Genomic DNA, 118,311 nt, shown 5'->3' with positions numbered 1-118,311 from the left:
GTCAGCTTTCAGACACAAAAATGGCACTTCTTTTCTGACTTTATGAGAGAGAATTTTGAAGAGTATATAACCTCAAACAGTTTTAAAAAGTACAGTCATTTCCCAGAAGTGCTCAGCCTGAAGTGGAACTTTCAAGTTGTATTTAGACATAAAGCTCAAGCCAGGACACCTGTGTGTTTACTGAGCTTTATATAGACACCTATTTACTTGGCAACCACTGACACCAGGTCCCACGGGGACACACAGTTCCGCCTGGAAAAGGTTTTCTGCCTTAAATGTCAAGGCTGGGCCTGTCATCCCTTCTATCCCAGGAGGGTTGCTAAATCACCAGTCTCACAAACAAAGTCTTCTACAGGAGCTGGGACTGAAGAGTGTTTCTTCACCCAGGAGCCCTGTCAGAGCTGTCTGTCTCCTTGCTTAGATCACTGGTAGCTTTAAACATGTAGCAACAGTTCATCTCACAGTGGTTGGAGATGCGAGGTCACTGCATAATTATGGCCATTTTCAAAGGAATTAGCATGTAGTTACCCTGAGCAACATGTTCTAGTTTGTGGAAACAATGCAATTAAATTGTCCCGGGATAATAAATTAAAGGTAGCATACGCTTGTATAAGAGCTGCTCGCAGGAGGGGCTGGCTGGGAGCACATCTATGATGGAGATCTCTTTGAATTTATGCACATTTATGCTCAACGTGAAGTTGTGTGCATGCCCACATTTATGAAATGGGTACTTTAGGAAGTGAGGGAATACTTGGTAAAGGGACAAAAGGAGAGATGGGACATACAAGAAGGAAGATGCACTGCAAATACGCCACATCACACTCGTGTGGAGTTGAAATAGAGTGGTGATAAGGCAGACCTGCAAATCCCAGTGAGTCCTCACTAGCATTGGTGGAAATTCAGTTTTCAAGCACTTTATCAGGAAACATCTACTGCAATTAGGAGTATCCTCATACCAGTTTAGAGGATTCTCGATTATTTATTTTATTTTTTTATTATTTTTATTTTATTTTTTTATTATTATTTTTTTATTTAAAGAGAAAAACAAAACTAAACAAAGCAAAATAGTAAAAGGCTAAAAGTAATACAGAATTTCAAGAGAAAAAATATACAGTAAGAGTTCACCAGTTAATAAATCACACACTGTCATCTTACAAACAGCTGTCCAGATTACAAAATTAAAGCATACAAAGTGGAGATAAATACAGTGAGGTTGCAGTCAGTTCTGTTCAATGATCCAAGAAAAACTCAGCAATATGGTTCTCTATCCTACACATTTAAATATACTTGCAGTTATATCCTTTAGATCACTTTCCTTCCTCTCTTTTTTACGCTAACAATCACACATTTTAGTTTCCATTACTCCCACAGTTTTTATAACTTTTTCTTTGAAGAGGAAAAGAAAAAAGATTAAAAAAGCCAAAAAACACAAAACAAAACAAAACAAAACAAGGCGGACCAAAGAAAAACCCAATGTGACAAAGCAAAACAGAGTCAGTTAGATCAGGAGGATGGACATAATATATAATGAAAAAAAAAAAAAGGATTACTAGGTGATCAACAATGGTTAACATTATGCCTCTTGTTATTGTAAAAAGAGTAGCCTATATCAGCTGGTATAAAAGAATTGAACAAAACTGTACATAAGACCAATAAAACCACATTGGAGAGCTTACAGGATTCCAAAGAAGATAATAGTCAAACAATAATGGGCATCATAGAATATTTGGTTGCCTTCCAAATGGTTGCTTATACCCTCAAACTTGATACTATTAAGCAAAACAGAATATAATAAAATCAGTCAGAACAAGATGTGGCGAACACTACAGGGGTTCACATCAGGTTAATAGGAAACAAAATCATTACTATAATCTATCACACTATTTTTAATTTAGTTCTCCCTTAGTTAAAAGATACTGAGAAATAAATTAATTTTTAAAAAAAGGAAAGAAAAAAAGGGGGGGGGGAGATTGAGATAAAAAAAGAACATATCAATAGAACAACACTGGTCAGAACCGAAAAATTTAAGCATCATTATGTTTCACCCGCAGATAGCTTGACATTAATAGTAGTTACCATAGTGACTCTTTCCTTGAAATATTTGAGTCTAACTTCGTATACTATAGCATCAAACTTATCAAGACAGTGTGAAACCGTTCAAGAGAATGAAATTATTGCAGGGTATTTAGAACCAGCTAGCAGAAACCAATCAATTTCTATATTATCTCTTTGTCTATAAAAAATTTGCTTATACTATCGCATACATTAAGATATAATAAGATACAACATGTTAGAACCAATGGAAACAAATGAACAACAACTTGATGGGGATTCAAAACAAGATGATATTAAATCAGCACTAGCTATTACACTCTTATTTTCTTCAAAATAGTTATTTGTAGTATCACAGACAATAAAATAAAACAACCCAAATTAAAACCATTCCAATTAATGAGTGAAAACATTATATGGCTTCAAACCAGTGTGGCTGGGAATCATGATTACCACGTACTTTCATGTATTCTTATCGTTTCTTACACTAGTGAAACTATTTGGTATTTATACATGCGAGTTTGATTTATTTCACTTACTAGTATGGTCTCGAGCTGCGTCCATTTATTTATAGATGTCTCAATGTGATCATTCTTTATAGCTGAGTAGTACTCCATTGTATAAAAATACCACAACTTTTTTATCCATTCCTCAGTTCATGGACACTTAGGTTGTTTCCAAGATCTGGCTATTGCAAATTGTGCTGCTATAAACATGGGTGCACATATATCACTGTGGTATGATGCTTTCAGTTCTTCTGGGAATATGCCTAGAAGTGAAATAGCTGGGTCAAATGGTGCTTCCAGTCCCAGCTTTCTGAGAAATCTCCAGACTGACCTCCACAATGGTTGCACCAGTCTACAGTCCCACCAACAGTGCAGGAGAGTTCCTTTTTCCCCACAGCCTCTCCAGCATTTGTTGTTGGTGGTTTTCTTGATCTTGGCCATTCTTTCAGGAGTGAGATGAAATCTCAGTGTGGTTTTAATTTGCATTTCTCTAATGACTAGTGATGCTGAACATTTTTCATATATTTATTTGCCATTTGTATTTCTTCATCTGAAAATTGTTTATTCATCTCTGATGCCCATTTTTGGATGGAGTCTTTGAATTTTGGGGGTCTGATTTTTTTTAATTCTTTGTATGTTTTAGACAGAAGTCCTTTGTCTGAGGGGCAGTTCACTAGGATTTTTTCCCAATTTGTGGGTTTTCTTTTCACTATGTTAGAGATTTCTTTCGATGTGCAGAAACTTTTTAATAAGATGTGATCCCAGTTATTGACTCTGGGAGGTATTTCCCGTGCGGTTTGAGTCCTGTTCATGAATTCTCTACTTACCCCTATGTCTTCAAGGTTTTTACCCACTTTGTCTTCCAATAGATTTAGTGTTTCTGTTTTAATATTTAGATCTTTGATCCATTTAGATGTTATTTTAGTATATGGTGACAGGCATGGGTCTAGTTTTAGTTTTCGGCAAATGGAGAGCCAGTTTTCCAACATCATTTATTAAAGAGACTGTCATTCTTCCAGTGAACCTGTTTAGCCCCTTTATCAAAGATAAGGTGGTTGAGTGTGTTTGTAGTTGTGCTTGTATCTTCTAATCTATTCCATTGGTCTTCGGCTCTGTTTTGATTCCAGTACCATGTTGATTTTACTACAGTTGCTTTGTAGTATAACTTCAAGTCAGGGATTGTGATGCCTCCTGCCTTGCCTTTGCTGCTTAGAACTGTCCTTGCTATTCTAGGTCTCTTCTCACTCTAGATGAATTTTAGGATTGATTTCTCGAGATCTATGAGGTATATTGATGGTATTTTTATTGGGATTGCATTGAATCTGTATAACAGTTTAGGGAGAATGGCCATTTTCACAATATTTATTCTTCCTATCCATGAGCAAGGGATGTCTTTCCATTTTCTGAGATCATCTTCAATTTCATTTTTCAGTGTATTATAATTTTCCCTGTATAGGTCTTTCACTTCTTTTGTGAGAGGAATTCCTAAATATTTCGTTTTCTTGGTTGCTAGTGTGAAGGGTGTGGCTTCTCTTATTTCTCTCTCTGTGATTTTGTTGTTAGTGTATAAGAATGCTATTAATTTTTGAGTATTGATTTTGTATCCAGCCACATTGCTGAATTTATTTATTATATCTAGGAGTCTTTCAGTGGAGTTTTGGGGGTCTTCTATGTAGAGTATCATGTCATCTGCAAATAGTGATAATTTAACTTCTTCTTTTCCTATCTTTACACCTTTTATTTTTCTTTCATGTCTAATTGCTCTGGCTAGTATTTCCAGTACTATATTAAATAGAAGCGGTGACAGGGGACATCCTTGTCTTGTGCCTGATTTTAAAGTAAAGGCCTTCAATTTTTGGGCATTTAGCATGATACTGGCTGTTGGTTTGTCATAGATGGCCTTTATTATGTTGAGGTAAGGACCATCTATTCCAATTTTCTGCAAGGTTCTTATCATAAGTGAATGTTATACCTTATCAAAAGCTTTTTCTGCATCTATAGAAATGATCATGTGATTCTTACTTTTGACTCTATTGATATGGTGGATTACATTTATTGATTTATGTATATTGAACTATCCCTGCATACCTGGGATGAATCCCACTTGGTCATGGTGTATAATCTTCTTGATGACTTGCTGCATCCTATTTGCCAATATTTTATTGAGGATCTTTGCATCTGTGTTCATTAGGGAGATTGGTCTGTAGTTCTCTTTTTTCAGTTGGGCCTTTCTCAGGTTTTGGTACTAGAGTAATATTTGCTTCCAGGAGTGACTTGGGAAGGATTGCTTCCCTTTCAATTTCATTGAAGAATTTGAGGAGTATCGGCATTAGGACCTCTTTGTATTTCTTTTTATTTTATTATTTTTTATTTTTTGCTTACATGGTCAGCAAATTCTTTGTATTTCTTGTAGAATTCTGCAGTGAATCCATCTGGGCCTGGGCTCTTCTTTGTAGTAATGACAATTACATTTCAATTTCATTAATAGAAATTGGGGTATTCAGCAGTTTTACTTCTTTTTGACCTAGCTTTGGTACTTCATATGCTTCTAGAAATCTGTCTATTTCTTCTGTGTTATCAAACCTTTGAGAGTAGAGGTTTTTGAAATAGGTGTTGATGATCTTCTGTATTTCTATTGGGTCTGTAGTGATTTCACCTTTTTCATTCCTTATTGCATGAATTTGAGCTTTTTCTTCCCTTTTTAAAATAAGGTTGGCTAGGGGCTTATCAATTTTATTTATTCTTTCAAAGAACCAACTCTTTGATTCATTGATTCTTTGTATTGTTTTCTTAGTCTCTATTGCATTGATTTCTGCTCTGATTTTTATTATTTCCTCTATTCTTTTGGCTTTGTGCTTGACTTGCTATTCTTTTTCTAGATGTTTGAGGTGTAGCATGAAGTTATTTATTTGTATTTGTTCTGTTTTCCTGATGTGGGAACTCAGTGCAATAAATTTCCCTCTGAGGACAGCTTTCATTGTATCCCACAGATTCCGGTAAGTTGTATTTGTGTTTTCATTTGTTTGTAGATATTGTTTAATTTCTTCTTTAATTTCCTCTGTGACCCACTGATTACTCAAGAGTGTGTTATTCAGTTTCCATGTGTTTACGGGATTTTTGCGGTATCTTTTATTATTAATTTCTAATTTCATAGCGCTATGATCTGATAACATGCAGGGGATGATTTCAACTCTTTTGCATTTCTTTAAATATGTTCTGTGAGTTAATATATGGTCTATTTTAGAGAATGACCCATGTACTGCTGAGAAAAATGTGTATTATGTTGTTGTTGGGTGGAATACTCTGTATATGTCTATCAATTCCATTTGTTAACAGGTGTGATTCAGTTCTTTTATCTCTTTGCTGATTTTCTGTCTTGTTGATCTGTCCATTGGTGTCAATGGTGTGTTAAAATCTCCTGTTACAATTTTATTACTGCTAATTTGGTTTTTCATTTCTGATATTACTTATTTTATATAACTGGGTGCTTTGGAATTTGGTGCATATATATTTAAGATAGTTATCTCTTCCTCATGAAGTTTTCCCGTAACCAGTATGTAGTGACCTGCTTTATCTCTTCTGATCATTATTGGTTTGAAGGTCACATTGTCTGCAAACAGAATAGCTACCCCTGCTTTTTTTTGGGTTCCTGTTGCACAAAGTATTGTTTTCCATCCTTTGACTTTCAATCTGTGAGTATCCTTTTGGGTTAGATGGGTTTCTTGTAGACAGCTTATGGTTGGATTTTGTTTCTTGATCCATTCTGCCAGTCTATTTCTTTTAATTAGTGCATTGGGACCACTTATGTTAATGGTTATAACTGTTATATACTGGTTTATTGGTGACATGTTATATTTCTGCTGTTGCATCTTTATCTTTCTGTTCTATTTAATTGTCTGCTTTGTTAGGAGGTTTTTTCTTAAGTGTATCTAGACTGTCTTTCAGTATTCTTTGCAGGATTGGCTTGGTGATCATGAATTTCTTCAGCTGTTCTTTGTCGTGGAAGTATCTTATTTCTCCATCGATTTTGAAGGACAGTTTTGCAGAGTACATCAGTGTAGGTTGGAAATCATTTTCCTTTAGGGTCTGAAATATTTTGCTCCATGCTCTTCTTGACGTTATTGTTTGTGCTGAGAAGTCTGCTGTGATTCTGATAGGCTTTCCTTTATAGGTGATCTGTCTTTTCTCTCTGACAGCTTTTAATATTCTATTCTTTTGTTCGATTTCTGGAATGGTGATTATTATATGTGAGGGTGTAGTTTTATTTTGGTTATGGCTATTTGGAGTTCTATATGCCTCATTGATCCTGATATCAGTTTCCAATTTCATGTTTGGAAAGTTTTCAGCAATTACTTCTCTAAATATCCTCTTGATATCCTTTGTATTGTCTCCTTCTTTTTCATTTATCCCTATCAACCTTATGTTGTTTTTCTTTGCATCATCTTGCAGGTGTTGAATTGTTATTTCTTGTTATTTTTAAAAGATCTTTCCTTTCCTGTTCACTTGCTACAATCTTGTCTTCGAGGTCCGAAATTCTTTTTTTAAATTTTTTTTTTTTTTTTTTGGTCTTTTTCGTTTTTATCGGTACCAGGGATCGAACTCACGACGGCCTGCTTGCAAGGCAGGCGCTTATGCCGCTGAGCTAAATCCCCAGCCCCCTGAGGTCCGAAATTCTATCTTCACATTCATTCAGGTGGTTTTTACAACTTTCAATGGAGTTTTTGATTTCCTGTATATCTCTTTGCATCTGATTTATATATTCTGTTTGTTTCTTATATTGTTCATCCAGAGATTCTATCTTTTTGTTTAGTTCCTCCAATTTTTTAACTGTGTCTTCTTTAGATTTGTTCAGCATCTCCTTCATTTCTTTTATTTTCTTCTTTTATTATTTCTTCAGAAATAATCTGATAGATTATTTCTAGTTTGAATTCCTGTAAAGCTTCCCAGAGCTGCTTCTTTATTTCGGTTACTATTGTTTCAGGTATTTCAGGTATATGCCATGTATTTTCTTCTATGTACATGGCTCCTAGGCTTTCTTGGGATGGCTTGGATGTTTGAGATTGCATTTTGGTCTTTTGTTTTGTCATTTTCCCATATTACTGTGTTTCAAGTGTTGTTCCAGAGTTTTCCCTGGTCGTGTTGTAAATTGACTCTCACGTCCTGGGCTCTTGGGACTCTTCTGGTAGTAGCTCCCTCCTTGGGCAGCGGAGCCCCTGGATTAAAAGAGGCTTGCCAGGCTCCTGTCAGGTAGACCTAAAGCCTCCTCAATTTGCACAGTTTCCCCTTCTGGTAGCAAAGCTCCCCTGAGGGATAGAAGGCCACCTGGTGTGGTCCAGGCAATCCCAAATCCTGTTAAACCCAGTATAGTGTGGCTGCAAGCCCAATGGGCCCCCAGCCCCCTAGAGCAAGGATCTCATAATCTCCCAGGGATTGGATGTTTTGTAATAATCCAGCTCCTTGGATGGCAAAACTCCCCATGCTTATAGAAGGTTCCTTTGTGGCCTAAGTAGGCCTCAAACCTCCTCAGCAGGACTGTTCCTTCCTCCAGGCAGTGGCAGTAGTGCTGGTGCTCTCCAGATCATAAGGTCACAGGCCAGGTCAGAGCAGGTTTCAGCAGCTCGGCCCAGCTCCCTTCTTCTGGCCAGCAGCTGTGGTGTGCTCCTTGCCCAGAGGAGGCAGTGGACAGATCTGAGTCCCCTCTGCTGGGCTGGGCCCCCTCCTTCCGGCCGGCAGCGGTCGTAGCGTGGTCCCCGGGTGGGAGAGGCCACAGGCAGGGTCGGACTGGAGTTGCCTCTGCTTGGCTGGGCCCTCACCTTCCGGTCTGCAGTGGTGGTAGCGTGGGCCCTGGGCGGGAGAGGCTGCAGGCAGGGCCGGACCAGAGTCGCCTCCACTCGGCTCTTTTTTAAATTATTTTTTAATTCCTGTGTTTTCTCCCATACCTACTTAATAATAACTAACCTAGCTTTTATTTTATTTTATTTTATTTTTTTTTATTTTCTGGCACTGGGAATTGAACCCAGGACCTTTGCACTGAGTAACGTATCCAGCCTTTTAAAATTTTTTTCTCATGAATCACTGACTTGCCCAGACTGGGCTTAAGTTTTTAATCCTCTTGCTTCAGCAAGACTCAAGTGGCCTGTCTAACAAACAGGACCTTAGAGCAAATGACAGTTTCTCGATGATTTTTATGTTTGATAATTAAAATATAGGGGAGAGAGAACAGCCACACCAGCAAAGAAGTCTGGGAACTGGCAGCATGCGGCAGCCACCAGACCAGACCCCACCCTTCCAAGGCATGGGCTGGCAGGCAAGGGTCAACCCCGCTTCCGTGTAAGTAATTGGTTTATCTGGAGAAACACAGCTGTGATGATAGCTATTGAAGTCAAAAGAATTGGATGCCTGTGGTGCTTTGGTGTTTCACTAACATTGCAGGCCTAGGGCCGTGGTCTGACCCTGGGTTCAGAGGACAGTGGTACGCAGTGTGACTTCTAGGGTGTCTCCTTCTAAGGGTTGCAGTCACTGTTGATTCCCTATGGTCTTGTTTTGAAGTCCTATGTCATTTCCATTCTTTTGCTGGGTTGGATTTCATTCTTCTTTGTTTTGTTTGATTGGGTTAAATCCAATGGCAGTTTCAAGGATAGCAAGATACATTACGGTAGCAATTTTGGATTTACCATTTGAAGTAAAACTTCTTGTTTTGAAGTCCTTTATTGCATTCATTGTTTTGTTTTTATTGTTTCTATTCTATTTTGTTCTGTTTGATTTTTACTATGTCTGAAGGTATCCACAGCTATTTTGAAGACATCAAAAGGCATTACAGTAACTATTGTTGATTTCATCAACAATAAACTATTGTTGATTTCATGAAGTCCAGTATCACTTACACTGGTTCGTTTGGATAGATTTTATTGTTTTATCCTCTTTAAAATAAAAAATTAAAAAAATAAAATATAAACTTAATTATCTTTGAATTAAAGGAAACTCATATTCAGGCATTTATATCTATGATATACCTAATTTGTAGCCATACCTTAAATTGTATAAATATGGCATTCTTTATCTTTAGCAGAATATATTTTTTAAATATATCACATGAAAAGTAAACTTTATAGAACAAAAACATTCATTTATGTTAGTTAAAATGTACTATGAATTGATTTCATGATACCTCGTCTACTCACTCCCGACATATTGTATAAGTAATGATGCAGTAGCATAGCAACATAATAATGACACTTTAAAATATTAATGGTTAGTAGTATAACATTATTTTGTTGACCTTTAGCAAAACTTTAAATATAACCGTATTCTTTCTGGTATCTGCCACAGTGATTTGCTATGCCAGTTTACAATTGGAAGACAAAGTTCTTTTAAAGTGACTTCCCATAGGGTCCCTGTCATCAGTACAAAGACCAACATTATTCGTCGTGGTCAGGCTTTTGCCGAGACTCAAGACCCTTTTCACTTTTCCAAAAGGTCGCTGGATTTGTTTGATGCAGAAGATTCGTCTTTGAAGGACCATCGTGGAAACATGTACATTCTCACATGTCCTTCAACACTGTGGAAATCAGAGAGCCGAGGGGCTCATGGGGCAAAGGAAAAGAAACCAAGGTCGGGGCGCAGCTTGGGGTGCAGCGCCTCCTCAGAAGTGCGAGGTCTTGAGCTCGACTCCCGGTACGTAAAACCAACCAACCAAACAAACCAAAAACGAATAAATTTCTTTTTCTAAGAAAAGCTAATCGGAAGGCTGGCCACGTGTCCCTGCTGGCAATGTGCATGGCTGGAGAAGGCCCAACACCTCTGCCTCCAGGAACCTGGGCCTCGCCCGCCCAGCCGCTGAGCTTCCATTTTTTCACCTGCAAAGGGAAGATGGCACTTAGATCATACAGTACTTAGGACAACCAAGCCAAATGACCCCAGCCAGAGGGCTTCGCGTGACTCCATACAGCAGCAGGCACTATTAGGAGGCATGCTAAGTTGGGTCTGTGTTCCCGGCAGCCATTCTCAGAGGCCTATCTGCAGGCAGTCGTGTCTGTGTAGGTTACTTGTGATTATGAGTTTATTTTATGAGAAAAGCACTGGACATTGTAAATAGAAAGCCTCCCTGATGTGTAGTGTTCATTAGCAGACTGCACAATTTTGAGATTATAAAGATATTAGAAGTTTATAAAGTTCTCTATCTTCAAAACTATTAGGTTAATGTGGAGAATTGCACACATGCTCTTGGTGACTGTCTCAAGCAGAAAAATTCAGCTAGCAGAAAACAGTATACAAACAAGTTACATCATTTTCTGGCACGTGTATGTATTTTACGTAATTCTACCTTTGACTATGTTATCTATTTTGTAATACTATGAATTGAACCCAAATCTTTTGCACTAAGCTATGTGTCCAGCCCTTTTTATGTTTTAATTTTGAAACAGAGTCTCACCCAAGCTGGACTCAAACTTGGGATCCTCCTGCCTCAGCCTTCCAGTAGGTGGACATGTGCCCCCATGTTGGGCTTGCCTATGTAATATTTGCTTCTATTTATCATCCTCCTTTTGACTATCACCATGTCTTCAACTTTGTGTCCTAACATGTTGTCTAGTAGTAAGTTATCAATATCAGTATCCTCGCTGATAAAGTAAGTGAATGAATAAATAACTGACGGCATAATAAGCCGAAGAGTTTTCCTGGGGCTACCCTCAGACAGGTACCTTGTTAACAGAGAAACACTTGCCGTAGTGACTCGTGACTAATTAAAGTCATCAACTTTCTTCTGTCACCAGCAGTGCTAACTCTATGTTTGGTTTATTTGTATCTATGTGATTGATATTTCCAGTAGCCCACTGCTCTTCCCTTGAGGGCGAGTCATGCTTAGATGCAAAGGCAGCCACTCTTCCTGCAGGGTGGGTTCCAGCTGTGTTTTAGGCTCCGAGGATGCACCAGGCCAGGCTGTGGCAAAATGGAACTTGGGAAGGGGAAGGAGGGAGGCAAAGGACAAGACTGGCTCTCGATGGTGGACATCACCTCCCTTCAGAAAGAAGGCCTCTGTTCTCTGTTTTTATGTGTTCTTGGGCTCCATACAAGATTTGGCTTCGGAAACAGGATACACTCTGGAACACGCTGGAAACCTGCATTCCTGTTTGTACAAAGTACTGACAAGGAGGAGCAGTCCTCTGAAGTCCTGGAAGGGTGAAAAGTTTGAGTTTTCTTTTCACCCATGTTAGCTCTTGATGTAGCAGAATCAAGTACAAGGAAGGGTTCTGCTGTGAGACAGTCCTGGCGTTTTCGGGTGACTTCGGAGCAAAGAGCATTGACAGCATTGTTCAAAAGCATTTGCAGAAAGCAGGCAGTCGTGAGTTCGATCCCTGGTACCGATAATAATGAAAAGACAAAAAAAAAAAAAAAAAAAAGCATTTGCAGAATTGCCATGGGGCAGGAAGCAGCTTGGCCTACAGCTGGGTTAGTGGAGCTGTTTTCCTCCACTGGGGAGACGGTGCAGGGCAATAGAGAGCTTCCTTGTGAGTTAGGGGCAGGCAGGTTTCCTGATCAAGATAGCAAAGACAGTGTGCACCTCTGTCCGGCTGATTGGGGAAGTTTACAAGCAACTCCTTTAAAGGAGTAGAGGTTTTCTTAGCTGAGGTTGGGGAGGGGCAGTGCAAACCCACTGTGTGGGGAACATTTACTGGGGCCCCTGTGCCTCTGTTGCGTGGGCCTTGTGCAAACACGACACTCATGGGGTCTGCTGCGTCCTGTGCCTTGAACTCTGTGAATGCACTTGTAAGCCTCACCTCCCTTCCTGCCTCCACCCTTGCAACCTGTTGGAGGAACCTAGCAGCTGTGGCAGTAGTGACTACTGCTCAGGATGTGTTGAGCTGCCTGGCAGGTAGGACCTTCACCTGGGAAGAGTGGCCCAGGGTGCCTTAGCTGTAGGACGAGCTCCAGTGTCCCTGCACACCTCATCTCACAGGAGACCCCAGAGTCCCGTGAGAGCTGTAAGTTTCTTTGTCATGACCTTTGGGTAAACCTGTGCATGAGCACTTTCAAAATGATAAATACCTGTGATACAAAACTGCTACTGTTGTTCATATTTCTCTTCTTGCTACCCTAAGGACAATCTTCCCATCCCTCATCCCAGCCACCGAAGTCAGTGTTTTAAATAGGAGGTGAGAGTTGACTTCTGCCAAGAGTGTCCCTTAAGTTCAACTGTGCAGAAGAATCCCGAGGGGCTTGTGACAGCAGATTGCTGGCTTGAGGCTCTGGGGACTCCCAGGTAGTGGGTTAGGAGGATGGGAAGGAATTGCTTATGAGAGAAACTCCAGGGAGCCCGTTGTTACTGGAGCTTATTGTGCTTGAAGAAACACAGTTTAAAAAGACTCCTACTGACTTGAAGTAAGACAAAATAGTGGGTGAAGTGCACAGCATTCACCTTTTCCTTGAAAGGTGCCTTTTCTTGAATTGTGACAGGTTGGATGGGGGAGACCTGTGGGATCACCTGAGCTCAGCAATTGGTTCTGAAACACTCGAACCCCACCAAAGCTCCTGGCTGAGGACTTTGCTGTGACTTTCTACCCGGGATAGTGGGTACGACTGACATGACTAGTCTGGCAGTTATTCATCAAAGGGAAATAAACGATGCTGTGCATCACTCCCCAAGAACTGGGGAAATCAGTTTCCGTTCCTTGGGTCTGTGGTTCCTGTAGAATGGACACCTTCAGTTTCTTTGGAGGGCTGCTCAGGCCTTTTTAGGACCTTTTTAGTGACTAGGCATTAGTACTCATAAAGACTTTTGTTTCTCTAGGCAGTAAACCATGTTGGATAATCACTAAGATTCCCTAGCCTTGGACAAAAGATTTGCCAAGTTTTTCCAGTGTGTGTGTTTTCCTCTAAGGAGCGAGTTAGGAAGTTCTGGTTTATTTATTTAGAAATACGTTTTTGGCTGCCTAACACATACCAGGAATTATTCTACAGTCTGATTTTTAAAAAGGTAGGAATTTGAGACACTGAAGATTTCTTCAGTGTCTCATGGTGTTTACATCTGCTCTGCAAATAGGTACATACAGGGTAGAAAACACACACGGAAGTAAAGAAATATAGGCCATGGTGAGGGATGAAGGCAGGGTGAGGAAAAGGAGCTTGGGGTTACATCTGGGGCCAGGTGTATCATGCCAAGTCTACAAAAGTTGGCCCGAGGAGCTGGTCTGAGGCTGTGACCTTCCGCACAGTCTGAGTGGCAGGTGTGTGGCTGTGGACACGCACCCTTGGACGTTCCCCTTCAAGGCAGGGCTTCCTGCTGCGGATGCTGAAAGGTGCCACCAACTCCCCAAGGTCAGGAACCCACCCCATGGGGAGCCACAGATGGGGCAAGCCAGTGAGGTGGGGCCCACCTGACAGGCAGTCTGTCCATTGGGCCAGCTGAGACTTGTCACCCTGGGTCCTTTCTCTCCTGGGCACAGGTGGGGATTTCCAGAACACCCCGTCATCCACATTCCACATATGCAGAAGTCTATTTCAGAGTCAGCATTCTGGGGAACCCAGTTGGTGACCAGAAGGAAGCCATGTGGATCCCCAAGGAAAGAGCCTTCCCGCAAAGAGGAACCACTGAGGAAAAAGACTGTCACATGGGTGCCTGTGTGATGTGAGGGGTGACATGACAGGCAGAAGGAACCTGGTCTGGGGCTGGAGGTGGGGATGGCTCTGGGTAGGAGGCAGGTGGGAAAGTGTCGGTCAAAATGGAAGCAGCTTTGCTTTTGAATTCAAAGCAAGTTTGACAAATCCAAGACTTCTAGGATTCTGTCTGGAGCTGGTGGTGCCTCTCACTGGTGACTCCAGCTGACCCCTGAAGGGGGGGCGCAGTGGGTCAACCTGAATGGGGATATCAGCTCTCTGTGCCGGGCTCCCTGCCCTCCTCTCTCCTCCTCCTCTGTTTTTTGGGCTTTAGTCTTCTCTTCCATTTTCATTTTCACATTCCAGGTTCCCAGAGGAAAAGGAAACAGATTTGCTCTGCGACGGCTCTGTGAGGACTCCTCACATTCTCTTAGACAAATTAAAGAAATTAATCACTGAAAATGGGTAGGAGCTCATCAGCTTCACCCCCCAGAGTGACAAAATGCTGCCTAATGCCTTCAGCTCAAGGAGAAGGTGAGTATGACACCTGTTTTTTATTTTTACAAAGGGAAATAATTGTAAGATCAAATTTCTCCTTAATTTTTTTTACTAGTGTATGTTGTAGTAAGTAATGGTTGTATTTATCATGGAGAGTTTGTAACTGCGCATAACCATCTTAATTTCTGGAGGTCTCCTAGCTCTTCCCTCTGCTCCTGCCAACTCGGGTAGGAAGGAAAATGCAAGGATCTGACATAACCTAACATTTGTGTGACTAAAAAGCTCCCATATTGTGTGTTCTGATTTTAAATCATTTTAATTTTCTTTTCACCATGACCTTTATGCAAGTGTCTCATTCAGAGCAATGACTTTAATTGAGGGAAATGTTTGTCTTTGAATAGCTTTAACTTTTTTTGTCCAAGCATTTATTCAGATATTGTATGCAAATTGGCTACTTTAACTATTAAGAAAATGATTCCTTTGAGACTCAAGATTAATGTAGGCAAGGGTTCTGCTCGAATTATTATACCTTACAATACATATACCACCATCATCAAGGTTGAAGATACTAAAAGCAAAAGATTTCACAGAAGGTCAGAATCAGTGATGCAATATTTTGCCTCTATGTTACTTGAGGTTGTTTCAAGGAAAGAGCAATGACATTAGAGAAAAGATCCCACAAAAATGTGAGTTTTGTGGGCTGCACTTTTGCTATTTTATACTTCCTGTATCTGCAGTGATTACAGTAGGGGCTGGCACACAGTATGTGCTCAATAAAAATAATTGCTAGTAAGTGATGGGCTGCTTATAAAAGAGGTGAGCTACGTTTGACAAAATTAACCTGAGCATTTCAGATGAGCTTTTCTTTTCTTTTCTTCTCTCTCTCTCTCTCTCTGTCTCTCTCTCTGTCTCTCTCTTTTCTTTTTTTTGTCCTTTTGAGACAGGGTCTTTCTGTGCAGTTCAGGCTGACCTTGAGCTCACTTTGTAGCCCAGGCTGATCTTGAACTTGGACCAATCTTTCTGCCTCAGCCTCTTGAGTGCTTGAGTGCCTGGCTGACATGGTATACTTTAGGATTACATTTAGCTCTGACAATTTATTACTTATGAAGTATAGAAAGAAAACAATTATAACCACACCTCTTACCTGACTTTCTTATTCCATGTCTATGTATAGCATCAATCAAAGAAAGATAGGGAAAAATCAAATCTGTATTAAACATGTACAAACTTTTTGCTTGCTGTTATTCCTTCAATAACGTGGTGTAACAACTATTTCCAGAGTTTCTATATCCTATTTGGTATTGTAAGTTCTCTGGAAATGACTTAGAGTCCATGAGAAGATGAACACAGGATGTGTACAGGTCCTACATTATTTTGTAGGACAGCGCCCATAGATCCAGGTGTCTGCATGAGATGGTGCCCCGGGAGAAAGCTCTGACTACTGAAGCACAACCCGTTGCTCTCTCAAGGTAGGAACGGCTGAGTGACTGAGCGTGAGTGTTGCTAGTCTTCTCAGAGTCCATTGCCTCCTTTTTCCCTGCCTACGAGTTCTTCACGTTTTATTCCTGTTGTTGTGCTTTAAAAACAGTTGATCACCAGAATGGGCCATGGTGAGCCACATAGACCCCCATAAGCCCATCTCCCTCAGTGCTGTGCTTGGTTGAGGCCTGAAGTGTCTAATCCAGCCAGTTAGGTGAACAGTTCCCTGGCCACAGATGGTTAGAGTAGATACCTGTCTCCATCTGGGCCAGTGAGACAAAAGAGAAGATTTGCCAGGAATTTCTGGGAAGTTATTTCTTGGGGTTTTCTAAAGTGCTTCTTAGAAGCCAAGTGCTTTCTTGTCTGTGCAGTTTTGTGTGTGGCTAAAGCCTAGCACCATTGCAACCAAAGCACTAGTGTACAGGCTGTAAACCTTTAAATAAGCTCCCAGTGTGGAAGATAAAGCTGAGAAAGTGAAAAATTAAATCTTTTGGAATGATCTCTTACCTCAAACCACACTGGAAGCTCAGTCTACCTTTTGACTTCCTATTTCGTAAACTAACAAGCACTTTAATTTTTTTTCCACGTTTCCTTTGGGGAAGAAGGTTTGATTTCCTGACTGTTTAGAGTGAGCCATCCCTGGGGTGGTAAAGCACCATTTTGAGGTTGGGATTACTTTTGGATCTCTGTTCCCTGGAGTAATTCTTTCCTGTTTACCTCTTACAGCTCCATTAGGCTAGTGTAATGCAATTTATTTGAACCTGATGATAGAAATTTTAAATTTCTATAGAATAAAAACAGGCAAGGGGGCCCTGCAGTATTAGGAAAAACAAAACATGAGCAGTTATGTTGAATTTTATCACTGGAAAAGAAGTCGCGTAGCCATGCACACTGTCCCTGGAAACCAAAAAAATCTGCTTTCTGCCATCATGGATTTCCCTACTATTTATTATAGATTTTAAATCTCTCTGTATCTTAATCATTTACTAATCCTTAAAAATCCTTCCTCTGCTGTAAATGGTCTTTTTAGTCTAATTTAAATGACTGCCACGAATCCTTACAGTGAAAGATACATAGAATGTTCTGTTCAGTTTCCCCTGCTGTTTTCCTTTGATATTAATCTAGTTCAGTGTAGAGAATATTAAAAAGGAATATGAGAGACCAAAGGGGATGAGACGGGATGCAAGAGAGGAGAAAGCGGAGGAAGAGGAAGAGGAGGAAGAGGAAGAGAAGTGGGAGGAGCAAAAGAAGAAGGAGGAGGAACGTGACAGTATCGTAGAGAAAGGACAATTCAGAAGGTAAAACTAGAGAAAAAAACAGCCACTGAATGATTCCAAAACGATCTTGCCTCCCCACAACAAAAAATCACGAGGAAACAGAACCAGACCTCCACAATCAAAAATATTCTTTTAATTTCACAGACTAGGATGGGATCCCCAAGGTATATTTCAAAGAAATCTTCCATTTTCATGTTAAGCTCAGTTTTTCTCAATAAGGCATGTGATTTTGGGAATGGATTTTAAATGTTTTCTTAGACACAAAGAAAGAAGATACAAGAATTTCATCATTTTAGGAAAAAGAGGAACAACTCTTTAGGCTTGTAATGTAGAAGAGATCAGAGGCATATTTTAACTTAAGAACAAAAGAAAAATTTGATCATGAGTTTTTAATAGATAGAGGTAATTTGAGATTAACTAGGAGCAGATGACATAAAACCAACTGTATGGGAACAACATGTAACACGGAGAAGCCTAATGCCTGTCTCTCATGATTTCCAAGCTTAAGGAAAATTGTTTTGTATTTTTTTTAAGGAAGATTAACTGAAACTCTATATACTAATTTTTAACTCAGATAACATTCCTAACATAAATTGTGGATAAGAAATGTTGATTCCAATGTTTTCTTTTCTTTTCTTTTTCTTTCTTTTTTTTTTTTTTTTTTTTTTTTACTGCGGGAGTACATGAATGAAACAATCAATAAGTAAACAAATAAATAAATAGAACTTACTTTTCCTACCTCTTGGCTTGACTTCTGGGGCAGATTTCAGTGAAAAGCTATAGCTTCAGAGTAAGGGATACCTACTTCCAAAGTTAGATGGGAATGAGTAACACAAGAAAGGGTGAAGGATCGGTTACAGAGGATATACAGAAGACCAATGGAGAGGTGTTCATGGTGGATTAAAAACGGAGACAATCCTTTGCCTCTGCACCGAAGACAAATGGAGCCCGACTTCCCTTTTACTGAATCTGCTTTTCGTCCCAGTGACACTGTGTGGCCGTTTAGTAAATGTCAGAAGAATCCTGAAAGCTCCTTTCTCCATTTCTTGTAAGGTTCACTCCTTGGCTCTTCCTCTGGAGATCCTGCCTCCAGGTGCCCCGGGGCTGTGCACTGAGAACGGCCAGCCGGGAGGACACTGTGCAAGTGTTGGATCCACAGCTATACCTGTGGCCAGTACCCTAGCAGTAACCTTTGCTATTCAGTGCAGCTGAGCCTTCAAGTAGCTACAGCTTCAGCCAACACCCGCCTCACTGTGCCAGAGATTTACAGAGTTCCTGGTTGCTTTATAATCACCTCAGGTGGTAAGCAGAGCCCCATGAGTGTCCTGCGCTGGTAGACTGGGGTGGGGGAGTAGTTTGTTAGATCTCTGAATAGCCCTCTGAGGCTTTGTCAGAGTGCTTAACCCACTTCTGTCCCATCAGGCTTTGTAGGGTGTGGTCGTTAGATTTGCAAGGGTGGGAAAACCTCATTGGAAAACTTGTAACACACAAGTCATGTAATTATGGGGCAGTACCTTCACAGCAAGGTGAACTTCAAATGACTTTGTTGCTTGGCAAAGAATCTCTTTTAAGCCTTTCCTTTGTGTCATCACTACAGCTAACAGGTTTTTTTTTTTTTTAAATTATATAATATATAATATTATCTTCACTATGTGCTGGATCTGAATGACGTTGGACCAAAGGAGCCAGAAATCTGCTACCAACTCCCTGCCTGCTCTTCCTTTCTGGGAAGGCTGCCTCTGATTACAGCACCCCCAGGACATGCCAGCTTGTCAGCGATCTCTGCTCTCAGTTGGTTCCAAGCAGCCTGTTCAGCGACCTGCTCACACTGAAACTTGTGTGCTAGTGAATTCTGATTGCTGAAAACATTTTCTGACTTTAGCCCTGCTGTTGTACTCCCCTTCATTCCCCATCTCAATTTCCACTCTTCCTTTTCTGTCTCCTCTTTCTGTTCTCCATCTTGTACCCTCCCCTTCTCCTCCACCTCATCCTCCTCTTTACTTATCAGGATTGGGGTATTTGCTTAACCACCTCTCGCCCAAATGCTAGAAATGTATTCCTGACATCAATCCACCTCTAGCTCCTGCCTAGAACACTGTATATAAAATTTGAAGTGTATCTCAGGCCTAGTTTCCATAGTTCTGTATTGGCCTAAGATAAGAGACAAAATTTACCACCAATCTATTTTAAATATTCAGCTGTAGGCATATCATATTCTGTTTCACTGCTAGGTCACCAAGCTTTATCATGCATCTCAAAACACACATGATTTATAAAACTATGGAGCAGAAGAGGTCTATGTTGGCATGATATTATTGGATGACAGGCATACTGGGCACTTGGGAATGGTAGTGGAGGGCAACTGAGTTTCATTTCTTTTTGCAGACCATTCATTTATACCAGGAGTTGCAAACTTAGAAATCAGTGGAACAGAGTGAGAATCAGATGGGAGATCTTTTTGGTTATAATTTTAATCTTATTTCATTACAGTTGTTTTTCTTCCCTTCCAGACACTGTAGTTCTTATAGTGTTTTAAGTTGATTGACTGTAGCAGTGATGTAACACATGGAAATATTTTTTACTTCCACAAAGAGATACACTCATTGTGTTACCAGGTTTTTAGAGTACTGGGTTTTCTTTCTGGAAGTAGTTTCTAGGTTCTTTTGGTCCTGAAGAAAGAACTGATCAACACAAGCGCCAACTGCTATTGGCAGTTTTAGTAAAGGTAAGAAAAGAAATGTGCTCAGCAGAGTGAGTTTGGGCCAAGTAAAAATAGGAAAGAAAATGGCTCTACAGCATTAGGGCGGCCGTTGTGGGAGAGACAACACAGTAGCAAAACTCAACATGGGTCATCATTTCTGTACCTCCCACTCTTCAGACTAACACCAAGTCTAGGTATTCCTGCTAGGAAAACCTGCTCAAGTTCTCCTACGTCCACGTGCAGGGCTTTGGGAGGTTCTGCACATCTTTTCTGGGATTTTTGTAATTAGGTCACACCTACTTCTCCAGCCAGTTTTGTCACACTGTCATCTCCTGTTTCAATCACATTTGCACAAAAAATGTTGAAAAATCTATCTTTAATTTTCTATTTTTGATACAAACACAAATGCTCTGTAATATTTCTCTATGTTAAAGAAATTCCAGGTAAAAATATAATGGTAAATAGTGATTGTACTTGGTTTGCAAATCAGAGTGAAAACAGAAAGTGACCATTGCTAGGTTGGACTGAAAGACATGGGCAACATCTAAAGGAAACACTGCTACTAGGCCGTAGCTATGAGTCAGGTGCAAATGTCAGAACATGGACCAAGTTCTGCCAGATCTTATAACTTTCTATGAAAAGTTGAATTCTGGATAAAAATCTCCTGATTTTCAAATATTGGCAGGCAAGTCAATTTACAAGCAAATGTATATCAAAGCACACTGTGGCAGTATCTGGGTTGGGATATCTGCCCTGGGGAATAGGGGTAATAGAGGACACACCTGCATTGGAAGCTGGAACATTATGAGATGGAGATTGTAGTATAATTTTAACAACTATGCTATAAGTCATCATTAACTGCTGTGATTGCTAATCCTAACATATAATATGATTGAATTAAGAAATACCTAGCAGATAGTATAGGAAACTCCTATGTCATGGAGGTATGACCTTAGGGGCTGTGTCTGTCTCTGGTCCCTTTCATCTCTGGCACTGTGCCCCTGCTCTGCTTCCTGGCCACCATGAGCCGAGCAGCTTTGTTACACCACATCCTTCCACCATAATGTTCCTGTCTTGAAACCAGATTACCATGGACTCAGTTCTCTGAAGCCATGATCCAAATGAATCTCCACTTTTTAAAATTGTACATGTTAGGCAATTTGGCCTGGCAACAGGACTATAATCTCTCTTCTTTTCCTTTTCTTTTCTTTCCTTTCCTTTCCTTTCTTTTCATTTCCCGTCTCCCTTACAGTGATATTAGCACCTGCCTGCCTCCTCTCAACAATTAAACAAATCCTTTTTAATTTTTCAGGTTTCCATTTATCAGAGCAAGGAAATACAAGGTGACAAACATGCCTTGGTAAAGCATGTTTCTTTAGTACTTTATACATGTATTTTTCAGTTTAAAATAAAAATACGTATTTATGTGTTTCCTAGAGAAGGGAAAGGAGCCATATTCCCAGTGGATGCTTTTCACTGGAGATACAGCTCAGTGGTAGAGCATTTGAGTAATGTGGGTGGGGCCCGAGGTTTAACCTCCAGAACCATGCATACACGCAGACACCACACACACATCACAGACTTTTCCTGGACTTCAGGTCCTTACTTTTATGTTGAATAGTTATGCTTCTCAGCATCTGACTTGGCTTTGAGTAAGGACTACGTAGAACTGTTCCTGTCTGATTTCTCTCCTTCTTAGCATCCCAGCTTATAGATGGTATCAAAGTAGAGTCTTTATTTCCTGAAGAGGACAATTGCTCTTTTTTTTTTTTTTTTTTTGTCTTTTTTCTTTTTATCGGTACCAGGGATCTAACTCACGACTGCCTGCTTGCAAGGCAGGCGCTTATGCCGCTGAGCTAAATCCCCAGCCCTACAATGGCTCTTTTGAAAACAGTGTGCGGAGCATCCAGATTCCTGCCTTCTGTGCTCGGCTCCAGATCATCTCCCTGGACATTTGCATTTAGGTTACAGTGATGCAAGAGCAAGCCAGGCATTTAACAACAGCACTGACTTAGTGAGGTTCAATATGACTTTCATAATACACAGTCCTGCTTGTAGGTATCTTTTAGAACTTTAAAAAAGTAAAAACAGTATCACTAATTTTATAGACTAACATCTCAAAATCCACATGTTGAATCTGTAATCTCCAGTGTGAATATTTGTGGAGATGAAGCCTTTAACTAGGCAATTAAGTTTAAAGTACATCATCAAGGTAGTACTCTGATTCATAGTACCAGCATCTTAGAAGAAAAAGAGGGGCTGAGGGTTTAGCTCAGTGGCATGAGTACCTGCTTGGTAAACGCGAGGTCATGAGTTTGATCCCTGGCACAAAAAAAAAAAAAAAAAAAAAAAAAAAGAGAGAGAGAAATAAACGTGTTGAGGAGGGGTGTGTGCAAACTTTTCAGATTTACATTTTGGTGAGAGGAATCAAAGCATGTCTTCTAGCTGTGTCATGGAAATACTTTAATAATTCAGTGGGAACATGCCTTTTTGCTAATATCTTAATAACTCTCAGACACGTGGCTTGGTGTACTCTGTAGGTGATGTCTCATTTAAAGTTGACCATTAAGGAAATGCAGTACTGTAACTTCGACAATACTTCTCTCTAAATGACCTGTTGGCACTTTTATCTTCAGTGAAATTTTTGTTTCCAAGACAGTTAGGATTACAATTGTTTTCTAACAGATTGAGCTGGTGTAGTGTGTTCTTGATTATCAAAAATACTCTTGTAGCCTTGGGCTTTTGAACTGGTGAATATCTGTGATAAGTTGTGGATGTACACAGCAGGACCTAGAAGCACACATGCAGCTAAGCTGCTTAGGGCTACACATGATTCTGTCCTTTGCCTCCTGTGTTTTTGTTTCCTGTAATGCATATACGAACTTTAAAGACAAAAGATTACTTTTAAAACTCAAAGAAAAAAATAAGAGAGAGAAATCAGGGATGCACACACAGACAACAGGTTATGTGAGGATGTGGGAAGGGAGTGACCACCTCTAAATTATCCTGAGAAACCAAACCTGGGCACCTCGGTTTGAAACATATGTTTGTTGTTTAAGCCAAAACACATTTTGGCTGTTCATGATCTTTTTTGTCATGGTTTCTCCAGTACACAAGCCATTGGTGATGCCTCTTTTTGGCTGTGAGTTCTAGGAAACTCAGAACCAAACATGAAGTTTGCATTAACTGTGTTGATTCCTATAGTTCCTGCATTTTAAGTCTTCCTTTTGTGTCTCAGAGTTTTTTCTATTTCGAATTTTATTAGCTTATTATTTGTTTTTATTGTTTACTGCTTCAAAGCCTTGTAGAAAAGAAGCAGAGTACAAAGAAGTAAATAACACACGAGCTCTTTATAGTTACAGGTTCCTTTCTTACATTTTAGTTTTGCCTTCTCTGTACGTTGGTCCCTTTCATTTCTTAGAATCTTTAATGTTGAAGTCCCACAGGGCTCTGCCCTCAGATCTTAACTCTCACTGGTGTTGGCTCAATTCCTGCAGAATCAGCAATATTCACATGGCTATAAACTATATTTTTAGAGCTGAACATGGTGATGCATGCTTGTAATGCCAGCACTTGGGAGGCTGAGGCAGGAAGATTTCTGTGAGTTCAAGGCCAACCTGGGTTCCATAGCTGCTAGGCCCTGTCTCAAAAACAAACAAACAAACAAACAAACAAAATTCTGTACTTTTGCCATTCATCCATCCACCTATCCATTTACAAAAGTAGACATAATAAGATAGCAAACCCCAACTATCCATCATCAAACTTCAATTATCATCTTTTGACCAATTCTTTCTCATCCATATTCTTTTACCTGCTAGGTTATTTTGAAGCATATCCAAGTCCTGTTGGCATGGTGGTACACATACCTGTAATCCCAGGACTCTAGGAGGCAGAAGCAGAAAGACCAAAAAGTTAGGACCACCGTGGGCAAAGTGGTGACATAATGAGACTCTATCTCAAAATAAAACATGTAACAGGGCTAGGGATGTAGCTCAGTGTGAAGGCCTAGGTTGAGTCTTCGGTACTGAAAAGAAAAAAAAGGCACAATTAGAGGCTCTCTACATCAAAGCATGCTTTGGTTGGGTACATACAAGAATGACCTGTTTTTCCTCAGCAGTGTGGCTTCTCAAATAGCATCATGCCTCCTCAACATGCCAGCATTCTCATAGACCTGCAGTGAGAAACCTTTGAGCTTCCAAGGATCCCAGCAGCCTGCAGCAGGACACGTGCCACAGGGTCGCCACCTCCGACCCAGACCGACGGCAGCACCAGCAACGTGGAAGTTTTTACAAGACGGTAAAGTCGTAAGGGAAAACAAATGGAGTATTATTTTTAGCTGTATTTTTATTTCTTTTGTCTTGAGTTTTACTTTATTGATGTTTTATTAGTACATGTTTGCAGAACATAATGATTAAATGAGTGTATGTGTATGTAACTAATCTTTTAAAAAATCTTTTCTTTTTTTTTTTCGTGAGGCAGGGTTTGGTGATGCTGTTCAGGCTGGCCTTGAATTAGCTCACTTTGAAGCCCAGGCTGGCCTCAAACTTGCAGTGATCCTGCCTCCTGAGTGAGTGCTGGGACTACAGTTGTACATTTGCCTGTAACACATATTAATTCTTTCTTTTCTCACTCTCTACCACTGGCACTCCATTCCTTACAAATCTTGGTCCCCTTTCCAGTCGCTAATGCTCTATTTTTATCATTCCCTGCCGTTCTTTCTTTTTTTTTCCTTTACTCCTGGCCCCTCACCCCTTCCTCTATCTCTTGTCCCTCCCTCTATCTGAAAAAGATATCCCTACTTCCTATTTGTCTGTCTTCTGTTTTGCTCTTTTTAAAGTAATATTTTCAGTAAAAAAGAGAAAATGTTTGTGGTGGTGCATGCCTATAATCTCAGACTCTGGGAGGCTGAGGAAAAAAGAATCATAAATCCAAGCCCAGCCTCAGTGATTTAGCCACTTAGTGAGACATTGTTTCACAATAAAAAATTAAAAAGTTGCCTGGGAATATAGCTTCATGGGAAGGTCCCAGGTTTAAATCCCGGTAACACACACACGCATGTGCAGAGGACATGTTGAACATCCTATATATTTATATGAATCTGTCACAACTTGATTCCGAAATAGGACTATAAGTGTTTCTAGATTTTTGTAGCAATATGTGAGGGTGTTGGTTCATAGTTTAGATCTGAATGTCCCTCCAAGTTTCATGTGTTCAGAAGTGGGCTTTTGCAAGGTGACAGTGGGAGCCAGTTGACTATGGACTGAATCCCCACCTCGATGAGCCATGTTAAACCTCTCCTAACTTGCGGGTATTTTGTCCTAGTGATGAGAAAGCTGACTAAGACTGAGTTGGAGGACCCTGTGGTGACAAGAACTTGCAACAGAAGCTGCCATGTAGAAACACTCATTTAAATAATAATGATGATATTAGCGTATTTAGTTCTTAACATGTGCGCAGCACTGTGCTAGATGTTTAACACGTATTAACTCATTTAATCTTTACAACTCTCTACTGTAGGCATGATCGTGATGAATTCTTGAAGACTAGGAAATTCAATGTCCATGCTCCTGCCACCATCCTGTGTTTCCCATCAAAAGCCAAAGGAATAATTATAGCAAATATTTTTTCAAATACTGAGCTATTTAAGTGCTCCCTTTATAATTCATTGTGAAAAAAATCCATGATATCAATGACATTTTTAGCCAGTCATGTTTTCCCCTAAGATACACCTAACATAAATCTATGGTTTTTAATCAAAACAATATATTTATCCACATTCTATTCCAGAGGATCCTGTCTGCTACAATCTTGCACACATTGAATTGTTGTGTATATTACAGCAAAGTGGAAATAAATGGATAAGATGTCAGAATGTGGCCTTACGTAAAATACATTGTAGAGTCAGTTTGGTGAATGCAGTGTTATGGACATAGAGATGAGAAGTTTGAAATAAACTAATTAAGTAACAAGGCTTTCAAACAACTGGATCCTAGGATGCATGCCTCTAAGTGGGGAGTATTCTTCATGGGTTTTTCCCCCAAAGTTCTTAGTATTTCCTGATAGTAAGCATATGCCGTGAGCAAAACACAGTCTTTGTTCTCAAATATTCCACAGTCTATCTAGCTAGATTAGGGCTGCATATGCTTTAAAGCAACGTGATGTTCAGATAGAGAGAGTTAAACAAGCCTTAAGTAGGCAAAATTCTTAGTAGACTGGAAATATCAGAGAAGGTTTATTTATGGCTTTTGAAAAGATAGAGAAAGAGAGGCAGAGATACAGACAGAAGAGAGAGTAGAGAGGCAGAGAGACAGAAACAGAGAGAGACAGAGACAAAGACAGAGGAGAGAGATATCTGAAGCTGACAGAAAAAAGGAAAGGAAAACTTTGAGAGTATTAGCCATTTGCACAGTGAAGAAAATGAAATTAGAGTATTTCTACTAGTCTCTGCAGAAACTGTATGCATACTTGGTATTTTCTGTTTCCATAGCTCACGCTCCCTTGACTATGCCCTAATATTTTCACATGAATGACTTGTAGTTGGTGCCTGAACTTGTTTACTGTAGGATTCAAACAGATCTGGGCGTGTCTTGAGGAAAAGTGGCCTTGGTCACCAGAATTCTAATACAATATGACAGTTAAACGCAGGGCATTTGGAGTACAAATTACTGGAAAGTAGAGCAGTCATATTTCAAGATTTTGAAGGTTAGATTTTTAAAATGTAGTTTTTCATAATTTCCTGCATTTATTTATTATCTTAGTTACTTTTGTCATTGCTGGGACAAAATACCCAACACCCACAGGTTAGGGGAGGGGAGGTTTATTTGGTTCACAGTTTGTGGGGGTTTCAGTTCATAATCAGTTAGCTCCAAGGCAGGGCAGCATGGTAGACAGGCATCAAAGAGGAGAAACAGTTCATGGTGGGCAAAAGGTAACAAAGCAAGCAAGTGAGGGAACTTAATAGCTTCTGTCTGCCCCTTTTATGTTGTATCAAGGCTACTGAGCTTAGGGCAATGACAAATCAATCAGTAGACTGACTTAGTAATCACACATCTTCAGTCCCAGCATCACATGCTCGAGACCCAGCCACCTCTGAGAAAGCCCCACCTGTTTGAGGTTTTGGTGGGACATCTAGACACAAGCCATAACATTCTTCAACCTATTTATACTCACAAGAGTCCTGGAAATAAAGATCTTAAAAAGCGCATACTTAATTTAATAATTAAGTATTGACTTTCCAGTGAAATTGTACTCAAATATACTGATTTGTAATATACAGTTGTACAAGGGATCTCTGTACAATACATCATTGTATAAACTATGACTTTTTCATTTTAAACAAATGAATGTTTTCCTAAATTAACTTTGAACATTTTTTATTTACAAGTTTTAACTGATACATAAATCTTACACATATCGATGGGCTACAACATGATAATTTAATACATGCATACACTGTGTAATCAAGGCAGCATAATTAGCATTTCCATATCCTCAAGCATTTATCATTTTGTATGTGTGTTGGGAAACTCTGAGCTCCACTGTTTTTGAAGTTCATTCATTTTTTATTTCTTCTTTTTTGTGATTCTGGAGATGAACCCACAGCCTCACGCATGGTAGATGAGTGCTCTATCACTGACCTACTTCCCTGGTCCTTTTCCAGTTCTCTATAAAGTATACAATGAACTGTTGTAAAGTGCTGCCACTCCTTGTGTGGCAGAGAAGCATAACTTACTCTATCTAAATGTATGTTGTTGCCCTTTAGCCAACCTCCCTCTATCCTGTCCTTTCCCACCTTCTATTTTCTAGTGATTGCCAGTCTACTCCTGTGAGATCAAATTTTGTAGTTTCCACATAGAGGTGAGAACATCACTTTCTGTGTCTGGTGTATGTCACTTAATGTCCTACAGTTCCACCCGTATGGTCACAAATGACAAGATTTCTTTTTGTTTTTGGCTGAATGGTCTCTCGTTCATGCACACCATATTTTCTTCATCCATTAATCCATCAGTGTATGAATTGGTTGATCCTATCTGATGCCTGTTATAACAGTGTGGGGACCAGATCTGGTTCTGAGTCTAACACTTGTCATCTGTGTGATCCTGGGCATTTAGTTTCTGGACACCTCTCTTCTCATCTGTAAAATGGCAACACAATCTATTCTGAGAGCAGTTTTAAGGGTTAAATTAGGTCGTGTGCATGTAGAACATATTCTCCGAACAGGAACCTCACAGGAAATGATTGTCAAGTGAGAAGAGAAGGTTCACAATGCTGAAATTCACAGGCTTGGCTTGGGGGAACATCAGTCACAGTTCAGTGCTGGCTCCTTGCATTCAGGACCAAATCTCAGGATGAGGAGGCACCAATGAGCAATACATGGAAACCACAGAAGCAGAGCGAGGGCACAAAATAGCTGGCCAGTGGTACCGGCACCACAGAGGACAGACACTCTGCACAGAACAGGTCACCTTCTCTCAGCTGGCAGTTCATGTGGACTTCAATGCCCTGCAGTCACAGTGTGGGTGCTCAGGGTGGGGCAGCAGAGAAAGACTTCTTTACAAGAGCTCATTTTGGAATAGGAGTCATCACCATCAGGAGCTAGAGCAGAATAGAGCACCTTCCAGGGGCCTTGGAAGGACACATTCCTCGCTTGGGGAAGCTCAGCTTTCTAGAGGACCTGCTGGGACAGACCAGGTGAGTTTCTCATGTCTCACTGTTATGGTGACCTTTCCTCTCTTGGGCAGGTGTGTTCTGTGGAAACACTTTCCACTTAGGGAAGAGTAGAAGAGGCTGAATTAAGGTGATTTTTTCCTAATAATAGAAATGAATAAATAGGTGGCAAATATTTAGTCAAGATAAGTACCACAATCAATATCCAGCAACACATGGCTGACAGTATGATTTTGATCATAATTTTCTGGGTATAAGACTGTGAGACATCAACTTGAATTAAGGGATAGAGATTTTCATTTAACTGCTCAGTGTGTTCTACTGCAGGACAAAGGAAACACTGGCTATTATTAAGAAAGCTGCTAGAATGGTAAAAGAAAGCATAGTTTTCTCTTAGGGAGAAAATGATGGTGTGTTTTGGGGTAGTGTACTCAAGGAAGATAGAGAAAACTAAAATCAAAATTAGAGGACAGAGAACATCCATTTAAAGGCAGATTTGCAAGATGAAGTAGAAAAGACCCTGAAGGAAACAGCATCATGGTTTGTGACACCATGCAGGCTGTGGATGGGAGGAAGGTGGACTTGTGCATCACACCCTCAGTAGGTGAATCCTAAAACTTCAAAAAGTTCGTTCAGAGTGAGTAAAGAGATGGTCTACTCTAACACATGGATGCTATGTATATGTAATTCAACCTGAAAGAATGAACAAGTTGTAAATTTAAACAGAAAGTTTAAAGTTCAGAAGTGTCATAGTCAATTTATGATGTACTTGTAGTTAACATTTTATAAGTTTTTGGCAGCTCTGGGAATTAAGCCTAGATCCTTCACACTGAGCTACATCCTTAGCCCCTCCCTGCCCATTTATTTTGAGTCAGGATCTTGCTAAATTCCCCATGTGGGCCTCGAACTTGCCACTCTCATGCCTCATCTGCCTGGAGTGCTGGGATTACAGGTGTGTACCACTACCTCCAGTGTTTAGTTAACATTTTATCAGCTGGAGTGTTTTCCAAAATTTTCCAAATTAACAGTCGCAGAACTCTCCTGGTTCTTAGATGGAATTGAAGTACTGTATTGATTCGCATTTTTTTCTATCTTTTGAGAGAAGTAAAATTACTTTTTGACAGTTTTCTGGCTTATACATCAGTGGCTAAGAATCTGAGCTCTGATTTCTGACTTTCATTTTAGGCCAGCTAGAAGAAACAGTGCCTATAATTAATGAGAATATTGTTGGCATTTTGAATTATAAGTGTTAACAATGCTAAGGATAATAGACTTGGAGTTTTAAGTAGAACCATCATTTTTTAAATAAAGGAAAGCAGCTTATTTTTAGGTAAATCATAAACAGCTTAATAAATAATTCTCATTGTGGTATTTTAGTTGTGAATACACAGAGGGCTTCACCTATCATTAATGCTCTAGTATGAGCTTTACATAACAGTAACAAAACCCAAGCCTAATTAGTCTCTTCTGGTAAAAGTATCTGAGAAATTTTCCATTGCCCAATACCTTCCCATAATGGAAAATGCGCTGCTCTGGAGGTATGTGTAAATATTTGATTCGAGGTTTACTGATTTCCATGTCAGAAGCTATCAATCATTAACACTTCAAAAACATACACCTGGTTAGTTGTTGCCAAAAAACATTCCTTCTTTCACGGCGCTTTAGACTCCTAGAATTAGAGAGGGCTCTGTTGAGCACCTTGTCTAATCTTTTATTGTCACAGGAGAGAAAACTGCGGCTGAGAATTCTTGGTTCCATCTCGAAGTCCTCTGACTTCAGCTGGCTCCTAGGACCAAGCCCTGCAGAGGTGGCGCTCCTAATAAGATATTATGGAGAATCACTGTTGACCTTTTTCTGAAAGAAAGCACACACACAAAAAATAACATTATCATAGCTGTAGATATGGAAATGAAGCAATCTAGATAATTTAGGGACAGGCATTTGTGCTAACTTCACGGTCCAGAGAAAGAAGCATAGAATATCAGCTCCACGTTGCACTTCTATCATTTTAAACAAAGACTCTCAAACTATTGTTTGGTTGATGGGAAGGAAATGAAGCTGTAGCAAAATACTTTTGATATTTTAAAGAAGAAAATAAAAGCTTTAGATGGAAAGTGTGTGTGGTTTATTTGCCAGCCTGTATTTTTAGGAAGTACGAAGAGACCTCCAAGATGATGAATGAATCACGTGTAAGAGTCAGTCAAACCAGGCATTGGGGAGGGGCTAAGGCCCCCCGGCCCCTGCAGGTGGGGAGCCAAACCCTAGGTCTGGTGGGGCGGCGATCCTCTGCAGGGGTTTGCGCTTTGACCCTAAATGTACACTTGGGTGAAGGTTGCTTCCCAGGTTTAGGGGAACAAGCAGCATGATTGGCTGGGCAGAGGTTCAGGAACTCTTAACTATTCTTTTGGAAATTCCAACACAGGAGCCTCTATGGGTTTCTTCAACCAAGCCATTCGGAAGCACCAGAGGCCTGGTGTGGGAGCCCCGGGGACAGGGACTCCCTGTTCCCTCCCTGTCTCCCAGTCCCCTTCCATAGAAGCCTCCGAACTCAGGCCGTGTGGTGGGTGGCTATGCTGTGCTCCTTCCTTTGAAGCAAATGTAAAAAAAAAAAAAAAAAAAAAGTCTGGTACAGAGCTGGGCTTTAGGCCTATTATCTGTCAATCACCGAAGTGTTAATCAACCCAAGCAGAACTTAGTTGACAAGGGAGAGAAAGAAAAGTAGAATTCAAGTTAGGTGTCTGTAGACTTGTGGTAAGAAAATTGTTTCTCTCCCTTTCTTTCCTGTGCTTCAGAACCAATTCAGTAAAACTAAAAAGTTCTCAATCAATGTTTAAATTTTCCTTATGCAAAACATCAAAGCTTTACCGAGTCCTTGGATGGTGACAATGCACATTATTTTTGGTACTTTATTGACTTTGCATGGTAAATAGTAAAACCTGGCAGTAGAAACATTGAAATCTGGATGCATCGGGAAATAGAAGAGAAGAGTAAGCACTCTGGAAAGGGCTGGGCAGAGACGTGGTGCAGGGTGGGGTCAGGGTGGGCCTCAGTTCTCACTTGTAAACTGGGGATAATAATAGTACCGAGCTATCAAGTTGCCCTGAAGATTAAATATAATGCCATAAATTGGTTAAAAGCAAGGAAAAGAATGCAGTTCTATGCAAACACTTAAAAGAAAGCAGGAGAGGTTATGTTGCTATGGGGAGAGGAGAGCTCACAGAAAACAGCACCAGGCATGAAGAAGGATATTATATAAAGAGAAAAGGGTTGACGTGTACAGAAGACCCAACGATCATATGTGTGTGTGTCCCTAACAAGCGATCTAAGTGCCTAAGTTAAATCACTGGGAGAACCAAAGGGACGAATGCATGAGTCCGCACACCAGCTCTCTTAGTAATGGACAGAACGGTCACCAGGGCAGCAAGTACAGTGTAACAACCACCTGACTATGTACAAGGGCCTTGTATGATGTCCAAAAGGTGCAATGACAATAAGCACAAACCAACCCGGCCACTTTGATAAGCACAGAAAACTTGGCGTAACTGTAGCAGAAGACATATTCTTTTCAGTACAGATCCCACTGCAGGCCAGAGCACAAATCTCAGTCCATTTAACTGGGTTCAAGTAAAATATGCCAAATACGTTTCTTAGCCAAAATAAAAGTAAAAAAGAAATCAGTAACACAAAGATATATGGAAAAATTCTCAAATATTTAAAAATTAAGCAATATACTAAAACATAGCTCAAAGGACATATCATAATTGAAGTTACAAAATACTTTGGACTTAATGGAATAGAAACAGAACAATGAAATCTGTGGGTGCAGTGCCAATGTCTGGATGGTGAAATTATAGCAGGAAATACAGAACAAAGCCAAGTGTGGTGGCATATGTCTGTGCTCCTAGCACTCTGGAGGCTGAGGTAGGAAGAAGGCTGTGAATTGGAGGCCAGGAGAGGACTGCACAGTGAGTCCCTGTCTAAAACCAAAAAAGATCTTAAACAAACATCTTAAATGGGTGAGTCAAGGTTCAATCCTAAAAAATTTGAACAGAAGAGCGAATTGGACCTGAAGTAACCATAATGAATTCAATAGCAAAAATGAGAAAGAATCATAATAGAAAGCAGTAAAAAGAAAAGAAAATAAGTGGAGTGTGACATACTTCTTAGCAAAGACCAATAAAACTGATAACCCCGCAGCCAGAATAGGAGAGAAAAGATAACATACCAATGTTGAACATTTAAATAAGGGACATTACCCTAGTTCCTTAAAAAAAAGATAACAAAGGACTTATGAGTAATATTGTTTCAATAAAGTTTAAAAACTCAGGTGAATTATGTGAATTCTTTTGAGGTGGCAAACAATGAAGTTTCACTCAGGAAGAGGCAGAAAATCTAACCAGGGGCTGGGTGTGGTGTGTTTGCTTGGAAGGAACCCCAGCAAGCTGGGGGGGTGAGGTCAGCAGATGACAAGTTCATGGCCAGCCCAGTCTACTTAGTAACCTGCCTCGGTATGAAAGAAAAAAACACTGTACATGTAGCTCAGTAGACCTTGGCTTCAAACCTCTGGACCACAAAACAAGACACCAAAATAAAACCCTGACCAAACCAAACCTTGACCTGGCCCGCGGGTCAATCCGCGGGGTAACCACCTGGAGGAGGGAATGGGGATTAACATAGACAGGGCAAGAGACAAAGAGAGATGGAGACAAGTTGAGGAATTCCAATCAGGTCTTGTTTATTGAGGAAGTGGTTGCAGTTTTTATAGGGCAAGGGCGGGCCGGTGGGACAGGAAGAGGCTACGGGGTGATCTCTGATGGGTCATCCTCACGTCCGTGTGTGTGATGTGAACAGGAGAGGATCATGGTTGATGTAGGTGCACTATGTGCCCATATAAGGGAGAGGCAGGGAGACAGCAGTGGGGCGGTCGCGCAGCTCCCTACAAAACCTCCTATATCAACTTAGTTTATACCAGGAATTTGAGCTGATTTTTCAGCTTTTTGGAAGTGATCTTCTCTTTCCTTTTATTTCTTGTGATTTTAAGTTGTTTTAGAACAGTTTTAACTATATGTATATAATTTATATATATATTTTTTGGTACTGGGGATTGAACTCACAACCTCGCACTTACTAAGCAAGCACTTGAACAGCTTAGCTAAATCCCCAGCTCTATCAGAACATTTTTGTAGCACATAATGATTACATTCGATGTGGGAAGATGATATATGCATATGACACAACTTAATTCTTCCTACTTCCTCTTCCCTTCTCCTTTCTTCCATAGTAGGAACTCAAGTTCAACTTAAAACTTCTAACTAATCCGTTGAAATTAGCCCACTGAAATACTCCACTATATTAACAGACCAGTTGGATTTTGGCTGAGTGCAGGGGCTCGGGCCTGGTAGCCTGAGGGCACAAGATGGCAAGTTTGAGCCCAACCCAGGCATTATGGCAACTGTTTTGAGATAAAAAATAAAAAGGCGCTGCTGTGAAGGCCATGTGTAGGATACTGGGGGATAAAATGTCACATTGTTTTCCTCTGGAGAAAACTGGCTTCTCCAGGGCAGTTCAGGGCACTGCCAGCACCGACCCCACCCCTCTATCCTGGCGGCAGGAGGTCAAGTCTGCTCCTTCCCACAGGCAAGGAGGAGGGTCTGTGTCCTGAGGTGGTGGGCCAAGCCTGGCAGGTGGGCTGTCAACTGTGCCCTCTCCCACAGTATGGTTCCCTGGTGTGGAAGAGCCCACCTATCTGTCTACAGGATAGTGACTTGAGCAAATGGACCCCTCTGTCTCCTTAGACCTCACTTTGAATAAATCCTGTACCTTTTACAGAAATAAATGGCTTCTTTTGATTTGATTATCATCAGGTAAATAAACCTGAGTATACAAACCTAAGAGGCCAATGACAGCAGGATCACTTAAATAGATATATAACCTGTGTATGTGTACTTCTCTGGGCATGCATTTTCCAGTTTACTTTTTTTTTTTTTGTCTTTTTGAGATAGGGTCTCACTGTGCAGTTCAAGCTAGACTTGAGCTCACTTTGTAGCCCAGGCTGGTCTCAAACTTGCAGTGATATCCCTGCCTCAGGCTCCTGAGGGCTGGGATTACAGATATGCGCCACCACACCTGGCTTCCACTTTATCTTTTAAAAACATTTTAAGAATTTATCTTTTTAAAAAAATTTTATTTAAGGAGAAAAAAAACAGAAAAAGGGTACAAGTAATACAAAATTTAAAAAATAAACAGTAAGAAATCACTAGTTAATAGATTACATATTCTCATCTTAGAAATAGTTGTTCAGGGGGCTGGGGATTTAGCTCAGCGGCATAAGCGCCTGCCTTGCAAGCAGGCAGTCATGAGTCCAATCCCTGGTATTGATAAAAACGAAAAAGACAAAAAAAAAAAAAAAAAGAAAAGAAATAGTTGTTCAAGTTACAAAATTAAAGCATATAAAGTGGACTCTCAAACAGTGAGACTGCAAACAGTTTTGTTCAATGATCCAACAAAACTCAGTAATGTGGTTATCTAACTTATACACTTAAACATATATGCAGTTATAACCTTTAGAGCACTTTCTTTTCTTTTCTTTTGTACAATGACAATTACACATTTTGGGTTTATTACTCCCACAGTTCTTATTACTTTTTTTGAAGAGAGTGAAATAAATGTGACATATCAGAACAGAGTCAGTCAAATCAAAAGGATGAACATAATAGATAATGTAAAAACAAAATACAAGGTGATCAACAATGGTTACCATAGTGCCTCTTGCTATCTTAAGAAGAATTGCCTATATCATCAGTTGTAATAAAATTGAACAGAACAGTAAAGAATAAAACCAAAGCATTGGAGACATTACAGGACTTTAAAAGAAGATAACAGTTAACCAGAATGGGCGTCATAATGAATCTTATTGTCTTCACAGTTGTTGCCTATACTTTCGAACTTAGTACTATCAAGCTAAGCAGAATAGGGGAAAAAGCAGAATAGGGAAGATGGTGAGGGCAATACAGGGTTTCAAATCAAGTTAATAGGAAATCAAAGTAGGTTACTATAATGTATCCTGTTATTTTTTATTTATTTTTCCCTTAATTAAAAAGATAAAAATAAAAAAGTAAATAATTAAAAAAAGGAGATTGAGATAAAAGAGGGCATAACAACAAAACAGCGCAGGTCAAAACATAACCACTTAAGCAAAATAGTGTTTCACCACAAGATATCCTGACATAAAAGTAGTTACCATAGTGTCTCTTCCCTTGAAATCTTTGAGTATAATTTCATATACTGTAGCACCAAACATATCAAGACAATGTAAAACCATTCAAGAGAATGACATTATTACAGGGTATTTAGAACCAACTAATAGAAATTGAACAATGGTTTCTGTATAATCTCTTTGTCTATAAAAGTTTTTGCTTATATTATCACCTATAATAAAATCCAATAAGATGCAACCTGTTAAGACTGATGGAGACAGAAGAATAAAAGCTTGATGGGACTTCAAAACAAGATGATACTAAATCAGCACTAGCTATTATGATGTCTTGTTTTCTCCAGAATAGCTGTTCCTAGCATCCAATCTTCTCTGCCTCATTTCTGTTGAGTTCTTTTTCTGTTGTTTGTTGTCAGTTTCTCTTCTTCATTTCTCTTTCTGCTCCATTCATTGTGGCCTCTCTGCCACTATTTCTGGAATCTTGGTATTTTCCTTTTTTAGAATATTCTGCAGTATTCTCTGTAGAGTTGAATTGGTGGTTGCAAATTTCTCTAGTTCCTCTTTATCCTGGAAGCACTTTGTTTTTCCATCAATTTCTAGGGACAGTTGTGCAGAATATTTCAATCTTGGCTGGATGTTATTATCTTTCAAAGCTTGAATTATTTCCTCCCACGCTCTTCGTGATTTGATAGCTTGTGCCGAGAAGTCTGCTGTAATTCTGATGGGTATTCCCTTGTAAGTGATCTGTTTCTTGTCTCTGAGGGCCTTTAATATTCTGTTCTTATATTGGATTTCTGGAATTTTGATTATTATATGTCTGGGTGTAGTTCTGTTTGGGTTGTAGGTGGCTGGGGCCCTGTATGCCTCATACATCTGAGTATCTTTACCTTTTGCTAAATTAGGGAAATCCTCTTGCATTATTTCTGTGAATAGCTTTTGTAGTCCATTTGTTTGTGTCCCTACTTCTTTATGTTCTTAATTCTTAAGTTATAGATCCTCTTATCATCTTTTAGCCTTTGTATTATTGCTGTTTGTTTTCTTGTTATTTTTAAGAATTTTTTCATTTCATGCTCCCACATTACAAATCTGCCCTCCAAGTTCAAATAATCTATCCTTAGTTTCTTTCAAGCTGTTATGCCAGTTTTCGATAGAGTTTTTGGTTTCCTGGTAATCTCTTTGAACCTGCTTCACATATTCTATGTTTTCTCTATTTTCTCCATCAAACAATTCTCTCCTTTTTTTCTGTTTTTTTTTTTTTTTTTTGGCTTTTTCGTTTTTATCGGTACCAGGGATCGAACTCACGACTGCCTGCTTCCAAGGCAGGTGCTTATGCCGCTGAGCTAAACCTCCAGCCCCTTTTTTTTCTGTTTTTCCATTCCACCATCTGTTTTTTCTTGGGCAGTGCTTAGCATTTCTCTAACTATTCTACTTATATCTTGCTTTAGATCATTAATAATTTCATTTTTGAACTCGTCTATGAGGCTCTGGAGATATTGCTTTATGTCTATTGGTGCCGTGTCTGATATTGCATGTTTCTCAGGATTGGGGGCTGAGGACCCTTTCTTGTTGCTCACTTTTCCCATATTTTTTGTTCCTTCCATACAAGCGTATATAGGAGGCCCAGTTTCTTTCTTTGTCGGTTAGTTTGTTTGAATTGCGCCGGCTAGGTGTTCCCGCCCACTGCAGTGTAGTAGGGAGACACAGACCTGGGCAGCCTATGCTTGGCCCGCCCCTCCAGGTTAACCTACTGAAGGCTTCACTGCTAGGGTGCACCTTCAGGCGCTGGGACCTGGTTTGGCCTAGCCTACTGGGTCTTAAGTCAGTGGCGACACCCAGGCCAGGCACTCCCCACCAATCCCTCTTGAGAGGCGAATATGCGACTAAAGTTACTGCAGCATCCTGTTCCAGCTAGTCTGCCAGGTCCCAGTATGCCCTTTGCTGAAGCCTCCTACTCTATGGAAGGGTCCCCGATCTGCTCACTCACTGCAGGTCAATGCAGAGCTCCCGGCCAGTCCCGCTCTCAACTCCATTTGACGCTTCCCACTTTCAGAGCTTTTGTGCCTCTCTCCTTGCCGTGCTGATTGGGATGCAGCAGTAGCTGCAGGAAATTCAAATCGTGGCTTCCAATGGCGCAGGCTCCAGCTTCCACGCTGAGACCTTATCTGTTCCTGTTATAGCACCGGGAATGCATTTCCAGTTGGTTTGTCTTAGTTTAGTTCATTCCTGGGTCGGCAGGGTATATCTCCCCTTGCTTAGGACTTCTTGCCCTGCACCGTTCCTGGATTTTAAGTGGGGTATCTCAGAGAGCTTCCGTAGCTGCTGCTATGTATCTGCCATGTTCTCCTGGAAGTCCTTCCAGAATTTGTCTTAGTGCATATATTTCAAACAGTGTCACTAGACAGAGATAAGAACAGCACCTTCTACCCCTAGATTTTTTTCTCTCACTTTTGATTTTAGCTTTCCTAAAACAGTCACTATTCAATACTTCTGATTCTTTTGTTATTTACCTTCGTGTTTGTAGATAATAAAGTTACTAAAGATTTTTAAAAATTGTTTTTCAGTTTTAAATATCACTTGCTTTTCTAAAAGGAAGATGAAAATTTTACTTTTTTCCATCCAACTCATTCACATCTTCAGATAACATTTCATTACCTTTTTAGTTCAGTCAATGATCTACTTGTTTATTATGCATAGCTAATTGTTTACAGCCAGCCACACAGTGAGTGACACTCTTTTTTGGACATTTCATGTACAAACTGGAAGAGCGGGTTACACATCCTTTGTACTTCTTGTGTTTCCTGCTGTTATCACTCAGTGTTTTATTTCTGTTTTCTACCCCTAAACCACTAACTGCTTGTATACACAGAAAGATCTCTTCTGAAAAGGCTCATCCATCAGCTATTCATCCCCTCCCGTTACCCAGGCCCACAGTTCCTTTTGTTTTCTTGATCCAGTTTGGACCAGTACTTTTATAGGAATTTTGAACAGCTGTTTTCTTGGATTTCTATTCACCATTGTCCTGGGTATTTCTTCCTGTTCTCTGTCTTTCCATTTTGTGTTTTCCTGCTTCTCTTTTAGGTTGGCTCTCTTCCTGTCTGTTGTTTTTTGTGGTTTTATTCACTTAGAATTTCATAGGTGTCATTTCATAAGTGTTTGGGGGTAGGGAAGTCAAGATAAAAATGTGAATTTAGTGTGCCATGTAACTGGATCAAGTTGGATAGCTTTTCATGGACTTGCTTTAAAATACCCTAGAAAGTTTCCTGTTTGGGTTATGCTTAAAATTCTTAATCCTTCAAAGAATAGTCAGTAAATGAGAAGGACTTTGTGGAACATTGAGGTCTAAACTACGCTGCTGTTTTTAAAACAAGCCTGAATTGTTCTGTAATAGAGGAATATAAGATGTCCAGTTCTTTTTGTACATGGTGAATCTTTTTTAAGTTTTGTTTTTTTCTTAGTACAGCAAAAAATTATTTAGGACCTTGTGAAATAACACAATGGGATAGTAGTATTCTGTATTAGCAGTGTCTTTTTGTGTGGAATGTTTCCCAAGTACTTTATAACTTGAAAAGACGGTTTTGTTCTTAATTTATAAGCACCTTTTTGTGACTTAAAGTATCTCAGTAAGCACAGCTATAGAAAATAATACATTAAGGAAAGAAGTGTTTCTTTAGTGAGCCAGGAAAATCAGGTAATTGTTGCTGACAAAAGTTTTCAAAGATAATAATTCACTAGACTTTCAACTTCTTGTAGGCTGACAGCTAAATAGTGTGGGTCAGTTGCTGATTTTCTCACTGTGAGTCACAGATGCCTGACATCATTGTCAGGAGCATGTACTGCAGTCTCCTGTGCTTCAAAGCAGCATCTGCTATTTAATTTAGATAGAGTTCCACACAGCGTCCAAAGGTTAAAAGTGTCAGTAAATAGAAGAATTCAACATGAAAATTACTAAACTTTTACATTTCTAGAGGAACAGAAACCCCACAATTGTGCCAAGATATGCTGAATAGGTGTAGAATGTTAGGAGTTATTTTGACTCCTGGTGGTCACAAACACCAGTTAACAGGAAATGATCTGAGGAATAATTCAAAAATTGTATTTAACCTGGGTAGTAAAGTTTACAAGACCCAACTTTTTATTTTTAGCAAATTTATATATATATATATATATATATATATATATATATATATTTATTTAAAGAGAAAGAAACAAAAAATACATGGAGATAAAAAGGGGTAGAAATAATACAGAATTGCAGAAAAATAAATGGTAAGAAATCGCCAGTTGATAAGTTACACATTGTCATCTTAGAAATAGCTGTTCAGGTTACAAAATTAAAGTATGTAAAATGACACTGCCAACAGTTCTGCTCAATGATCCAACAAAAACTCAGTAATATGGTTATCAGTCCTACACACTTATTTTATATCTTAAAGAGGGTAAGATTAAACATATCAAAACAGAACAAAACAGTTTTAAAAAAAATTTAAAGAAATACAGATTTCGAAGCAAGTCCACTGGAGATCTTCACTGTTTATCTAATTGTTTCTAGTTTCTTCCAAATAGTTGTCTCTATCTTCACATACATTAAATACATACTACATACTATATAACTAATCAAATCATTACAGGATGATGAAGGCTTTTTAGGTCTTCAAGATCTGACATTGGGGAAGACAATAATAACTACCATCACATTTCTCATTCTCTTCATAGTAGCTGTCTTTATCTTTACATATGCTGAAATTGAACTTAAGAGACTAGACTAATATCACTCTGATCAGTGAATAATAGTATTGCTAGATTTTATATCATAATGCTACAAAATTAGCATTGGGTTTCTTAGTGTCTCTTCTTCAGAGTACCTGTTCATTACATATTGCATTATATAATCTGTTCCCGTAAATAGTTTTTTTAAAAAAATCTTTTCATGTGTGAATTTCTACATGTATATCTATCCTCTCTGTATTATAGGGGAAAAAAATCATAACAAGACAGCAAAACAAATTCCTAGAAAAACATGCAGTGAAAAAGACACATAAGACCACAATATTAGGTGATCTATCGTAGTTACTATGCTTTCTCTTGTTATTTTCAATAGTCTTGTCCACATCATTGGGCTTAATATAGTTGAACATAGTATTACCTAGCTATTTTTATAATAACACAACTTTGAAAACATTGTAGGACTTGAGAGCTGTTAATAATTAATACTGGTATGGAATATCTTTTACATCTTGTCATCTTCAGAGTAGTTGCCTCTACTTTTAGGGTTGATACTATCAAGCATATCAAATTCAAATAAAATCAGCCAAGGCAAAACCGTGGTCTTATGAATCAGATTCAATTAAGATCAGTCATGGTAAGACAATGTAAGTAATACAGGATTTCAGTTTAAGTTAATAGGAAAGTAAGGATAGTTATCATGGTATAACCTGCTATTTTTGGGTCAGATGCCTGTGCCCTCAAATCTGATATGAGTGGACTGACCAGAACAAATTAAATTCAAACTAAATATGGCGATAAGACTACTGTGACTTTTAAATCCTAATACACTATGGACCTCTGCCTTTTTTTATAGTGTATCAAAGCTATCTATACTAAAGCCTACAGCTTACCGTCTCTGCCTCATGTCTGCTACTCCACTTTACTGCTATAATTTGTCCACTTTACTCCCTCTTTCCACTGTCTGCCCCGTTCATTGAAGTCTCTCTGCCACTGTTGCTGGAATCCTGGTATCCCTTCCTCTCTTTCTCTGTAATGTCCTTCAGCACTCTCTGTAGGGTTGGGTTGGTGGCCACGAACTCCCACAGTTCCTCCTTGTCTTGGGAGCATCTTATTTCTCCATTAATTTTGAGAGAGAGTTTTGATGGGTATGTGAGTCTTGGTTGCATATTATTTCCCTTCAGGACTTGGAATATTTCTCCCCATTCCCTTCTTGATTTAAGAGTTTGTATTGATAAGTCTGTTGTTATTTTGATGATTTTCCCATTGTAGATTATCTGCTTTTTTTCTCTGGCTGCTTTTAATATTCTGTTCTTTTGGTGGATTTCTGGAATCTTGATTATTATATGTCTGGGTGTAGATCTGTTTTGGTTGTAGGTAGCTGGTGTTCTATAAGCCTCTTTTATCTAGATATCATTTCTTTTTGCTATACCTGAGAAATTTTGCTTTAATATATCTATGAATATTCTTTGTATTTCATTTTTGGTTGTTCCTGCTTCCTCACTCACATTTTTTATTCTTAAGTTATATATCCTTTTGTCATCTTCTAGCCTTTGAATTGTTTCTTTCTGGTTCCTTGTTATTTTTAAGAGGTCTTTTCTTTCACGATCATATATGATAAATAAGTTTCAAAAGGCTGACTTTAGTTTCTTTCATCTTTACTAAGATATGAAGGAGATATGAAGATATGAAGGAGGTTATTTCATGATGCATCTCACTTTTTAAGGTTCCAGATTAACCCCAGAGACAGAACCAAGTAATGCAGCAGAACCAGGTCTCTTGCTTTGTAGGCTATTGTGTAAATTCTAAATGCCACTCACTGGATGCTCCCATCCTGGAAACATACCCCTGGTTGCAGTGAGAACCTAAACAGGAAAGTGCTGTGCAGTTCAGATGCGTCTCCACGGAAGCCAGTGCTGGGCTTGTGGTGGAGACCCACAGGCCTTTCATCGGGCAGACACTCCCTGTTGCCACTGTTTATGACAACAGGAAGCCACATCGGGTGGGGCAGTGCCACAGAGACCACACCACTTGCACAAGATTTCTAGGCCTGAGGAAACCTACCTGTTTTGCTGTTAACTGTTATTAAGTGGAAAGTGACACTTACACTTTTGTCCACTATGTTGAAATGAGCTTGAGTCAAATAAAATGCTCAGCTCACATAAACTCAGTATCAGCAATCACTGTGATGGTTGGGATCCTGTTAGCTGGAAGGATTATGCCTCGAGGAACAGATGGCAAGTCCACTACCCCAACAGCACTGTCAAGGTGTGTGCTATGAGCTGCACACTGCTCTGGTAAGGAGGAGATGCAGAGTCCAACCTGTGGATTTCATATCATGTTCTTGAAGAAAGGTGGAAAACAAACACAGTAAATCAGCAAGCCGTATTGTGTCAGAAGCCATTAATGTGATGTGATAGAGGAGGGAAACAGGGAACAGGCTGGGGCAGATATGGCTGGGTATTGGGCCCTGGGAGGAGCCCCCGTGTGATGGGTGGTCAAGGCAGGAGCCCTGGTGGACCTGACCTGTGGCTCCCTTGGGACTGCTGTAGGTCCTTGGGCTGTGATGGGGAAGCAGAGCGGCCTGAGCCCAGCAGGCAGACTTTAAGGGGTCCCAGCGGCTGCAGTGTGGAACCACAGGGCGAGGCAGAGCAATTCAGGTGAGAGCGGGAGGCTTCCACGCATGCCAAGGGGTTAACGATGTCACTCTGCAGAAGGAGTTGTCACCACACAGGAAGTGTGGCAAGAACACTGTCTGTCCTGCTGGGCCCACTTCCAGGGAGCTGCTGAGGCCAGGCTTGCATGGGGCTGTGCAACAGGAGAGGACCTTGTCTCCTTCCTCCCTCCATGCAGTGGAGGGGACTCTGGCCACCATGGGCCACTGGGGGCCACCAGATGGCTCTGCACTGATTCAGCCAGATTCTTCTCAAAAACTATAGTGAACCAGGTGCAGCCTATGACACAGGGAGGAGGATCTGGGGAGCAGACTGGGCCACAGGGCAGCACCAGAGTAGGGACCCTCAGGGCCAGGGGAACGTTGGGCTGTGATGGCCTTCGGCTTTCTGGCTCCAGGAGGCCACTTCTAAATGGTTACTGCTTTCCCTGAGTCTCCAGTGTCTCATTCTTGTCATATCGTAGTACTTCAAGTAGGTTAATAAATCTGCTTCTCACCCACACAAGAGGCTCCTCAACGACGAACACAAGGACTGTCCCCTAAGTGTTTTGGAATCATCCTCTGTGAGTTCAGGTGATCACATGCCAAGAAAGATTTCCCCTGCTTCCTGTAGGGACGTGATACTTAAGAACAAGGCGAGCACCAGGGTGCAGAGGTCAGCTGCTTCCCTGATGGGGTGTGGGATCCTGGGCTCAGGGACTTTCTGCATCCACATCTCTAATAAAGAGATAATTGCAGACCTCTGAGAAGTCCCAGGATACCTAGCTGACCGGCATGGATTACTGAAGGGTACTTGGTTCACCATGCAGACTCCTGTGGATGAAATGGGCCTAGAATTCCAAGGCACAACTAATTCCTGAGATGGCTGTTATTACTGGTTGGTTCATTGCTGTTACTAATGAATTAGAATCCTTGGAAATATTTAGAAAATTTCCATACTTTCCTAACAGTTTCAGAAGGGTTTTATCTTTTTTTTTTTTTTCCCCTTAGATACCGTTATTTGTCAGCATTCTGGAAGCTGGATGTCTGAAATGTTGGCAGGGCTAATTTTTTCTGACCTGGTGGCAGTTGTATGCCTGACCTTTCATGTGGATTTTCCTCTATTACAGTTTTTTTTTTTTTTTTTTTTTTAATTGCAGAGAAACATTTATCTAGGGACAGGGTAAATCTATTCCTGCTGCACACAGAAAGGTCAATGTGTTTGGTCTGGTATTCAAGGATCTCAGTATTTTCTCATTATATCGAAGCTCCATGAGGATTTGAGGGACTCTCTGGAGCGAAGTGTCTAGGTTTCTCTCCTTTAATACTGATCTATAACTAGCACCTGGAATCTAGCAGGCTTCAATAAGTGTGTTTGAATGAATGATGAAACGTGGGGGTGGTGAAGAAAAGTCAGGATACTGAGCAAAAGGGCGCGCGCGGGGGGGGGGTGGTTCCACTAGCACAGGCTGCAGCGCCCTGGGCAGTGGTTCGTGGGCTTCAGGCTGGGGGTTCCCCCCGGTAGGCTGAGGAGCTGCAGCGTTTTGGGAACCGGTGCAGTGGATGGAGCTTAGGGGATTCCGGCTGGGAAAACCCCAGGGGAGCGGGTGGGCGGTGCACCTGGCCTGCGAATCAGAGAGTGGCCGGGTTACTGGAACCGAGGGGAGCGGTGGAGAGCAGGGGTGTCCCAGAAGGGACCGAAAATCACCTGCAAGTGTTGTGTGGGTGACGTCCTGCCCTGCGCTTTGTCTCTTGTCCAGCAAGATGTTAAAGTAAAAAGAACCTCCGTTTCCCTCCTGCTGGCCTGAACATGCGTATTTTATTCCTGCAGTGCTATGTAATTCTGATAGTTCTTCCTGTATCTTGGCGTGAAACGGTTTGTCATATAAAGTCTCACGACAGGTACATGTTGTTGATTAATCAGTATGCCAGTGTATTGTTTAATTATTGTCTTGTTTGATGTCACGGGTCCTAAACTCTGTTTGGAGTGTTCTTAATCCTGTCATTGTAGTTTTTATTTATATTTGAGTTATCTGTCCCCATAGATTCATTATTAATAACTGTCATTTAAAATTGTGCCTGTTAGTTAACAACGATTGACTTTTTATCCATTTATCATTTAGTTTGAGTCTTGTCAGTCTCCAGGGAGCTTTGATATGAGCTGAGGTTTATTTGGGGTTATACTCTTTGTAATTATTTAAAAATGATGCTGGGACGTAGCTGAGTGGCACAGTGCCTGCCTGGCAAGCACAAGGTCCTGAGTTCTATTTCTGGCACCAAAAATTAAAAAAATGACATATGCTGGTTTTATTCTATCAGTTAACATACATATCTTTTAATATCTGCTATTTTTCTGTATTCCTCAAAAGCAATATAGTCTGACTTCCTCCGATAAAGAAAGGATCATTTTTCTTTTTACAATTAGAAAGAATTTAACTGACACATAATAATTTTACAGTAATTAAGGCATACGATGTCATAATTTCATAAATGTATACAATGCATAATGATCAAATCGTAATAACTGGTATTTCTGTTTTTCCAAACATTTATCACTCCTTTGTGTTAAGAAACTTTGAACTCCTCTCTTCTTAGTTATTTTGAAAGATATAATAAATTGTTATAAAGCAGAGTCACACTGCTTTACTGTAGAGCACAAGAACTTCTATATAACTGTATTTTGGTACCTTTTATTTCACCCTCTATTTATACTTTCCCTACCTGTCTTAGACTCTTAATGATCATTGTGTGTGTACTCAGCAGTGGGATTGCTGGATCACGTGGCAGTTGTGTTTTCATTTTTTGAGTCACCTCCTTGTTATTCTCTTTAAGGTTGTAACATTTCATTAATGGTGTATAGGAATTCCCCTTTCTCTGCATCTTCTCCAGAATTTTTTTATTTGTGTTTTTTTGTGTAACCATTCTAACTGGCTGATATCTCACATAGTTTTGATTTTAATTTCTGTGATGACTAGTAATACTGAACATTTTTATTCATATACTTTTTAGCCATTTAAATATTTTCCTTTAGAGAAATGTCTAATCAGATCATTTGTCCATGCTTAGTTGGGTTTTTGTTGCTGTTGTGGAGTTATATGTATATATGAGTCCCTTGTCAGATGAGTAAATTCCAAACATTTTCTCCCATTTTGCAGGTTTGTCTTCATTTTAACACCTTTGCTGTGCAGAAGCTTTGTAGTTTTATGTGATCCCACTTGTTTATTTTTGTGGTTGTTGTGCTTTTGGTTTCTTAACCAGAATTTACTTGTTAACCCACATCTTGAAATATTTTCTTTCTTTTATTCTAATAGTTTCACATTTAGGTCCCTGATGCAATTTGAGTTGATTTTTGTAACTATTGAGATAGGAGTCTAGTTTCATTCTCTTGCATATGGTGTCTCTAGAGCCATGTATTAAGGAGATGGTATTTTCTCTATTGTGTTCCATTAGTCAATGTGTCAGGTTTTATGTGAGCACTAGGCTGTTTTGGTTACTATCATTTTGTTGTATGTTTTGAATTTGGTTATTGTGATGTCACCAGATTTATTCTTTTTATTCAGGTTACTTTGGCTATTTGAGACATTCTGTGGTTTTTCCTAGTTCCCTGAGGGATGCCATTGGTGATCTAGTTCTGGTTCCCAGACCAAACTGGTAGAAAGCCCATTTTGGGGCTTCTGAGGCCTGGTTGCTGGACCTTGCCCAAGATGGAGAACCAACTCCGTATGTCTTCCTCCTTGCTTATGAGAATTCGCTCTATATGGAGTCCTCCTCATGAGAGAGTAGATCAGCCAGACTACAACCATGTGTTGACCTAGTTTCTGCCCCAGACTATCACACTGAAGGAGCCTCCTGGAGCTCAGCTGGGATTTAATATTGGAGGAGGAAATGCTTCACAGCTGGTCGTCTTCATTTCCAAGGTGATTCCTGACTCCGACACACATCCAGCAGGACTTCAAGAAGGGTAGCAAGTTCTGGCTGTAGAATGATGTGGATTGCCAAGATATTGAGCACAGCAAGCCTGTTGGGGTCCTGAAGACCGCCTGTGAAATCAGTATTTGGTTGCACTTCTTTTATTATAATTATCATCATCAAAAAGAGAGGACTGTGAAGTAGGGAGTTTCAGCTCACTAGACAGTTGCAGCACAAGCTGGCTGGGCCCTAAGGAAGTCACTTGGGAAATTTTTTCTTCAAGCCCTTCCTGGTACATTGGGTGGGGAAGATGCAGGGGATAATAGCCAACTGCATTACCCAAACTGTACTATTTTTTAGTTTCTTGTTTTTTAAAATAAGCTTCATTCCCTGAAAGGAGAAGGGTGATGAGATGTAAGATAAACCTAACCTGAAGAGAACCCAGCTAGAAAAGGTTACTGACATTTACTAGCTATCATAGGCTAGGTGCTTACACAGGTTAACATTTTGATTGTAGAAATCTGTAAAAAAGAAACTTCTATCTGACTTGTCAACCATCTCGTCTTACCCTTATATTACTAGAAGTCTCACATATACTTTGGGGATTCCAGTGAGACACTACTTTTGCCCTTTATCCTTTCCCCTCAAAAATTAAACACTATACTGAATAAATGTTGTAATTTTTGAATGATGATTGGATGTAAAATGCTCTTGAGACACAAAAACCTCTTCCAAAGAGGGAAGTGGCAAAAACAGCAGTATCTATGCCTGTTATGATTTTTTTCAGTTGTTCCCCCAAGCCCTAATACAGTATGGGATTTTTCAGAGGTGATTCAATCTAGTGTATATGATGCTGGCATTAAGAGTATGTGATTAGTAAATCAGTCCACTGACTAGTTTGGCATAGTTCTGGCTAGGACTAAGGGGATGAGTGCTACACCCACCCCATGGCAGGTAGTCTGCATACAATATAAGGGACACAAAGAGGTTTGTCCCTCCCTCTGTGGTTGCTTCCCTACCCTCTGGCTGCCATGGAAAGGTCTCTTTCATTGTCTTTATTATCTTTTGTCACAGTGAACTGTTGCCCCTTTACCAGGTGCTATACTGCCTTTGGAGCCAATGGATTATGGACTGGAACCTCTACAAACTGAGATAAATAAAATTTTCCTCTCTTTAACTTTGGGCATCAGGTATTTGCCTCAGCAGTGAGAGAAAAGTAACTAAGACAGACTTTGGTAACAGAGAGGTGAGGTTCTTGCTGTGACTATACCTGACTGTGTGGTTCAAGAACCTTTGGCAGTGGCTTGTGGGAAAAGTTCAGATAAATTTGAAGATGCCCATCAAAAAGGTAGTGCTTTAGGCTATATTGTATGAGAGCTTCTGATCCACAAGGCTGATAGAAACCCTGCCAGTAAAGACGAAGCTTGAAGGATTTCTGCTGTGAAGAAGGACTGTCTTGGCTATTAGACTCGAGACAATGTGTGTTATGGCTGGGCAGAAAGTTTGTCTGCATTTGGCTAGTGTCCCGAGATTGCCTGAGACTAAAAGTAGTGGACTAATTGATCTGGAAAAAGTACTTTCAAGGCAGCCAAATGTTGAGGTGGTTATGTGGATACTTTTGGGGGCTTTAGCCAGATCTGTGTTCAGAATCAAGAGCACAGAGGCCATAAGAATGATTTAAAACATTGTGATTTTGGCCAGAAAGACGACACCATAAAGTTTTAAAGATAGAGCAAAGGAGATCTTGATTGCTTAGAAGGAACAGGAAAATAGAAAAGATGGCCTGAGGGCATCACAAGAAACAGCAGAACTCTACCCTGAGTAGTCTCAAAATTGCAAAAGTGAAATATTTTGCTTTGAGAAGAGAACCCCACAGCACTATGTTCTAAAATGGCAGTGGCCTAGGTGTATCATTCTTTAGGATTTGGTTCATTGGCACTTGACCTCTACAGCCAAGAGAAAAGGAACCTGGCTACTTCTCCAGGTAGCAGCAGACCTTGGCATCATCCATATGGTATTGGTTTTAGGTGCATGCAGAAAGGAAGAGTTATGGGGTCAGGCATGTTCCCACTTACATTTCAGAAGAAGGCCTGGGAGGCCAGGCAATTTGCCCCTGAGAGGGCAGTGTGTGAAGCTGTGACTGGGAAGCCTAAGGTGCAGTGGAGACCCCAAAAGTTTAGAGAAGGCAGGAATATGGATTTTCTGAGAAAAACTACAAGGAAAGAGCAAAGGGGGCCCCAGCAAGAAGCCATGGGGGCTGTTGTCAAGGTCATCTTGGGCTACACAGTGAGTTAAGGCCATCTCAAACTACACAGTAAGACTGTCTTGAAAACAATTTGTTTCAAATTTCTAGAAAGATGGCGGAGTGGTGAGCTGCCAAGAAAATAGCTTTTCTGAGAGTTACCATCCAGATGCTGGAATATAGCATTGTGAGGAAGACAAGAAGGGAGGAATTGGGTCGCCTGGACTCAGGAAGAATCTGAAGTGTGAACTGAAGCCCATAGAGAGAGGGTAAAGAAAACCTTCAAGGAAGAAGAAAGCAGTAGCTGGCAGTGCCTCCACCCTGAGACTCACTGTGAGAGAAGCTGTTGGAACCTGGGGACACACAGTAGCCTCTGCAGAGAGACGAGGCAGTGCAGGAGAGTGGTGGACATGGAGGACTGCACTGCCTGCTTGTGAGTGTAGAGGACTTGGTCCTCTGGTGGGGAGAGAGCAATTAGGTAGAAGCCATTTTAGAGATGGGAGGCTGAGCTCAGAACCCAGAACTGCTGCCAGCTGCATCTAGCAGCTCCAAGCTGGGTGCAGACTTGTGGAAATTGCTAGGATTGCAGCAAGGCAAATAAGTGTGGTCTTGGGTCAGGCCCACTGAGATGATCCACTACTTCACCATGAAGCAACTGCTGGCTGGCTGGGATACACTGGAGTGATTTGGAACTCTCTCTCCACAGGGTGTCTACTAGTGAACCCAGAAAGAATCCTGGAAGTGGACTATTTGTTTTTCTTTTTCTTTTTCTCTTCTCTTTCTCCTTCATTGTTTTTATATGAGTATGAAAGTGGTTCCTAACCTCTTTGTGGATGTGGTTCTATTTTTCTATTCTTCCTTTATCTCTTCCATCTCTCTTTCCTTCAGTTTTCTGCACCAGTTTCCCCAAGTTGGTGTGATCCCTCTTTATCCTCTAACATTAATTCTAATCTCTTTCTCTTCTTTCACTTTTATATTTTCTTCTTAATCCATTATAAATTTTAACTCTCAAAGGCAAAAATGATGTATTACAGACTTATATATTGCATGTAATTATCTGGTTTGTTTTACATTTTGTTATATAATCACAGTTAAAAGTTGCAAATTAAGGGTTAGCTCAGTTTGTGGTTTTCTGAGTTGTGTTTGATATTATTGATATTACTATAGCCGAACTTGACATAACTGTTCTAAATAGCTGTTGGTTCTGGTATTCCATGACTGAGATTAACTATGGGTCACAGAAAATAATGTGGTACAGTGCCAGAGAACCAGGGACTGGACCAAACAAGTAACAACTTCTCAGCTCCAACAAACTGAAGAGGTAAGATCTTTCAATAGACTCAAAACCCAAAAATGAGCTATACCTGGAAGACACCTCAGAGAAGTAATTATCACCTAGGGGTCCTAAATACTACCAATAAAGCAACCATAGGCAATTTATAAGCATTACTCCAGGAATTAAACTAAAAAAAGAGAAAATAAAATGAGAAGACACTTAAGAAAAATGCAACCCAAGATATCCAATTCACCAAAGGCAAATCCAGCGGCCAATGAGGTGGTACAATCTGAAAGGCCTCCCCCCAGGTCTCTCTAAAGTGGAAACAACAAAATAAGTGAGGTTCTGAAAAAACTGAGATCAGAAATAATCTCTCAGATAACTACAGAGATTACAAAAATACACACCATACTTAGTGACAGAGCAGATACTGAAAAAAAATAGGTGATATTAAGAAAATTATGGAAATTCAGCATAGGAAAGAAATAGAATCTATAAAGCAGATTCAAGCAGATATCCAGGAGAATAAAAACTGCATTGAAAGTATTTAAAGCTGGTTAGGCTGATATGAGAACAGGGTCTCAAATACTGAAGACAGGCTTGTACTTCATGACCAGGAAAAGAAAGATTTCTTAAAAATAGCAAGGGACCATGAGAAATTAATCCAATAGCTGCTAGACAAGACAAATAAGAATAACTTAAGATTAATTGGAGTCAGTGAACAAGTAGGAGATGTTGCAAGTGACATTAAAAAATTATTCACAGACATGACAGAAACTTTTCTGATAGACAAAAAGAATTTGACATATGGATAAATGAGGCACATAGAACTCCATTTAGCAGCAATCAAACAAAATCTACAGCTAAGTATATCATATAGTCAAGATTCCAGAAATTCAAAACAAGAGTCCTAAAAGCTGTTAGAGAATAAGAACAAATCACTTATATAGGAAAGCCATCAGAATTACAGCTGACTTCTCAGCACAAACTCTCATGTCAAGGAGAGTGTAGAGAGAAATACTTCATGTTCTAAAGGAAAACAGCTTTCAACCCAGACTAATGTACCACACAAAAGTATCTTTCTAAATTGAACAAGAAATAAGATACTTCCATGATAAAGAACATCTGAGGAAATTCATGACCACCAAACCAGCACTCCAAAATGTTCTGAAGGACATTCTAGAAAGATAATAAGGACTACAGTTCTGTGAACCCCAACAGGAGGAATCCACCAGGGAAGGCAAATAGGGAAGGGGAAAAAAATGAGAAAGTCAACAACAGGATGATAATACGACAAGGATAAGCCAACATATCAGTTATAACCATCAGTGTTAATTCTTTCAGTTCACTAATCAAAAGAAAGTCTGATAGAAGGGATCAGAAGCAAAATCCAACAATATGCTACATACAAGAAACACATTTCATTCTAAAAGAAATTCACAGACTGAAAGTTAAAGGATAGGAAAAAAAAACTCTATGTGACAGCAGAAGTAACACACAAAGGCAGAAGTAACTATTATATTGGCAGACAATGTGAGTTTCAAGCCAAGACTGATTAAGAGAGATAAAGAATGTTGTAAAGGGAATAATCCAAGAAGAGATAACAATAATAAATATGTATGCAAAAATACCAGTGCACCCAACTATATAAACAATTACTAATGGATATGAAAAACCAAATAAACCCTAACATAATTGCATTGGGAGACCTCAACACCCCACTGTCACAAAAAGACAGACAAAAAAATCAATAATGAAATATTAAAACTAAGTCAAACTTTTGAATGAATGGACTTAGTAGATGTCTTTGGGTGTTCCACTCTACAACATCAGAGTACACATTCTTCTCAGCTGCACATGGGACATTCTCCAAAACAGATCATATCATAGAACATACTTAAGTAAATGCAAAGGAATTGAAATTGTTCCATGTATACTATCAGATCACAGTGCAATGAAATCAAGAACTTCAGAAACACATAGAAATTAAATAGCACCCTACTGAACAACCAATGGCTCACAGATGAAATTAAAGAAGAAATTAGACAGTTTTTGTAGTTGAATGATAATGACAGTACAACATACCAGAACTTGTGGTATACAGTGAAAGCAGTTGTAAGAGGGAAATTTATAGCAGTAAATACTCATATAAGGAAAACAGAGCAAGCGTATATGAGCAACTTAATGTTGAACCTCAAACTTGTAGACAAAGTAAGAGCAGCCTAAACCAAAAGGTCATACAAGGGACCTTATAAAGGAAATTATAAAGATCGGAGCAAAAATTAACACACTGGAGACTAAAAAAAAAAAAAAAATACAAAGAATCAGTGACTCAAAGAATTGGTTCTTTGAAGGATTAAATGAAATTGACAAATCCTTAGCCAACCTTATCAAAAAATGGAAAGAAAAGACTCAAATGCATGCAATTAGAAATGAAAAGGTGAAATCACAACAGACTGCAGAAATTCAGAAAATCATCTATACCTACCTATTGGAAAACTTGTATTCTAATAAGATGGAAAATACCGAAGAAATGGACAAATTCCTAGATATATATGAATTACTAAAGCTGAATCAAGAAGGTATAAAAATCCTAAATAATCCAATATCAGTAAATGAAATCTAAGATGTAATTAAAAACTTGTCAACAAAGTAAAGCCCAGCCCCTGATGGATTCACTGCTGAATTCTTCTTGAAATTTAGAGAAAACCTAATACCACTACTTCTCAACTCTTTAATGAAATTGAAACAGAAGCAATACTTCCAAACTCATTCTTCGAAGTGAGCATTACCCTGATGCCAACACCAGAGAAGGACCCAGCTAAAAAAGAGAATTATAGGCCAATTTCCCTATCGAACATAAATGCAAAATTCCTAAATGAGATACTGGCATAGAGAATGCAGCAAATCATCAAGAAGATTATACATACACCATGATCAAGTGGGATCCATTCTAGGGATGCAGGAATAGTTCAACATATGGAAATCCATAACTATAATACACCATATGAACTGAGAGGGTAAACATCCTATGATCAACTCAATAGACACAGAAAAAGTTTTTGATAAAGTCCAGTACCCATTCATGATAAAAATCCTACAGAAAATTGCAATCGAGTCTTTATCTCAATCTGATGAAAGCCGTCTATGACAAACCAACAGCCAACAGCATACTAAATGGGCAAAAACTGAAAGCTTTCACTCTAAAATCAGGACCAAGATAAGGATGTTCACTGTCTCCGCTCTGATTCAACATAGTCCTGGAAATGTTAGCTGGAGCAATAAGACAACAGAAAGAAATAAAAGGAATAAAGATAGGAAAGGAAGAAGTTAAACTATCATTATTTGCAGATGACATGATACTCTACTTAGAAGACCCCAAGAACTCCACCAAAAGATTTTATATTTAATAAGCAAATTCAATCACATTACTGGTTATAAAGTCAACACTCAAAAATCAATAGACTTCCTGTGCACAAATAACTCACTGAGAGAGAAATCAGAGAAGCAATACCTTTAAAAACAGCATCCAAAAAATGAAATACCTAGAAATCAATCTAACAAAGGATATAAAAGATTTCTACATTGAAAATTGAAGTACTCTGAAAAAGGAGACTGAAGGGGATATTAGAAAATGGAGACACAGCCCTTGCTCTTGGGTAGGAAGAATCAATGTAGTGAAAATGCCCATACTTCCAAAACTATTACACAGATTCAGTGACTAATATCAAGAAATTAAGCAATACCAAATGCTGGAGGGGCTGTGGGGAAAAGGAACACCTCTCCACTGTTGATGGGAATGCAGAATGGTACAACCACTGTGGAAATCAGTGTGGAGATTCCTCAAAATCTAGGGAGTAGAGGTCCCATTCAACCCAGTTATTCCCCTTTTGAGTATCTTTTAAAGAAGAGTTAAAAACATTTTACCACAGTAATATATGTGCACCCATGTTTATAGCAGCACAATTTGTAATGGGCAGATCCTGAAAAAAAACCTAAATGCCCATGACTGAAGAATGAATAAAAATATGTGGTATTTTTATTCAATTGATTACTATTCAGCCATAAAGAATGATAAACTGGAGACTTTTATAGCTAAATGGATGCAATTTGAGACCTTAATCATAAGTGAAATAAGTAAGACACACATGTGTAAACATTGTATTTTCATTAGTGTGAAGATCTTAACGAAAAACCGTAAGTATATGTATGCATATGTGTATATGTATGTAAAAAATAGCTAAGATAGCTATACTACTGATTTCTCTGAGTTCACTGAAGAGAAAGATTTATACTGGTATTATTCATACAACTGAATGCAGATGTGCTCTGGTGAATGATTTGAGTGTGACAATGAGCAACGTATGTACCATTGTTGCCCTGATTGATGTTTTGAAATTTTGTTGTAGTTTTTTTCTTCTTCCTCTTCTTCCTCCTCCTTCTTCCTTCCTTCTTTTTCTCTTTCTCCTCCTCCTTCTTCATCTTCTTCTTTCTTTTCTTTTCTCCTTGAAATAGAATGGATTTGGGAAAGAAGAAAAGAAAGCCTTGGGGGCTACTGCCACCTGGAAGTGCCACAGGGACAGACTCACCATAGGCCCTGTGGAGCTCACAGATTGCTTAGAATGTTGGGAGAGGAGCTGTGGGATTTAATGTGTGTCATGCTGGACTTTGCACTTGCTTTGGTCCCATTCCTGTGTGTCCTCCTATTTGTAACTTTTGGAATAGAAATGTCCATTTTGTGCCATTTAATGTTGAAAGTGTTTAACTTCGTTTTCATTTGTACAGAGGCTTGCAGCTAAGAGTTTGCCTTAAATCTCAGAGGAGACTTGGGACTTGGACTTTTCTGCAGTGCTGAAACTGTTAGGACTTTGGCAACTCTTGGAGACAGACTAAATGCCTTTTGCATAAAGGGCTACACCTAGCCTAAGGTGGGTAACCTGTATATAGTTAAAGGGCCCAAAGACATTTGTCCCTCCTTTCCTTGTGGCTTTGCTAACCTGTGGCTGCCATGAAAAGGTCCTTCTCATTGCTTTTGCTGTCTGCTGCCAACATGAACTGTTGCCCATCTTCCATGTGCCAACCTGCTTTGGTGCCAGCCAATTAGGACTGAAAGCTTTACCAACTGCTATCTAAATAAACCTTTCTTCGTTTAAAAAAATGCATTGGCATTTTGATTGAGATTGTATTGAATGTATACAATTCCTTAGTTAGTATGGATATTTTAACTGCATTAATGCTTCCAGTCCGTGACCATGGGATGTTATCCTGGTTTTCCTTCAGTTTCTTTCATCAGAATTTTATAATTTAATTAGTTAATTATTTGGCTTTTTTGGAGACAAAGTCTCAACTATGTGCTCCAGCTGGCCTCAAATTTAGGGCAATCCTCCTGCCTCAGTCTCTCAAGTGTTTGGATTACAGATGTCTGTGAACATGTTATGGAGATCTTTCACTTTGTTGGTTAAGTTTATTTCTAAGAATTTTATTAAATTTTATTTAAAAGTAGCTGTAATGAGGCCAGGCATATGGTTTAGTGGCACAGTGCCTGCTTGGCAAGCAGAAGGTCCCGAGTCTGAGTCCTGGTACAAAATAAAAAAAAAAAAGTAGCTATTGTGAACAGGATTGCTTTCTTGATTTCTTTTTCAGCAAGTTTGTTATTGGTGTACAGAAATGATACTGATTTTTGTATGTTGATTTTGCATCCTGGCGTTTTGCTAAATTTGTTGGCCATTTCTGGTAGTGTGTGTGTGTGTGTGTGTGTGTGTATGTGTGTGTGTGTGTGAAATGTTTATATTTTCCTGTATGCAAGATTGTGTCATCTGTAATGCTATAATCTGACTTCTTTATTTCACACTTGAAAGCCCTCTTCTTTCTCTCTCGCTTAATTGCTCTAAATTCCTCACTCACAGCACTATTTTGAATAAGAGTGGTATAAAAACACATTTTTTTTGTTGTTGTTTTTGAGACAAGGTCTTGCTGTGTAGTTCAGACTGGAATTAAAATCACTAGGTAGCCCAGGACAACCTTGAATTCATAGCAATCCTCCTGCCTCTGCCTCCTGAGTGCTGGAATTACAGGCATATGCCACTATTCCTGAAACAGGACACATCTTTGCACATCTTTGTCTTGTTCCAGATCTTAAGGAAGGGCCTTCAGCTTTTCTATATTCATTATGATGTTGGGTGTAGGTTTGTCATATATAGTTTTTATTATGTTGAGGTTTATTTTTCTATGCTTAATCTGTGGAGAGCTTTTGCATTAAGGAAGGTTGACTTTTTTTTTTTCTGGTTTTAGGGATTGAACCCAGAGCCTCGGGTACGCTTGTAAGTACTCTTATTGCTGACTTACACCCTCAGCCCATGCTCAGTGTTACTGGCTGTGCTTTTAGCACGTGGAGATGGCCATGTGTTTGCCATCCTTAATTCTGTCGATGTTGTATGTAACAGTGATTTGCACACGTTAAATCATGCCTGCATCTCCGGGATAAATCCCAACTGATCATAGTGGATAATATTTTTGATGTGCTGTTGGATTTGCTGTGCTAGCATTTGGCCTGTAGTTCCCTTTGTGTGTCCATGTATGCGTACATGTGTGTGTCTTTCCGTGGCCTGGGTGTTAGGATAATGCTGGCCTCTTGGAATGATATTAACTGTTTAAAATCCTAGATCCTCTGTTCTATGAAGTATTTCAGTACTAGCATTGCAGCAGCACTGACCTCACTTACTTGAACCTAATTGAATTTTGTGTGGAACTTTCTCTGCTTTTATCTCCTTCAACTATGCTGTAGTCATCCTGACCTGTCTTCTTTACCTTGAATGTTGTATGGTTGTTCCTACTTCTCGATGTCTGCCTCTCTTGCTGCCTTGAGCACTCTTCCCTGGGCTTTGGTGTGGTCCATTCCTTGCCCTACTGAGCTGAGTGTCAGTACTCAGAGAGGCTTCGCAGGACCCCCTCGGCCAGATCAACTGTCATACCCAACACACCCATTCCCAGGTGCTTATTCCCTCTCTACCTCCTCACCACACGTTACTTTTTGCCTGGATTTTACTTTCCAGCACAGTCCATTTAGAATGGGTCTCTCGCAGGGACTTGTTTACTTTCTGTCCTTCCAGTCCCACAGAATGTAGGATGTATTATCTGTCTTGGTCATCTTTGTATCCCAGTGATTAGGGTTGTGTCTGGCCTATATTAGATCTCCAATATGCGGTGTGAAAATATTTGTTCAATGAGTAAACAAGTCCTTCTGTTTTTCTAAGAATGTCTTCTTAATCTTCAGAGCTCCATGGCATTGCCGAGCCTCCTGGTCTAGTGGATGGTCCGGGCTGGTCCTCCCTATGAGCTCTGTAACTCTTGAGCCTCCTCCTGCCTGGGGAACGGCCCCGCTGCAGTCTTCATTTTTAGGACAGGCAAGGTCCTGGGAAGGCCCATCTGTGGCAGGGGGCAAGCAACACCTGGGGAAAGAGCCTCCTTGGTCATCAGTGCCATCACACTTGTACAGGATGTGGTCAGACTGATTTATTTGGAAAGTAATCAGTTTTGATGTGATGTGCTCTAACTAATCAGGGCCACATGGTTGCTTTAGAAAATGTACATGTTGTCTTTTTCAGTCATTCCGGAAATGTACTGCTATGTTTCTAATATGAAATTAGCTATATTCTGAGTCATTAAAAAAATCCCCATGTGTTTGTAGTTAACTGGCTTTCTGAGTTTAAAAAATGCTTAGGATCAGATTGGATTTGTGGGTAAGGTTGGTTAAGTAGACTATGAAAACTGAAAACTTCACAGTTTTAGGTGCCAAGGTTTCTTGCTGAACACAGTAAAGACTTAAGCTTCTTAGAGCTTTCAAAGTGATTTGCTAGTTAAGTATGGTTGGGCAGGTTTGTAGTTTCAGCTCTGTGAGAGGCTGAGGCAGGAAGATTGAAAGTCCAAACCTAGCCTGGACAACTCAGCACCTTAGTGTCTCTAAATAAATAAATAAATAAGGCTGGGGTTGTAGTTCACCCCGAAGGTCCTGGGTCAGTCCCCAGGAACACATGCCTGCACACACGTGCGCACACACACACACACACACACACACACACACACACTTGGGATGAGAAACTCTGTGGATGATCCTGCTTCCAGAGGCCCCCTGAGCCTTCGATCTGAACAGGGCCAGGCAGACACAGAGACCCTGACTGCAGTTTGGTCCATGTGACCAGCTGGTGTTTGACGTTAGTAGGAGGCAGAGTTCTGAAGGCCACAGGCAGGGAGGGGTGCGGCTAAGTGCGCGCATGTACGTGCGTGCGTGTGTGTGTGTGTGTGTGTGTGTGTGTGTGTGTGTGTTTAGAGTTTGGAGTTGAATGGAGAGCTGGGGAGGGACGAGGTAAGGGAATCCTCAGTTAGAAAACTGGGTCACTCCATTGTTACTGCCTGGAACCACTAAAGATTATTCCCTAAGGGCTGCCTATCAGTCATCCCTCCACCATTCACCCCCGCCTGTCTGACCCACTGGAGGTTTTTAAAGCTCTTACGGAGTGCAATGTACTGGTGTCGCTTTGGAGGTACAGAAGGAAATACAGCGAAGTCCCCTTTCCCGCAGAATGTTCATTCTAGTAAAGACCTAGAGAAAAGCAAATGAGTACGACATTTCATTTGGCAGTGAAGGCAAATAAAATAGGTAAGGACAAGGGGGGTGTGGCAGGGCTACTGTAGGGGGTGCTCAGGGAAGCGCTCCCTCCAGGAACGTGGCTTTGGAATCTGAGAAAGTGAGATGGGGGAAGGACTTCTTAGGGGTTTTTGGGCCAACGGCCCGAGTGAAGCATTCAGGAGCACAGGTGCAGTGGGTGGCCAGGGCACAGCGAGAAGGACGCTGAAGTGAGGGGCAGGCAGGCAGTGGGAGGAGGACACGCACAAGGGTGTTTGGACAGTGCGAGGCTTTTTCTGTCATAATCACACGCAGTCTTCAAATGAAAAAGTATTTACAGAACATTTGCTATTTTTAGTTGCTCTGTGCACCAAGAGATTGCATTTTGTTCAATTGAAGTTGACTTGATTTTAGAAGGATGCTAAGTGTGACCTGCTGAACTGATTTCATGACCCACACAGGAGCCGAAATGCATGGTTTGGAGACCCTGATCGAGTTCTGTCATCTTTGTGAGGTTTGGATTTTACTATAAATGAAGTCAGGAATCATTAGAGGATTAATGATGGAGAGGTCAATGCAGAAGACCATGGCTGGAGGTCCAGTCACCAAAGTCCAGGCTTCAGAAAAAGAACTCACCTACATATTTCCCCTAGGGAAGAAGAGCAGTGATTGATATTCTAAGCAGGCATCCATGGCCTTGGGTGGGTGGTACACCTCCTTAACCCGCCCCTTGCAGGAAAGCTCTTATCTGCCCCTGTGTGCTAGCTACCTTGCTTCCCCATTTGACTCCCATTGACTATACTTGTAACCTTATTGGTTCACTGAGGTTTTGTTCCACCTCACATCCATCCCATGATTTCTCACTGGATCAGTATTACCTAAGAGATTCTATTTGTGATTGTTAGAGCATTCTGGTACAACAGAGAAGCAAAAAGCACAAAATGAACAATTTTATTGAGGTGAAGACCTGGAAAGGAGCACACAACCCATGACTGCTCTGCTGTCTCCTTCAACCGGATACAGAGAGGCAGAGGGTTATATGACCCCTGATTGGAAGTGGTGCGTGGGGCGGACATTGATAATGTGTGAGGAACCCATTAGAATTCTCTCTGTGTGTAAACAGGAAGGGGAGTTGCAATTAGGGCTAAAGAGGAAGCAGGAAGTGGTAGGTGTTCCCACTTTGGCCTTCCGCCATGTTAGACCACTGCTGTAATTGTACGGTAATTTATACCAGGGTAAGAACCTTTCAGTGATCTTATTGATTAGGGTTCTATCCTTTTTTTTTTTTTTTTTTGGTGGCACCCGGGATTGAACTCAGACCCTTGTGTTTGCCAGGCAGGCGCTTCCACTGAGCTAAATCCCCAGCCTCTTGGTTCTGTCCCTCTTTGAACCTGTCTCACCTTGTGGCTTTACTCAGCAAACGCCTTTGAGAAGTGGGGTTGGTGGGTAACCCACTTCCTCAGCCTCCTTCTGTCCTTCTTAGACAGAAGCTTTCTTTCACTAAATTCTTCCTACTCTTTGATAGGATTATGTCCAAAAGATGAGAAGCATAAAACAAAAGAGGCTGTGATCTATTAACTAGTGATTTCCTATTGTTTATTTTTTTCTGAAATTCTGTATAACTTGTACCCTATTTCTGTTTTTTTTCTTTTTCTCCTTAATAAAACAAAACAAAACAAAAAAACAAAAGAGGCCTTTATTCTGAGAACACGGAGAGAGAGAACCAACCCCCCCCCCCCCCAGTCCGGCTTTCTCTCTAGTGGACACGTGGCGTGGGGCGGGTATATAAGTAGCCTAAGCTTAGGGGTAGTGCCTAAGGCCATTAGATGAGATGCACAGGTACCTCATTGGCACACGTTTGGCGCCAGGGGCAGATTCCTAACGGTGGGGGGAGATAGAGTCACAGGTAAATCCCTAGGGGCGGGAGAGACAGGAGCTTCCTGGTTCCGGTTGAGGCTTTTCTGGCTACAGAGTCCTGTCTGGGCCAAAACCCTTTCACTCTTAACCTCCACTGTTCCTAGGATTCATTCCTCAATTTTAGAGCACACAAACTCAGTGTACAGTTTGGGAGTTATAATATTTCACTTATATTACTGGGAGGGATATATATCCTTTATATACCTTACATCAATATAACATCTTTTTGTTGGTGGGTACTGGGGATTGAACCCAGAGTGCTCCCACTGAGCTACTCAGCAGTCCTGTATTTATTTTTCATTTTGATACAGGGTCTTGCTGAGTCACGAAGTTCCCCGAACTGGGCTTGATCTTGCCTTTTCCTGCCTCACCCTCTGGTGCTGGTGTGTACATGGTGTGTACCATGGTGCCCAGCTCACACAGGAACTTGAAATTTGAAACTGTGATGTGTCCCACTTTGCTGCTTTTGTTCAGAGTTGCTTTGCCCATCACTGCAGGGTAATTTTCTTCTGGGCTGCCAGTGATTGTGTAGAAACAGAAGACCTCCTAAGTGGGCAAAAGATAGGGTGAAGGCCTCAGTGAGCTTTATTAAAAAGTAATAGACAACTCTGACCCCGTTAGCCAGAAAAAGGCAAACTAGCTAGACAGGAGCAATTAGGAAGACAAAAGTGAAGAAACTAGGTCTGAGAAGGTTCTTGGTAGTACAATTAACATGAGAATAGAAAACCTTCCCTTTACTTAATTCTTAGGCCTAAGTAACCTGTCCTTTAACTCTTACCCTCTACCAAAGGACAGAGAAAAGAAATCCAGGCTTTAGATGAAAGACAAGCCTAGAAGACTGCACAGAAGAGCTGGTGGCAGAGCCCAGGCGCTTTGAATTTTCCTTGTTCGAAGCAGCTGCCTGTCATCTCTCCTTTCTGCATCCTCCCAGGCAGCGTCTTTTTTTACTTTAAGTGCAGCCTCTTTAATTCTTCACCAATGTTTGAATACTGGGCCCTGCATTTTCCAGCAGAGTATACCTGTTTCACTAAATGTCCCAACTCTGGAGGGTCAGGCCTTGGTTACAAATTCACACCTTTCTCTGTGTGACCCTTAAGACCAAGGGGTGGTCCTGGACCCTAGTCTTTTTCTTTTTTCCTTTCTTTCTTCCCTCCTTCCTTCCTTCCCTCCTTCTTCCCTTTCTTCCTTCCTTCCTTCCTTCCTTCCTTCCTTCCTTCCTTCCTTCCTTCCTTCCTTCCTCTCTCTCCCCTCTCTCCTCTCTCCCTCCCTCCCTTTCTCTCTCTCCCTCCTTCCTTATACTGGAGTTTGAATTTATGGAGCACTGAGCTACATTCCCAGCCAGCCCCCCTCTATCTTTTTGAAGTTGTTCAGCTTGCCTTGAGCTCCTTTGGCCTCCTCAGAGGCTAGAGCTACAGACATGCACCATCATGCCTGACTCAGAGCTGGTTTCTATTAACACCACTTATTCCTTTGTTAGTCAGTGCTTTATTAAACTCTCCTTAACTGTCCCATTCATTTTCTCAACTAGATACACAGACGTTTCTTCTCAGGAATAGATGAGTGGCACAGTAGGAAGTTTTGTATGGAAAATACTGAAAGCTGTTTGAATATTAGAGTTTTATTTTAAAGCAGGGAAAGAAGTCCCTCAGACTTGTTAGTTCAGCCCGCTGCCATCAACACACTCAGACTCTTGGCTTCCATGGACCTATCTATACTGGGCATAAGTGACAGAATTATTGTGAGAAATGAATGTTTTATAGAAACCATTAAGTGAAAGTATACTTACTTATTTCAGGACCCAATGTGACCAGGTAGAAGGATAATTTCTTTATGAAAGGTAGCAGTTGGATATGACTGGATAAGAGACCTCCAGTTATGGAACACAGTCAACACAGGTTTGGTGTGAACCGCAAACATTCAGTAAGAGACTGTAGGCTGGAGGTAGTGTTCAGTGGCATTCGGATTGGCACAGATTTCAGAGCTAGCTTCCTGGGTGCACATCCTCCCTCTGTTAGTTACTTGTTGGGCAGTTCTGGACAACATCATCCTCTGCTCTCATGTTCCCATTTTAATGTTAGAAAAATAGGAATACCGAACTCTTGGTCTCATCAGAAAGAATAAGTGAGCTAATTTAGGTGAAGCACTGAAGATACCACCTTGTTCTGAGTGTTTATCCACTCTGTCATTTGTATTGTCTGGAAGGCAGATAGAAAACTTCTGAAGTGAGACTGATTATTATTGCCTACAGAAATAACCTTATTTCTTATGTTTTTCCTCAGAGATCCACACTTCTGAGAAGACCAAGTGAGAGTCTGGACAGGCCTGCATGCATGTTTAGGGGTGAGGGGAAGGCTGCACTGTAGGAGAGGACCCCCAAAGGCAGAAGGTTTTATAGAAAGACATGTCCTCATCTTTTGTGAAAGGAGAGATATCTTTGCTGCTTAGTGCAAACTAATTTTCCTTGATGAAAGGAAAGGAAGTCCTGGATTTTGCTCATAAAGTCTTTGCCTATACCTATATCTTCTAGAGTTTTACTTTCTCTATCTTCCAGCAGTTTAAGTGTTTCTAGTCTATATTTAGGTCTCTGATCAATTTCAATTTTAATTTAGTGCATGGTTCAAGTTTTGGCATGTGGAAAGTCAGTTTTCCCAGCACTTGTTATTAAAGAGGATATCTTTCTTCCAGTGAACACGTTTGGCGCCTTTGTCCAAAATAAGTAGCTGAGTGTGCTTGGAGTTGTTTTTCTATACCTTCTGTTCCGTTCCACTGATCCTCGGGTCTGTGTTTTTGCCACTACCTTGCTATTTTTATCATGGCAGCTTTGTAGTGTAATTTCAAGTCAGGGATTGTGATGCCCTCTGCCTTGCCTTAAGTGCCTAGAATTGTCTTGGCTGTTATGGGTCTCTTCTAGTTCTATATAAATTTTAGAATTGTTTTCTCTAGTTCTGAGAGATATGCTATTGTTATTTTTGTTGAGATTGTATCAAATCTGTACAACAATTTTGAAAGCATAGCCATTTTCACTATATCGGTCCTGCCTATCTTTCTATGTTCTCTTTAATCTCCTTTTTCAAAGTACTATAGTCTTCAACTATCTTCATTAGATTGACTCGTAAGTATTCTGTTTTTTCTGATGTGAAAGGTATGGTTTCCCAAATTTCTCTTTCAGAGACTTTGTTATTTGCATGCAGAAATACTATTGATTTTTGAGTGTTGTCTTTGTATTCTGCTATGCTGCTGAATTTGCTTATTAATTCTTGAATTCCTTTGGTGGAGTTTTTGGGGTCTTCTATGTAAAGTATCTTGTCATCAGTAAGTAACAATAATTTAACTTCTTACTTTCTTATCTATATTCTTTTTATTTATTTCTGTTACTTAATTTATTTGGCTAATATTTACAGAACTATACTGAACAGGAGTAGTAATAGTGACATCCTCGTCTTGTTCCTGATTTTAGAGTAAAAACTTTCAGTTTTGACCATTTAGTATGATGTTGACTATTAATTTGTTATAAATGGCTTTTATCAGATAAAGACATCTATACCAATAGAGTTGTTACCATGAATAGTGTTGCACTTTGTCAAATGCTTTTTTCTGCATCTTTTGAAAGGATCAGGTGGCCTTTGTCTTTAGTTCTGTTAATGTGATGTGTTTTATTTATTGATTTGCATATGTTGAACCATCCCTGCATCCCTGGGATGAGTCCTACTTGGTTATGGTATATAATCTTCTTAATGATTTTCTGCATTCTGTTTGCCGTTATTTAACTGAGCACTTTTGCATCTCTTTTTATTAAGGAGATTGTCCAGTTCTCTTTTTTAGTTGGATTCTTCTCTGGTTTGGGTATCAAGCTAAGAATTGCTTCTAGGAATGACTTTGCTAGTACTGCTCCACTTTCAATTAATAAGAATTTGAGGAGCAGGGGAATTAGGTGTTCTGTAAATTTCTTGTAGAATTCAGCAGTGAATCTATCAAGACCTAGGCTTTAAAAAATTATTTCTTCACTTCATTGAGTGATATTGGGCTATTTAGAATTGTTATATCATCTTGATTCAGCCTAGGAATGTGTATCTAGGAATCTGTTTCTTTTAAATTTTTCATCTTAGTAGGGTACAAGTTCAGTAGGTGCTGATGATCTTCTAAGTTTCTGCAAGATCTGTTGTGATTTCACTCTTTTCACTCCTGACTGCATGCATTTGGGTCTTTTCTTTCCTTTTTTTGATAAGATTAAGAGTTTGTTTATTTTACTTAGTCTTTCAAAGAACCAACTCTTCCATTCATTCTTTGTATTGTTTTCTTAGTCTCAACTACATTAATTCATCTCTGATCATCACAATTTCTTCTCTTATATGAGCCTGAAATTTAGCTAGTTCTCCCCCACTCCCCCCAGAAGCTTGAGGTTCAATATTAGGTTATTTGTTTGAGCTTGCTCGATTTTTCTGATGTGGGAATTCGTTGCTATAAATTTCCCTCATAGGGCTGCTTTCATTGCACCCTATAAGTTCCAGTATACTTTACTAGCATTATCATTTATAGAATTATAGACACTGTTTACTTTCTTCATTAATATCCTTTTTTATACCGGTATCAAGCTCAGAACCTTGTGCTTGCCAGGCAGGTACTTTGCTGCTGAATTAAATCCCCATCCCTTATTTGTTAATTTCCTCTGCGACTCATTGTTTGTTCCAGATGATATTAGTTCATTTCCATGTGTTTATCAAGTTCTTGTAGTTTTGGTTGCCATTGATTTCCATTTTATTCCACTGTGATCTGATAATATGCATGAGATAATTTCAGTTTCTTTGCATTTACTTAAGCATGTTCTATGAGCTACATGGGATTTATTCTGGACTATGGTCCATGGACTGCTGATAAGGATGTAAGAAGAATGTGTGTTCTATTGTTGGGTGTAACACTCTAGCTATCTGCTAAGTCCATTTGTTCAAAGGTTTGGTGCAGTTCTGCTATTTCTTTGTTGATTTTTTGTTTGGCTGATGTGTCTATTTGTGACAGTGGGGTACTGAGCTGATTACAATCTTGTTAATGTTTATCTGACTTTTCACCTCCATTTGTCTTTGCTTTATATACTTGTGTGTGCTGGTATTTGGTGCATGTATACAATTGTTATCTCCTCCCCTTGGATTGTTCCCCTAACAATTCAAGTGACCTTTTTTGTCTGTTTTGACAAGTCTTGGCTTGAAATCTACTTTGCCCTCAAATAGGGTAGCTACCCCTGTTTTTTACAGGTTCTTGTCACAATGGGGTATTATTTTTCACCCTTTAACTTTCTGTCTGAATCTTTTGAGTGAAATGTGGTTTTTTGGTACGCAGAATACTGTTGAATCTTGTTTCTCAATCTATTCTGCCTGTTTCTTTTGTTTGGTAAGTTGACACCACTCACACTGGAATGTTTAATTCCCTTTTGGCTGTCTTCTTATTCTTCATTGATTCCAATTAATATTATGTTATTCTTTGAATCATTCAGTGGTTGGATTGAGTTTTCGTAGTTTCTTGTTATTTTTGAGAAGTCTTTTATTTGATGATCACCAACTGCAAGCCTGCCTTCTACATTTGATATTTTACTCTAACACTGTAGAATTTTTAATCTCCTGGATTTCTATTTGAGTCTGTTTTATGGAATCCAATTCTTTTCTATGCTGGACATTCACGGCTTCCATGTCTTTCCTAAGATGGTTTTTTTTTTAAACAGGGCCTTGCAAAATAGTTCTGGCTGGTTCTGAATTCAATATGTGGCCCAGGCCTGCCTGGAACTCACAGATATCCTCCTGCCTCAGCCTTCTAAGTGTTAGGATTACAGGCATGCACCATCATGCCTAGTTTATTTATTTTGAAACTATCTATTATATTCACTAATCATTTTCTTCACTATGATCATCTCTTTAATTATCACTGTTTTGTTTTGTCAAGTGACATGAATTTGTTACTTCTGCTGCTACTATTTCACAAAATTCAGGTAGGAGGCTTTTTGTTTATTCTACCTCCATGTCCTCTTGATCTGACTTCAACTAGTTGGGCTTAGGTATTACATCTTGCTTCCATGCTTTCTCAGTTTTAATTTTTCTTAGTGTTTATTTATTTTATGCATTGAGGATTGTAAATTGCTCCTGATAAGTAGCTTTATTACTAGTATTGAGATCTCTTTTAGGAAATGGCTATTCTGAAAAGATGTCTTCTGGGCATAGCAAGTTTTTGGCTTTTGAGTCTGTCCCAATTTATTAGGGATGAAAATTTGCTGCCTGTTTGGCCTAGACTCTTATTCTTTGGTACTGGACTATAGTTTCATTTACCCTGGACAATCTAGGTATTGGCATACAAAGAAGATCAATTGAACCCAACAACTGTGCCACATTGGCTAAAGCAGTACAGTCAGTAATAACAATAGCATCAAGCATAGCCTAGAAAATGACTAAGTGTGATAACAATTAGATTGTTAACTTTAACAATAGATACATGATTTGTAGTATAAGATCTAGGACAAATCAGACAATTATAAATAGTAAATATTGGTTCCACGGAGGGATTTTACCCTAGAAGGAGAAAACATCAAAAAGATAATAGGAAAAACTAAAGAAACTGCTTTGTTTCACTGATGAGTTTCTCCCAGGAGACCCCTGGAGCCAGTCCACTTTCACTGTGTCTTTTTAGACTCAGTCCTCCTCCCATGCCACGGTTCTATAAGCCAGGGAGAAAGTGCAGATTGTCCTCTCCTTTTTCTGTATTGAAGTCTGTCCTTTCATTTTCTCTGTTGGCTCTAATTCTCCTTTCATAGCATTCCTGAGTCTAGGGGTTCCATTTCCTTCCTTTTCTTTTCCAAATTGTTATTTTTCAGTGTCTTGGGTTCCGAATTTTGTTACAGAAGTAGGCCTAAAAGCTTGGCATGGTGGTTTGTGTTTGTAATATCAGAACTTTAGGTGGCTGAGACAGGAAGATTACAAATTGGAGCCCAATCTGTGCAAGATAGTGACACCCTCTCTCAAAAGAAAAAGTGAACAAAGCGCTCTAGCTCATGGTGAGGGCCCTGGGTCCAATCCCTGCTACGAGGTGCGTGGCAAAGCCCTAGGTAGTGAAGTTAAAGGATTCTTAGGACAGTGGACAGAAACATATGGCATCTAGATTTGTACCATTCCTGAATTTTATGAAGGAGCCTTGCTTCCAAACCCCACATCTATTCCACTTTTGCCTTACATTCCCATTTTGATTGTCTGCAGTTAAACTGCAGGCTTGGTACTGCTGTGCCCAGGACTTTCCTCCTGATTGCTTAATTCTTGAATTCTATATAATGCCTGCCAAAAAGCAGGTTCTCAAGTAACCATTTAAAACAAAGGTGTCTAGAACCACTAAGGTTAAACACTGACCTTTGCTGAGGTCAATAACTTGTCATACTTCCCTTAATGAACAATTTTTTCAATCCCAGGTTACTGAGATGAAATTTCATCTTATAGGAACTAAAATGTCAGAGACTGGTTTCTCTGTAAGCCAGGAGAGTGCCCTTAAATTGAGCAACTGGCTAGTGGCTACAATTTACAAATAGGTCTGTAAATTGGATATCCGAAGGCTGTTTTACAGGCTGTCCTTGACTATTTGCTGTTTTAAAAGAATTATGCCTCTGTTCCATCATTGTCCAGTCCTATATACAAGTGCCTCATTGGCAAGCCACAAAACTAAATGCAGGTTTACTTAATTAAGGAGGGGGTGCAAACCAAAACACAAGCAGCTTTTTATTGGGTAGGAGGTAGGTGGGGAATGTGCTTTATTGTGTAAACATTTTGCTTATATATATGAGGTGTTATTAATAGTGGTATTTGGTTAAGAAAGCAAACACCTAGAGCACAATTGGAGTGTTGCTCTTGGCATGACAAAAATCACAAAAATAGCTGTTTTACTTTTTAATGACTCTATTAGCTGTTTTAGGAAACAACATACTATAAGTTATGTCACATGTCTCCCTTTACCTATGGAAGTAGAATAATTTTGCTAGTGTTTTTGATATTATCTGGTTGAGTATTTGGATAGATAGATAATTAGAAGCCTCAGAATGGCTTTTTAAAAAAATCAGTAAGTTAAAGAAAATGAGTCTCCAGTGTTGACTATAATTTAATCTAAGCTGGTTGGCTTAAATTTCATCTACCCATTGTATATTAAATTGATTTTAGAAGTAAGCAGAGGTTTTAAGGAGCCAGAGTATTTTTAACCTTTTGGTTATTTGATTACAATAACAGTTCTCAGTAATCTGGTCACAAGAACTCAGTGTCCTTTTTAACCAAGCTACCCACAAGGAGAAAAACATATTTATCATGATTTAGTAACTAAAAACCCTCTTAACTGCTAGGCGAAGGATTAGAGAATATAAAGTTGAAAAGATCTGATTGACTGGCCAAGTACTATGAACTCTTTTCATACACAGTGTGTTTGTGTCCCAAACATTTCAGATGAGCACATTAAGAAAAAATCAGGACTGTAAAGCCCTTTTAAGTTGTGAAGGCAGACTGGGAATAACTTACTTCTTACCTTGTCCTTTGCTTATATTTTTAATTTCTCAGCATGTGGCTTGAGGAAAAGTCAAAGAATGTCTATGCTATCTGTCACCTAGGAGAAAAAACGGAAAAGTAACAGTGGGAAAGGAAAATGTTTAAAAATTCCCAGGTGCCAACAATAAGAGCAATGCTTTTGGTTACCTGGGACCCCTCTGAGCCTAAGAGAACTGTTTGGGGTCCACCAAGGATGGAGGCTGGCTATGTAGATCTCCTCTGCTACTCTGTGCTACTACTCTCCTGCTGCTCTGTCAGTCTTAGAATGTCAGGATAATGCTTGCGGTTTGTATTCAATAAAGGAGAATCTAAAATCAATACCTTTATGCAGCCTGTGATTACCAGCACATTCCTCTACCTGCACATTCCTGAAGGCAAGCACTGCGTCTGTGTGCTTGTGTGTATTGTGTGTATTGTGTGTATGCGTGCGTGCGTGCGTGCGTGTGTGTGTGTGTGTGTAGGCAGTGAAGGGTGGAAGGAGGTTGGGGCTGAATAGTTTTAGTATCAATTTTGTAAATTCTCTTTATGACTGTAATTGCTCTTTTGAGATTCAGCAACTCCCAGTTAGATCAGTTTAAATTTAATTTATATCAGAACTGAGTATTTAGAAGGGAGAACCAAAATGCCTATGGATCATAAATACTGGCTCCTATGGAGTATGCTGTATGCAGTTCAGTGGAAAAGAACCCCTTTTGTTATTGAGGGAGGAGGAGATGTGGTATTCCAGAGAGGGTGCTGTTTCACTGCTGAGGGAACCTGCTTATGGGCTGGGCTGGTTAGAAAGAGACAGAGGAAGAAGCTGGGCATCGTGAGCAGTCAGTGCTAGGAGCAGGGAAGGGTGTCTCTGAGTGTCTGTGCGGGCCTGTGTAGAGGCCACACGGTGTGGCATTCTCTGTGCCTAGGTGCGGGCAGGCAGAGGGTGAAAACGCCATCTGTAGGGAGCAAAGAGAATCGGGCTTTAAAAAATAGCACTTGAAAGCAGGCAAAGGATGTAGGTGGGGTAGCTCTTGGTAGACGTTTAGTGGTCAAAGTTCTCTGGATGTCTCATGCCCCAGTGGGCAAGGTGCCCGAGGTGTTCAGTGTGAATGTTTGGGTGTCTTCAGGTTTCCGGGTGCTTGGAAGATTCCATGCTCCATCTTATCTCTTTTATGACATCCCGTGTTTGCCCAGGGCACCCCCGCTGAGCTGAGAACAGTGCCTCTGAGGCACACAGGTGGGGTGCTGGGGAGTCTTGTCTAAATCCCCTTGGCAGTGTGGAGCGTGAGAGCAGAGTCCACTGGGCGCGAGACGCAGGTCCGCACGAGCCCTAGTCACCTGGCAGGGACCCCTGACTCCCACTGCAAAAGTCTGTCCCTGGCTGCACGGCGAGTCTGACGTGGGTGGGGAGAAAACCGCACTCTCCTCTGCGTGCCAGGTCGAGGCTTTCTCGTGGCCTCCACTTGGCTCTGAAAAGTCACATCTGGAGTATGAAACTGGACGCAGCCAGGCTCCGCAAGGGCTATTGCTACGGCCCAACTGGGTTCAAGCGATGCGCAGCTGGAGGAGCCCGCGTCCGCGGGGTGATGGGCTGCACACTGACCCACCGCACCAGGCCGCCCCTGGCTGGACCCCGGTGGCCACAGGGGAGGACGGGCCGGGGCGCCTGGCTTCCTTGGCTGATGTGGGCTTTTCTGTGGGTCGCAACTGTAATTTTCTTAAGAGTCTACTTCTTTCCCGGTTCTTCAGCCGCAAGAAGCAGGTTTTGAGTGTGCTCACTGGTGTCCCTTTGCTGGCTTCCTCACCTCTCAGTGTGGGATGCGTGGTCCTAGAGGAAGCCCCGACTCAGCTGTCCTGGAGCAGTGCACTGTTCCCCTTCCAGAGACTTCTTGTCTTTGTTTTATGTCGAATGTGCAAGGGGTTTAGTTGCGTTTAGCGTGAGGAATGAACATAAGTTTCCTACTCTGTCCTCTCACAAGGGAAATGTTCCTTCTTTGTGTTTTTAAGATTCAATTTAAACAAATTAACAAAATATTTACACTGAAAGGACAGATATATGGGAAAGATACCCACATTTTCCTCACGTCTGCATACCTCTAGGACAGTTTCTAAAATGACCTTTTGGTCTTTTGTATTCAAGTTTTTGGAGGGATTACTCTAAAAGCAGTGACATGCTTATTCTATTATTTTTAAATTTATCATCATAAAGCCTCATCCTGCCATATTGCAAAACTATCTCATTTGTACCCTGCCCCTTTCTTTTCGCTCCTTTCAGTTTCGTTGTCATACACCCGTGCTCCCCAGTTTTTCTAAGGCCACTGAAGCAGTTTCAGCTACAGTTACAGTGTGGCGTACCAGTGAGGCGCAGTTTCTCATGGCCCAGTTCTGTGAACGGGGGGTGGCACTGGTCACTCCCCTTCCTGTCCACCACCATCTCTCTCCTCCCTCACCTAACAGCTTCTGACAGCTGTGCTTTCACTGTACCGTCTTCCCTGCCACACTTTACATAGTCTTATTTTTAAAAGAGTTGGCACAACCCACTTTTTAAAAATAATTCCTCCTTTTCTGGGTCTGAGTCAGGATCCAGATAAAAGGAGTCACACCTGCTATTTGTACAGGCAGAAGTGGGAGAATCAGTAAGCACAGGGCTGCTAGTCAGGGGAAAGCAAATTCTAGGCATTAGGAGATGGCAACTGGAGGCAGCAGCTGCTCTGTCCTCCTGAGGACCGAGACAGTCCAGCTATGACACGAGAGTATTAAACTTGGAGAGTGGGAGAAGAGACCTCAAAAAGCTGAAACTTGAGGTTCCCAGTTAGAAGCACTGCGTGGCAGGGGCGGTGGTGGTGGTGGTGGGTACAGGTGTGATGAGCCCCCTTCTGTGACTATTGAAAAAGCTGAGGATTCCCAGATCCAGCATCACAAAGTTGTCTGTGGAAACTGACAGTATCTCAAACAGAGCACTAGTCGCTGGTGATTATTTTTGTGCTTTTTCACAGTGCAAAGCAGAACTGAGTGACTTGAGAGAGGACTGGATGCGGGACAGCAAAGACATCACACATTTCTTCTCATCTAGAGATGAGATGCCCTTTGTGTTATCTTACAAGATTCCTTGACACAGGGTCTTGCTGTGTAGCTGACTTGCTCCGGGTGGGCTCCAACTTGTGATTGTCCTGCCTCAGCCTCCTGGCTTGCTGGAATTCCGGACAAGTACCATGATATGTGTATCCCAATGCTGGAAGAAGAGTCTATGTCTTAGGAACGCCTGAGACTGGCAGTGAATCCTGCTGCTTTCAGTCATATTTTTGCTTTTTCAGAGATGAGGCATGCAGCCAGCAATCAGCTAAATAAGCTTTTACCCTTCCAAATGATGTCTCCTTTGTAAATGGAGAAGAAGATAAAACCTGCGAAAGACACGACAGACTCCAGGCATATGAGCTTTTTTCTTTCTTCAGTGCTGAATAAAATAAATAAAGACAATTAGTTTCATTTTGGATATTTTATCTATTAAACAAATGGCCTTGTCGTGATGAGTGTATTCTCTATATATCCGATGAGTTTTGATGAAAGAGTAATAAAGCTACTGGGAATCTAGGGAGCGGAAACACACTCAACACTACTTATCCTAACCTATGGGAGAATGGCATCAAAATGTTCACAGTAGGCTGGGGATATGGCTCAGCAGCACAGTGCCTTCCTGGCAAGTGTGAGGTCATAAATTCGATTCCCCAGTACCAAGATACAATAAAATAAAAAAATTTAAAAATATGTAAAGTAAAATCCACGGACAGTTTCATAATAGCAGGATGTAATGTGTTAGGAAAGTCCTTTTTAGTGTTTAGCTATTGAGACACACAAAGCTATCCCAGAACACAGAAGGTTTTATCTTACTTTTTTCCATGTAAGTTTTAAAAAGTCCTGTATTGAGATACAATAGTTACATAAAGGACTGCATTTACTTACTGTGTACAAAAATTCACCATACATACCATCATAATGAAGGCAACAGGCATTCCAGTGTCTCCTAAACTTTCGTTGTTTCCCTCTAGTTTTTGGCTGATTAAAGAACGTAATTTGTGATCTGCCCTTCTCACAGCTTCGAAGCTCACACTGGCACAGGTATTACATTGTACAGCAGTTCCCTGCAACACAGTCATCTAATAAAGCTGATACTCTGGACACTGAACAAAAACTCCAAAGGAAATGGGTTGTTTAAAAATTGTGTCAGCCAAAAAGTCAAGGATCTCACAGGATTTAAAGAACATAAATATCTGCCTTGTACTCATTGATTTTTTTATTACTGCATGTTTGCAGTACGTGATGTTTACCTTCCTTGGATAGGGTTGGTATGTGTGTGTGACTCATCATAATTCATTTATGTCATCCACTCTCTCTCCCTTCTAATCCCTTCCCTTCATCTCTTGATCTCATTCCACTTTGAGAAAGATTTATCTCCCTACTTTCTATCAGCTATTCTCCCTCCCCTCCCCTCCCCCTCCCTTCCCTTCCCTTCCCTTCCCTTCCCTTCCCTTCCCTAACCTTCCCTTCCCTTCCCTTCCCTTCCCTAACCTTCCCTTCCCTTCCCTTCCCTTCCCTTCCCTTCCCTTCCCTTCCCTTCCCTTCCCTTCCCTTCCCTTCCCTTCCCTAACCTTCCCTTCCCTTCCCTTCCCTTCCCTTCCCTTCCCTTCCCTTCCCTTCCCTTCCCTAACCTTCCCTTCCCTTCCCTTCCCTTCCCTTCCCTTCCCTTCCCTTCCCTTCCCTTCCCTTCCCTTCCCTTCCCTTCCCTTCCCTTCCCTTCCCTCCCCTCCCCTCCCCTCCCTTCCCCTCCCCTCCCCTCCCCTTCCTTCCCCTTCCCCTTCCCTTCCCTTCCCTTCCCTCCCCCACCTCTCTGAAACAGTTTCACTATGCGCTTCAGGCTATTCTTGAATTCACTTTGCAGCCCAAGATGGCCTTAAACTTGCAGCAATCCTTTTACCTCGGACCCCTGAGTGCTGTGATTATAGGGGTGTACTGCTATGCTCAGCTCTACCTTTTCTTTTGCTATTTATTTTTAATTTGGTTTCTTGCATAAGAGAACTATGTGATATTTAAGCCTGTATGTCTGATTTATGACACATAATATTGTGGTCTCAAGGTGCATGCATTTTGCTACAAATGGCTAAAGTTTATCTTTTTAAAAAATTTTATTTTAAAGATGGTATTTTGATTGGAATTGTGTTAAATGCTATATTGACTTTGGAAGTATGGCCGTGTTGACTCTGTTGGTTTTGCCTACTTAAAAACATAGGATGTCTTTCTATTTTCTGATATTCTCTTTGATTTGTTTCATTGTACTGTAGTTTTCATTGTAGAGGTGCTTCATTTACTTAGTTCTCTTAATTCTGAAGTATTGAATCTTTGTGCTGTCGTGATGGTACTTTTCCCTATTTTCCTTCTCCACAGGTTCATTATTAACCTACAGCAGCACTATTTTCATGTGTTTGTTTTGTATCCTGCTACATTGCTGAATTTTCTTATGAATTCTAGGAGTTTTTGGTGGATTTTTTGGTTCTGTATAGAGGATCATGTCATCTGCACATAATGATAATTTGACTTCTTTTATATATCTTGTTTATTTTTTCTTATCTAATTGTTCTTGCTAATATTTAGTGTGCTATTTTGAAAGGAAGCAGTGATAGTGGAAATCCTACTCATTCTTGATTTTACAGAGAAAACTTCCAGTTTTCCCACGTTTAATATGATGTTGGCAGTAGGTTTGTCAGAAATGACTTTTATCAGATTGAAAAAGGTCCTTCTGTACCTATTTTCTTCATTTTCATTTTTGTCAAAGGTTTTTTCTTGAATTCATTGAGATAATCATATGGCTTTCACTCTTGCTTCTATTTACATGGTATATTACATTTATTGATTTAAATATATCGAACCATGCATCCTTGGGATGAAGCTTACTTTGTCATGATGGATGATCTTTTTGATGATTCACTACATTCTGTTCTAGTATGCAATACGTTAAGGATATTTTGATCTACATTTATGAAAGAGGTTGGTCTACAGTTCTGTTTTCTTTGGTTGGATTTTTACTTAATTTTGAAATCAGGGTAATGGTATGAATCATTCCTCCCAGGAATGATTTTGGGAGGATGTCTTTCCTTTTAAGTTCATTAAGGAGCTCAGGAAATATTGTGTTTGACCTTCCTTGACATTTTTATAGAATTCAACTATGAGTCCATCTGGACCTGGGCTTTTCTAATTTGGTAGGTTTCTTTGCTAATGCTTCAATTTTATTGTCTTTTATTGGATTATTTAGGGATATTAAATATTTTTTATTTTTGATAATTCACATGTATCAAGGAATCTGTTATTTTTATTGTTGCCGAGAGAAAATACCAGAAACTCAAAGCTAAGCGAGGAAAGGTTTTTCAGCTCACATTTTGTAGAGGTTTCGGTTCATAGTCACTTAGCTCCAAGGCAAAGTGGCATGGCATATAGCCATTGCAGAGCAGAAATAGTTCATGGTGAGTGGAAGATACCAAAGCAAGCAAGCAAGGGGCCTTAACTGCTTATTTCTTCACCTTTTATACTCTATCTAAGCTACTGGGATATGGGCAGTGCCAAACCACTCAGTGGACTGCTTTAGTGACTACATACTCTTAATCCCAGCATCACACAATCTAGATCCAGCTACCTTTGAAAGAGCCCCACTTAAGACTGTATGAAGCTTTGAGTGAACATTTAGATGCAAGCCACAAATCTATTGGAGTTCTAGTTTGGTGATCATGAGTTTCTTTAGGTGCTCTTTATCATGAAAATATCATATTTCTCCATCAATTTTGAAAGATAGCTTTGCATGATATATCAGCCTATAGTAGAAATTATTTTTACAGGGTTTAAAACACTTCACAACTTTTAAGATTTTGGTTTTGTGTTGAACTCCTGAGATTTTGACTATGGTGTGTCATGGAGAGGTTCTTTTCTGTCCATAGCTATTTGGACTTCTGTATGCCTCATTGACCTATAGGTTAAATTCTTTTCACTTATTTGAAAAGTTTTCCAGACAGGGATTTAGCTCAGTGGTATAAGCGCCTGCCTTGCAAGCACACAGTCATGAGTTTGATCCCCAGTACAAGGAAAAAAAAAATTAGAACATTGGATAATAATAATAAAAAAATTCCTGACTTAGGACTGGGGGTTTAGCTCAATGGCATAAGTGTCTGCTTTGAAAACACAAAGTCATGAGTTTGATTGCCAGTATCAAAACATTTTTTTCCAGTATTTTTTCTGTAAATGGGTTTTAATGCCATTAATACTGTCATTTGTTTTTTCACTAATTTTAATTAATCTTTGATTTGTCTTTACATCACCTAGGAGCTGTTAAATATATTTTTAATGTTCTCTGGTTGTTTTTAAGATATCATTTATTAATTGATTACTGATAAAAGGCATGTCTTATAGTTCTGAAACTCTGTTCTTATATTGGTCACTTTTGCTGCCCATACATTTGACAGAATTTTTAATCTCCTGAATTTCTATTTAGAGCTTTTCATGGACTCTAATTCCTTTGTATGCTGGTCATTCATGTTTTTCATCATTTAATTTAGCTTGCTTTTTACTGGTGTCTTCTGTAGACTCACTGATTATTTTATTTTGCTTAATATCTTATTCGTTATATCTCTTATAAGCTTGTCAACTATCTTATTGATTTGTTGTGTTATGTCCCCTGATATAATGTCAAGTAACACATGGATCAGCTTTTGGAGAGTTGGGAGCTTTTGGAGGCATTTTGTTGCCTTGTCTTCCTATATTTTTGTTTTTCTTTGTTTATTTTTTTGTTGAGGTTTGCAGCTGATGGTAGTGGAAAGCTTTGTTTTCATGATAGAGATCTTCTAGTTGAAGTCCAGCTTTCAGTGGTATCCTCTGAGTATGGCTAAACATTGGCCTTTGCTTCTGTTCCAGGACCCAGTCACCTCCATTTCCTTGGGATGGAGATTTCAGCATATTCAGCCCAATACCCAGTTTTCAGGAATAGTCCATAGTATGGTTAGTGATCTGAAACCAATGCACACACTGATTTCCCAAGAGAACCAATTAATAGCAACAGCTATATCACCTTGGATATAGTAACAAAATCAGCATTAATTATAGCAGAGGATTGACAGATCCTAAAGCCCAATAAAGTGCCACCCTTAACCATAGGCAAGACATGTATAATTATAGTATAACATCACCACAAGCCAAATATTGACCTATTATTGTCCTTCAGTAAAAATCTATGAAATGGCCATCTATCTCTACTAACAGAGGAACAGAGTACAACAGCAATTGTGTAAAGTTCACTAGCTGTCTAGAGGTTCATAAAGCTTAGTATTTACACTGGTAAACATAGAGGGGATAGGAAACTGGAGAATGAACAAAGCAAAATTTGAGAAATCAATCAACTGGATATGAGAAGGAGCAGAGAAAAGTGCATAAGGAATCCTGTGAGGGAGGAAGAGGGAGTTAATAATGTTAGAGAACTGTTGCAGTAAAAATTGAGCAAAGGGGAAAAAAGAACAGGATAAACTGAGAGTCAAAACAGGAAGTAAGGTTAAGATAAAAAGGAAGATAACAATTTGAGAGGGGAATAGAGAAGAGGAAAGAAAAGAAACTGAAAGAGGAAAAAAACTAAGAGAAAAGGCCCTACGGCCTTGAAAAATCTGATGAAGAAACTATTAAAATAACAAATATAGTAAAATCAAAAAAAGATTGAATAAAAATATTGCTATGTTTTTGAATGAGTGATTCTTTGCAAGATCTATAGTGCTGGGATTCAGCCTGTCACAGTTTTCTCTGCCCAGCCACAGGGACTATGGTTGCTTGAGGGGCCCTCCCCATGTCACTGCCCCTCTGTCTGTGCACCCCAGACTGTGGTTACATCAGAGTCGAGGTGTGCCTTTGCTTCAGCTGGGAGGCGGGAAGTGTGAGCCCTCTGGTCTCTGCCGGATGTCAGTCATAGGGCAGGGGTTCAGGTGGACTTTTGTACTTACTGTTGATAGTAAAGGGCACTGGTTGCTTCCTTCTTTTCTTAGGGTTGTCTCTGCCCAAGATCAGGTTGGTTGATTAGTCCTTATCCCTATTGCCCCATGACAAAGGAAACAAAAATGTAAAACCAACTTGGAGCTGGTGGATATTTTCACCCTTACATGGGATGGGTTGTCCTCCATGGACCTTTTGTCCACTTTGAGGGATGGGTACCACTATTCCTAGATAGGCCTGCTTGCTTGCATCAAGTAATAATCACTCCTGACTTATTTTTAGCATTTCATGTGCTTCAGATCCTTTGCTAAACAGCTTACAGCCACAATATCAGTTCCTTTTCTGTTACTATAACAGAATACCTGAGTCAGGACAACTTCATAAAGAAAACAGGTTTATCTATCTCATAGTTCTGGAGCTTCAAAAACATGGCTATAGCATTGCTTGGCTCTGGTGAGGAAAGTGTTGGTGTAGAAGCACATGTGGGAGCAAGAGATCACACTGCCAGACGGCAAGCCAGAGTGAAACTTAAGGATCAGGCTTGGGATTTCTCATAATTTACTCTGATGAGAGCTAACTCAGGCTCGCCAGAGAACTACCCTTCCATGGGCAGGGCCTCTAGTGATCTGAGGACCTCCTACTGTGTCAAAGCTCCCACCTGCACCTAACCTGCAGAGCTCGCGTCTTCAAGGGACAAGCCACATAAAGATGCAGCACCCATTAAGTCACAGGACTCTTCTAAAGCACAACAAGACAAAACTCAAAGCTGAGACATTGATTCGGCCACAGACATGAAGTGGTGTATCACAGAGGTAGGGCGGGGTTTGTCATCCCTGTGCCCACTCTTTAGAACTGCACCCCAAAAATAATTGTAAGGTTTTAATATCAGCGATCAAGACTCGTGAATCTTCTTGCTTCTCATATTCAAAATAACCATGGAATTTATTGAAGTATAATCAATGATACAGTGTGTGAAAGCTATTATGTATTTTTACAAGAATTATATTATAGAATAATCAAAATACTGTTCTTTAGTGTAAGCTTACTATTCTGATATCTCAGAGCTAAATTATTGGGAATTATTAAATGTAACATTAAGATAAAAGTAATTTTATAACATTTGACCTTTATTTGAAGTAACTTGTATTATTTTTTAAGGGAGAAAAATCATATCACAACCTTATGCGATACATCTAGTAGATAGAGAATGACATTTAGATTTAATTATGATGTTTTGAAATTCCTGCTGAGATGTTTACCAAAGGTCACAAAACTAATGAAACTAGAACTACAGCACAGGAACCTCTTTCTTGAGGCCAGTGGTCTGCTTAGGTCTAACACGGTTCATGGTCTTCATAAAGCAATGCTATCAGTGATGATCTAGTTGAGTAACAAGGAAGCAAAATCTACATGTTAGAAGAATATAACAAGTGTATCAAAAACGTCAAATTATCTTTTTTTAAACCTAATTTCCTTTTTTTCTTAAAGAGAAGAAAACAAAGAAAAAGAAAAAATCAAGCAAACAAACAAAAAACCCAATAAAAAGAGCAACAAAAAGCAACAGTGATATAAGATTTCAAAACAATATGATAGGAATTTAACAATGGTCCAATGGTTGTTATATTGCATATTGTTAGCTTCAAAATAGTTGCTCAGATTACCAGATACAGGTATGCAAAATTGTTCAAATGTTATTAGCGCTGTTTCTTTCCATGAATTAAGAGTTAGTGGTATAGGGGCTGGGGATTTAGCTCAGCGGCATAAGCACCTCCTTTCCAAAGTGTGCGGTCGTGAGTTCGATCCCTGGTACCGATAAAAAAGAAAAAGACAAAAAAAAAAAAAAAAGTTAATGGTATAACTACTTTGCTATCTTGTGTTTGTATATATATATATGTATGTATATATTTTTCCCTTTCCTTTCCTCCATCCCAGTTCTTTCCTTTTAAGTAGTTTCTTTCCCTTTTGCTTTCACAATATCTATTGTAACTTTTGGATCTTATTTACTCTTTCAGTTTCTTATGCTAGGGAGACAATACATTAAACCTAAATCATAATATCATCTATCCACTTCTTAAAAAGTTATAGTTAGGAAAAGAACATAACTATGCTTGATTATCAGTTTCCCTGGTTGATATATAAAAATTGTACTTACCGTTTGTTTTGTGAAGGTTAAAGTGTGACATATAGTGTTAGATGCCAAAGAATAAGATCATTAACTGTAGAGATCTCTATGTAACGTGGCATTTGTGTGATAGTTTGGTATTGCTTTCTATTTCACTAATCTGAGGGTTCACTGGCATTTTAAGTCAAATATGCTCTTTACTATTTCTTTTTCTTTTTTTTTTTTTTTTTTGTACTGGGGATTGAATTTACAACCTCACGCTTGCCAGGCAGGCACTTGTGCCAGAGCTGAACCTCTGGCCCCTCTTTCAGAATTTTTATAATGACTTATAGACATTAAAATGTCCTCTAAATATTCCCCACTCTGTTGACGTATACTACCAAATAAATTTTCCAATCATTCTCTTCCAACTTGCTTATAGTTTAAATCACTAAAAAACCCCTGAATATCATGCTTTTTTAGTTTTTATCTTTTCCTTTTAGCACTAGATCATAATGAAAACATGTTTTATTGGTGCTTATTTTGTTTGGTTCCTTTGTATGTGTTCATGAATTATGGCTAGAGTCTTTGATTTCTAAATGTTCATTAAACTTGAATAACTGGTAATGCATGAGTGCTTTAGCACTGTACCAAACAGCTTACAGGAACTCGGCCATGTGCATTTTGATCACTGGAAGAGTTAGTAATGTAAGCCATGGGGCAGAACTACAGATCAAAGTTCCCTCCAGAACAATTCTTGGAATTCAGCATTGGAGGAGAGAATGGCATTTAGCAGGGATGACGCAAATCCCAAGGCTAGGTCCTAGTGTATCTCTGAGACCTTTGCTACTTTCCCTTCACTGGCTTTTACTTGATACCTAACTTGAAACTGAAAACTGAAAATAATTGGAAGAGCGCTTATGTAAATGTTAGTTTGCATCACAGTTCTGGTCCTGGGAAAATTCCAAATCATAAATGTAGACTTTGACCATGAAAATCCTAAAGGTCCTTGGGGCAGTGAATTCTGTTCTTTAGCAGTTGGGAACATTTGTGGTCATCTTATGAGAAGACCCATAGGGTCCTGAGCCCACTTTAGAGATATTTCTCCATTATATATCCTGATAAATAACAGGCAAACCCCAGGCACAATTTAAATTTCATATTGATTCGGGAGATGTGCCAGTCTGTGCTTCTAAACTCCCCCGGCTATGAGCTGGGCTGAGATTCCTGGTTTACAATTATTTTCAGTCCCTGATGCTGAAGCTTCAAAGGAACTAAACTTGCCTTAAGGAGATGGGCCGGGTACATGCAGGACTGGACATTCATTTACTAGCCATTTACTAACATCTGCTGAGTATTCAGTTCTGCTGGGTATTCAGTTAGGATGAACACCCCAAACCTCCTGTCCTTGAGTGCTAAGCAATTCCAAAGAACCAAATTTTAAACTGAGTTCTTTGTAATTTATGGGTCCAAGGAAACACCCCAGAAACACTGCAATGATTAGTATCATTTTAGAATTATAACTAGAACACAATAAATGTTAGATTTGTGGGCTTTCAGCCCAAGTAAAGAACTTCTTTTATTTGTCTTATGTAGTCGGTATATATTTACACACTGATCTTTTGAGTAAGATTTTATTTGAAAAAAGGGCTTGTGGGTAAATAAAGTTTGAAGCGTCAAGCACCTTTTATTTTACAATCTTACTAAATAGTCAGATAAACATTGCATCAAGACCATGTAAAACACAAAGCCATGCATTTGATTCAGCGGCTCTCTATAAAGAATACATGAAATTTAACAAATACGTGGTCTTAACTGCATTTGGAATGGCCCGACTTTTATACAAATGGGAAAAAGAATTATAGCCCCAGCATAACAAGACTTCATACATGTCAAGCATCTACTAGTTTTTATGGATATTATAAGGCTAATGTTTATTGAATGCCAGGTACTATTTTAAGCCATATTAGGTATTTTGTCTCATTTTATCTTTAAAAACTATCATAATGGTTTAAAACTTAGTTAAAAGTTAGTAAACTTAGTAAAAACTTTTAAAACTTAGTAAACTTAGTAAAAAGTTAAAACTTAGTAAAAAGATTGTTTCTGACAGTAATGTAAAATGAACATTTGATCAAGAAGTTCAGACTCATGTAAAACAAAAAAGCTGAGGAGACTCATCAGTTATCATTTGATGATTATTAATGTACCTAAAGAGAGCTTACATCAATCTAAGTAGCTATGTGACGTCTTTCATCAGACACGTCCTTAAGTATTTAATATTTTGGTGATGCTATAAAAGCAATTTTTAAAAATTTTCAGTCTCACTATTCATTATTAGCATTTAGAAATGCAGTTAACTCTAGACTGTAAGTACTTTGGAGCAGTTTCTCTCTCTCTCTTTTTTCATTACCAGGAATTGAACTCATGACCTCACACTTGCCAGGCAGGCACTGTGCCACTGAACTACCTTCCCATCCCTGTATGTACATTGACCACTGCAATAGGCTGCATGTTGAGGCCACCACCCCTACTCAGTGCCAAAACCCTAGCCACAGTAGGGCAGTCCCAGGAGGTTGGACCTTGGGAAGATGCCTGGGACATGAGTCTGAAACCTCTTGAGTGGTATTAGGTACTTGTATAATATGACGAGCCCCCAAAGCTTAGCTGCTCCTTTGGCCATGGCAGGTTCCTGGTGAGACATCAGCCAACCGTGAGGAAGTGGCCGCCTCCTCAAGACCCAGAACCTGGCGGTGCCTTCATCTTGGACTTCTTGGCCTGCAGGAATGGCAGTAATACTTTTCTGTTGTTTATAAGCCATCTGGGCTATGGTATTTTATTATAGCAACCCAAACAGATGAAGACAGTCATATATTTTGAAATCTAAGCTTATATGTGTTATAGAATTCTTTGTAGACTTTGATTATCCCTTTCTTTTTGGGTAAAATTTGATAATTTGTACTTTTTGCATTTTTTAGTTGTATTAGTACATTTTTAGGTATGTGTAAAGATCATATTCATCGTAGGGAATTTGTACCTGTACATGACATACCTTGCTTCTTCCTTTTCCTCCCATTCCCCTCCCCTCCCTTCAGTACCCTTTCCCTGCTTGTTTACAAAAGCTTTGTTTCCATTTTTTTCTTCTATTCTCTTTTTTGTCTCCCCTCCCCGACTTTTGCACTGTCCGTTTTATCTGTGTGATCATATTTATGTGCATAAAGTTGTTTGTCATTGTTAGTGCTGTCTTACTGAGGAGTTGCTGGACACAGCCTTTGGTTTTTATTTACCTTCTCTTTTCTCTTCCCCTCCCCTCCCCTCCCTTCCCCTCCCCTCTCCTCTCCTCTCTTTTCTTTTGTCCTGTTTTCTCTCTCTTTCTCTTTCTCTCTCTCTCTCTCTCTCTCTCTCTCTCTCTCTCTCTCTCTCTCTCTTTCTCTGTCCTTTCTTTGGATTGAGAATTGCATCCAGGGTCTTTGCACTGAGCTATACCCCTTTTTCTTTTTTCTTTTGAGACAGGGACTTGCTAAGTTACTAAATCGTGCTCAGCTCCTTGTTTATCTTTTACCTGTACCAGCTAGATCCCTTGAAAATGGCATGGCTTTCTCAAACTCAAATAAAACTGACCACTAAGGCCATTTATAAATTGCAAATGAATTATTTAACTATAAATGCATCTGTATTACCACAGTTTTTTAAAAGGAGGTTTTAAAATGACCCCGAGTGGATAAAAAATGTGATATATATATATATCACTTAGCCATTAAAAATAGAGCAAAATCATGTCAGTTGCAGGAAAATGGATAGATACAAAGACCATCACATCAAGCAAGATAAGTCAGATTCAGAGAGACAAGTATCACATGCTTTTTCTAATATGTGAAATCTAGAATAAGAAAAAGAAAAAATATGAAAGTAGAAGGGAGATTTGGCAAGAAGTGAGGAATTAGAGTAAGAGGTGGGGGAGGGGGGTTGGGAACAAAGGGAACTTAAATCCTAGATTATTTTCAAATTTGTTGTGGGGGTAAAAAGCTGCCTTAATGCTTTTTTTAAAAATTTGACCCCAGGGCTGCGGATCTAGCTCAGCAGCATAAGTTCCTGCCTGATGAGTGCACGGTCCTGAGTTTGATTCCCAATATCAAAAAAAGAGAATGTGACCCCCAAATGATTTTTACTTGTGTACTTATCCTGTTGGTGTATGTAATCTGATGCCATTTATAATTCTCTTTGTCTGGTTGGCAGGAGTTATCCATTTTTAGATGGCCTTAGGAGAAGCTAAAGAGTAGCATATATTCTCCAACTCAAATTATGATTGTGCAAATAACTGAAAGTGAATGGAATAAAAGAAGAAATGTGAGAATATTACCTGAGCTAATTCAGTGCCAGTTTTCATTAAAACAAATTCAACTTGTGTACATCTGCTCCCAGCTAATAAAAAAAGCCTGTGTTGGCATGATAAATTTTGCAATAGCTTACGTACCTTAAGAAGCTGAAAGTTAATTCAAATTTATAAAAATCCTCGTCTTCTTTTGAACCATTCTAAGTCTAGCTTTTTAAAAATTTCTTCTTCAAATGAACCCAACTGTAGCAAATGGAGTCAGAAGCTCAACAAATAACATGTAAGTAAATCTAGAGGCTCTAGAGGGGCCCAAATTCCTCAGCTATGGAATTATTATTCATCTTTAGTTTGTCAGATTGTTTTTCCTTTCATTTCCTTACCATATCCCACTTTAGCAATCGCAACAGATACTTCTTTTTTCTGGCAAGATTACTTTAAATCTGGAAAATTTTCTGACTTTTGGAGTAAGAATGGGGAAGAATTAAAAACTCAGTTTTCAAAAGTTGTTGACTAAATTATTTTTTCTGTATCAAAATAATTTTAAATTGACTGCATTTTAATTATCTTTGACAATTTATTTCTGTATGTACTACCTTTGCCTGTTCCTGTGTAGGAATTAAAGTACTGCTTAATATTTTTCTGATTAAATTGAAATTTAGATTCCCCAGAAATTATTGTTTGTTTTTTCCAGCCGACAGACAATTGAGATGCAAGTATGTAACAGTTCGGAGCGCTGGAGTGGCAGCCCGTAGCTTTGCCTACAGATAAGATTCGGGAGAACCACAAAGCACCGTTGTTCAGCACAGCCAAGCTTTCCCTAAGGTTAAACCACATAACTCACTCAGAGTTTCCTTTTCTTCCTCTTCCCTCCTCTGCTGGACTGTGTTTGATTTTGCAACTGGGTCAAGGGTAGAGACAGAAGCAAGCAATGGAATGTTTTGTCAAAATGAAGCTGGTACGTTCTAAACTGAGCATATGTTTCCTTTGCTTGCTTAAAAATGAACACAGAAACATCAGAGGATAAGAAATGGTTAGGACCTAGTATCTTTTCCTTTCTATCTGAAATGTAAATTAAATTTCTTTTCTGTTCTATTAGGAACCCAATGTGAGAATAGTACTAGAAAAGAAAGCTTCTACATTATTTCGTGATCTGTTCTTATAGATCTATTATTTATCCTAGCTCTCTCTCAGCTGTGTGACCCTGAAAAACGTACTCAAGTTTTCTGTAACTCAGTTTCCACTTTGGCAAACTGAGAACAAGGGTGCTAAATTTAATTACTAAGAATTAAGAAAGTTAATGGTTTTCAAGGTTACCACTTCCCTTTTCCTCCTTTACGTCTTTTCATTCCGCATGATATTTAAATTTCATTCTTGTAGACCAATTAGGAGTTACTGTTTTCTGGCCTTGTGCTTAATCTAGCATTCTAAGATGACTTTTGAGTGAATACACATGGATTGTGCTGAGAATAAGAACCTCTGTGCTGCTCCAGCACCTGGCCTCATGTTTCTCGGTGACCTGAAGGCTTTTCCTCTGCTCACGCATTAGGCTGACAAGACCTCTCTCCTGCTTTCTCCAGTGCTACTCGAAGCCACTACTCATATTACTTACCTCTAGCTAGAGAAGCCACATCACTGTCTAAGTTTGCCATAGCACAGCATCAAACTCGATGCCTTGAACAGCGGAAATCTACTTGATTGCAGTTCTGAGGCTAGAAGCCTAAGGTCAGGCATCCGCAGGGCTGGTCTCTGCCAGGGCCTTGTCCTGGGCCAGTAGATGCTGTCTTTCATTGCATCTTGGTGTTCTCCCTTGGGGGTCTGTGTCTCAGTATCCTGTTTTTACAGGGACACAGTCCCAGGCACTTACAGTATACCCATAAGACCTCGTTTTAACCCCCTGTCTCTTCTAAGACTCTGTGTCCCACCAGTGCAGTGTACCTGTGAGGTCAGCAATGTGCACCTCTCTGGGGCCCAGAATGCACCTGCTCACCACGGAGCTCCACTCTGCACTTTCTACCAGCTGCTGCTTGGGAAACTTCTTTTTTTTTTTTTTTTTTGTCTTTTTCCTTTTTATCGGTACCAGGGATCGAACTCACGACTGCCTGCTTGCAAGGCAGGTGCTTACGCCGCTGAGCTAAACCCCCAGCCCCTTGGGAAACTTCTTACACTTTTCTCTTACCTCCCTTACTCCCCGCTTGTAAGCTATTTTCAAATTATAAAACTATCCCTCATAGACATCTTCTGCTTCTAAAATTATTGACTAAAATTAATCTCAATGCTGACATCTGTGATGTCTCCACCCTTCCTAGTATTTCTTCAAAATCCTTCTCTAGCTTCTGGGTCTACATTATTCTTATCCATGATAAACTCTGTACTGTAAATACCACCCAATAGTAATTTATCTTTTAAGTCATCTGTAATAAAAAGACTTGAATTTAACGTCACCATTTTATCTCTGTTTATAGTTCTTATTCATTGATGAATTTATCTCTCCAAAGAATACTACTAGTCAGCTCTGATAGCCTTTCTTAGAATACACATCATTCTCCCTCTAATGAATGGCTTTCCCTAAATAGTTTTTGAGTCTGGAGAAAGAATTCAATTTCTTTCCCTGAGCTTTGTGCTGGGGTTTATAGTCAGGGTAACCATCTGGTACAAAGACCATGTAGGAGAACTATTGGACACAGAGCATTTTAAGAAATGGCTTCCCAATTAACTGGATATGGCTAGGAACATGGATACTAATACCTGACTAAAAGCAATGTGAAGAGCAGTGTGTGAAGCTAGAAATACATAGGGAAGTTACTGCACTAGAGAATTAGATGAGAAAAATCAGCCAACAGAACCACCCATGGCAAACAAAAATCCAAAATCAAACCAACAACAACAAACTTGGAAAGCTACTGCTACTCATTTCAAGAGCCAGATTAAGGTAATGTGTTTGCAGCTGAGGTGTAAAAAAGGAAAACCTTTACGCAATGGCGTGACTTCTTCCATTTTAAGGCGGGTTTCTCAGTTAAACTGCTTGTGTTCAGTCATCCATACTCACGTGGAAGGACAGAAAGGAAGAGTGGTGGTGAGTGGATGAGGTAGGTGGGACTTGGGGAGACTGAAAGAAGTTTATTACGTGCACCAGAGCACAGTGGTGGGGTGGAATATTTTCTCATTCTTCTTTAGCTCAGGAGGATTAACCTGATGCAGACAGTCTCTGGTGTATCCCAAAATGACTGAAAGAGCATGAAAAGTCTCATACATAAAAATTATGAATGGGTGAAGAGTTGGAAATGCTCACTACCCTGATTTTATTATTATACATCGCACATGTGAATTACTGCTGTGCCCTATAAAGATGTATAAACATTACACCTCAATCAAAAATGTCTGAAGAAAGTATATTCTGCTGCAAGAGGCAGGGTTGTCTAGGGGTTGTCATGATCACCACAGAATGAAGCCTGGTCCATAATGGGCTCCCACATAATTATAAGATGACTATAGCAGTGATTGTCTTCATTTCCAGTTATGAAAATATCGAGTGACAGAAAGGACACTTCCTTCTTGTATCATCACCTATCCACATGTCATTGTTAGTAGTTGTATTAGATTGCTTGAGCTAACCTTTGCTGGGTAGCCCGAGTGAGACACCCACATTGTCACCCAGTTCTGAAGACTGGAATGCATATGGCCCCTTCTCCTTGTGCTGTCATGTGGTCTTTTCTCTGTGTGCAAACCCCCGGTGGCTCCTAGTGTGCCCAGATTTCTTCTTAAAAGGACAATAGTTAGATTAGATTAGAGCTCTCCCCATTCTTTTTTTTTCAGAACTGGGGGTTGAACCCAAGGCCTTTACAGTGAGCTACAAACTCCAGCTCTTTTTATTTTTTTATTTTGCAATAAGGTCTCACTAAATCACTAAATTGCCCAGCATGAGGTTGAACTTGGTGATCCTCCTGCCTCAGCCTCTTAAGTGTGTTGGGATTGCAGGCACATATCATTACACTTGGCTCAGCCTGATTTAAACTTAGTACTTTCTTTCAAGACCATATCTTCATGGTCAGCTACATGCTGAGGTAATATGAGTTAAAGCTTTAGCACAAGAACTTGGGAGGAGACATAATGCAGCTCATAACAATGGTAGGAAATCTTTAACCTCCAGCCTCCTGTCTCACTGGGGAAGACTGTGTAATGTGGCCAGGCATAGCCAATTCCTGGAGGAAGCCATAGGCTGTGATAACTGATGCGAGTCCATCAGGATTCACTGTTGGCTCTGAAATGGGGCTCCAGCCTTCCCTGTTCCATGTTTAGAAAGAGGCAGGCACCTAGTGAAAGCAGAGTTCTTGAGGACTGAAGTGATGGGGGAGGACTGTGGGGAAGACAGCCAATTTGGGGCCACAGGACACACTGCTCTGTGCTCTGGGGTGGTCTGAGCTGGTGGGAAGGGTGAGGAGCCAAGAAGACTATAAACCCACTAAACTCTGCTAATGTCTGAGAAAATGAGACCATACACTTAGGAGCCTTTCCGAACAGTAAGCTGGAGAGGGTGGTTAAGAGAGAAGCTGCAGAAGGAGGAACACAGAAACAATCAGAGATAAGAGGAAGTAGAGTTTGCAAGGGTGGCTCAAGAAACAGTTCTACAAATTTTAGCCAGACTTGATGGTGCATGCTTGTAATCCCAGCACTCAGGAGGCTGAGGTGGGAGGATCGATGAGTTTGAGGGCAGCCTGGGCTCCACAGAGAGTTCAAGACCAGCCTGAAGTGCAAAGCAAGAACCTGTCTCAAAACAAACATTCACAAATAAAAATTTGACTCTTACAGAACAAGTGTATGCCTTTGATGAGTTTTTCATCTTCTGAGAATGTTTTTCATCTTTAAAACAAGCATATGAAAATCAATTATTTCACAGATTTGGAAGACCAAATAAGACAGCTAGGTGAAAGTATTAAATTATTGTTATTAAAATATAAAACATTGTATGGACATTAGCAGTTACAACGTGATTCTAGCAGCATTTCATACTTTCAACTTGTGTGTATCTAGTACAAGTGAAGAGAGACTCTTAATAGTTCCATAAAGATTTAGTAACATTGATAGGATCTGTCATGTATCTAATTTTTACTCATGAGATCATAATTTGTTCTACAATTGTAGATTACATGTGATACCTGAATTTAAAAATGCAATGTTCCAAATACCTCTAAGCTTTAGTCTGCCTGGCATAAGCACACCCGTGGGTGATGCACAGCTGTGCCCTTGGGTGTGAGTGTACGTGCATGCCAAAAGGCAAGTGCATATGTGTGACAGCTGCACATCTGAATACAGACCTACTGGTTGACTGGTTCTCTTTCTGTCCTTGGAGAAAAGGAGTTTAAAGTCTCAACTCTTTTAAAGGCATTCGATATTTTGATTCTTCCGTTTTCTTTGAGACAGGGTCTTTGTAGTTCAGGGTGGCCTTGAACTCACTATGTAGTCCGGGTTGGTCTTGAACTCACGGCAATCCTCCTGCCTCAGCCTCCCAAGTGCTGGAAAATTGTAGGCAAGTGCCACCATACCCAGATTTAAAAAAAAATTTTTTTTAGCGGTATCAGCGATTGAACTCACAACTGTGCGCTTGCAGGGCAGGCACTTATCCCCAGCCCATACCCAGATAAAATTTTGATTCTTAAAGCAAACCTCAGTCTTTCAATTTTGAATGTACACGACTATCTCAGGCTTTTAAGTTTGAGATATACATGATTGCACCATTTCTTTAATTATAGTGAGTCTTACATGAACTGATGATGATCATTGACTCATTTTGTTCACAGCTAAAAGTGTTGACGATGATGTTGATTTTCACTCACTCTGCTGCCATATGTGACTACTGTCATTCCTATAGCTTAGCACTCTGTACTGTACAGTTATAGCTTACATTTGCGTTCCCCAGAAATCAGAACTTGAGATAAAGTGTCATTTTCAAATGCTTTATTGAGGAGTATGAGCCCAGGAAGCAAAGATGAGATGCCAAAAGGTGGAAATGCAAAACAAGTGTTTATCACCAAGTTGTTTCTGCATACGATGAGCTGCTCAGTCATCAGTATCAAATGCGTCTTAGGAATATCCAAGAGCAGGGAAATCTTTACCTGTCACTAACCAAATCGTGTGCCTCACCTTTCCAGGATGCACAGGAACAGGCAGTGTCTTTCCACAGGGTACCATCCACAGGAACACCAGCTGAAAGCGGGAGGCCCTGGGGTTGGTGTGAGCGATGCCCTGCCAGGGGTACCTCCCAAGGGGGCTAGAGAGGCAGAGTGGCTGCTGCACTCGGAGGGAACGGAAGGCGGTCAGGTGATCAAGTCTGAAAGTGTGCACACAGATATTTATGATGCTGTGTACAACAGAGAGATGTAAAATTACATATGTGAAGAATACATGTTATATGCACATACTTCTGACTAGGGCTCTAGTGTTTAAATAATATTACTGGTGTGTATTTATGGTGGAGATCTTTTATTCACATTTACGTAGAAATATGGGAATGACATTCTCCATGCTTTAATAACAGGTCTCCATGCTAACCTGCCCAGTTTAAAATATTTCTTCCAGAAATACTGTATTCAAGAGGTCTCATTTAATACTTTCTTTTTCCTTTGAAAACTCAAAAGAAACCTTAATGGTTGCAGAATAATGGCAGTTAGGGAACTGCTTTTATCTTTTAGCAGGCAATATAAAACAGGTGCTGTAAAGTCTAAAGCTTGAGTGTGAAGATAGTTGGCTAAGACCTATCACATAGTGAGGAAAGAAAGAGCACCTATGAAATTAAAAAAGCAACATTACCTTTTAGTCACTTTTGGTCACTCTCTACCTAATATTAGGGAAAGGCATTGATGCATCCCACGAGGACACTGCTTTCAGGTAGAGCGTCAGGACCACGCTGCTTGCTGCATCTGGGTTTGGATGCAATGGAAGACCAACATCCACCAATCGCCTGCCTTTGATAGAGATTTACTACTGTAATTTGAGTTACCATAGCTGTGTGTTGATTATATAACCAAGCTTTTCCAGATGAGTTTCCTTAGTAAACCTGTGATGATGAAAGTTATCTTTGTCTTTTAGGAACGACCACCTTCAGTCACACCAATGAGCTGTCGCTGAAGATTTTCTTTTGTGTGGTTTTTCTGAAGACAATCTTGGTCTGTTTGACGTTATTTTTCAGAAGTTATCTCCAAAAAGGGTAGCATCCAGTCAGGAGGACTTAGGGATACTATTACATTCTTTGAGGATCAAGGTAAGATATCTATTGGTAAAGGGGCGGGGTGAAATTTTGAACAGGGAAAAGATGCCAGTACGTTTGTGGCAGCTCACTGAGCTGCTCTGATCTGAATTACTTCTCCACGCCTTTGGCATACTGTCTACAGATGGTGTTAAACTGACACCCATCTGTTTTACTTTCTATTATAAACTGTTCTCTTAAATTATAAGTAATTTTTAGATTTTTCTTGCCCTCTCCTATAACCATATGGCATATTTCAATCAAACTTAGCTACTAAAGGACTTTTAAAGAAGGCTAACTTAATTACTATATGCATTTAATTTATTCTTATATACTTTTTAATTTTTATTTTTGGTACCGGGAATCAAACAACTTTGCGCTTTGCCAGGCAGGCACTGTGCTGCCAGGCTGTATCCACAGCTGATATGCATTTTAAATTACAAAGGAATATTAGGAGATGGGAAAAAACAAAAAACCTGTAAACCTGCAACACTAACAAAATCAGTTGTTTTTAAAAAAACTTCCCCTGTGTATAGTTTATATCTGAATGATTGCAAGCACACTGTACATGATGGTTTAGTTTTACTGTCTTTTTTTTAGCTAAGGAAATCTGTACCTGCTCTGCTAGTATAAATTAAACTTGTTAATATCTAATGAGAATATTCACCGGGACCACTCAGTAGTGTATTTATAATAGTGAGAAGTTGGGAAAAACACAGAGGTCTAAAAATAGGATACTGATAAGTAAATTATAATCACATGATGGGATAATAGCTAGCTACTGAAATACATTGGAGGAGTGTATATTTACTAGGAAGGGAAGAATCAGGCTGAGGGAGCACCGTATTCAATTTGGGTGACTGTAAGAAAACATCATCGGCCAAATAGCTTACAATTTCTTTTTCAAAGTTCTAGAAGCTGGGAGATCCAGGATCGAAGGAGTAGCGGTGCCTGATAAAGGGTCTTTTCCCTCTTTGCTGTCCATCTTTGTGTAATCTCACGCGGAATACAACCAGTATTTTCAAAAGAACACCTTTCCTGTGAGGGCACTAGTCCATTCATGAAGGCATCACCTTCTTGATCTAATGACTTCTAAAGCCTCAACCCCCGAATGCCATCTCCCTGGGGTGAGGATTAAAATATAAGAATTTTGAGGGACACAAACGGTCAATAACAAGAAATATGCATGTTGTAATTCCATTTAAAAACTTTCATGTCCATATGCACATTCCCATGTACAAAGATCAACAGTACTTGCCCCAGGTTTACTAGATTATCATGAAATCTGTTTGGATTTAGTTGAAGGTAACCGAGACTGGTACCAGAAAGAAATTTTAAAAAGGAACTACAGCCGGGTGTGGTGGCAGATGTCTGTAAGCCCAGTACTTAGGAGGCTGAGGTAGGAGGATTGCTGTGAGTTTGAGGCCAGCCTGGGCTCCAAAGTGAGTTTGAAGCTAGCCTGAGCTACATAGCGAGACCCTGTCTCAAAAAGATAAAACAAAAAACAAAACAAAACTCTAGGTGCCTATGAAATCATTGGAAGCGCTACAGAAGTAGGCTCCCGACTGCATTCCAAATGACTCCCTAACTCTGCAAGCGGCGGTGTTCTCCGTACCATCCCACCATCCCGAAGCTGCCGCCCTAGGGGCGGTCCTGGCTTGAGGACCAGGAAAATTCAACAGAGCTCTGCACCAGCAAAGGGATGGCCGCTTAGCCAGAAACCAGACGCTCTTAACTGTCGCCACTGTTGCAGAAAAACACATCCGCAGGACTGCGTTTGATAGCAACAAGAGTGAAGACAGGGTATTCTTTCCAGCTTCCAGATCTTAGCAGGCACATCCGCTGGGCGCAGGCCGAGAACTGTACCAAAGGGCTTTGTACCGCCAGCTTTGCAGAGTTTCGTCTCCCACGTGTAGGCGGGCGGCTGCAGATGCGGTGGATTGGCCTGTGAAAGAGTTTTCTGGCGCAACAGAGAACCAAAAGTAGAAAAAGAACGATGAGGGAAGGAGTAGACAACCCCATAGCGGCTGCGCTGTCTCCTTCCCCGGAATATGGGGGTATGGGACCTATGTAACCTCTGACCGGGGGTGGCGCTTAGGGCGGGCATTGATGACGTACAAGGAGCTGATTGGAGTTTTCTTCGTGCGCAAACAGGAAGGGGAGTTACAGTTAAGGCTGAGGAAGAAGCAGGAAGTGGTGAGCACCTCGCTTTGGCCTTCTCCACTTAGACCAATGCCATGACTGTACAGTTATTTATTCTAGGGCAAAACTCTTTCAGCATGGCCATCCTGGGTGCCAGTGTGGGCTCCTAACTTGTTACAGTTTCATCCTTTACACTCGGGTTGTTTTTCTCTTTGAGGTTTTCATCATCAAACACACATTGCTTTTATAATCATAACTCAGGAAAAAGGCTTTACAGTTAGGTGGTTGTCAATGTTCCTGCACAGGTTTTATGGCCCTCGTTTTTCTTTTCTTTCTTTTTTTTTTTTAATTTTATTTAAGGATAAAAAAAAAAAAAAAAAAAAAACAGAAAAAGGGTACAAGTTATACAGAATTCCAGAAAAAATAAACAGTAGGAAATCACTAGTTAATTATATATTGTCATCTTAGAAATAGTTGTTCAAGTTACAAAATTAAAGCATACAAAGGGGACTTTCAAACAGTGAGACTACAAATAGTTTTGTTCAATGATCCAACAAAACTCAGTAATACCGTTATCTATCTTATACACTTAAATGTATATGCAGTTATAACCTTTAGAGCACTTTCTTTTGTACAATGACAATTACACATTTGGGTTTTATTACTCCCACAGTTCTTATTACTTTTTCTTTGAAGAAAGTAAAATCAAATGTGACATAACAGGAGAGAGTCACTCAAATCAAAAGGATGGACATAATACATAATGTAAAAACAAAATACATGGTGATCAACAATGGTTACCATAATGTCTCTTGCTATCTTAGGCCCTCGTTTTTCATGCTACCTGCTTGACTTTCTACTAAAAAAAGAATTTCCCAGACTTCCCTCCTGCAGCATGAGAGCACATTCCATGTTTTCATATAGTTCTAAAAATATTCAGCCTTGTCTAAAATGAAAAGCAAAAGGCACATCGAATGAGGACAAAGAATGCAAATATTTAGGAAAAAGAGCAAGAGAAAAAAACCCCTCAGCTATTTTTCATTCTGATGCCACAATGACAGACAGTTGTACCCTTCTGACCGGTTTATGACACGACACATACAAATACTCCCTCCATAGCTTCTGCGTGAGGGCTGAGAAAAATGTGCTCAGAAAATGAATCTGGGGATGTCAGTCACAGAAGACTCTACCTGTCACGCGGCTGACAAGGCTGCCTATTGAAGGAGAGCAGCCTGAACACAAAAATGGATCTGTGCCCTCGGGAAGGAGCTGTGTCTCTTCCGCAGTGAGTGTCTGCGCGCTGGTCTTCATCCAGAACACCTCTCCTGACTGATTTCTCTTCTGTCTTTCTGAGATGCCTGCAGTATGCCTGCCAATGCACGTGGGGAAAAACTCAGAAATCTTATATAACGTGGCACAAAATTCAGGCAAGATCTCTTGTTCTTGGAAAATGTTGTGTTGAGACACACATAGTTAAATAATAATACAAGGCTGCATGTCTGGTATCTCAAAGACACTCCCATAATTCCAGCACTCAGAAGCCTGTCACAGAGGCCAGCCTGGACAGCAGAGGGAGACCCTGCCTCAAACACAAAGGCAAAGCACACCGACCAAGCAAACCAAAAAGAACTGCAAATAACTAAAAGCCATAGTAGATTTTTATCTAGGAAATAATTTTATGGTACATTGGTCTTATACTAACTAAAGCAATATTTTCCAAGTTTAGGAATGTATTGAAAAAAATAACCCTACAAACTACTTCAGAAAGGCTAATTTGGTAAGTTAATTGCATGACCTAGGATTCAAAGGGTTTTTTTTTGGTACTGGGAATCGAACTCAGGATCTCACACTTTACAAGCAGGTGTTGTACCGCTGAGCTATATTTGTGGCATGATTCTGAGTTTTCCATTGCTTCCAGAAATGCTTCTGATTAGCTTGGAGTTGATGACAACTGAGGCCAGAGGAAGTAAGGACCTTCGGCAATCTGCTAAGACACACACGTCACACACAAGTCTGTCAATATTAGTCACTGCAAAAACTGAAAGGACAATTTTGTTGGTGACACAGGTGAAGAGATGATGCCAGCAGTGTACTCACATCCTTGCCTGCACCTCCTCCCAGGTCCAGGTTACCCAGCGGTGTGGCCAAAGCCTTCTCCAGCTGTGATCTGATGCACCAACTATCTACCAGCTGGTGTTTGGCAGTGAGAGGACAGCAGCAGTTTCTCCTTGTGGTAGGAGCTGAGTGCACATGGTACGCCTTTTCTCTCTGCTTTCACAAAAATCTGTCTGTGTCTGTCTGTAACCATCCGTCTCCCCCAAGATTGCTGCATCATCTTGACCATCATGACCAATTCAATTTGTGTGTGTGTGTGGGTGTTTGTGTGTGTTTTGAGGTCCAGGCCTTTGCATTTGGCTACAGCCCAACCTTTTTATAAAGTTCTTAAGTTTGAAACAGGGTCTTGCTAAATTGCCCAGGCTGGGCTCAAACTTGCAATCCTCCTGCCTCAGCCACTCAGAGTGCTGGGATCATGGACGTAATTCTCCATGGCCTTGTTCTGTATCGGGAACCTCTGCAGTGAGCCTCCAGTCTCCTGCCAGGTGTGACAGGGCATGGTGAGAGGGAAAGAAAGAGCAAGAGACAAAGTGGCAGTGCATCAGGGATGGGGATCACAGGTTGTTCTTGAGGAACAAAAGCCAGGATGCAGTCAGAATCTTGGCGTTTATTGATCAAAGAGGGGATCTGAGGAGGGGATTATCAAATGACTCAAGAGGACAGAGATGATCACATGCTAAGAAGCATCTTGCCCTGGAGTGTCTATAGTCTTAGTTTTAGCCTTAGTGGGTAGAAGAGGATGGCCCATCCCTAAAGAAATAATGAGAAGTCTCCACAGGATAATATCAAGATTTCCAAGCCTATGTTTATCCCTTCTCGAAGTATGCAAAATTAGTTATTGTGAATTGGTGGTCCCCACCAATTGTAGAATTTATCTTGTACTAATCAAAACCATGAGATTGGACTCCCTGCTGATCCTTGGGTTCTTTCAGGCAGTACACAAGTGTAGACAGACATCACAGCTAATCAACCACCTATTAGAACAGAACACACAGTACTGGCTGCTGGAGTTTCCAAACAAGGATCTCTTGAACAAAGGGGTGAACAAACTCCCCAAAGTTTGAGAGCTGAGCAGAAGGGCAGAGTAGGCAGGCATCAGGGCGGCTACTGGACAGCTGCTGAAAACCCACCTTCACCCGCTGTGTGCAATGGGGACCAGGGTTCTGACTTCCTAATGGCAAACGCTTATGATTTGTGAGTTGAGGACAACCTGTTCCTTAGGCAGTATTTTGCTTCTAAGTTAGAGGAAAAGTAATCCAAAATTAGTTTTAGAAATTCATTGTAGTATCAAAGAGCATACCTGTTTTTGAAGTATTATGTGCACCCAAAGTAATATTTTAAATAGGAGACTAGTATGTTCTAGATTAAGCAGAAATAAGTATCTTTGCATAGTGTTCCAAAGCTTCCCTGTGTGCTGGAAATCACCTCGTGCACTTCTTTGCATAGTGTATTTTTCTTTCATTCTGCTTTTTTCTTGGTTTGATAATCGGAAACACCATGTCCATCACATGAGTAAAATTTGGATAAAAATACCACCCAGTTGTAAATGTACAACATTGTTAAAATGCACTCTGTGTGTTCTCATGAAAGCTATTCACCCCAAAACCTTACTCCAGCCAGCAACAGGATTCAAATGCTAATGTTAGATAAAAAAAGTTTTTTTTGGAGACAGGGTCTCACTATGTAGCCCAGGCTAGCCTTGAACTCACAGTGATCCTCCTACCTCTGTCTCCTGAGGGCTAGGATTACAGGCATGCACCACCACACCCAACCTAGAATTAGATAAAATTTAAAGAGTTGTATCATATGCCAATTTCTTAATTTTTCTTTCATGTTAAGCTTATTCTCTAATTGTTCCTTTCTTCCATTTACATTCCACTGGGCTCAAAAATTCCACTGGGCTCAAATAAGAGGAAATCAGATAACTAAAAAGAAATTAAAGAGAATGCAATAGATAAATGTTTTCTAGACGTTCAGAGAAGGCTGAGTGCACCTGCCATGTGTTTGCATCTACTAAGGAGCTGAGTGCTGAATACTGAATCCAAGAATGGTGATCGTGCTAGATGACCACACTGTAGTCCAGAGGGTTTGGTCTTTCTCAAGAAAATCTTCATCCTTCAGAAGCTCAACCTGGGATAAACAAAAAGAACTGATTCAGCAAGTGATGACAGGAGCATTCTAGATATTTCTGAGGCTCCATACCTGCTTTGCGGTGTCAGCTTCCCTGCTGTCAAGGGGCATTCCCAGGATGGCGCTCCCAGAATGCTCTGTGATCTACCTTGAGTATTAAACACTTTGGGGAAGTGAATCAGGAAAGAAAAAGCTTTGTCTCTGACTTTGGGGAGGGCATGAGGGCTGCAAGAGACAAATCCCAGAAAATTTAAGTATAATTAGAAAGTCCCAGGGATTGTGGGCAAGACCATCTGGAATAAAGTAGGGCCTGGGGAGCAAAATATTCCTATATCAGGAGAGTCCAAGTGCAGCTTATTCTTGACTACTTGGGTTTAAACTTCATCACTGCTATTTATATTTAATGTATACTTAATGTGCAACTTTAGTTAGAAAAGCTGATTATGTCTAGGAAAAATGGAATATACAGTGCCCACTTCATTAGTTCTGTGGATTAAATAAGATAATAATTAGAAAGTGATTAGCCTATCTAGAACATGATATATGCAGGCAGTGTTGTTGTCACTGCCTGCATATATCATGCTCTAGATAGGCTTTTTGTTTTTTAACATACAAGATGTGCTTTGGGAGAGACCTGTCTACTATTTGCACAGTGCTGTTGCAGCTGATAGCCCAGGGCATTAGCAGTGTTTTGTTGCTGTGGTAGAAGGGAGGGCACCTGCTTCCCTAAAAATCCCTGGTGCTGTGGGAAATTAGAGATTGGTCCAGGGATGGAAACTGGACATTCTCTGGGTAATCCTGAGGCTGTGGCCACTGCTGCAGGTGATGTACCCACTCATTTGCCTGCTATCCAGCAGCATACTGATAAGAGGGCCTCTGCAGTTCCTGCTGCTGCCCCACTCCCCACCCACTGAAGACACAGAGGAAAAAGAAGCCTGCAGCTTGCTGGTCACTCTGTGACTCATAACCTACACTCTGAAGATACTGCCCAGATGCAGTAGAACAAATAAAAGTGGCTGGTGTGAAGTTGGAAGGTCCACTTCCTAGGTTATTTTTATATGCTGGAGCACAACTTGATTGCATGTTATTGCCCATGGCTCCAAAGTCTCATGACCCCAACCCATCCACTAGGAACCCCTATGTGTCTGAGGAGAGAAGCCAGCTCTGTCTAGAACAGCTTCCTGCCATGAAAGGGTTGCACCTCATTACTTTTGTAGCCTGGGACAGGATGCACCTTGGACAGGTAACTCATGACGTCTCCCCAGGGGTGAGGGTTCTATGGCTCCCTGGGTGGTAGTCAGCTCTTCTATTTTGGATTTGTCAGTAACATGCAGGTGACAGTGGGTTTGATTGCCTGATTCTTCCTTGGCTATGAAGTCAGGGTAAGGATTCTGTTCAAATGATGGATATAGGCTATCCAGTACAGCCTTCATAAATTTGTCATCGTTTTCCTCTTTCATGTCTTGTTCCTCTTACATTGTTCTGTTTATTTTCCCCAGCTGAAGGTCCACTGGCTTCTATGAAGATTTCCAGTGTGGGGTCTCTTGGGCATTGCTGTGGCCTTTCTTCTCTCTGGGTGTTCACAGACTGTGTGGTCACTGGACAGGTCAAGATCTTTCTAATGCTACCTCAGCACTGGGCCTTTGGGGTGCTAGGGTAGCCCTTGGCCTCTGATGCTACTGCGATGCAGGTGCTACTACAGTTCACAGTCTCTCTGAGTGACCAGTGTTGCTGTCATTAATGCCATAGATAAAACATTTGATCCAGGAATTGCCTCATTTAAGAAAGGTAACTTTCCATATGCCTGTAATTTCAGCATGGGAGGTTAAAGCAGAAGGGTTATAGTGAGTCCAAGGTCAACATGGGCTACGTAGAGTTTCCACTTGTTATGGTTTGTGCCCAGTTGTCCCCTCAAACCCTCATGCAGTCTGGAAATGGTTGAGTATACGTTTTTGATTGGTTCATTGTCTAGTGCTGGGATTGGTGGTGTGAGTGCTGCACCTGCCCAGGGGCGGGTAGTCAGCATACAATATAAAGAAGGAAAGGAGGGGTGCTTTCCCCTTGTTTCCTTTTTGCCCTTGTTGCTTTCTTGTCTTCTGTGGCCTGAATGTGTTGCCCCTGTGCCAGGCCACTCTGCCTTGGAGCCAACTGAGTATGGATTGAAACCTCCATGATCTGTGAGCTAAATAAACCTTTCCTTCCTTAATTTTGGGTGTTGGATATTTTGTCCTAGCAGTGAGGAAAAAAGTAACTGAGACACTCTCCCCTCAAGCCAAAATGTCACTGAGTAATTCTAACATTTCTATTATCAGCAACTTTTTTTCTCATTGCCAGTTGCAGTTTCCTTTTATTACAAAGTAATATGTTTGCACAGCAGTATTCCTAAACCAAAGATTGGTATGCCAAGGAGGAACATGGATTGTAGCTAAGCTCTGCCAAGGGCTGTGCCAGGCATGTGTGGCATCCAGAGCAGTGTGGGGCCAATTAAGACTTCTGGCTGCAGGCAGGGATGGGAGGGGCCTCCCATACAGCCACCTGTGGCTGCGTGGAGACTCCTGACTCGGGAGCTGACTGCAGTGGCTGTGCCAGGCGCCCACCTTAGTTTTGTCCCACACTTCTGAGTAAACAGCAGTTATTGGAAGAACATGCAGGATGGTGCTGGATGTAGATTATCCCTTCTTCAGTGAGACTGGAGAGAGGGGGTCTAGTTTCCAGTAGATGCTCATTAGAATTTAGTGAACTGTGTGTTTGGAAGGGAGTAATACTTGGACAGAGGTTAGATTGCTTCTTTTTCTTGAATCCTTTTGCAAACTCTATACCAGTTAAGACAGTGTGCTCCTGGAAGAATTCTTTAAATTGGTTGTATAGTGCAATATAGTAAAAAATTACACTTGTCCCGGTCACTTCTTAGAGAACATTCAGTTCTTTATTGCATTGACTTCCCACTGTTCTGCAAATTAGTCACCTGGGAAACATGAAATGAGTAGTCCTCTGCTACTGGTCCCCTGCTAAAGGACCATTTCCAGGGGTGAAGACTGGCAATCAGTTCTTGAAAATTCTCCCAGGTAATTCTAATTGATGAATAGGATTGAGAATCATTGCTTTACTAGTGACTTAGAATAGCTTGACATGGATGGCATTATTTTGCTATGGGAGTCTTTCAGTATCAGAGTTTGTCCAAGTTGCCTAGCTTCCCTGTCACCAAATATTTAATATTTACAGTTATGATTACACCTGCATATGAATTCTGCTGAGCTAGTCCATAAATATTCCCTCTATATACCTTAGTCACTATATCTACTTACACTTTAAAAAGTAGCATCATATGCTCCAGCCACACCACTTTTTCTGTCTATGAATCACTCTGGACTTTCAGAGAAATAATCGTAGGCCTCTCCTGGGTCAGACTCTCCAAGTTTTATCTGTGTATAAAGTTAGGATGTCATAAAGTGGCATATTTATGGTAAACTTCCCTTCTGTATTAAGTTTAAAGACCAACTAATCCCCACCCTCCATAAAGATGAATGTATATGAGCAACATCAATTTGAAAATAGTGCTTTTACTGTTAGAATTCAGATATGACCTTCCTGGGACCAACTGATGACTTTCAACCAACTTTAGCAATTTCAACTCTCAGTCCCTAGCCTGCTTCTGACTCAGGAGGCTTCAGCAAAAAGAGATGGAGATCTTTGCCTTCGTAGAATTTACATACCAGTAGGGAAAAAGAGACCAGAAGCAAAATAAGTGAGCTAAAAAGTAAGATGGTGATATATATTTCAGAGGGAAAAATAAAGACAGTTGAGATGACAGAATGGTAGGAAGTTTACTGTTAAGTGTGGTTAGCAGCAAAGGATTCAGAGGTGGTATTTTGCACAGAAATGGATTGGCTGGAGAGAACATGACCGGAGAACAGGAAGGTCACTGCTTGGCGTTGCTGGTGAGGAACTGCAGCAGTTTTTGGAGTGGAAGGAAGAGAGAGAGAGAGAGAGAGAGAGAGAGAGAGAGAGAGAGAGAGAGAGAGAGAGGAGAGAGAGAAAGTTCCCTTGGTCCTGGTTGGAGCATTTCTCCCAGGAGCTCCTGTTCTGAAGCTGTATCCCCACTGGAGGGTGGGAAGAGGGTGGAAACTCAGTCTGACTGTGGTTCAGAGGTGGAGCTTTTAGGAAGTGATCAAGATTAGATAGTCATCAGGGTGCAGTGCCCATGCCTGACTCTTGCTGGCTTTATAAGAGGAGACAGGGAAGAGAACATACTTCCCGCCTCTTGTCATGTCACCCTGGCACCACCTTGAGACTTAGCCTGTGAAAAGGTCATCCCTGGACATAGCCTCTCAACATTTTACCTCTGTAACTGAATCAAAACAAACTGCTTTCCATTACAGCGTGTGGTGCTGTGTTTTTGGAATAGTGAAGTTGGAGGAACTTTTAACTTCCGTGGGTAAAGGTATAGATGAGGCGGGTAACGTCACCATCAGGGAGAGCAATGCGTGCTGTGTGGCTGTCAGATGCCTGCTTGGACTGGGTGTCTTCGTGGGTCCTCAGGAGCTGTCAGAGTTCTGCTGCTCCCAGGGACCCTTCATTCTTGCTAAGCGGCTTCTTCAATTTGCAGATGGCGGGAAATAGTGAAAAGGCAGATTCAGAGCTGGCGTCTTTTGGCATGTAAACTTCACGATGGCAAAGAGTTCTGTGTTCTTGGTCTGTTGGGTGTCCCTGGGAGTCAGATGGGTGCCTGGAGCATTACACAGCTACTGCACAGCGAGTGTTGAATGATTTCTAATCAGTCAGCATCCCTGCTGTTCTTACTGAAGAGGAGTTAACTGAGATTCATCAGCTTGCTTTGAGTTAAAAAGACTGATTTGTGGCGGTGCTATTTATTGACCTTTCTTTTGTAACCACAATGCTATTTTAAGAGTGAGGACAATTGGTCATATTACAATTGTTGCACTTAAAATCCTCTACTTGTATTAGATGCTATCTTGTTTTTTGAAGAAAGGAGAGCCTGTATTTGATTTTCCTACACATGACAATGGTATGCCTCCATAGGTAGTCTTTATAATTGACTTTATAATTGATACAGATGTTTATATACCTAGTCATATAGTAATTGTTAGTATTTCAATAAAGTTTCTCCATTAAATATCAAAAAATTATTATTGATCTGTATTTAGAATTCTTTTTGTTGACTTAAATTTTTTTATTTTAAAGATAATAAAATCCAACAAAACAAAAAAGATTAAAGCCAGTCAAAACAAAGCAGTGAAACCAGCATAGAACTTTAAAGCAGGGTGACAGGAAAACAACAATGACCACCATAGTGTAACTTGTTTATAATAGTTGTCTATTCCATCAGATATAGCAAAATCAAGCCAAAAACAGAACAGTAAAAACCAATCAAAACAAAACATTGAATAAAGAAAAACCATCAGAACAAAACAAAACAGTGAGAACAATATTGGACCTCAAAAACAAGATAGAAGGAAATCACCCATATTTGCTATATTATATACTATCATCCCAGCGGATGCTCAGACCATCAGCCCCAGGCCTGAAAAGTTAACCAAACAATACAAGCACTCAGTTACTTTTTGTCTATCAGTTATTATCAATTCAGCCTGTCCTCTGAACCAGCTGGTTGCTTGGGGAAGGGTCCTTGATTCTCAGCCTGTGTGCTGGTAGGCTCACGGGCGGCTCTAGCCAACTTTTCTCTTGCTGAGCCCTGCATAGTCTGTGTGGCTTACCAGAGAGGCTGGCTGGTTGGCTTCTTGGTGGGCTTCTCCCAGTCCCAGCATGGCTGATTCTCAGGAGGCGCTGACTGCTCTCTTCCTGGGCTGTGTATGCCTTGCTGATATCACCTTTTGATGTTAGGTGGTATCATACCAAATTACAGCAAATATTTAAATTAAATATTTAAATTAATAAAAGGCATTGTCACTTATCGCACTCAAAATTTTTCCCAGTCCTTTGAGCATGCTAAACCCATTGTTCTTGCCACATTTTAAAGTAGTTCTGGAGCTCTCTTTTGTGACTGTGTTTAGTGGTGCAGTTGAGGCTCCCTTGAGGTATTGAATCTATTAAAAAAATTTACTTTTCAGGGTCATTTGGACTTAGGGGAAACAGCCAGAAGTCATACAATGCCAGATCCAGCTGGGAATTATAGCATTGTACCTTTTCCTGTAATACACTTTTTAAATTAAAAAATTTACTGTATATTTTGATCATCTTGTATTTGCATGGCATAGTTCCTCAGTTGTCTATGTGAACCTGACCTTCTCTGTTTGAATGTCCTTTCCTTGACTACCTTATGGGGAGGAGGGAATGGAAGGGAACAGAGAAAAAAATGAGAAAAATAAAAGGATAAAATGGAAACAAAGTTTTGTAAATAGTGGAGGAGAAAGTGGAATTAAGATACATCATGTACAGTTACCAATTCTGTGTGATGAATGTGATTATTATGTATATCTAAAGTGTACCAATAAAGTTAATAAAAAACTTACAGGTTGCTCTCAAGTTTTGAATATGATAAATTATGCTACTATAAAAATGTATTAAAATTAGACATGCCTCCTCTCCCTTGGAGTTGTTATTTTTTATGTTTCTGAAGTACTAGGGCCCAAACTCAGGGCAAGTGCATACATACTGGCCAGGTGCACTGTCCCTGGGCGACACCACCAGCCCACTTTGTGTCTTCTATTTCAATGTTTCACTATGTGGGTTATGAGTTTAATTGTGACCCCCATAGTATATTGAAGTCCTAACTCCCAGTATGTTAGGATGTGAACTGACAGAGTGTTTGCAGGTGTGGTCAAGCTTTTGTTGTTGAGATGGGCCCTAGTCCAGTACAACTGGTGCCCTCTGAAATGGGAAGTGTGGACACAGAGTCACCCTGAGCAGAGAGGTTGTGAGCAGAGACACAGAGGAAGCCCCGTGAAGATGGGATGGAATGGTGTATCTCTGAGCCAACGGAGGCCAGACATAGCCAGCAAATCATAGGAAACCAGAGAAAGGCTGACTGACTTGGCAAGCGTCAGTGTTTGCAGCATCCAGCCTTCAGCGCTGTGGCTGTGTCGTGATGAACATTGTTTGAAGTTGCCCAGCTTACTGCACTGTGTCGGGGCATTCCACTTGACGTATGCCACAGGGCTTTCTGTTTCATTTCTGCCCTTTCTTACCAGTCTCGAAATTCTGTGGGGAAAGGGACATGAGTGCAGTTTGTGCCTCCAGTACTACAAACAATGCTTGATATTCAATAAATACTTGCCAAAACCAGGTAGGATAAGTTTCCATTCTTTATTACAGTTTGCCTCCTTGTGAATCCAAATGGAGTCATTCGTGAAATAAGAAAAACTTTTCAATAATATGAGTATAGTAGGAATTTTTACTTTATGATCTATGTGGTTCTTTTTCCCCAGTAGGGGGAGTCTCAAAGGTTCCTGTGCGTGTCTGGGAAGCAGGGACCCAACTGGGTACCAAGGACGCGCGCGCGCGCGCGCGCGCGCGCGCACAGACACACAGACACACAGACACACACACACACACACACACACACACACACACACACACACACACTCTCACATACACAGCCTTGCCTGTTACCTCTTGCCTGTTGTTTCTGCAACTCAGAGGCAGGCAAACTCTGGCTGATTGCTCAATTTCCTTCCCCTTGGGTGTTCCTGACCCCTGCTGTCATAATGTGGCCCCTCTGTCACTTCTGGAGCCACTCAGCCTCCCAGTTGTGAAAGCGCTTAACAAGTCTCATCACTCTGGAAAGTAAAAATAGCCGTCAGAGGTCACACAAACTTTGGCATGTATCACTGGACATGGCCAGTTAGGGTTTGAAGTTTAAAGTCCACTGTGTGTGGACCTGCCTCCAGCGTCATGCCAAATTTTCAGCTTCAGTGTTTCAGGGCAAAGCCAGGGCCATGAATTACAGTCTCAGAAGGAGAGGGTACAGACCTGGCATCCACCTTCCAATGATCACAGGAGGGACCTGCAGTCTCCTGCAAACTACTGAGCTCAGACTGTGGATTTAAAAATGGTAAAAAATAAAACCCAAAACCTTGTATCCATAGTTAATCCTTACCGTCCCCCCCACCCCCCACAACCTCATCTGGCAAACCCATGTGAGGAGAAAAATTCTATCCCTTGCTGGAGGAGACAGATGAGCAATCTACTGTGACTCACCGAGGAAACATTAAGATTAATGATTTTAGTGGAGCCATTTTGATAAGGCATGAGCATGTTATTCTAAAACAGGATAAAATCAAAGATGTGTTTGTGCATAAGGATCCCTCTAATATGTGAGTTTTGGAAAGCCCCATATTTCATGAACCATTAGCTCGAGTTTCGATGTTTATACAATCATTTCAGGGATAAGACTGTGTAGAGATTGCCACCTACTGTTTGCCTGGAAGCACATGAGTAGGATTTTCTGCTATGATCCTCTTCCCTCGATGACTGACATCTATTTTCTGTGAAGATCAGCCTTGTCTCCATCCTTTCTTCCTTTACATTTTTGTGTTTATCAGCTTTCTCTGAGCCCTGTATCGACATGGTTATTACAAGGCACTCTTCTCCTGCATTGGGAGATCCCAAACTAGTGACCTAATTTTGCTTAAACCTTCTCTAATACATTTAAATATAAAACAGCTTCAGATTTGAGAAAAACAATGCAGTATATGTAGCTGAAATTCCATTGGAAAAATATGCATGCCTCCAATACAGTTCAAAGCAGCCAAAATTACTGGCTGCTGCTAGTATTTTTTTTCTTTGACATTGGGAATCAAACTCACGACCTTGTGGTTTCCAGGTAGATGCTGTTCTCCTGTGCTATATCCCCAGAGGCTGCTAGCTTTTCGTGGTAGGTTTTGTTGAGTTTTAATTTTTTTAATTTTTAAAATTTTTTATTTTTAAGAGAATAAAACCAAGCAGAGTAAAACAGAATAAAGCCAATCAAAATAAAATAGTGAACGTGACACAGGACTTCAAAACAAGATGATAGGAAATCAACAATGGCTAGCATAATGCCTTGTGTTATCTTCAAAATAGCTGGCCATACAATCAGACCTAATGAAATCAAGTAAGACAAAACAGAATAAAATCAATCAAAACAAAACAAAGAAAATGATGCAAGACTTTAAAAAATAATAGGGAATTAATAATGGCTTCTTTTTTTAGATGTTTTCTTCCCTTTCATTTTCACAACATATATTGTACGTTTTATCTCAACTAGCTCCTTCAGTTTTTTATACTAGGGAGACGACATGATGCTCACCTATGTGAGTCTGAACCGTTTCACCCAAGAGCATGGTCACAAGTTGTATTCACTTACCTACAAGAGCTTTGGGATTATTCTTCTTTATATTGAGCAACTTTCTATTGTATAAAAGTGCTGTATTGTTCATTTTATGGTTAATGGACAAATTATCCATGCTTTTTTCTAGTTCACTGTCACATGGGACATTGTTTTCTCTCCTTTGACTTTTGATCTATGAATTTCCTTTTGAGTTAATGTGTTTCTTGTATACTGCATATTGATGGATCTTGTTTCTTGATTCACTAGGCCTGTGTTTCTTTTTATTGGTGAATCGAGACCATCTACTTAATGGTTAAGACCAGCACGTACTGGTTCATCCCTGCCATGCTTTTTTCCTGCCATTGGCTCCCTACTTTTCCCCTCCATTCTACTGTCTGCCCTGCTCAGTGACCATGGTCATCTTTATCCCTCTCTAGAATGTCCTTCAGTGCTCTTTGTAGGGTTGGTTTCAGTTGTTTTTTTTTTTTATTAGGAAAGTATCTTATTTCTCCATTAATTTTGAAAGATTTTTTTTAGGGTACATCAGTCTGGGTTGGAAGTTGTGTTTTGCCAGACTTGAAATACTTCACTCCAAGCTCCTCTTGACTTGATGGTTTATATTGAGAAGTTTGTAGTGATTCTGATGAGTTTTCCTTTATAGGTGAGCTGTTTCTTTCTCTAACAGCTCTTAATCTGTTCTTGAGCTGAATTTCTGTTATCTTGATTATTATGTGTCTGGGTGTAGATTTATTTTGCTTATGGTTAGTTGGAGTTCTATGTTCCTCATTTACCTGTATGTCAGGTCCTTTCCCTGGGCTTGGGAAATTTTCTGCTATTGTTTCTGTAAAAAGTCTCTTTATGTCATTTGTGTTGATCTGTGGTTTTTCACTGAAACCTCATCCTTGAATTATTTTTCTCTGTGTTGTCTTGTAGCTGTTGGATTGTTATTTCCTGGTTCCTTGTTATTTTTAAAGAGATCTTTCTTTTCACAATCACTAGCTGCCATCCTATCCTCAAGGTCTGAAAGTCTATCTTCAATTGTCTTCAGTTTTGCCAGCTTTTGATGAAGTTTTTAATTTCCTAGCTTTCTCTTGAGTCTGTTTCATGCATTCCAATTCTCTATATTTTCATTCAAGGTTTCCCTCATTCTCCTATGCTCCTCTCTTTTTAAAATTTGTCTTCTTTAGATGTGTTCTGGAACCCTTTTACTATATTTGTCATTTCTTCTTTTATTTGAGATATTATTTCTGATCTGACTTATTTTACAGTCTCATGAAGTAGTTTCTTTACTTCAGTTGCCATCATCCCAGAAATTTCAGGTGTGCGATGTCCACTCTCTCCCATGTCCATAGCTCCTGGACTTGTTCCATTTGGGCTAGAGGCCAGAGATTGCCTTTTGCTCCTTCATCTTGACATTTTCCTGGGTTCTTCCAGATGAGTGAGTTGTGGGGTCCCAGGCACTTCCCACATTGGCTACCCATCCACCTGGTAGAGGGATGGGTCAGGTACCTGGGTTTCTCCTAACCAGGTTTCCCAGCATGTGGTAGGGTACAGAGTGGGCTTTCCCAGACTTTCTCCAAGGTGTGGCTGGCTTGTTCTCCTGGCCCACACTGGTTACCTGCAGAACAGTCCCAATGGTGGCCTGTTTGTGTATGGAGGCTGGGCTGGCTGCCCTTGCTCAATGCTGATTACTTGTGGGAGAGTTTTGATGGCAGACTGTGTGCTTTTGTTTTTGAGACAGGGTCTACACTGGCCTTAAATTCACTGTGTAGCCCAGGCTGGCCTCAAGGAATCCTCCTGCATCAGCATCTCCACTGTTGGAATTCTGAGCATGTACCATCATGCTGGCTGCCACTAGTTTTATTTTGAATTTGAGATTCATTTCAAGACACTTACAAAACATTTACTTTATTTATGCTGTCAGTATGTTGGGACTGTCAGAACAAAATACTATCAACTAGGTGGCTTCTAATCAGCAAGCATTTATGCCTGACAGTTTTGGAGGCTGTGAGGACCAAGGTGGAAACCTGGCAGATTTGGTGTCTGGTAAGCTCTGCTGTTTCATGGTGTGATTCTCACTTTCACCTCACTGGAGGAATGAATGAAGGACCTTTCTGGGGGCTCTTTTATAATTAAAAGAATCTCCATGATCATACTTCACTGAGTTAATCTGTGATTTTCAGACAAATGACTATTACTAGGCCTAGTAATAAGTAAAATCCTTAAACTGCTTTATACTCATAAAGTACTTTGTGTATTTTAATAAATTTGCTGTTAGTGGCAAACCTGTACAATACTTAGTGCAGTCGTTGTTTTCATACTATAGATCAGGACAGTCAGAAAGAAGTCGAGGTGGTTGTAGTCTCCACAGTAGTCCTTCACATAGTCGCCGGTTCAATTCTCCAACATTTATTCACTGTTTTAGGAGTCAGTTTAACCCATTTACATTATAGGGACTCAGAATTTTTCATCTTTTGCTTGCTTATTGAATAACTTCAAAGTGCTTTCAAATAACCCATTCACCTCTAAATCTTTAAGTGGCTAGTAACTGAAATTGCCTGAAAATGTGTTATTGTATGAAACTTCTCTGAATGTGCTTACCCCAAAGCACCTGAATGAATTTGGACATGAATTGTTTCCAGTGTCCCCATAAAGAACTCAATCTAGAAAAAGAAAAAAGAAAAAAAATTTGTTTGTGCAACACCTTGGCTTCAGTGCTATCATACCGTCAGCAGGATCCTGAAATCATAAATCCACTGTTTAAGGCAGAGATCCTGAGCTCCCTGTTGGAACTTGCCTTCCTTGACAATTGCCTGTTTCCCCTGTAGTAGAAAAGTTGTTATACCATTGCTGAACTCTCTCAGTGTTTCTGTCTAACATTCCTGTTGTTGAACCACAGACACAAAGGACTTGTGATCAGGCTACAACCTCCTGGATGATTTTTTTTTTTTGCCTAAACTGATTTGAGACCTTAATTGCACTACAGCAACACTTTGATGAGTGCTTGATGGAAGAACTGATGGAGTTGGAGCACAGTGACACACACCTAAAATCCCAACACTCTTGAGATAGTAGGGCATGGCAAAAACTAGAAGCTATGACCTGTTAACTAAAGCATCCTGGACCCATGTGCAGAACAGTTTCCATAACCCTGCATGCAGGATTTTCTCAAGAACTGGAGCTGGGGCCATTTGCAGGCCACAGGGAGGAGAGCAAGAAGCCAGCCTCTTCCTGTGAGTCAGTGCCATGTGTGGGCTGCAGGAGGAGAACCAGACACCAGCCCCTTCTGGTGTGTGAGCTGGGAAACAAAAAGAGCCAAAGTCCCTCCCCACCTTCATAAGTGACAGAGTGATCTGGAGCAACATAGACTGAGATGGTAGCTTTTGAAGTAACATACAACTTAATGCTTGTAGTGTTTCATTGACTTTTTTTTTAATAGGTCTAAAGCCAGCAGTCTGATCACCTATTCAGAGGACAACAATACTCAACATAACATCTATGAAGGGATCTCTTTCTGAAAGTGGTAGCTATCATTAATTCTCTATTATCTTGTTTTGAGGACCTGTATTGTTTTCATTGGTTCTATTCTGTTTCTGTTTTATTTGATTCTACTGTGTCTGATGGTATGGATAGCTGTTTTGAAGACAACAAGAGGCATTATGGTAACCACTGTTGATTTCCTATTATCTTGTTTTGCACTTCTGTATCACTTACACTGTTTTGTTTTAATTGGTTTTATTACATTTTATTTTGCTTGGTTTTATTCTCTTAAAAAAAAAAAGAAAAAGAACTGGAGCAGGTTTTCAGTACGATGCCTAGACTTGATGTCAGGTTGAAGCATGGGAGCCCAGCACTGCCTCTTGGGAGCCAGATGTGGAAATTCTCATGGGTTTCACAAGATTTGGATGGCATAAAACTAAGGCATCCATGAGGAGCTGCTATGACTTTCTGCGATGGCCCACGTGTATTCCCTAGAAGCTGTGTACATTTTTATCTTTACTATCTCCTTCATTTTTGTACTAAGTCCAAGTTTACTCTGTAAAACCAGTTTCTTTCCTACTCTTCATTTTTGTTTGCTTGAATAAACTTTGTCACTGTTTTTTGCTCATTTCATTCAGTTCTTTGATCGAGGTGAGAAGAAACTGCCCAACTCCAAAAGGGGAAGCGAGCAACACAGACCTGTGAGTCACTTTTTAGAACCAAGCTACCAGATAACACTCAGGGAGGCTGAGGCAGGAGGATTACAATTTTGAGCCCAGCCTAGGTAATTTAGCAACTCAGTGAGAAGCTGTCTCAAAAAATGAAAAGGACTGGGAATGTAGTTCAGTAGAAAGACTCTGCGTTCATTCTCTAGTACTATAAAACAATAAATCAAAGTGCTTCAGGCAGCTGAGCTAATTAGAAATTTTATAGACAGTGAGACAGGGCTAAGCCCTCAAAGAAACTGGCATAGAGGACCAGATGTCTTGTGACCTTGGAGGAGACACACACCTCCTGCTGTGGGCCAGACCTCAAGACAGAAGGTAAAACAAATGCAACCACACCCTTAAGTATAATCTTTAGGGATCAAATCTGGATCACCTTGAGAAGCCAGGAATCACCATCCCAACCTCCTAGAGGAAGAGTCATTGATCTGTAAAGAATGCTCACTTGCTATGTGACTTGCTTCCCCATTTATCTTTGATTTGGTCAATTTTACTTGAACAATTAAACCATAGCTCTGTCCTGTTTCATGCCTGCCTGCTTTGCGAGTTCCCAGTTTTCCCCACTTTTGACTTACATCTCATGGTTTTACTCTAAAAAAGTCCCTAGAAAAGACAGAATCTTTAGTAACCCACTTGGGACCCTTTCTGTCTCTCTCAGGCAGAAGCTTTCTTTCTCTCAATAAATATTTCTGCTCCATTGTTCCTAAAATTCATTCTTCGATTTTAGAGATATTGTACCCCCCAAATGAGACCCTGAGATGTTGTCTAAAAACAAGGCAAGATGTTTTTTAAAAGAAAAAGAAGTGGTTTATTTAAGCTGGTACCAGCGACACAGTGCAGTTGGAGTTTGCAAAGCTGTGTAACGAGGTTAGATTTTTGGGAGGCTTATAGAGGAAAAAACTGCAAAACAGGAGTGGGAGGGGATAAGGGTGAGGAAGGCTTTTGTTCCTTTATTTGGCCTAAGAACAGAGTTCCTTGCTTAATCAGTTGCCTTTATGGGAAGTTTTGCAGCTGGTGGTCAGCGAGTTCCTCCTTTACAGGAACTTGACAACTTGTGGTCCAGGAACAACTGTCCATCACAATGGGGGACAAAAGTTGAGACAGAGTATAGGCAACTTGCAGCCAACTGATTCCAGGAACAATTGTCCTTCACAAAGGAGGACAAAGGTTGACAGAGAATACAGGGTTACCAGGGTAATGACGCATACAGAGCAGAATGGCGGCGTTTTTGTTAGAGCACAAGAGAGAACACAAACTCATACCAGACATGTAGTAGGTGGGGAATTTTGTGTCCCTGAATCAAAATCACAACCAAGCCAAACAAACAAACAAAAATTTGGTGGGAGGTATATTTGTACTTTGGTCTGAAAACTTTGGGGGAGGTATGTACCCAGTACCTTAGTGGCTTGCTATGCTACTAAGCTACATCCACAACCCTTATTAAATTTTTATTTTGAAACAAGGTCTTTCTAAATTACCCTGCCTGCTCTTGGACTTGGGTTTCTCCTGCCTCAGCTTCCCGAGTAGCTAGGATTGCTGGCTTGTACACCCATATTCAGCTGTACCACACTTCTTTTGTGCATGGCAATGAGTATTTCTGAATTTGACACCCAATCTTCAGTGCTTGCTGGAAGATTCCCATTTCATAGTCCACAGCCTCCTCCTCCATAAATGATTCTAGAGTACAATTCTGATTAAATCTGCCATCCCCCTTAATTCGGTAACAACAAAACAAGTCCTTCATCACATTAAGGAAGATCTTAGATGATCTATTTCTCTTCCTCTGGGCATCATTAAATAAAGTATTTACTCTGTTTATCCTGTGCACAGCCAGCATGATGCATTGGTTTCTCTGTCTCTTTTCCTTACTTTTATCTCTTTAAACACAAATCCTGATTGTCTTGAGGCTGTGTTCCAATGCTGACTCCTCCAAAGAGCCTTGCATTAACCTCTAACCAAAAAGTCTTTATTTTATTTTGTAAACAAACCTGTATTTCTAGTGCAGTTAGTGCTCTTGCTTGGGCTACACAATAGATAAAAATGCCTTAGTGCACCTAGTGAGTGGCAGATTCCCCTAAGCCAGAAGCATATTGGTTTTATCTTTGTCTCTCCTGTAGTACTTGATAATGCTTTGTGGAGATTATGTGTTGTAATGTTTTTGTTGGGCCATTAACTAAAAATATCAAAATAAAACCAAGGAAGTTATATAAACCATGCATTCATAGACATGCATTGTGAATACTTAATGACATGTCTGCTTTGACCTCATTGTCTTTCTATTGTGGCTTTTATTTCCAAGGTCATTCCTCTCTGAGTTACTTTCTTTAAGTCAGATGATACTGTTCAGCTCTTGGCCAGTACTCAAGTACAAATTCATTTATGCTATTCTCTATTAGAAGTAAGTGGTTCAGTTTGATCTTTGGTACATGAAACTAGAAGTTTGTGCTGTAATTGCTGGAACATGGTCAAGAGTCAGAGACAGGTTTAGTCTTACATATTATTTCCTCTTTCACATAGTTAACTTTTTCTCTAGTATTAGGAATTTATTCCTATAAATTGCTTCTGACTAGTAGATTCTGCTACATGAGTCACAGATGACTCAGCAGGTGTTTCAGAGTTTTAATGAGTTTTTCTGTTCCGAAGTGGGCCTCTGGAACATGGTTAGTCATTCACCTTGCATGTTTTGATAGTGACTCATTAAAAAGTTAGTGACTCATAAGAAAAGAGTAGATATTCACTTGGTAAGTTTCCAGATTTTTAAGACTTTAGCATCAACTGTCTCATGTTATTTCATGAAATATGAGTCACATCATCTGTGAAAAGTGGTACCTTATATTTGGGACCTCTTTATGCTTTAAAGATGGAAAAATCCACCTTGGAAAAACAGATGAATAAATGAATGAATGAAATGATGAATGAGCTGACTGAATGATGATGGAGTTGGGAAAAACTCTTAAACCAGCTTTCCCATTGCTGAGACCAATACATAACACTCACAGGATAAAGTGGGAGAAGGGTGGAATGGTAAACAGCAGCCATCCAGTCTCTCCAAGATTCAGAATCCAGACACTGGAATATAACAACCTGGGGAGGAAAAGAGGGAGAGATCAATCTCTGAGGCTCAGGACAGATGTGAAGGGAGAAAAATGAAGTGATAGAGCTCAGTAAAGAAAATGGCAAATTGCACTTTCTCCCAGAATCCTGGCTCATGGCACAAGAGAAGGGGCTCAAGTCTACAGAGACACAGTGAGGATGGGTGACTCTAAAGAACTCCACAGAGAAAAGCACCAGTGGAATGCAGCAGTGAATGCTGTGAACTACACAGTTGATTAGTGATTTCAGTTCAAGTATCCTCTGGAAAGGGTGCTTGGCCAGATGCCATTTTAAAGAGGGGTTGAGTGAACTGTGGACTCAGAGCAGCTGTGGGCTGGTTTCCTCTCAGGGGTCATAGAACCTGGTTGAGGGACAATGGTGGGAGACATTTAGAGTGATGAAGCTGAGGTCAGGCCAGCAAGAGATACCCAGAGGCTCTAACCAGAGGCCAGGATCAGTCTGAACTACTGTGGAGTTGAAAGCACCAGAATTGGCTCCCCACCCTATTTACTGCAGGCTGGCTGGGATCATCCAGTGTGAATCTGGGCTCTATCTGCCTCCTTTGTTTACTGAGGACAGCAGCAACATGGCCTGAACTCGATACTACCACAAAACTGTAGACCCCAGAAGATAACCACAGACTTGAGATCATAGAGAAGCCTCATTTATACCCTTTTCTCTTTTCTTTTTCTTCAATGTTTTTGCTTTTCTTTTATGTGTGAGCATCGTTTTCAGGTTTTTTTGTTTTGTTTTCTTCTTTCATTTCTTTCTGTCTTCCTCACCAGTTTCCCAAAGCTTGGGTAATGGTCTTTTGTCCTTCAACCTTGCTTCTCATTTCTTTTTCTTCTTTTATTTCTCTACTTTTTCTTCTTATCCCTTTTAAATTTTCTCCCCTGAGGGTAAAATCATTTTATTGAGAATGATTTGTATTTCTTTTATAAGTCTTGTCCTTATAGTTAGAGGTGCTAAATTAATAGTTACTACAGGTTAGATGGTGTACAGATAGCAGCAGCTACCGAGACTCTCTGAGAGACCCCGCTTAGAATCCAGGAATGGTGCGGAGTGATGAATCCTAAGCAAGAGGAGATATACCCTGCTGGCCCAAGAACGAACTGGGCTGAGAGAAACCAACTGGGAATGCAATCCTGATGCTATAACAGGAACAGATAAAGCCTCAGTGTGGAAGCTGGAGCCCGTGCCATTGGAAGACGCGATTTGGGTTTCCTGCTGCCACTGCTGTGTCTGAATTGGCTTGGCAGGGAGAGAGACGCGTGAAAGCTCTGAGAATGGGAATCGGTGAATGGAGTTGAGAGTGGGATGGGTGGGGAGCTGTGCATCGACCTGCGGTGAGTGAGGGAAACTGGGACTCTTCCATGGTCTAGGAGGCTCCAACAGAGGACATTCTGGGACCAGGCAGACTTGCTGCAACAGGGCGCTGTAGTGACCTCAGTCACATATCCCCCTCTCAAGTGGGATTGGTGAGCAGTGCCTAGCCTATGTGATGCTGCTGGCTGAGACCCAGTAGGCTAGCACAACCCAGGTCCCAGTGCCTGGAGGTGCACCCTAGCGGTGAAGCCTTCGGTAGGTTGACCTGGAGGGGCAGGCACCGCATAGACTGCTGGTCCATAACTCCCTGGTGTGCTGCGGTGGGCGGGAACACCTAGCCGGCACAATTCAAACAGACTGTGGCCAACAGGGAAGGAAGCTGGGCCTCCTATATACGCTTGTATTTAAGGAACAAAGAATATGGGAAGAGGGAGCAACAAGAAAGGCTCCTCGGCCCCCAATCCTGAGAAACAGGCAATAGAAGACACAGCACCAATAGACATAAAGCGCTATATCCAGAGCCTCATAGACGAGTTCAGGAATGAAGTTATTAATGACCTGAAGCAAGACATAAGCAGAATAGTTAGAGAAATGCTAAGCACTACCCAAGAAAAAACAGGTGGTGGAATGGAAGAACAGAAAAAGAGGGGGGAATTGTTTGATGGAGAAAATAGAGAAAACATAGTGTACGTGAAGCAGGTTCAAAGAGATTACCAGGAAACTAAAAACTCTATCGAAAGCTGGCATAACAGCTTGAAAGAAACTAAGGATAGATTATCTGAACTGGAGGGCAGATTTGTAATATGGGAGCATGAAATGAAAAAATTCTTAAAAATAACAAAGAAACAAACAGCAATAATACAAAGACAAGAAGATGATAAGAGGATCTATAACTTAAGAATAAATAACATAAAAGAAGAGGTAGGGACACAAACAAATGGACTATAAAAGCTACTCACAGAAATAATCCAGGAGAATTTTCCTAATTTAGCAAAAGGTAAAGATACTCAATTGTATGAAGCATACAGGACCCCAGCCACCTGCAACCCAAACAGAGCTACACCCAGGCATATAATAATCAAAATACCAGAAATCCAATATAAGAACAGAATATTAAAAGCTGTCAGAGACAAGAAACAGATCACTTACAAGGGAACACCCATCAGAATTACAGCAGACTTCTCAGCACAAACCATCAAATCACAAAGAGCATGGGGGGAAATAATTCAAGCTTTGAAAGACAATAACCTCCATCCAAGATTGATATATCCTGCACAACTATCCCTGGAAATTGATGGAAAAACAAGGTGCTTCCACGATAAAGAGGAACTAGGGGAATATGCAACCACCAATTCATCCCTACAGAGAATACTGCAGGATATTCTAAAAAAGAAAAACACGAAGAATCCAGACATAGTAGCAGAGAGGCCACAATGAATGGAGCAGAAAACAAAATGAAGAAGACAAACTGACAAC

General features: G+C 40.3%; 1 long non-coding RNA gene across 4 annotated transcripts; it reads left to right on the top strand.

The window, feature by feature from the left end:
* The first annotated feature begins 28,359 nt into the window (after positions 1-28,359).
* LOC134477817 (uncharacterized) lies at positions 28,360-112,258 on the top strand. Of its 4 annotated transcripts, none has more exons than XR_010050036.1 (7): positions 28,360-28,799; positions 55,576-55,718; positions 57,082-57,110; positions 85,987-86,117; positions 92,379-92,550; positions 96,799-96,930; positions 111,651-112,258. It is a non-coding gene; the product is annotated as an uncharacterized LOC134477817 (long non-coding RNA). The 4 variants fall into 4 exon arrangements; XR_010050034.1 differs by having other exon boundaries at positions 96,596-96,930; XR_010050037.1 differs by lacking the exon at positions 85,987-86,117 and having other exon boundaries at positions 96,596-96,930.
* The last annotated feature ends 6,053 nt before the right edge of the window (positions 112,259-118,311 follow it).

Source organism: Cavia porcellus, unplaced genomic scaffold (assembly GCF_034190915.1).
Source record: "Cavia porcellus strain 051 isolate PalLab524CR breed Dunkin Hartley unplaced genomic scaffold, mCavPor4.1 scaffold_10, whole genome shotgun sequence".
Taxonomy (NCBI): domain Eukaryota; kingdom Metazoa; phylum Chordata; class Mammalia; order Rodentia; family Caviidae; genus Cavia; species Cavia porcellus.
Note: the sequence above shows the minus strand (reverse complement) of the source record. Positions and strands in the feature narration are given on the sequence as shown.